General features: G+C 41.3%; 1 protein-coding gene across 2 annotated transcripts; it reads left to right on the top strand.

The window, feature by feature from the left end:
* Positions 1-33,475: 33,475 nt before the first annotated feature.
* On the top strand, positions 33,476-109,007 carry pde6d (phosphodiesterase 6D, cGMP-specific, rod, delta). Of its 2 annotated transcripts, none has more exons than XM_043702245.2 (5): positions 33,476-33,654; positions 60,376-60,464; positions 77,765-77,890; positions 82,412-82,517; positions 96,358-109,007. In XM_043702245.2, the coding sequence occupies exons 1-5, from the start codon at positions 33,605-33,607 to the stop codon at positions 96,437-96,439; spliced, it is 453 nt and encodes a 150-aa protein (XP_043558180.1). In that variant the 5' UTR covers positions 33,476-33,604; the 3' UTR covers positions 96,440-109,007. The 2 variants fall into 2 exon arrangements, with proteins under 2 accessions (XP_043558180.1, XP_043558181.1); XM_043702246.2 differs by lacking the exon at positions 96,358-109,007 and adding an exon at positions 92,654-92,855.
* The last annotated feature ends 35,172 nt before the right edge of the window (positions 109,008-144,179 follow it).

Raw genomic sequence — 144,179 nt, 5'->3', positions numbered from 1 at the left:
CCATGGCTGGCATCTAACTGCATAGGTTATCCAAGTTTATGAAATCAACATGGAGTCATTAAGAAAAAGCCTGAGTAGTCAGCAAAGGCAATGAAACTGGATAGACCCTGGAAAAAATGAGAAAGTACTCATCGCTTATCTAATTTGCATCACCATGAGAATGTCCTCAAGTTGGAGATGAATGCATGATTTATAATGATCAAGTTTTAGATAATCTGAGACACAAAACAAATGGGCTATATAATGGTTTGTATTTCCAGGAGATTTTTGGGAAAAAAAGGCAGAGAGACAGGTTATTGATGATCGTACCAAAATAGGCTGTGGTATTCCCTCCTTCTCTTTGCTTCTCAAGAAATAACGGAAAGAATTGTCAGGAAATTGAGAACATAAAAGATAACGACAATATACTCTGCTGCTGATAGTTCCCGGAATCAATTTACAAATGGTGGTCTCAGGTTAAAGCCTTGGATAGAGAGAGGGAATGTGTGGATGTGTTTGGGTGTGTGTCTGTTAGAATAGGACCTGACTTTCAATACCTTTACACTCCTTTTATTTTGCAGATAAACTGGAAGCTTAATGTTGAAAATTTCCTTAACATTCCAATTACAGTCTTATCAATACTTAATATAGATTGACCATTCTCCATCCGAGTTTTGAACATTGTTACATCTGCACCCAAAGATTTCTCTTTTACCATTTAGTATGATGAATGTTTTCAGAGCCATTGTGAGGACCTGATGAGAAGAGAAACTGACTCCCTTTCTTGCAACCTCCAGAGCTGACCACAGCAAAAAATTAAATTATTTCTTTGCCTAAAAGTATATATATATTTTTTACAATTAAACATCAGTTAACTAATGTTTACTGTAGCAGATCACAAGAGGCAAACACAAGATTTTCTTGTGTATTTTTTTAAAAGCACATTTATTACCTGAAATGAAAGTGCTGGCAAGAGGGCTGATGGTAACAGAGGGTGACAAAGAAAGGAATTCCTTAGTCCAATCTTATTCAATGTACATAGTGTATATAACCCTTGTTTATTCTTAACTTATGTTCCTGTTTATAATGACCTGATGCCAATAGAATTAAAAAATGCCTGCTTCATTATCTTTAGGTCTTTCATGGAATGAAGTTCAAGCACATGAAAGTTAATAGGCCCGAAGGAAATATCAGCTTTTGGTTCCATTAATTTCTCCAGCAGCTTTTTAAAACCAATGTTAATTTTTACCTATTCACGCATTCCAATATGCTTTCCTAACATTTCTGGCAAGTTATTTGTCTTCTTCCATGAACACTGTACCAAAATCATTGCTGAATTGTTGTATCATTTCCTTGTTCTCCATTAAAAATTCTCCCATTTCAGACTGTTAGGGACCTTCATTTCTTTCACTATCCTTTAATCTTTTTTACATATTTAGTGATGCTTTTCTAGTCTGCTTTTATGTTACTTGCAGATATACTCCCGTATTCCATTATTCCCCTCTTAGTCAATCTCTTGGTCATCATTTGCTGAAGTCTGAACTGTTCTCAATCCTCAAGCTTACTACTCTTTCTAGCAACTTTATTTGACTCCTCTTTGGATCTAATATTATCCTTTAATTTCAGTACAGTGAGAACTGGACAGAGATCTGTGATAGTGGCTTATTTAGGCTTTCTAGTTTCTTTCTGAAGTCATAGAATAACCAAATTCGAAACCTGAGCTTTTAACACATCAGTACAATAACTAAATTTACTTTTAATTTTTTTTAAAAAAGAAAACTGTGACTCAATGCATGCTAATATTTTGTTTGGGGTTAATACTGTCAGGTCTAACAAGTCATTACATTTTTTCTCATGGAGGATATCCCCCTCCAACTCACTTTTATGTAGAGAAATTGAATTATTAATGATATATTGAGAAGCGGCTATGCCTATTAGATACATGCCACCTTGCTGCTGAGCAAGCAGATCAGTCCCACTATGCACTTGGTCCCCATAACACAGCAAATGTATTTTCTTCAAAGCCCCATCCAATTTCCTTTGACATCATTGATTGTTTCTGCATCCAAAACTCTCATGGACAGCACGTTTCAGCATATTATGCTTGCATAAAAATGATTACCCTTATATTCCCCTACATCTCTTATCCAAAATCATGAACCTGTGTCCTCTAGTCTTTGTACAATCAGCTAATGGATAGAGCTTTTCCATGTTGTTCCAGTCTTATCTATAATATTGTAATCTTGTGCTCCTTCTCAATCTCCCTCCAAACTCCTGCAGGGTTTGGTGCTGTTTGTGGTGCACATTAGTGACTTGAATGTAAATGTGAGGTAGAGTCATAGAATCATAGAGATGTACAGCATGGAAACAGACCCTTCGGTCCAACCCATCCATGCCAATCTGATATCCCAACCCAATCTAGTCCCACCTGCCAGCACCCAGCCCATATCCCTCCAAACCCTTCTTATTCATATACCCATCCAAATGCCTCTTAAATGTTGCAATTGTACCAGCCTCCATCACTTCCTCTGGCAGAATTCCATACACGTACCACCCTCTGCATGAAACAGTTGCCCCTTAGGTTTCTTTTATATCTTTCCCCTCTCACCCTAAACCGATGCCCTCTAGTTCTGGACTTCCTGACCCCAGGGAAACGATTTGCCTATTTATCCTATTCATGCCCCTCATAATTTTGTAAACCTCTAAGGTCAGCCCTCAGCCTCCGATGCTCCAGGGAAAACAGCCTCAGCCTGTTCAGCCTCTCTGTAGCTCAGATCCTCCAACCCTGGCAACATCATTGTAAATCTTTTCTGAACCCTTTCAAGTTTAACAACATCTTTCCGATAGGAAGGAGACCAGAATTGCACACGATATTCCAACAGTAGCCTAACCAATGTCCTGTACAGCCGCAACATGACCTCCCAACTCCTGTACTCAATACTATGACCAATAAGGGAAAGCATCCCAAACACCTTCTTCACTATCCTATCTACCTGCGACTCCACTTTCAAGGAGCTATGAACCTGCACTCTAAGGTCTCTTTGTTCAGCAACACTCCCTAGCACCTTACCATTAAGTGTATAAGTCCTGCTAAGATTTGATTTCCCAAAATGCAGCAGCTCGTTGCTCAAAAATTGATAGACTGGTAAATAGTGAGGAGGTTAGCTGAAGACTACAGGAGGAAATCAATGGACCAGTCATCAAAGTCAAATAAAATTCAGTTTGGAAAAGGTGTGAGTTATTACACTTGGGGAAGACTGACCAGGTAATGGTTCTGCTAGTAGGATGATGGAAAGTATTGAAGATCAGAGGACCTTGGTGTGCAGATCTCTGAAGGAGTGGCACACGCAGATAAGGTGGTTAAGAAGGCATAGTAAAGGCACTTGCCTCTTTTATCCAAGAGAGAGATTACAAGAGTAAAGGAGTCATGCTGAAAACGTATGAAGTACTGGTTAGGCCGTAACTGGTGGACTTTATGCAATTCTGGTCACCAGGAAGTTGGAAGGATGCGATTGATCAAGAGAGGATGCAGAGGAGATTTACCATGATGCTGTATGGGCTGGAGGTGGGAGAAAAGAGGTAAAATTAAATAGGCTAGGTTGCTTTTCTTGGAGCAGTGAACTTGAGAATCGATTAGGATGAATAAAGTTGTGAAGGGCATGCATAATGTGACTAGGAAGGCCCTTTACCCTTTGGTAGAGGGGTCAGAAATGAGGGAGACATAGATTAAAGGTAAGAGGTAGAAGGCTAAGTAGAGAGTTGAGCAGAATCTTTTCTTACTCAGTGGGTAGTGGGAATCAACCCCACTGTTTGAAAGGGTGGATGAGTCAGAAACCTCACAACATTTAAACAGTTTTTAACTATTCACTTGCATGATGGGATTAATGTAGTCAGAATGGAATGAGTGTTGTCAAATGTTTGTCAACCAGCATGGATATGATGGACTGAATGACCACTTTTTATAGTGTAATTGTTATAACTCTATGAATTTACCTCAATTTATGAAGTCCAAGAATCTATATGCACAGCTAACCAATCCCTCAATATGTCCACTGGCATCTTCAAAAATCAATGTACATACACCTCAAGTCCAGCACCTCTTTAGAATTATACCATCAGCACTGTATTGCTTCTACTTTACCTTTCTGCCAAAATGCATCATCTCATAATTTTTTTCTTTTAAATTTCATTGTCCACTGGTCTGCATATTCTGATATCTTAGTTGTGTTCTTTTGCAGACAATTTGTTTCATCCTCACTGCCAATTCTCCAAGTTTAGTATTGTGGGCAACTTTTGAAATTTCATTCTGTATTCTGTGATCTGAGTCACTTTATATATGGGGGGAAGAAAGTAATGCTCCTAGCTCTGAACTTTGGGGAATATTACTGCCCACTACAGTTCAGTCTAAAAATTACCATCAAACTTGCTGTTTTTTTACTTTTATTCAATGGCTCTCCTATTCTATAAGCCTCAATTTTGTTGACCAGCCTTTTATGAGACATCTTTCTTAAAATCAGCATAGATGAGCTATATTGTATTCCACCTTTTCTGGTGGAAGTTCCTTGAATTTCCTTTTATGTTGACTGCCATTCTATTCTCATTTTATCTTGACTAGTATCCTCCCTCCTAACCTATTGTACTTGACCTGACTTGTAATTAGAGAACTTGACTGCATTGTACTCCCTTTTTTGTTTCAGTACAATCTCAATCTTACTTGCTATGCAAGGAACCTTTTTTTTAGCTTCCCTTACCTTTTGGCCTTGTTGGAATGGGCCTAGTGTTATAGAACATAGAACACAGAACTAAACAACGCAGAACAGGCCCTTCGGCCGTCAATGTTGCACCGACCTGTGAACTATTCTCAGCTCGTCCCCCTACACTATCCCATCATCATCCATGTGCTAATCCAAGGATTGTTTCAATCTCCCTAATGTGGCTGAGTTAATTACATTGGCCTTACCACTCTCTGAGTAAAGAACCTGCCTCTGACATCTGTCTTAAATTCTATCACCGCTCAATTTGTAGTTATGCGCCCTTGTACAAGCTGACGTCATCATCCTAGGAAAAAGACTTTCACTGTCTACCCTATCTAATCCTCTGATCATCTTGTATATCTCTATCAAATCCCCTCTTAGCCGCCTTCTTTCCAATGAGAACAGACCCAAGTCTCTCAGCCTTTCCTCATAAGACCTTCCCCCCCACACCAGGCAACATCCTGGTAAATCTCCTCTGCACCTTTTCCAATGCTTCCACATCCTTCCCGAATATCTCTTAAGTATCTCTTCCTTAAATATCACCATTTATTCCATTGCAACCTACTTGTCAGACTCTGATTCCATAGATCCTTTCTCATTACATTGAAATTTGTCCTCTTCCAAAATGAAAATTCTAAATTACGCTGTACCTTGCTCTTTCCCACAACTGAACCTTACAATGTAATGATCACTTTCCCCAATGTTCCCCTCACTTGGTTCACTTCATTTTCAGCAGCAGCCCAGCAATACCTACATTTTCACTGGGCTAAGGAAGTTCTCCTAAAAAACAGTTCATAAATTCCTCTCACTCCTTCCTTTAGTCCTTATGATTCTGACTTTCCTGTCGACTTGTACCAATCTCACTCTATTTGGATTTGCAGCTACAAAGCCTTCAGCGGATTCTTCCAGGACCACACCACACCTAATTTTTCTCATTTGCACTGTTCAGTTGAACTACTCTGCACAATATCATGAGGAGGAAAGCAATTTGACCCATCTTCATTCATCCATCTAGAATGAGCCTAGACACAGTAGCATCTGGTTGTTTCTAAAATGATGCCAGATAGTTTCCACTTCCAGTGTGACAAAACACCTTTAATTCTGGAATTGCCTCCCTAAATATCTCCCTCTCTACCTTTCTTTTTTTCTTTAAGATGTTCTTTAAAACATACTTCTTTGACCGTACTTTGGGCCATCTGTCCTAATATCATCATATGTCGCTCACCTTCAATTTTTATTCCTTAATGCTCCATAGAAGCAACTTATCGTATTAACGTATTATATAAGTAGATGTTTCTGTGATTCTTATGTCAGTCCTGAAGTTACCTCATTTGAACCTGTGTCCCCTAGTTTAACTCCAATGATTTAGTTTAGGGTAATATTCCAGATTGGTTTTATCCATACCATTTACGATCCAATATACAGTACTATATACAGCAATTGAATGGTGTAGGCACTGCAGGTTCCACACCTGGATCATTTTGATCAACTTCCATCATGAATTTAATATGCTGTCTAGGAATCATTTGAAAAAAAATGTGAGCAACATTAGTGCAGCTGAATTTTGAGATCCATACCTTTTGCTTCAGAATGATATACAGTAGTCTCAAATGGATGCACATTCTTTGTTTTCCACTTTGTTCCATTATATTGCGATACTTGAGAGAATTCTTTAAAAATAAAAATGCTGCTCCAAAGGTAGCAGTCACTGGAATTTTGGATAAGTTCACTTTATTCTCAGACTTAAGTTTAGATAACACAAGCCAACATTTTCTATTGCATTCACAGCGCATAACATTGTGTCCACTCTAGCTTTACAAACTTACTGGCACCACCTAGTGGGCACACAAAGTTCTGGAAGACACTTTTGGATTTATTTTTGAACTGGATCGTATATAGAATAAGGCAGTAATTAAGTTTGAAACCCTTCCAAACCCACAAGTGAAGTTGCCATTGCATTTTGTTTTATATATTTGCAGAGTGATATCTTTTCAGTCTTCAACGTTTTCGTTTGTTACAATAATGTAATCATATTTCTTCAGATTGTTGTTGGCATTCATGAAAATTTGTTCTTAAGATGTTGATAATGGGAACAAGGTGACATTTATTGGTCTGTTTTAGTTGACCTCAGAAAGTGGTCATGCATCATGTTTTGTATTGCTGCAGTTCTTGTAGAAACAATTCTCCTGTTTGTTATAGAAAAATAATTCCACCATTCTAATTCTGTTGCAATGATGGAGCAATGATATATATTAGAGTTACAGTGGTAATATTAAGTGTGCCTTTGAAGGTTGAGGAGGTTCTGATGTTCAAGACACCCATTATCAAGCACTTAAGTAAACAGCAGTTTGCACTTAAGTAAACAGTCAGCGAGCACGGGTCCAGAAAAGGGAAAGTGAGTGGCCAGAATTATTTAGAATAGGGTCAAGAGAGCAGCAGTCAGTTTTCATGGACTATGTAAACTTAAACCGGGAAAAAAATAAGGACAGGCGAAAAACTAGGAAAATATGTAGGTTCAGGACTACCATAAAGGGAACATGTAGGAGGTTTTTTTTGTGGGCAAGGAGTGGTGAGACGAGGCAGTAAATGGATGGTGTTCATTTTTAGTCCTGATGTGGAGGTGCCGGTATTGGACTGAAGTGGACAAAGTTAAAAATCACACAACACCAGGTTATAGTCCAACAGATTTATTTGGAAGCACTGGCTTTCAGAGCACTGCTCCTTCGTCAGGTAGCTACTTACTTCCAAATAAATCTGTTGGACTATACCCTGGTGTTGTGTGATTTTTAACTTGATTTTTAGTGATAGTGCTTGATGTAAACCAGCCAGATCTGAAGATAGATAGCTAATTATGTGCCAAATATGCTTGTCCATATCCCTGATGCCTGAGAAAGCCAAAGCAGGAAACTTAGCAGGAGGAATGATGCAGTAGATGACAATAATGTCTGATTAGGAGCACACATGACAAGTAGCATTGTATTTATGTTACTGGACAAACCAATCTGGAGGCTGGAATAATAATTTAAAGCAAATCTAAATTCAGTTCTTGAATGATTTTAGAATTTAACAACAGTAAGTAAATGGTGAACATGTAGGTGCTGGATTGTTACAGAAGTCCATCAGGTTCACAGTTGTCCTTTATGGAAGAAAATCTGCCATCCTTTCCGAAATATGGCTACAAACCCACAGCAAGGGGGTTGACTTTTAATGTCTTCTGAAATGACTGAGAAAAGTTTAGTTGTACTAAACTTCCCATCTGTAATAGTTCAAAACACAGCTCACCATCGCCCTCTTAAAAGCAACTCAGGATGGGCAATAAATGATGATCTTGCCAAAGACACCTACATCCTATGAACGAGTATTTTCATAAACCAAAGAAATGTTAGACCCCTGACCCAAGAGCAGTGGAAGGATATGGCCAATCTGTTCGGGAGATGAGAGAATAATAATTGAACAGATTAACACGATGGAAGTACTGTGGTGTATAGGAACAGAAGATGGACAGAAAGTTACAAAGACTGTTTTTAAGTTTCTTAGGGGTGGATTATTCAGGAGCAACAGAAGTGAGGCTGGAAAGAGGTGAGATAATGGAGGCCTTTTCTTCAGAGTTTTCTTTGTTCATTAGAAGATTCATATTAAATCATATCTCAGTTTCTGCCTCCACAAATGATGCAATCTGACCTGCTGGATTTCTGCAGCACTTTGGTTTTGTTTGATTTTCAGCACTGCAGTAATTTTATTTTATTACCAGTTAAAGCGTCACAAGGTGATTCAAATCAACCAACAACTTCAGTCACGATTCAGATTTCCAGCATCTGCCGTTCTTTGTTTCATTGTAACTTCAGTCATGTAACTGGAGTTTCAGGTTTAGCCACTTAGCTGATGAGGTGGGCTTTGATGTCCTGGCCAAAACGTATTGTGATTTGGAGCAGGGAGTTGGGAGTCATCAATTCTAAACCAAGTAATAATGGGTTTCGATGGTCTCCTTTATTTAGAACTGGCTGTGATAGCAATATCATTTACTCGCCTTTTGTGTTGGCCAATTCATACAATGCAAGGAGTGTCACATACCAGGAGATGATATGTTTGCTTTTGTCTTGGTAATGGCTGGAAATTTCTAAAAGCAGGCAGCTTGCTTGTTCTGTGTTCAATAGCAGCCATTTAAAAATTACAGCAAAAGTCCATTTTAAGAAATTGAAGCAGGCAAATATAGTTTTGTTTAACAGAAAGCTCTCTTCCTGACTCTTGGGCATTACCAACTGTCATCTAACCAACAAATTTTTTAAAAAGAGTTCCAATAGTTTTTTAACATGTTCTTGGAGGAAAAAGACAAATTTTTCAAAGAAGTGTACATTCATTTTCTCACTCTCTCAAAAGACAAACACCCAGGTAGCAGGGGTCAATGTCAGTTCTTGGCTACATTCTTAAAGTTAACCCATGAGGTAGAGCATCATCCAATGTAAGTAATTTCTCTTTTGGGGGTTTTCTTGCTTGTTAAAAGGCTGTGAAGAGCCAACCCTAGCAAAAGCTATCTAGCATTGGCTGCCTTGCACTTTGTGGGAATTATCAAAAGTGAAGAATGTGTTGTGTCATAGTGAAGGCCAACGGTATGACTGTATATTGATATGGACCTTCCAAATTGAGAGAGCTGAGATTTCTCTCACATTGAGAGTCAAGGGGACTTCCCAATACCCTCTGAAAAAAATGAAGGCCATTCTTGCTGGTGTAGGTCAAATGGCCCACCTTACCTGTACCCTCCTCGAGATTGGAAATTGAGAATCAAGTCTGTCCTAGTCACGGTGTTTATGTCCCAGTCTTTAAGGTGGATCTGCACTGTTTTGCCCAGCCCTGGGAACCGTGCATTGAAGAACCTCCAATTACTTGCAACTCGGCAATTTTGGCATCCAGTATGGGCTGGATTTTCTGCTTTAATCCTGTCAGAACTCAATTGGTAGGCCTCTGTTCCTGATGAAGGGCTTTTGCCCGAAACGTCGATTTTGCCTGTCCTCGGATGCTGCCTGAATTGCTGTGCTCTTCCAGCACCACTGATCCAGATTCTGGTTTCCAGCATCTGCAGTCATTGTTTTTACCTCTTGATGTACCAGCCAAGTTTCTCCTATGTCAATGTTAGTCCGATATCTTTGAATTTCCCAAGTAGGATAGCTATATTCTTCCATTACTCTTGGGTCAGGAGTGCTATTTGGCAGATAAGATACTAGTCTCCCAGCCTGAAAGCCTGGGGTTCAACTGGTGTGACTTTCTGTCCCAACTTCTCATCTGATCCCTCCTGGCTACCCTCAGATGTGTCTTCCCTCTGGTCGACACTCACTAGTTGATTGGGTCTGAATTTAACACTGGTTTTAACTACACTTGAACTCCCCATATAACAGTCACAAGTGTGGTAGAGCTGTGGGGTTACTGACTTTTCCTCACTTGTTAATTTGGAGAAGGGTTGGTTCCAACCTGTCCTAAGTCATTTGGGAGTCTATTGCTGTCAGGTGCTGCCAGTTTCTCTTGCATTGCCCTGCAGCTTATCAACTAGGTGAGTCAGTTAAAATGTTTGCTGTTAAAGTGAATTACCTTACAAGGGTTAAATAGTAAAAAAGGAAAGAGCGGATTTCAAGCAATGAACCTTGTACTAGATTAACCTTGTGCATCCTAGAGGATAGTGTCAGCAGGAACCTATAAATAACAACTAATGCTATCAAAACATTCTAGACAGCTTGAGAGACAGAAGCTGCCAGACACTGATAGGGAATGGGGAAAAATAACAACATAGAGGATAAGATCTGTTGTTCTCTGACTGGATGAAAGGGAAGAGACATAAATAACTTTAGCCGATGACCTACTTGTTTCAGATCTCCAGCATCTACAGGCCTTTGTTTATTTTAGTGTTTAATTCACTGCCACATCTCTTCCAGGTATACCCACTTTGAAGAGGTTGTGCTCCTCTCTCTAACAGGATTTCTATTTTATTCTTTCTTCATGTTCAACGACCGCTACTCCCCCCACCCCACTTTGAACAGCATAAATGCCATGTTATTGTAGCTGCTGGCAGTTCTGAAGAAGGGTTACTGGACTCAAAATGTCAACTGATTTAACTTAACAGATACTGCCATGCTTGCTGAGTTTCTCTAGCAATTTCTGTTTGTTTGCTTCGGACTAGTTATCAGTAAGCTTCACATCATCAGGAATGAGAGATCACATTGAAAGTGAGACATATAATTTGGGGAATTTGGAGACAACGTGGGAATTCGGTGCAGAGGAGAAGAGGAGCTTTTTGCTTACAGTTTTTTGGGCTCATAGTTTGTACAGTTCTATTTAACACGATAAGTTAAAGCCCAGGACCAGGGGCCCAGCACAAAACAGTGACATCTCAGGTGAACTGTAAGCTCATTGATTGGCATTTTAATTTAACTATACATTTATAGGTTACTATCTGATTGAAGGTAAATCAGGCGAATATTTACCAGCTGTAAACAAAATGAGTATTTAATTTTTAATAGTCAAATTAAGAACTAGGTAAATGAAAAAGAGATGCAGGACCAGACAATGTGTTGTATCTGCATGATGTGGGAACTGGTGGATCCCAGTGTGGTTCATAGTGACCATATGTGTAGCAAGTGCTTAAGGAACTCTGGCTCAGAGTTGATGGGCTGGGGTCTGAACTTCAAACACCCCAACACATCAGGGAGGGTGGACTCAAGTGCATGGAAAACTATGGAAAAATTTAAAGGGATGAGGACTCAGCAGAAGTTATTAAAGTTTGTAAAACAAGTATAAGGACAGGGAGTGTGCAAAGGGCCAGGAATCTAACCTCAAGTATGCAGTATATGAAACAAGCTTGTAGAGCTGATTGAAATTGGCAGGTACAGTGTCATAGAGATGTGGCTGCAAAGTGATCAGGGCTGGGAACTAAATGTCCAAGGATATACGTCCTATCGAAAGGACAGGCAACTGGCAGAGTGAGCAAGGTTGTCTGGTTAGCAAGAAATTAAATTAAATCAGCAGCAAGAAGTGATATTGAGTTGGAATGCGTAGAATCTGTGGGGGTTGAGTTCAGGAACTGCAAAGTAAAAACTACCCTGACAGGAGTTGTGTACAGGCCTCCTAGCAGTAGTCAGGCTGTGGAGAAGGAAACAAATCAGGAGAAAGAAATAGCATGTCAGGAAGACACAATTACAATAATCATGAGGTCTTCAATATGCAGGAAGGCTGGAAAAATCAGGAGGGCAGTGCATCTGAAGAAAAGGAATTTGTGGAAGGTCTATGAGATATTTGTTTGGAGTAGTTTGTGGAAGGGCCCTCTAAGAAACAGGCAATTCTGGATTTGGTGATGTATAATAAGGCAGACGTGATTAGGGAGTTTAAGGTGAAGGAACCCCAAGGGGTCAGTGACGATAATATGATAGAATTCACCCTGAAGTTTGAGAGGGAGAAGCTGGAATCCAATGTAAAGGTAACTGCAAAGGTATGAGGGAGATGCTGGCCAGAGTTGATTGGAAGAGGAGCCTAGCAGGGAAGATGATGGTGTAGCAATGGCAGGAGGTTGTGGGGTTAATTCAGGAGGCACAGCTTAAGTTCATCCCAGGAAGAAGAAACATACTAAAGGGAAAACGAGTCAACCATGGCTAACCATGGGAAGTCAGGGACAGCAAAAAAGCAAAAGGAAAGAGCAAATACTGTGGTGAAGATTGGTGGGAAGCCAAAGGATTGGGAAGCCTTTAAAACCAGCTGACGATAATTAAAACAGCAATAAGGGGGAAGAAGATAAAACATGAGAGTAAGCTAGCTCATAATATAAAAGAAGATTGCAAGGGTGTTTTTTTAGATTTATAAAAAGTAAGAGCGAGGCAAGAATGGATATTGAACTGCTGAAAAATGAGGCTGGGAGAAATTGTAATGGGAAACAAAGAAATAGCGGAGGAAATGAATAGGGTACTTTGCATCAGTTTTCACAGTGGAAGACACCAGCGACATACCTGAACTTCAAAAGGGTTGGGGGGCAGATGTGAGTGTAGTGGCCATTACTATGGAGAAAGTGCTGGGGAAGTTAAAGTGCTGGGCTGAATGGACTACAACTCAGACTTCTGCAGGAGACAGCTGAGGAGATTGTGGAAGCATTGGTAGTGATCTTTCAGGAATCACTGGAGTCAGGGAGGGCCGCAGAGGATTGGAAAATGGCTAATGTAGCACCCCTGTTTAAGAAGGAACAGAGGCAGAAGACAGGAAACTATAGGCCAGTTAGCCTGACCTCTGTAATGGTAAGGTTTTAGCATTCATTTTTAAGGCTGAGAATGCAGAGTACTTGGAACTGAATGGTAAAAGAGGATTGAGGCCAGAAGGAGGCCAAACCTGACAAATCTGTTAGAATTCTTTGAGGCTGTAACAAACAAGAGAAAGGATAGCTAGTGGACATGACATGTTTGGATTTCCAAAAGGACATTGACAAGATGCCGCACAGGAATGAGATAATGCTAAATGAGCTAAGAGCCCATGATGCTAGGGGCATGGTATTGGAAGAGATAGAGGATTAACTGACTGGCAGAAAGCAGAGAGGGGGACAAAGAGGTCTTTTTCAGGATTTCAGGCAGTGACTTGTGGAGTTTTGCAGGCGTCTATTTTGGGATCACAGTTATTCATGTATACATTAACGACCTGGATGAAGGAAGATAAATGTGAGGTGCTGCATTTTGGAAAGGCAAATCAGTACAGGGCTTATACACTTCATGGTAAGGTCCTGGGGAGTGTTGCTGAACAAAGAGACCTTGGAGTGATGTTCATAGTTCCTAAAAAGTTGAGTCGCAGGTAGATAGGATAGTGAAGAAGGTGTTTGGTATGCTTTTCTTTATTGGTCAGAGCATTGAGTATAGGAGTTGGAAAGTCATGCTGTGGCTGTACAGAACATTGGTTAGGCCACATTTGGAATGTTGTGTGTAATTCTGGACTCCCTGCTTTAGGAAGGATGGTGTGAAATTTGAAAGGGTTCAGAAAATCTTTACAAGGATGTTGCCAGGGTCGGAGGGTTTGAGCTATAGGGAGAGGCTGAATAGGGTGGGGCTGTTTTCCCTGCAGTGTCAGAGACTGAAGGGTGACGTTATAGAGGTTTATAAAATCATGAGGAGCATGGCATAGGGTAAATAGACAAAGTCTTTTCCCCGGGGGGGGGGTAGTCCAGAACTTCAGAGCAAAGGTTTAGGGTGAGAGGGAAAAGATTTAAAAGGGACCTGAGGGGCAACATTTTTACGCAGAGGGTGATGCATGTATGGAATGAGCTGCCAGAGGAAGTGGTGGAGGCTGGTACAATCACAACATTTACAAGGCATCTGGGTGGGTACATGAATAGGAAGGTTCTAGAAAAAATGGGTCAAGTGCTGGCAAGTGGGATTAGATTAATTTAGGATATCTGGCTAGCATGGATGAGTTGGACTGAAGGGTCCGTTTCCATGCTGTATATTTCTATGAATCTATGATTGTAATTGAGGGTACTGTTGCAAAGTTTGCCAAAAACTCAAAGATAAGTGGAGGGACTAATAGTATGGAGGAAGCAGAGATGCCACAAAAGGACTTGGACAGGCTGGGAGAGTGGGCAAAGAAGTGGCAGGTGGAATACAATGTGGGAAAGTATAAGGTTATGCACTTTGTTAGGAAGAATACAGGGGTGGATTTTTTCTAAACAGAGAAAGGCTTCAGAAATCTGAAGCGTGAAGGGACCCTGGGAATCTGAGTTCAGGATTCTTTTAAGGTTAGCATGGAGGTTCAGTTGGCAGTTAGGAAGGCAAATCCAAGTTAGCATTAATTTCAAAAATATCACAGCAGAAGTACACTGCTGAATCTGTATAAGTTTCTGGTCAGACTGCATTTGAATATTGGGAGCAATTTTGGACCCTGCATCAAAGGAAGGATGTGATTGTACTGGAGCGGGTTCAGAGAAGATTTACAAGAATGATCCCAGAGATGAAATTCTTGTGACATAAGGAACAGTTAAAAACTCTCTGTCTGTACTCGATAGCGTTCAGCAGGAACAGGCAGGGTTCCGATTGAAATTTACAAAATACTGACAGCCTGGATGTGTGGATGTGGAGAAGATATTTCTTCTATGTGGAGTATGAAAGACTAGGACTAGAGGGCACAGCCTCAGAGTGGAGTGATGACCCTTTAGAACTGAGATGAGGAGGCATTTCTTCAGTCTGAGGGTAGTTAATCTGTGGAACTCACCTGCTGCAGAGGGCTGTGGCAGTCAAGCCATTGAGCATATTTGAGACAGAGATAGGTTCATGATTGGTAAGCAGATTAAGGGTCATGGGAAGAAGGCAGGAGAACCAAGTTGAGAAACATTTCAGCCATAATTGAATAATGGAGCAGTCTGGATGGACTGAATGGCCTAATTCTGCTCCTATGCCTTATGGTCTTATAATGGACATCTGTCTTTTGTGTTGCTATGAAGCAAAAGTGGGATTTGGATAATGAGGTGCCCAAGTAGCAAAACAAAATTGTTAAGAATATTATCATTTCCTGTATTGCTTTAAGTTATTTTGTATGTCCTCGAATACACTCTCATGGCATACACCTGAATAAATGATCAAATTTCTGTACTTGAATCCTGTGGTAGACCATTGGAAGTAACTACAACTCTCACAATTTGCATATTGTCCTGTTAGCCAACCAGACCTTCTGCTCACCTACCAAGTGTGTGCATTGTATTTAAATTTTCCTGCCACTCTTATTGTCCCATATCTCTGGGGACAAGCTCACACATGTGTTGTGCTAGCTTTGGCTACTGCGCTCTACCGCTCTTCAACTGAGTGAGGTAGTTTCCTTCTTAGCTCTGAGGGTGATGCAGGATTCTGGGCTCTACATGGCCCTGTGCAAATTCACGAAGTTCTTCATTGTTTTCATCCACAACCAATCTCTCTGCACCACCGCACACTGCACTTGAAGCAACTGCTCTGGTGAAGAGACTGTCACACATCTCCTTTTGGAATGTGCTTTTGTCAAGGAGGTATGGAGAGAGATGTAGTGATTTTTTATCAAAGTTCATCCCGCGCAGCTCCATGACCCAGTACGCTGTTCTCTGTGGCATGTTCCCCAGCCAAACATTGAATGTGCATGGAAGACCATCAGCTCTACGAAAGACAGTCTTTGGCCTGCTTGAATCTTGTTGGTGTTCCAGTGTGAAGATTTGGAGATGCCGATGTTGGACTGGGTGTACAAAGTTAAAAATCATACAACTTCAGGTTATAGTCCAACAGGTTTAATTGGAAGCATTAACTTTCGGAGCGCTGCTCCTTCATCAGGTGGTTGTGATGATGGAGCAGTGCTCCGAAAGCTAGTGCTTCCAATTAAACCTGTTGGACTATAACCTGGTATTGTGTGATTTTTAACTTTACCAGTGTGAAGAGTTGGCCTTGACCAACTGTAGCAGACTAGCCCATTCCAAGGTTCAGGACTACATGATAACGGACACACTAAAGCTTGGAGTAGCTGCCGCCAAGGGACAGTAGGGAAAGGCCACTGACTGAGGTCTTTCTGCCAGAGTACAATGAGGGTCCGTTTTCTTTGCCACAAAATGTATGTAAATATTGTCCTGCATGACTAGGAAATGCCTTTGGTTTCTGCAGGGAATGTCAAATTCTATTGTTTTTTTTTAATATGCAAAGATTGTACAGAACATCTTTGGTACCTGTGTATGCATATAAAGATTTTTTTTAATGAATAAAGTACATTTTTGCAGTTAATGAAAAAATCCTCAGGCTCGTTGGGAATGTCTTGGATTTCAAAGAGGTAGAACTTTCCTGTTATCACTCTTGTAAAATTGAGAAGAAAGCTTCAACTAGCTAGTCTTCCTTGCTCATCCAGCCAGGGTACATGGTTCCTTCCTTTTAAATTTGGATACTGTCGGTTCACACCTACAGTAGGTTATGTGGAAACCTCTCTCATTTCCCATTAAACATGAAAAGGTTTCAGATAACCAGACCTCTTGCTCATTCAGCACAGGCATCACTTTGATTTAAATTTGCAGGCAGGGAGTGAGAGATTTCTATGCTTCTGTTTACTCCTGGGAAGGATTTTGCTAGCTAGACTTTGACTATATTTCCTTTGACCTTGGCTTCTCCCATCCTAGGCTTTTTGCTCCCCCTGGTGCCTTAATTCTGTACTGCACAATATTGGCCGCCTGGGAATTAGCAGCCAGCACCTGAATTGCTTTTTGAGTGGTTGCAAGTATGGACGTCCTCATAAGATAATGATTTCTCCAATTTAGTTACTGAAAGCTATACTAGTCACAACTCTAAGAAGGTGTTTGCTAAATCAATTATTGAGTCTGTCCCTTCATTCATCCCTTTTTAATCTATTTCCCTAATCGCTTTTAGTTTTACTGGCACAGTCTAAGCCTTTCTAAATCTAGGGGCCTTCCCCGAGCCAGGTTCCCTGATGGATTCTTTGACCTCAGCAGGGCCTTTGAACTTCCTCCAGCTTTCCGCCACCCTGCAGAATTCTGGTCGGAAGTATTTAGTTTGTCCATTTTCTCTGGGCTGTCCTCTGGATACGTTCTGACCTTTTCTGGATCTACGAGCTCTTTCATTACTTCAGCAGGGTCAGGTTCTATTCATCTACAGGTACCTGAACAGCATTTTTCTCTTTAGGTTCTGTCTTATCTCTTGATCCATTCTGAACTCTTGGGGCACAAAGCTTGGGACCTTATCAAGCCATTTCCCTACAACATATCATTAACTCTGTCCAGCTCATTTCTTTTTTTTCCCAGCATCCCTTTTTTTGTCCTGTACTTTTAGTTTCATCTTCAGCCCCTTTTCCTGAAAAACACTTTCTTTCTCTTTTGTTCTGAAATTCCCTGTCTTTCTCTCCCACTCTCCTGAAACATTCTCTGTAGTGTCCATCCTTCCAGCTCTATCAGCCATTGACCAATTGGTTTAATTATTGAGGATACAGTATCCCTATTCAGTTTAGATTTTGACGCTCCTGCCTAATGTAGATATTGGCTGAGGTTCAAATAGCTGAGAATCAATTGTAGTAACTCAGATATTTTATCCCACTTAGGTACTTTCACCTGTATTTTCTTAGTTCTGGATTAGTGATGCTGGAAGAGCACAGCATTTCAGGCAGCATCCGAGGAGCATCCCAAAGGGCTTTTGCCCGAAACATCGATTTTACTGCTTCTTGGATGCTGCCTGAACTGCTGTGCTCTTCCAGCACCACTAATCCAGAATCTGGTTTCCAGCATCTGCAGTCATTGTTTTTACCTCGTGTATTTTCTTAGTGACAACTTCTAACTGTCCAGGGCTTCGGGCTGGGTTCCGCCAGTTAATTATTACAAAAAGGGTACAGAAAAGTAATACAATTTATCATGTTGGTCTGATGTTAATTACAAGAATATGTTATTGTTGCAATTATTTGTCTTTAATTTAAGCCACTGAATTTTCCCTCTAGCTTCCAGTTGATTAGTATTTACCAATTTAGGCTTGTTTCTTAAATTTGGATTGCACACAGTTTTTATGTGCATTTTGGTAAATTTTGGCTCATTTTCATTATTCAATCTCAGACAGGAGGTCCCAGTTTTTGTCACAGAAAAGAGGAAGAGATGAAGTGAATTATTTTTACTTTGCTTCTTGTCCATCATAGGGGCTGCTTTTTAAATTTCTTGTTCTTGTTTTCAATTTCTTTTAAGAAAGAGGCATTGTGGTGCTTCCCCAAAACCTGCTGGTGAAGTCTAATTTAAAAATGATTTACAGCAAATTGTTTAGGGTTAGAACAAAGAATGGTATATTACTGCATTTAAAGTATTAGAGGAATTGTTCATTTGCAGTGTTTAATCTCAGACTTGAGGTCTCAATTTTTGTCACAAACAAGAGGGAGAACTGAAGTGAATTATTATTACTGTGCTTCTATCTTGTCCATCCTAGGGGCTGTTTTTAAAATTTAATTTTCTTGTCTCCTTTTAAAGACAGGTAACATTGTCTTTCCTCAAAATCAATCATGAGCTGATAGGGTTTGGTCCAGGAGCCCAGCAGAGCTAATTGATATCCTCATAGTTGTTGGCATGCCAGCTGATCTATTATATCTGTAAAAGAATGAGGAATAATAGAAATAAAGAACAAAAGGAGTGAAACACAAAGGCTGGCAACAGTGAAGCCCAAGGAGCCAAAGAACAGTGAAAGGTAAGTCTATGACATCAGGGCAGATGAAGGAGTCACTCTAAGGGGATGAGGAGCACATAAGCTGAACCAGTCTGGAAAATGGTAGCTCAGCAATTCTGAAAGATAAATGATGTGTGAAATCAGAGCATTCTAAACCAAAATATGACACCAAGCGACATAAGGAGATATTAGAAACAGAAATTGCTGGAGAAGCTCAGCTGGGCTGCAGAACAAAAGCTGTTAACATTTCAGGTCCAGAGACTTTTCTTCAGATGTAGCAATTTCTGTTTTTGTTATTGATTTCCAGGATCTACAGTTTTTAGTTTTTTTAAGGAGACAGATTACAGAGGAGGAAATGCTGGATGTCTTGAAACGGTTAAAGGTGGATAAATCCCCAGGACCTGATCAGGTGTACCCGAGAACTCTGTGGGAAGCTAGAGAAGTGATTGCTGGACCTCTTGCTGAGATATTTGTATTATCAATAGTCGCAGGTGAGGTGCCAGAAGACTGGAGGTTGGCAAACGTGGTGCCACTGTTTAAGAAGGGCGGTAAGGACAAGCCAGGGAACAATAGACCAGTGAGCCTGACCTCGGTGCTGGGCAAGTTGTTGGAGGGAATCCTGAGGGACCGGATGTACATGTATTTGGAAAGGAAAGGACTGATTAGGGATAGTCAATATGGCTTTGTGCATGGGAAATCATATCCCACAAACTTTATTGAGTTTTTTGAAGAAGTAACAAAGAAGATTGATGAGGGCAGAGCAGTAGATGTGATCTATATAGACTTCAGTAAGGCATTCGACAAGGTTCCCCATGGGAGACTGCTTAGCAAGGTTAGATCTCATGGAATACAGGGAGAACTAGCCATTTGGATACTGGCTCAAAGGTAGAAGACAGAGGGTGGTGGTGGAGGGTTGTTTTTCAGACTGGAGGCCTGTGACCAGTGGAATGCCATAAGGATCGGTGCTGGGCCCTCTACTTTTTGTCATTACATAAATGATTTGGATGCGAGCATAAGAGGTACAGTTAGTAAGTTTGCAGATGACACCAAAATTGGAGGTGTAGTGGACAGTGAAGAGGGTTATCTCAGATTACAACAGGATCTGGACCAGATGGGCCAATGGGCTTGAGAAGTGGCAGATGGAGTTTAATTCAGATAAATGCGAGGTGCTGTATTTTGGGAAAGCAAATCTTAGCAGGACTTTTACACTTAATGGTAAGGTCCTATGGAGTGTTGCTGAACAAAGAGACCTTAGAGTAGAGGTTCATAGCTCCTTGAAAGTGGAGTCACAGGTCGATAGGATAGTGAAGAAGGCGTTTGGTATGCTTTCCTTTATTGGTCAGAGTATTGAGTACAGGAGTTGGGAGGTCATGTTGCAGCTGTACAGGACATTGGTTAGGCCACTGTTGGAATATTGCATGCAATTCTGGTCGTCTTCCTACCGGAAGGATGTTGTGAAACTTGAAAGGGTTCAGAAAAGATTTACAAAGATGTTGCCAGGGTTGGAGGATCTGAGCTACAGGGAGAGGCTGAACAGGCTGAGGCTGTTTTCCCTGGAGCGTCAGAGGCTGAGGGGTGACCTTATAGAGGTTTACAAAATTATGAGAATAAATAGACAAAGTCTTTTCCCTGGGCTCGGGGAGTCCAGAACTAGAGGGCATAGGTTTAGGGTGAGAGGGGAAAGATATAAAAGAGACCTAAGGGGCAACTTTTTCACGCAGAAGGTATGGAATGAGCTGCCAGAGGATGTGGTGGAGGCTGGTACAATTGCAACATTTAAGAGGCATTTGGATGGGTATATGAATAGGAAGGGTTTGGAGGGATATGGGCCAGGTGCTGGCAGGTGGGACTAGATTAGGTTGGGATATCTGGTCGGCATGGACGGGTTGGACTGAAGGGTCTGTTTCCATGCTGTACATCTCTATGATTCTATGACTATATAAGGTCAGATGAAAAAAATCTTGGTTAAATTGTTATATTTCAATCAGCATTTAAATGTGGACAGTGAGATGGAGAAACAGAGAGGGAGACAAGGGCTTGGACAGCTGAAGTCATGCCCACCAATGATGGAATGATTAAAATTCTGATTGCTTACGAGGCTAGAATTGTATAAATGCAAATATCTTGGAAGGTTGTGGAACTGCAAGAGATTACAGAGATGGGGAGGGACAAGACCATGGAGGGATTTGAAAGCAAGGATGAGAATTTTTAAATCAACATATTGGTTAAACTAATGTTGAGTCAATAAGGAAAGGGACAGTAAATTAATGGAACTTGGTATGGAGGTAGTAAAATGGTACGAAAAGATTCATGACATTGGGCCCAAGTTGGATGGGTTTACTTAACGATGAAAGGCTGAGTAATTTGTAACTATGTCCTCTGGTATTTAGAAGAAAGAGGCAATCTCATGGACAAATGCAAGATTTTGAAGGAGTTTGACAAGATGGACGTGAACAGATCATTTCCACTGGTGAGGGAATCTGTAATCAGGATAAAGGGATGATCATTTAGCACTGGGATGAGGAGAAATTTCTTAACTCAAAGGGTTGTGAATCTATGAAATTCTCTACCCCAAGAGTATTGTGGGTGCTCCATTGTTAAGTACATACAAGATTGAGATAGACAACTACTTTCAGTCATTCAAGTGTTTTCTATCAATATGATCATGACTAATTTGTGCCTCAAGTTGTTCCATATGCTTTGATGAAACAATTGCACAACAAAATCAATCTTGAAATGTTATTTCATCCACAATTTCTCAGGCTCTGTGGGGCATGAGTTCCATATTTCTACAAGCCTTTGTGTAAAAAAAGCTTCCTGATTTCACTCCCAATTTGTCTATTATCTACAATAACCATAGCAACAGAGTAAGACTGAGATATCAGCAGTGTAATGGTAGATGGCAGGAAATAATGGGGGATGGGAACTCTAGGCTCATTCAAGTTGCTTTAAAATTTTATATGACTTGTGTAGCAGAGCAGAACATGGCATTCTGCGGTGCCTCAGTACACTAGTTGTGTATACCATTTCCATTTCAAGTCAAACATTCTCTGGTGCATACAGCCTGGGGATTTTTTCCAGCTCTTCCATGTACTATTGTAAGATGGTTTTACTCTGTGGTCTTTTGCCATTGTCTTTGTGGGCCGACCCTGAGCTTGAGTATGTTCCTCATGTCTTGGACCCTGGAACAATCAGTAGTGGTCAGTTCTTTGCACTGGAAGAACAAGAGTTTTGTGTAGACCAAAGAGTGTCCTTTCACTGTTTTGATGGTCCATTAGTTGATGTTTGTCTCAGTGTGCATCGCTTCGAGCAGCCAAGAGAGCACATAGTCCAACATTAGAATGGAACACTCCCTGTAAGTGTCTCTCCTCAATAATGCCAAAAGTGTCGCTCCTTCTAGCTACTTTGACTTATTCATTAAACATGTCAAAATTTGCTATTGTGAGTGGAAGAAAATGTAGTTCTCCTCCAACTGCCTTTCATTTCAACTGGCACATGGACAAGAATATTTGCAGCCATTGTGCTTTATTCAGTGCTTTCAGCTGTGTCCTGTTTCTTTGTTCTTTTTTTAAGGACTCGCAACTTTCAACATCTCCAAACCTTCCTGTAATTCTCTTTTAGTAGTTCTGCTTCTATTCAGCTCTCCAACTCTTAATCACAGCTCCACTCTGGCACCATGTTATGAGCTCACGGGATGAGATTTGGTTTGTACTGTGTTTTATTAACCTGACTGTAAGGTGGATGTCTGTATGCTAATGTTTCATTGTGGAGGTTTAGTTGGGGGGGGGGGGGGGGGGGGGAGATAGTGGGGTTGGTGATCCTTCTTGCCACCAACCAAGGCTACACCTTAATTCTTGTTTTGGCAGTGAAGAATTATGTCAAATGACTTGACTGCCTACTCAAGACTTCATCTGACAGGATCTGCAATGTTGAAGACATTTCAAGAACAATAGACAGTAGTTGCAGGAATAGGCCATTCTGCCCTTCGATCCAGCACCACCATTCATTATGATCATGGCTGATCATCCTCAATCAGTATCCTGTTCCTGCCTTATCCCCATAAACCCTTGATTCCACTATCCTTAAGAGCTCTATCCAACTCTTTCTTGAAAGTATCCAGAGACTCGGCCTCCACAGCCTTCTGGGGCAGAGCATTCCATACACCCACCACTCTGGGTGAAGAGGTTTCTCCTCAACTCTGTTCTAAGTGGCCTACCCCTTATTTTTAAACTGTGTCCTCTGGTTCAGGACTCACTCATCAGCGCAACATGCTTCCTGCCTCCAGAGTGTCCAATCTTTTAATAACCTTATACGTCTCAATCAGATCCCCTCTCAGCCTTCTAAACTCAAGCGTATACAAGCCCAGTCGCTCCAATCTTTCAGCGTAAGATAGACCCGCCATTCCGGGAATTGGCCTTGTGCTGGCAGGTATGGTCTAATTTCACTCTCCAGAGGAAGTAGATGATGACTCAAATGATTGCCATGGCACATGTATGGGGTAGACTGTGCTCCACATTCAGTAACAGCAAATGTACTGTGTACCTGATGACCATATTGTTACCTCCGACAAGGCTAGTTCTTATTTGAACTAGCTTTAACCTCCAGGAAATAACATCACCACAGGAAATGACATCCCCAACCCCAAAAAACCCAAACATATAAATAGAAAGCAGGAATTTTCAGCATTGCTTCGCGTGAGGTCCACTGAAGATGTTACCTAGTAAGGTAACGAAATGTCTGGAAATGAACCTTTCAGCTCAGCAAGCAAACCTACATCCAAAACCTAAACCTGAGCTACAAATCTTCTCAAAACTCACTAAGCTTTAACCTCTTTCCAATATTTGGAACCATCTGAACCCAAGCCCCAGCACCTTCAAATAGTCTGACTAAACTATATAAAGGAAACAAGGGATTTGTCAGCTCAGTTGCCAAAGACTTGCTTTACCATGATTTACCTTCATTCCTGAAGCCAGTTTGAGCTGATCGCAAATGGTTATTAGTCTGCAAATTGACAGTGGTTCTGAGCAGAAGACAGCTGCTTCTTTATGCTCTAATTTTCTAAATATATAGGGAATCTTTGACTTGAGCATGTCTGCTTTCGAGGATCAACATCTTTCTGACGCACAGATCTTTCTTGGTGGACTTGACAATAATTCAATACAAAACACAGCTAAGATAGATAAAGGATTGGTTTACTTGTTTCCAGATTTAGTCAGAAAGCTTTCTGATTCCCATTAATTAATTTCAACTGAATGACTGCAGAATACTTGGATGTAGTTGCAGATTCCTTATTAAAATCCCATTTTGGAGACCATATCCGTTTTGTGATTTTTCTGTCGAAGGCCTTCTCCTGCTCCAGGCTGATGAAGCAGCTTCTTTCCTGGCTTGTAGCTGATCATAACCCTGAGTAACTCCAGGCTATGCAGTATGCTCTAAAAAATAATCACAAACAGCAGCACTTAATTTAAAATTTCAAAGAGTTACATTCTGGTATAATTTGTCAAATAATTTTTGGGCAATTAATATTTGAGAGGGTACAAATTAAGATGTGTTTTTTATCAACACTGAATAATTTCCATTTATTATTTTACTTTTCATGACTGCAGTGCATTTAATAACAGTTCATAACCAGTAATACCAGAATAACCATTAATATTGGGAAATGCATCAAGTTATTGGTACTGTGCAACGTCCTGCAAATAGTAGCACAGTCCCTTTTTGATTGAAGAGTCTATAATTAACACATTTAACTCTGATACCAATAATACATTCACCAATAGTCTCATACATCACCTTCTCTCTGTTACTGGTCATTCCTTGAACAAAACGTTGAAATATAATTCACTTAAAAGTAAACCTTCCAAGACAAATTTATAAATCACACTGTGCCATATTGCAGACCAAAGACAACCAATGATCTTTTTCTATTCTCTTCATGCCTGCCCTAGGAAGGAAAAGATTCCACTGGTGTAGATAGAGAAGATTTACAAAGACAAAGGCAGTATTGGAAAGATATGGTTGTGAGGAATTATTGCTTAGGCTGAAGTTGTTTTCTTGGAAAGAGAGGAGGCTGAGGGATGATTTAACTGAGATGCATAAAATTATGAGGGGCCCAAACTAAAATGGATGAGAGACCTGTTTCCCTTAGCAAAACATTCAATAACTTGGGGATAAATCTAAATTTATTGTTATGAGTATTAGAGGAGAGTTGTGGAGAAACATTTTCACGTAGGAGGTATTGGGTGTCAGTCTGGACACACTGACAGAAACCCACATTGTTTTGAAAAGTAGTTGGATATAGAGTTGAACTGTTGTAACCTTCTGGGAATGTGTGGATGAAGGGCCTCAAAATATGTTTAGGGTGGATGCTTTTTTTTATCAGGCACAAACATGATTGATGGGCTCAATAGCTTCCTTCTGTGTTGCAATTTATTATGGTCTAGATATTCCAGTCTGCAGCAATACTGGGAGTACTGCGAAATTTTCAATGTCCCAACAGAACTGTGCATTTTCAGCAGGGGTTTCACAGCACAGCTGAAGTAGAACTGGCCCAATGCAACATTTCCAAGGTAAGTACAGCAGGCACAAAAGAGATAAAGCAAGGACAGCAAATGTCCTCATTTTACAAGAGTACGACCATATTTAGAAAAGTTTTGGATTGTCCTAAGCTTAAGAGTCTGGGCTGGGCTTTCAGCCAAAAATAAACAATGACATTTGAGCAAGAGCCCAGACATCCATCATTCTGTTGAAAAATCTGAAACCCTGCTTGATTGACAGTTCTGGCTGTCTGAACCCTGCTATTAATTTCATAATGTTTATTTGCAAGAAGGTTAATAAATTTAAAGTCATTTCAGTTTCAGCTGTTGAAACATTAAAGGGTGTGAATGATAGGCACTTTAATTGCTTTGTAGTAGGTAGGACTGTTTTAACTTTTGGAAAATCATAAATGGATCAATGTGCAATGTTTTTTACACATGCAATTTTCATGATGGGTTTGCTGTGTGAATTAGTACAGAAGTGCAATAGTTTGGCTTGCAGTTCAAGAGAAGAATGGGATTGTTGTTAGTCTGGCATACTTCAGTATAGGAAGCATGTTGGAAATAGGGTTTATTCGGGACAGGAGGTACAGGTGGAGTAGCGCAGCATGTAGAGTATGAAAAGGACATTTTGAATTAACCTTCAAAGCATTTCTTAATGTAGACAAGGGTTCACAATAGCTGTGATCCTGTGAACCATGACACTTTAAAATGATGTAGTAGAAAGTAGGACTGCAGATGCTGGAGATCAGAGTCAAGAATATGTTGCTAGAAAAGTACAGCAGGTCAGGTAGCATCCAAGGAGCAGGAGAATCAACGTTTCAGGCATAGGCTTTTCATCCTGATGAAAGGCTTATTCCCAAAACGTCAATTCTCCTGCTCCTCAGATGCTGCCCTGGCCTGTTGTGCTTTTCCAGCACCACACTCTCAATTCTTTAAAATGATGGCCTAACTCTATTAAGATTGCAAAAGAGTAGGCTATGCCTATTTCCACACTGGGGCTGATCAGGTTGGGCTTGCAGGGTACAGGCTTCCAACTTGCATCAACCAGCAGCTTTAAAGTACACGCCCAATTATCACAAACATTGGATAAAAGGCTGGGAATCACAGAATTGGATTCCACCAACGACTTTTAATGAGTTTCTGAGTCATCAGAAATCCAGGCTTTGGAGTTACAAACCAAGTATAAGAGTGGGCTGTTTTGGACTGAAATGAGGAGGAATTTATTTTCTAAGAGATAATGGATCTTTAGAATTCTCTTTCCTATTGCACTTTATGGATGCTTAATCACAAAACAGATATCAATGTATCTTTGTTCAACAAGGAAATCAAGAGATATGTGAAAGTGGAGTTTATGGAAAAATCAGCAACAACATTTATTGAAGGAGGGAGCAGGCTTGAGTGACCCATAATCTGATTCTGGAGCAAAGTGAAGCCATATTTTTTCATCCACATTGAAGCTGCACTTTAACTCTATTTGTGATAAAGATGCAAAGTAAAGCTGCAATTTGCTGAGACTGGCAGGGTGTAAATGTATTTCAAGAGCTAGCAAATTGGAGATATCTCGTCTTGGTCTTTGAGATTTAAGTAATTCATTGTTCTGTTGGACTCCTAACTAATGAAAAATGTGATGTACATGGATTTTCAGAAAATGTTCATAAAATCCTATACCGGAGATTGATAAACAAAACTAGGGGACATGAGAACAAAAACTGAAGTTGCTGGGACTGGGACTCAGCAGGTGTGGCAGCATCTGTGGAGAGAAAGCAGAGTTAACATTTTGTGTCCAGTGACCCTTCCTCAGAATGAGTAGAGGTGGAATTTATGCTGAAGAGAGGAGTGCAGATGGGGTGGGGGTGGGTGGTTGAGGGGGAGGTTAGTGGTGGTGGGGGGTGGGGTGCGGGGCAAGGTTGTAAAGGACATGGAAGAAAGCATTCAGGCCCTAAAATTATTGAACTCAGCATTGAATCCCGAAGGCTGCGGAGTCCCAGTGGAAACTGCAATGCTGCTATCATGTAATACACATGCTTCTGAGGACTTTGGATGTGGGTAATATACCGGCATGGATTGAGGCTTATTTAATGGAAAGTAAATAGAGAATAAGAATATATGGGTCATTCTCGGGCTGTGAATGGTGAAGCACTGTCACGATTAGTGCTTGGGCCCCAGATACACATGAGTTATACTGATGATTTTGATGTGGCAACCAAATGTAATATTTCGAAGTTTGTGGATAACACAAAATTAGTTGGGAATATGAATTGTGAGGATTATTCAAAAAGATTTCAAGAGAATTTAGATAGGCTGATTGAATGGAAAGAATGTGGCAGGTAATATATAGCGTGGGCAAATGTACATTTTTTATATTTGATTTGATTTATTATTGTCACATGTACCAAGACGGAGTGAAAAGTATTGTTTGCATGCTAACCAGACAAATCATACTTTACGTAAGTACATCACAGTAATAGAATGGAGAATATAGTGTACAGCTACAGAGAAGGTGCACAGAAAGATCAACTCTGATAAGAGGTCCATTCATTTTCAAATGTCTCTATCTTCCACACAATGGAAGAGAACATATAACCAGGCTGGGAGGGGCCTTTGATTAGGTTAGCTGCTTTTCTGAGGCAGCAGGAAGTATAGACAGAGTCACTGGAAGGGAGACTGGTTTTAATGATGGAAAGGGCTGTGTTCACAATGCTCTGTAATTTCTTACGGTCTTAGACAGAGCAGTTGCCATACCAAGCTATGATGCATCCAGATAGGATTCTTTCCATGGTGCATCCATAAAAACTGGTAAGAGTCATTGTGGACATGTTGAATTTCCTTAGTCTTCTGAGGAAGTAGAGGCATTGGTGTGCTTTCTTGACTGTAGCATTGATGTGGATGGACCAGGATAGATTGTTGCTGATATTTATTCCTAGGAAATTGTAGTTCCCTACCATCTCCACCTCAGCACCATTGATACAGACAGGGGATTGTCCTCCACTCTGCTTCCTGAAGTCGATGACCATCTTCGTCATTTTGCTGACATTGAGGGAGAAATTGTTGTCTTTACACCATGCCACTAAGCTATCTCTTTCCTGTACTTTGGCTTGTCATTGTTTGAGATTCGACCCACTACGGTGGTGTAATCAATAAGTTTCTAAGTGGGGTTAGAGCTAAACTAACGAGTATAGAAGTATAGTAAGGAACTAAATAGTCAGCCTTGTGGGACACTGGTTTTGAGGATTATTGTGGAAGTGGTGTTGTGAGCTATCCTTACTGATTGCGGTCTGCGGGTCAGGAAGTCAAGGATCCAGTAGTATGCAGGGGAGCAGAGACCTAGGTCTTGGAGTTTGAAGATGTGTTTGGTTTAAATTATGGCGCTGAAGACAGAGCTAAAGTCAAGAAGGAATAGAGGTGCAGAGTATTTCTTAAATTGTGAGAGTTTGGGAAGTGTTGTTGAGAACTGGCTGTACTTGCTCATAACTCACAGAAAGCTAGCATGTAGGTGCAACAAGCAATTAGGAAACAAGAGCATATGAGTACAAGAATGAAGAGGTTTTATTTCAATTGTATAGACTTTGGCAAGACCACATTTGTAATATTGTGAACAAAGGTTGACCAGACTAATTCCTGGGATGATAGGATTCTCCAATGAAAAGAGATTGAGGAGTTTGGGGCTATGCTTTATTTTTGAGTCTTTAAAAATTGTGGATTACAAGGAGAAAGAACTGTTTTTAAAAATAGGAATTAACTGCAAAATTTCACAACAAGGAACTCAATATCTTTTCTGAACCATTTTTTTCTGTGGCTAAGGGCTCCCTGCAATGTGCAGACGATCAGGAGTTGGGCTATTGTTTATGGTGAATCTGATTGGTTATCAGCTAACTGAACTGCAGACATCGACACACAGAAAGATGTGATATTGTTCTCCCTAACAGAGTTTAAACTTGAAGATGAGTTACTTTTTATGCAGCAGTTGCTATGAGCTGTAATGTTTGAATTGATAAATCAGAGACATTTCCCAAGTGAGTCAGTTACTCTGCACTTCCTAGAAACCAGTTATCATCAGTTATCACTTGCTAACAAGTGTGATTGTCAATCAAGGAAATTCTGTGTCAATGGTCATGGGTCTTTGTGTGACTGATGAGCCTGATCCTGGAGCTGCATCTCCAACCACACATGTGCCAGGTGGAATTGGTTTTTGGCCTTGAGATCACTGGTATTCCTTTCTCTGGTTCCTTTTCCATACATTCTCTTGCCAATACGTGTTCTCAAAAATTTGTGTCCCCTCATATAGCAGATTCTTCCAAGTCGAATTCTTCTGAACTAGAGTCTCCCAAGCATTGATGTCCACACTCCTTGAAGCACTTTCTTTATCCTCCTCTCATTCGAATGCCTTCTGTGAGCTGGACAAAGAAGATTTACTCTGGTAGTTGAAACTCAAGCAGCCTAAGCTTTTGGATCGCTCAGTGGAGTTGATTTTGGATGATCTTGGCCTCGATGCTGGTGCTATTGGCTCCTTCAGAATGATGATGATAGTATGCCTGCCTGCCTGCCTTCCCAACTGACATGCAGAATCCCTCTCAAATAGCATTGATGGTACTTCCCCAGGGCCTTGAAACAGCATCTATATATAGGCCAAGTTTAGGAGGCACATGGAAGAGTCGGAAGATGACTACCTTATACACAAGGACCTTGGTAGCATTATTGATGGCACAATCTTTGGAGACTTTCATTCTCAGATATCCATTGGTCATGTTTGTGAATTGCATCAATGTCAGCCTTAGGTGAGAGGTGGCTCACAAGGTTGGGGAAATATTCTATGTTTGGGAAGATTTCTCCATTAAGCTTAATAGAGGGATTGACTGGAACTTGCCCTGGAATGGGTTTATAGAGGACTTGAATCTTCTTGGATTTGAGACTGAGAACAATTCTTCAGTATGATTCCACAAAGGCATTCAATGAGACTTGGAGATGCATGTCTGAGAGAGCAGAAATGAAATTCCATGAGCTATATTAGTGTGGTTTTCTTTTGGATTTTAACCAGTTGAGGCTGAAAAGTTTTCTGTCCATTCTGTAGACATTATCCATAGCACTGGGAAATTTGTTCTTGAAAAGATGAAGAATGGTGGCGATGTAGGTGGAGAAAAGGATGTAGGTGATGACAATTCCCTGCTTGACTCCTGTTTTGACTTTAAAATATTCTGTCACATTACAACTGTGAGGTCTGTCACTGACATCTTGTTGTGAAAAAGTCAGAGGATGTTGATGAATTTCACTGAACAGCTCACCTTTGACAGGGTCTTCATAGCAATCAAGAAATAAGAGGTACAGAACAGTGAAAAAAAAGATTAAAAAAAATAAATAAAATAAATGAAATAAAATTATCTGAAGTTGTTGAATTCAATGTTGAGACTGACAGGCTGTAATTGGAAGGTATGCAATCAGGTCCCGGACCTTCCCGTGGCTTGCCACTTCAACACACAATCCTGCTCCCATGCCCACATGTTTGTCCTTGGCCTGCTGCAATGTTCCAGTGAAGCTCAACGCAAACTGGAGGAACAGCATCTTATCTTCCAACTAGGCACGTTACAGCAACATTGAATTCAACAACTTTAGATAATTTTATTTCATTTATTTTATTTTTAATTTTTTTTTTCACTGTTCTGTACCTCTTATTTCTTAATTGTCTCTCTTTCTCTCGCTCCCCACTCTCTCATCACCTTTTCCTTCCTCTTGCCCCTTTGCTACCCTTCTCCCCTGTTTTCCATTTTGCCTCTGCTTCATCCCTCCCCCAGCCCCAGCCCCCACATCCCCCACACCCCACATCCCCCACCCCCACATATTTTGTCACACAGCACTGGCTTCAGCCTTGGTCATTCACAGCTCCTAATCTCCCTATAATCATCTCTTTATTGCTACCTTTGCTTCTGGAGCCATAACTCACCTTCTCTCAACCTGGTAAAATACCTCCCTATTTCTCCCTTTTTTTTAAGCTTTGACAAAGGGTCAGTTAGACTCGAAACGTCAGCTCTTTTCTCTCCTTACAGATGCTGCCAGACCTGCTGAGATTTTCCAGAATTTTCTCTTTTGGTTTCAGATTCCAGCATCCGCAGTACTTTGCTTTTATCTTCATAGCACTTCCTGACTGAATGAGTCAAAAAACATGGCCAGGTCAATGAAGAGCTGAAAATGTGTTGCTGGAAAAGTGCAGCAGGTCAGGCAGTATCCAAGGGCCAGGAGAATCAACGTTTCAGGCATGAGCCCTTCTTCAGGAATTGGGAAGTCCTCCATTCCTGAAGAAGGGCTCATGCCCGAAATGTCGATTCTCCTGCTCCTTGGATGCTGCCTGACCTGCTGCGCTTTTCCAGCAACACATTTTCAGCTCTGATCTCCAGCATCTGCAGTGCTCACTTTCTCCTCAGGTCAATGAAGGCCAAGCAAAATGGTTGGTGTTCTTCCTGGTATTTCTGTTGGAGTCATTGAATAGTCAAAATCATGTCCATATTTCCATGGTTTGGTCGGAAGTCACTGGCTTTTGGAATGATTTCTTCAGAGACTGGGAGAAAGTGCTTTAGTATATATTCAGGTGATAATCTCCCCAGCAATGTAGAGTAGAGAGATTCCTCAGTTGTTTCCACGTTCACTTTGTCTCCTTTCTCGAAGACAGTGGTATTGGCAGCATCCCTGATATTGTCAGAGATTTCTTCTTTTTCCTAGATTTTCAGGAACAGTTCTTGGAGATGACATGTAAGCTTTGCTTCTCCAAGTTTGAAAATCTCCGCTGGAACCCTGTCCACTCCAGTAGATTTACCATTCATCATGTGGTTACTAGTGGTTTCAATTTATGCCACAGTAGACGGTAGTCCAAAATTATCCTCGCTGGGAAGTTGGGGGTCTCCTTAATTTGTCCTCAACTCTGATTTTATCATGGTTTGGGAGTGTTTTGAAGTGTTCTCTCCATTGTTGACTGTATTTTCTCTGAATTTCAAAAAGGTTCCATTCTTATTTCACACTGGTTTGAGGCCAAGGATGTTGGGTCCATATATTATCTTAATAGCAAACCATTAGAAACTTCCAGAGAAAGACAGCAGATCACCAAGGTTCTAGTTAAGTGAAGAATCTTCCAATCTGAATATTGGAACCAGAAAGCAAAGACTACTGAACTGGTCTTCCAGCTTTGCTTTACCTCTGCCAATAATCTGTTTTCCATAGTTATTTGTCTCTGTATGTATAAAGAGTCATTTATAAGAGGGTTAGATTTTGTTTGTATATGCCAATATTAACCTCTCTATTTATAATAAATAACAGTTCTTGTTTAGGACAGAAACTTGGTCTGTGTTTTCTTTCAGCCTTGGTCTGAAAGTCAGGTAAATTATACTTTTCAAAAAATAACCTTTGGTATGACTCCAGGAAAGCAGGGCTCCATTTACAGTGCTACCCAAGTAGGCCGTAAAAAGTACAAATTATATCAACAGATATAGGGATAGCACTGCAAATGTTATTGACGTAGGAGCCTAATCCTCTTCCTATCAACAATAAATTAATTGCTTGTTCATATTTTCCACTGTTGGACATCCTGGTGACACCATCTCCAATCTCTGACCTAACCAGTAAGACCACTGTCAAGTTTAATACAAGGCAGTGAGATAATTCAATGAGTCACTTCTCCAGTAAAATACCCTCAGTGGAGGACGAAGGTAAAAATGGCACAACACCAGGTTATAGTCCAACAAGTTTGTTTGGAACCTGTTGGGCTATAACCTGGTGTTGTGTCATTTTTAACGTTGTACACCCCAGTCCAACCCCAGCACCTCCTAATCATAAATGGAGGACAGTAGCTAAAATCAGTTGCAGTTGCGATTGACAGCAAAATAGACCAATCATCCCCATCTTTGCGGCGGTCCCCGCCTCTCTGGGGTGAGCCCCTCTGATGAATGGCTAATCCGCAGCTATCCCGTATCTGATTGGTCAATCCACATGTCAATCAGAGGGTGGCGCCGGCTGGCGAACCTGATTGGCTACCGGAGGTGGAGGTGGGTTTGGCCGCGGTGGAGCCGAGCGTTGCTGTGGCGATAATCAGCTTGTTGCTCGATTTTACATTTATTGACTTTACAGATATTCCTGTTTTCACATTAATCGCTTTAATCCCTTTGTTCCGATTTATCAGAGAAGGATCGGGAGGACTGCAATGTCTTCGAAGGAAGACAGGGCTAAGGAGATTCTGAAGGGCTTTAAGCTGTATCCTTTACCCGTGTGAAGGTTGGTGTTTTACCCGATTTGTGAGCTGCCTCTCCCCGGGGTAAGTGCGGCTGTGGGCTCGGGGCCTAGGCCTGCAGGCAGCTCTGAACTGCCAGCACCAACCGTCCGAGGATAGTTTGCAGTGTCCCAGGACGCTGAAGGTGACTCCTCAGGACAGGGCCGAGGTGTCTGCACCCGGGTTAATTCCCCAGTCTCACTCTGTGCTGCAAAGGACAGCGATTTAACGCAGTGGCAGCGCTGGCGCCTTATTCTTAACTGTCAGGGCAAATTATCATCTTTTGAGGCAAAAGAAAATCCAAATCATGATATGGGCACGTTTGGGACAAACAATTGAATTTCAGTTCCGTTCAAGATTATTGTTTTCGTACTTAACCCATTGACAATTTGATGAAACGCACAGTTTTTTATTTGGTAAAGTGATGTTTAAATGTTGTCAAGATCGCCCTTGTGTTGGAAGTGACATTTATGATGAGAAATGATGCAGATTGCAAGCCGCTTGACATTGCATACTAAATCAATATATGTCACTCCTAACTAATGACAGTTGAACAGGTTTCCTGATGCAGGCCTTTTGCCCGAAACGTCGATTTTCCTGCTCCTCGGATGCTGCCTGACCTGCTGTGCTTTTCCAGCACCAATCTAGACTCGAATCAGCAGCATTTGCAATACCCACTTTCACCTAGTTGAACAGGTTTTACTGTGTTAAGGAACAAAACAATGGTAGAGGTAGTTCGATTATGATAAGTTTATGAGATATGGCTGCTGAATGGCAGTAGCTAGGTAGCTCTTTCACGAGACAGTACAAACATGATGGGCCAAATGGCATCCTTTTATACTTTAAATTTAATTGATTTCATTATAATAAGGATTCCTTTTATTCATTGATGTAGATGTTAGTGCTGCTGGCAAGGTCGGTATTTGTTGACCATCCCTAATTACCGTTGAGCTGCTATATGATTTAACGATATTGTGGAATTTGAGACATTAATTTTGTTCTCATCAGGTGAGAATTGTTGTGTCCTAATGTTGTTTAATCCCTTGAAAGCTAAATGAGTTCAGTTGCTTGAAACTTATGTATGAAGACATATTGGATGGCCTTGATTTTGTGATTAGCAGTGAGCAAACAGTGTTAGCCTTTCATTACGTTTGGCCACAGATTCTCTAAGGGCTTTTGTACAATTTCTTGCAGTATTTTGAAAGCCATTTTGGTGCAGTGCCCTCAGCTGAAATTTGGGACATGTCTGAACTGGACAAAGAGTGGTGTGTCTAATTAACGAATGGGACTTGTGGATTCTCACTGGAGCATGTATTCTGAATCAGGAAGTGTAGGTTAGAATAGTTAATTAAGTGGTAATTAATGTATAAGGAAAAAGTATGAAATTAAGAGAGATGAGACAAAAAAAAGTTTTTTTGTTTAAATTCACAACAACAAAATCTAAAGGAATGAGAGCTCCACACAGATGGAAGTTAATTTTCAAAGCTAGTAGGTTGTTTGGCAATAATTAAGATGTATTTAAGACATTTAACAAAAAGACATACTCAAATGGTCAAACTCTTAACTGTATACAATCAGTTCATTGGTTATATAACCTAAATTCTGTGTGTTGCACCATTGAGTCTTTAATGCAATTCATTATTGTAATGAAACCTATAGAGGAACAGGGCAGCTCAGACAACTGATTTTGATTTTTCTGATTTTTACACTTAATTGTGTGTATGTGAAGTTGCAGTCCAATTTATGCTTCAGTAATGCTGTTGGAATATTTTTACCTCAAGTTCTAGGCTAACGGATGTTTTTCAGAGGATAGTCTTTTGATAAATTGATTCATTACAGAGCCATCTTTCTTCAGAGTCTTGAATGTGATGCATATCTTTACACGTACTAACAAAAATTGCAAGGGTATGAGGATTAAATAAATTACAATGTAAGCTATCCGGCCCTTTTTTAATTTGCTCCAACATTCAATAAGATCTTAGCTGATCTGATTGTGGCCTCATCTCCACTTGACTCTCTGCACTCAATAATCCTTCAGTCCCTGATCAATCCAAAATTTGTCTAACCATATCATGAGTAAGTGTAAAAGACTCAGTTTACAGTACCTTCAAGGGTCAGAGAATTCCACAATCTCAATAATCCCTGGATGCATAAATTCTTCTCATCTCTATCTTAAAAGGAAGACTTTTAAACTATCTTCCATTTTATGAATGATTTTTGGTGGAAACCACCTGAGCAAGATCTCGCATGGTTCGAAACGATCACCTTGCATTCTTCTAAACAATGGATTTATGCCTAAAAACGTACTGATGATTCAGTTAGAATTAGCAAGTTATTTGGCTATGCTAGGTACTGAAAGATGCCCCTCCTCAATACAAGAAGCATGATCCCGTATGATAACCAGTATTTAAAATTCTATTCCATTAAGAATTTAGAAGGAGAGAGAATTAGAGAGCATCTTGAGTAATAGAGGATGGGTTAGAGAAATCAGTGAAAAAGGAAACGCTGGAAAACATGAAATGTGAACATAAAAATACAGACCTGTACTACTCCCTTCCTAACAGCACTGTGGCTGTCCTGACAACTAAGGAATTGCAACAGTTGAAGAAGTCAGCTCACCACCCCATCTCTAGGAGAATTGGGGATGAGCAATAAATGCTGGCCTAGCCAGCAACACCCACATTCCGTGAAGAAATTTAAAAAAATATGTTTGACTGAAATATGTAGTTGAGCAAACTATCTGGACACTGCTCCCTTTCTCTTATTCATCAGTGTGTTCAGCTAACACTCCAGCATTTCCGATGAAGAGTCACATCAGACTCGAAATGTTAACTCTGTTTCTCTTTCCACAGATGTTGCTCAGACCAGCTGAATTTTTCCAGCATTTCAGTTTTTTAATACTTTGCATTCTAGCTCATTGACTTTGAACCAGAACAAATGGTAGAAGTAAATTCAGTAGTAATTTTGAAAATGTAATTGTATAAATACTAGAAGGGAAAAATGTACAAGATTACAACAACTTGCCTTTAAGAGTTCTTCACAGGAGGCTTATCAAACAAAATACAATATAAAAAAAAAGATATTTGGATAGATGATGAAAATTTCTATCATAGGTATGTTTTAAAGAATATTTTAAAAGAGGTGGACAAGTTTAGGGAGGGAATTTCAGAGCTTATAGCCATGCAACTAATGGCATGGCCATCATTGGTATAGTTAAAATAAAGGATGTTGAAGAAGTCAGAAATAGAGGTGCAGATATTTTGGAACATTGTGAGGCTGTGGAAGATTAGAAATGGTGATCGCGTATGACACAGTTCATGAACAGTCCAGTTTAGCCTCAGATAGTTGCAGGGAAGAAGCATGAAGTTTATGACTCAGGAGTTGACTTTGTGGTACAAGCTGAACAGATGTCTTCATCTTTCCAACCAATGTTTCGTAGCAGGTTAAGAGATCGAAGAAAACATAGTCTCAGACAAATTTTGATTGACTTTTTAAAATACATTTCCATCCAGTCTAGATGGCTTTGGAAGCATTAATGTCTTAGATCAATTTAATCAAAAATGTAGGCGCTGTAACTTTAGATTGACCTTAAAGCTGCATCTATCTCAAGAGGCATTCTCAAGATGGTTGGAATGTAAAAGCAGCGATGTGCTACTGAGACTTTATAAAGCTCTGGTTAGGCCCCATTTAGAATAATGTGTCCAGTTTTGGGCCCCACACCTCAGGAAGGACCTCACGGATGCTCCCTGGAACGGTAGGCCTAACATCCTCAGATGCTGCCTGACCGGTTATGGTTAATTTGATTTATAATACAGTGGAAAAGAAAGTCTCTATTCACTGAGTATTGATGTGTTTGAGGCTGCAGTAGGGGCAGCAAGCTGTGCCTGGAAAGGGAACTCCTGGCATCATCAAGGCAGGAACAGAGCCAGGGACTCTTGATTGCAGTCATGGTAGGCTTGCGGCAGGGACTCCTGATTCCTGGTTCTGGGTGAGGTGGAGTGGAGCTGGGGACTCCTGATTGCAGGGTGAGTGTGGTTCAGTATGGGACTCGGCAGCAAGGTGTCCCCAGCAGGAAAGACATGGCGCCTAAAAAGTGGCGACTGCTATGATGATGGGTCCAGTGTAGATGGCAGTGTGGAGATGGAGGAGGAGTGGCAGTGCAGGTGTTGTGTTGCTGGTGAGCCGGCTCAGGATTCATGGAGGAGATGGCAGAACAAAGATGGACTCTGTCAATTTAACTTTTATTTTATTATTCATCTATTCAAAATGGCACCAGATTGTGGTGATAGTTGAAGCTTTTACTGTATTATTTACTGTGATATTCTCTGTAAAATGCAAGTGACAATAAATCATTCAAATTCATCTCCAAACCCATTTAAAATGAGACCTTTGCTTGCCTGAAGGGAAATGAGAGAACAATCCTACGAAGGAAACACAGAATGCTAATGAAATTTAGCAGATCTGACATTATCTGTGGAGAGAGAAACAGAGTTAATGTTCTTCTTCAGCATTACATCAGACTTGAAGCATTAACTATGTTTCTCTTTGCACAGATGCTATCAGACCTGCTGAGTTTCTCCAGCATTTGGTGTTTGTTTCAGAGTTTCAGCATCTGCAATATTTCTTTTTATTGAAGAATTAGGTGATTTGGTTTCCTGGAGCAGGATGTTGCTGTTGACATATCTATAAATGTGCCATGAGGTTTCAGTGTGGTTTAGATTGCAATAGCATATGTTGCAATCTGAATAAAAGCTCCATTACTTCCTGAAAAGATTTAACAGTCAGTTCCATCAAGTTTAAAACTCAGCAGATATTTTCTGATCTAAAGTGCATTACCAGAATATTTCGACACCAGTAATTATCTTTAGGCATTGGCTGACATTGGTAAAATGATGAACATTTCTGAAATTTGTACTTATATGCATTGTGGAACGAAACACACTGTAGATTGGAACAAAAGCAAAAGTACTGTAAAATCCTATCTTCAGTTTCTATGAAAAATTATCAGCAGATTATTGTGATCTCTGCAGAGAGAAACAGGGTTTATGACCCGGAAATTCTGGTCAGGTTGGAAGCTCTATTTCTGTTTGTGATCATATAAAAACAATGTAGGTATAGTGAAATGATTTCTACTTTGGAAATTCCTGAAAAAAGCTTGCAGTCAAAAAAAACACACGGAGGCCTATCCAGGAATTCTCACAACAATCAGGGAAGAGGGTCATCATCCAAACCATGCTCCCTTTTCCAGCAATCAGTGTGCTATGCTCTGTGCTTTAAATGTTCACCAGCACAGCCAGACAATTTGACATATACTTTGAAAGAATAAGTGTGAGAGTAGGGAGCAGGGGTAAGTGGATGAGTGTCTAGGCCATTTGTTCCAACTTAGTGGGTTGGAGGGGATATGCATTGGTTGGGTTCCTGGAGGAGGGTAGTGGTTGTCAGGGTGGGGGGTTTTGGAGGGGCTGGAACAAGCTTCATGCCCAGTAGATTGGATTGAATTGGGGAATGTTATGTATGTAGTTGGAGGGATTACTTGCTGACCTTCATGGTCATTTTAACAGTTATTCAGGAGGTAGATTTTAAATAATCCGATTTTTGCTTGGCTAACTATTAAGCTTAAGTGAGTTGGGACCCTCTGTATTTTCTGACATTAGAGGTTATTATGAGGTGCTGTAGACACTGGAATCACACAGCAGAATTTTCAGTTTCCCCGGTAATTCCCTTTGCGTTAGCTACGTCTAGTCTTTCACATAGTCCTGAACTGCAACTCTAGACTGTGCAGCTGTGGTGACTTTCTGACCATTGGAATATCTAAGTCAAATTGATGACCATAACTGGGAACAGGTAGATGTAATAGGTTTCGAGTAAGGTGTGATTAGGAAAATAACAAAAGGAAGTTTTATGGTGAGGTGAAAATTGGGAGAATTTGAATGATAGAAATGTTCATAGAATCCTTGTGGTGTGGAAACAGGCCATTTGGCCCAACAAGTCCACACCGATCCTCCGAAAAGTACCCACCCAGACCCATTCCTCTACTACTCTGCATTTATCCCTGACTAATGCACCTAGCCTGCACATCCCTGAACACAATGGGCAATTTAGCACAGCTAATTCACCTAACCTGCACATCTTGGATTGTGGGGGGGAAATCAGAGCACCTGGAGGAAATTCACACAGACACAGGGAGAATGTGCACACTCCACATGGACAGTCGCCCAAGGCTAGAATCCAACTCATGTCCCTGGCGCTGTGAGGTAGAAGTGCTAGCCACCGTGCCGCCCACTGTTGTCTTCCAGATCCTAAGAGCAGGTATGCTACTGCCTGAAAAAGAAGTGGAACAAGCAAAGAAAAGTGGAGCAGAGATTATATTTTGAAGTTGTTGAACTTTTGCTTAGTCTGGAAGGTTGTAAAGTGCCTAACTGAAAGATGTGTGGCTTTTCCTCCAGCTTTCATTAAGCTTCATTTGAACAGTGCTGTAGGCCTGCTAACCTGCACCACCGACAAAGCAAACTTAAAGCCTGTGGTAGTTTTCAAAAATAGGACCATGCTGAAAATGAAACTCCCTACAGGATTTTGTGTACAACTCCATGACGGTGTATGAATGGATGAGGATGGAGACAAGCTACGCATTGAAAAGGTGTGGAATAATTATTCCAGTAGACACTAAACAATATTCTAGAGTAGAGTGGTGCTGGAAAAGCACAGCAGTTCAGACAGCATCCAAGGAGCAGGAAAATCAACTTTTCAGGCAAAAGCCCTTCATCAGGATCCTGATGAAGGGCTTTTGCCCGAAACGACAATTTTCCTGCTCCTCTGATATTGCCTGAACTGCTGTGCTTTTCCAGCACCACTCTAATCTAGAATCTGGTTTCCAGCATCTGCAGTCCTTGTTTTTACCACTGTAAACAATATCTCTTATTCATGGGACATACAACTGCAAAATACTGTTAATTTTTAATATTATTTAAATGAGGAAAGACTGTTAAAAAGCTGCAGCACAGAGGGGTCTGGGGATCCCAGTGCATGGATCACAACAAGCTAGCGTCCAGGTTAAATGGGAATGGGGAAGGCAAATGGAATGTTTGCCTTTATTTCAAAGGGAATGGAGTATAAAAATATGGAGGTTTTGCTGAAATTATGTAAGGCAGTAGTCAGAACACACTGGGAATACTGTGAACAATTTTCGTGCCGCCCCGAGGAAAGATATGTTAATGTTTGAACCAGTGTAGAGAAGGTTCACAGGGTTTATCCCAGGTATGAAGGGATTTCTCTTATAACAAGAGGTTAAGCAGATTATTCTTGTACTCATTAGAGTTTAGCAGAATGAGAGGAAACCTTGTTGAGACATAAGATTCTTATGAGGTTGACCTGGTAGCTGCAGAGAGGTTATTTCCTCTTGTGGGAAAATCTAGAACCATAGACCATAATCATAAGTATATTCAAGGGTGAGATAGATTTCTAACTATTCTAATCTAATCACAGGTTATGGGGTTAAGGCAGGAAGGTGAAGTTGAGGATTATCAGATCAGCCATGATCTAATTGAATGGCAGAGCAGACTTACTGGGCTGAATGGTCCACTTCTGCTCCTATGTCTTATGGTCTTATGGATCCCATATGATCGATGATATGAAGAGGCGCTTACTAAAAACTAACACATACATGGTAGTCAAACCAGGAGGTCTTACATCAAGATTTCAACCTTTGGATATCTGCATCAACAAGCCTTTCAAGGATCATATTTGCACCAAATGAAATAGGTGGATGGTTGATGAAAAACCAAAAGAAGTCCTAAAGATATACAGCATGGAAACAGACCCGTCCGTGCCGACCAGATATCCCAACCCATTCTAGTCCCACCTGCCAGCACCCGGCCCATATCCCTCCAAACCCTTTTTATTCATATACCCATCCAAATGCCTCTTAAATGTTGCAATTGTACCAGCCTCCACCACATCCTTTGGCAGCTCATTCCATACACATACCACCGTCTGCGTGAATCAGGTCTCCTTTGTATCTTTTCCCTCTCACCCGAAACCAATGCCCTCTAGTTCTGGACTCCCTGACCGCAGGGAAAAGACTTTGTCTATTTATCCTATTCATGCCCCTCAATTTTCTAAACTTCTATAACGTCACCTCTCAGCCTCCGACACTGCAGGGAAAACAGCCACAGGCTGTTCAGCCTCTCCCTGTAGCTCAGATCCTCCAACCCTGGCAACATCCTTGTAAATCTTTTCTGAACCCTTTCAAGTTTCACAACACCTTTCCGATAGGAAGAAGACCAGAATTGCATGCAGTATTCCAACAGTGGCCTAACCAATGTCCTGTACAGCCGCAACATGACCCCCCAACTCCTGTACTCAGTACTCTGACCAATAAAGGAAAATGTCGTTCTGCTTAATGTTTTGTATGGTTTAATCATCAAATCATAGGATGCTATTAGTGCCCAGACAGGCAGTAGATCAAAAAAATGTGGAGCATACAATTTAGTGGCTGGAAGGATGATTCTGAAACTAAAATGCCAGAGTAGGATGCTTACAATAATGCCTTAGCTGGGACTTGGAAAGAATTTTAGGAGCTCTTTGCATTCAATATGGAAGCAATGAATTTGATAGGCTTTAAAAACAATTGTTGTGTTTAGATGTGTCATTGTAGCATTGAGTTATTCAATAAATAATGCTACACAAAGTTAAAACGAATCACCAGTTTTTTTTCACACTTCAAATGTTGACCACCCATTCTGGTCATTTATACCCAATAAATCAATCCTGTTTTTGTTTCTGTTTTTGCAAAGATCTTTTTAGGGCTTCAAAAGTCAACTCATAACATTTATGGTGGCTGTCCACCAGATCTGTTCAGGTCTGCATTCTTTGGACAAAGGGAGAAGATATGAGGGCTATATCAGAGACATGAGCATAGTTGTTTTATTTGTGACTAGAACCAGAGCATTGATGATGGAGATGAGAATATAAGTAAGCATGTCAGATGTTGCAGAAATGGTATGGTGAATGGGGTGGGTAGGTTGGTGGGAAGGAGGAAAGTTTTTGGCTTTTGGTTGTGAGAAAATTGGTGAAATTTAGTTTTTTCAGGGGAGAGAAAGGGATTCAAATTATATTTGGGTTAAGATTCTCAGTTCTATCAGCATTTAGAAAATCTATGCAACCGTACAGTAGTGTTGACAGGATTTATCACATCATAGAATTATGTCATAGAATCCCTACAGTGTGGAAACAGGCCATTCAGCTCAACAAGTCCTCACTGACTCTCAAAAGAGCATTCCACCCAGACTCAGCACCTACTCTATCCCAATGACCCTGCATTTCCTATAACTAATCCACCTAACCTACACATCCTTGGACACTATGAATAATTTAGCGTGGCCAATTTGTACATCTCTATGACTCTATAACTTGCATGTCTTTGGAATTAAGGGAGGAAGCCAGAGCACCCGGAAGAAACCTACACTGACACAGGGAGAATGTGCTAACTTCACAGAGACAGCCACCCAAGGCTGGTGCTGTGAGGCAGAACTGCTAACTATTGAGCCACCACGCTGCCCCTTTTTGAGTGTGGTGAGGGAAATGTGACCATCAATATGTAGCACCACTAAGATAGGGATTGGAGCTGAATGTATGAAAAGGAGCTTTCAGGATCTCTGCGTTTGGGGACTACTTAATGTGGACTAAGTATTTTAAAGTGTTTAGGGTGAGGCAATCCAGTGACTTGAGTAATGCCCTAGAACACAGATTTGAATCTTGCTACAGACGGTGGTGGAATTTGAATCAAAAATATATCAGGAATTAAATATCTAGTGATGACCATGAAGTCATTGTTGATTGTCCATCTGGTTCGCTAATGTCCTTTTGAGACAGATATCAGCTTTTGTTCCTTGTTTTGCCAGACCTGCAGTAATGTAATTGACTCTGAAATGTCCTCAGAAATGGCCTAGCAAGTCAGCCAGTTGTATCTAACCGCTGCAGCATCTCAAAGGAATGAAACTGAATGGACCACCTGACGTCACTCTCTAAGCCCGTCAACCTGCAACGTCCTCCTTACTAATCTTTGGGACCTAGTCCAAAGTTGGGAGAGCTGACTCAATAACCTAGTCAAGCAACAGCTAGACACCGTAATACTCGTGAATCATATTTTACAGAAAATGTTGCAGACATCACTTCTTCATTCCTGTCTCACTAGCAAGACAAACCCAGTAGAAATGGTGGCTCAGTGTTATACAATTGGAAGCGAGTTGCTCTGGGAGTCCGTTATATTGATAATGGAATCAGTGTATCCTAGAAGTGTCATGGCATTAGGTCAAACATGGGAATTACTAATTAACATACATCATAACTTAAGGATGATGAATCAGTACTCCTCCATGTTGAAGGAATCGCAGAGTGGCAAGAATGCAGAATGTACTCTGGGTAGGGGACTTTGATGTCTATCATCAAGAATGGCTCAGCAATACCATTACTGACCAAACTAGTCCATTGCTAAAGACCATTGCTGCTAGAATGGGTCTGGGCCAGGTGGTGGGAGTACCAATAAGAGAGAAAAGCATACTTGACCACCTCAGTAATTTTGGATTAGTGGTGCTGGAAGAGCACAGCAGTTCAGGCAGCATCCAAGGAGCAGCGAAATCGACGTTTCGGGCAAAAGCCCCTGAAATGTCGATTTCGCTGCTTCTTGGATGCTGCCTGAACTGCTGTGCTCTTCCAGCACCACTAATTCAGAATCTGGTTTCCAGCATCTGCAGTCATTGTTTTTACCTCATCAATAATTTGCCTTTTGCAGACACATCTGTTCATGACAGTATCAATAAGAATGACCACTGCATAGTACTTGTGAAGATAAAATAATCTTCAAATTAAAAACACCCTCCATTGTGTTAGGTGGTACTACCACTTACTAAATTGAATCGATTTCAAACAGATCTGACAGCTCAAGATCGGGCAGCCATGAGGTGCTTAATGCCATCAGTAGCAGAAGATTTGTATTTTAACACAGTCTGCAACCTTATGTCCCATGTGCCCCCAACTCTACTATTATCATCAAACCAGAGGATCATCCTTGGTTAAATGAAGAGTGTTAGGAGGGCATGTTAGGTGCAGCCTAGGCATACCTAAAAATGAGTTGATAACTGGTGAAGCTATAACACAGGACTAATTGTGTGCCAGATAAAACAAGCAGTAAGGGGCCAACAGAACTAGGTGGTTCCACAACTAATGAATCAAATCCCAGTTGTGAATCAGGGTGGCCAATTTAAGGAACTTATTGGAGCAGGAGACTGTACAGATTTCATCCTGGAACTTCTTCCCTAATAGCATTGTGGGTGTACCTGCACCAAATATACTGCAGCTAATCTAGCTTTTGACCCAGTGTTACATTGTTACCTTTTTGAGAACACTTGGTGCTATCACATATTCCTTCTATCTTCTAACTCTTAAAGATACAGTACACCCACATCTTCATAACACTAGCCTAGGGCAATAAATGCTTGCCCAACTGGTCAAACCCACATCCTATGAATGAACGATTTGGAGATGCTGTTGTTGGACTGAGGTGTACAAAGTTAAAAATCACACAACACCAGGTTGTAGTCCAACAGGTTTAATTGGAAGCACACTAGCTTTCGGAGCGTCACTCCTTCGTCAGGTGGTAGTGATGAAGGAGCGACGCTCTGAAAGCTAGTGTGTTTCCTATGAATGAATGAATTTTAAATATATAATACCTGAGCATTATGCTCAAAAGAGGTTTGAGAAGTTCAGAATAGGTCATTGGTGTGCCTGCAGCATCTCAGAAGCAAAATCACATTAACAATTGGGTCACCTGCAAATATTTGTGTAGTAGAATAGTATAAGGGTAGAAAAATGTGGGTGAATACAGCCTTAATTTCAACATTTTAATGGAATGTGTGTTATATTGACAAACATGACCAGAAAGTGTCTCATGAAGAGTATGCACAATCCTGTATACATGTTACTTGAACTCCAGATGCCTGATAGTTTAGATTTTACAGGAATGTTAAATGGATGATTTCCGGGAAGTTGGTGATCTTGTGTATTAATAGGAGGCAGAAGTTAATTGGAAGTTCCCTGATTGGATGAGGGAGTCCTGTCTGACAGATGTAAACAGGAGTTCTGCTCGCTCTAGGATCTGGCTCTGAGCTAGCTTGGTCAATGTCATGTATTACGCAACTATAAGAAAAGGGCGGCTTGGTGATGGGATACCAGCCTTCTTGGAGCTAATTCAGTGACGACAAGAGAAAACACATCCCTGAAGAGATTCACTCACAACAGTAGTCTTTGAGTTGATGTAAGCATTTCTGGCATCATCCTGCAATTTGGTAAGCTTGACTTGTTCGATCCTGCTGTCGAAGATTGGGCCCAGTACGTGGAAAGAATGCATTATTTTTCTGGGCAATTGACATTGGGGCAGACAAAAACAATGAGGAATTCTCCTGACAGCTTGTGGACCCACAGCTTTTTTGCATATTAGGGATCAAACTTTTCTGGAGGAGCCAGATACTAAGATCTTTCAATAATTGCCAGATTTCGCTAAGCAATTATACAACCCAAGCCTTCTGTAATTCTGAAATACTATCGATTTTTCTCAGAGTTCGAGAATCAAGGGAATCAGTGTTGGGAATTTTGACGAGGTTAAGAAGACTGGCAGAGGCATGTGATTTTGGCTTAACCCTAAGGGAGATGCTGAGAGACCGTTGTTATGTGGGATTTATGATGTAACCATGCAAAAGCACTTACTAGCTGAAGTTACTAGTTGAAGTCTAATTAGACTTCAAACAGGTGCTACAACTGCCTTTGTCATTAGAAAATGAGGCAAGTAGAGCTTATGAATTACAGAAGTGGGTACCCTAGTCAGTCTGACTGAGCTTGGGAGAAGCCAATTGGATAGCCTCACTCAGGACAAATTGCAAACAGAGGGACTCTGGATCTGCCCACAATAAAACCCTCAAACCAAAAACAAGCCTCGGCATAATGGTTAAAATTTTCTTGAAGATCCAGTCTGGCAGGCTTTTGTAGTTGCTGCTAGAATGTGGGCTCGAGACAGCAAAAGAGGCCCATTAGGCCTGAACTGAATAAGGGAACTCATAGGCCAGAATTGAAGTGAGTGCACACCTTGGAACGTCCATCCATAGCTGGTTTGGAATAGTTAAATTGCTTAGCAACATGCAAATCAGAACCAATCAAAATATATGTTTGGTTAAATGGTCACTCAGTTTGAATGGAGATTGGTGTGGTTGTAACAGTGATTGCAGAATCAGTCTTTGCCAAAATTCACTCTAGACTCCAGCCCTTAAGACTTTGGCCAACCTGAGAACCTATACTGGGGAACCCCTGCAGATTAAGGATAAAGCTTTGGTTCCAGTCTCTTAAGACAAACAGCTGGTTCAGTTACTATTGATTATAGTAATAGGCTGGGGCCCAAGCTTGATGGGGTGAAATTAGTTGAAAAATATTCAACTTCAACATTTTTTGATTAGAAAATGGCTGCCTGAGTGAAGTCCTAATTAAATATCTAGATGTTTTTTCAGGAAGGTCGAGGGACTATCAAAGGGACCAAGACCACCTTACATGTTGATCAGTAAGCAATTCCCTGATTCTGTAAAGCCTGCCTGTTGCCATTTGCCTTACATGCAAAAGAAGAGGCAGAAATCAGAAGGCTGGAAAGCGAAGGAATCATCAGATCAGTCCACTTTGTGGAATGGGCAGCACCAGTTGTAGCAATTGGGAAGCCCGATGGGTTGGTTTGTCTTTTGTGGGGATTTCAATCAAATGCTTGTAAGCCACATTTTGCAGTTGGATAAATACCCAGACTCTCGCGGAAACAGCTTATATATGCAAAACTGGCAGGGGGGAGCTGTCCTTTATGAAGCTGGACATGAGCCATATGTACCTGCAGTTGCATTGAAATGAGGATTCCCAGAAGTATGCTGCAACTAATACCCATAGGGTTTGTACCAGTATATGTGACTGCCTTTTGGGGGAATCATCAGCCTGTGCTATTTTCCAGCGGGATGATAGAAATCATTTTACAGGGTCGACCCTAGGTCGCTATTTATCTGGATGATCTGCTAATAACTGGAAAGACAACTCCAATAAAGAGCACTTGGAGAGCTTGGACATAGTGCTTATAGATTTCTCCAAGGCAGGTGTACACCTTCGGGAAAAATGTGACCTACTTGGGCTACAGAGTCGAGAAGACTTGAGTTACACCCATTGGATGATAAAGTGAGAATAATCAAAGGTGCCCCAGCTCCAACATCTGTACCGGAGCTTAGGTCTTTCCCTGGGTTGGTGAATTATTATGGAAAATTCACATGTAAATTGATCCCATCCTGGCATCCCCACACCTGCTATGTAGCTTTTAGGGAAGGGAAGAAGTATCTATTGTTGTCTAAGGTGTTGGTACTTTGCGATCCCAAGTGAGATCCCAAGTGTGACCCAGTGGAGAGGCACACCCGAGAGCTTATGTTCCCCAGACTTTGGCTGATGCCAGATGAAAATACACTCAGATTATATCTGGTCAGTATGGACGGGTTGGACCAAGGGGTGTTTCCGTGCTGTACCTCTCTAAGACTGTATAAAGAAGTAAAGTTTAGCAGTCATCTTTCTTTTTAACCATCATGGACATAAATTTGTGATAGTAACAGACCACAAATCCTTGCGAGGTCTACTCAAAGAGGAAGGCCTGTGCTGCTCACAGCTTCAGGTCAAATTCAGCAGTAGAATCTTATTCTAAGTGTGTACGATTACAAGATGAAATACCATCTGGGAGGCTAAGTAGCAAAATCAGATGCTGGTGGTGCTGCCATTAGAAGAGTCTGTTCTGATTTTAAGCTTTCTAGACACCCTTCTGGTCACTGCTGACAATATTGAACTGTGGACACAATAAGATCCCATCCTGGCAAAACTAAAACGGCTGTGTGATGAGGGAAACAAAAAGACAATCACAAGCAGAATTGAAACCTTTCTAGACCCAGCAACATGAGATCACCGTAGAAGACGGCATATTACTATGGGGAGCAAGAATGATTGCACCAAGCAAAGCTCGCAGCCAGACACTGGCCGAACCCTTCCAGGACCTCCAGTGTTTTCCAAAATGAAAGTGTTATGTCCAGTGGCCAGGATTATATCCAGGCATAGCTGTGTTGGTGGGGCAGCACCCAGAGTGTCAACATAAATTATGGCCAGCAACTCCCCTACATTCATGGGAATGGCTGGGTAAAATCTGCTTTCGGTTACACATCAACTATGCCTGGCCTTTCATGGGCTCAGTGTCCGTAATCATTTTGGACGCCCAATCAATGAGGTTGGACATGCATAGGGTTCACTTGTCATACACTGGGTCAATGACTGAAAAGCTGCGAGCATCCTTTGCAATACGTGGACTCCCGGAAATGTTAGTTACAGACAACAGGCCACCACTTAACGGCAGGGAACTTGAGTATTTCCTAAACTTGAATGGCATTCGAAATATAAAGACAGCTCCCTACCATCCATCGTTCAATGGTCTGGCAAAAAAAGCTATCCAAACTTTGAAGGTAGGCTTAAAGAAACAGCCTACAGCTTGACTTGATACAAAACTGTCTCAGTTCCAGTTTGATTATAGGACTAGCCTTCACACAATTACAGTGATAGCTCCAGCAGAGTTGCTATTGAGGAGAAGACTCCACACCAGGTTAAATGTAATCTTCCTGGAGCAGGCAGGAGGGTAAAATGGCATCAGACATGCCAGTGCTGGATGCAAGACTCCTCTAAGTGAGAGAGGCAGTTTACTTTAGCGGACGAAGTTTGGAATCATGGGAATGGTCCTGCATGGGAAAGAGGCATGATCGACGCAAGGAAACGTCCTGTGGCATACAAAGTTCGGGCAGGAGAGGTGATCTTGAACAAGCACATGAACCACCTAAAAGCTACAACTTCTCAAATGGGGCAGGAGCAAAATATACTCAGTCCCTCAGAACACCCAGCAAGGCTTTCAGAGGCCGCGGGTTCTTCCCTGCCACCTTGTGTCAAAGAAACCTCGAGGATGAGATGGACATGGTGGATGTCACAGCTTCAGTGCTTCTTCTGAAATGCTTTCGATGCAAGGAAAAAGAACAGGCCAGTGTCCCTTAGAGGGGAGGGATGTCCTGATTGGAATGAGGTCAGCCAGGTGGATCTCATTGAATATGAGTTCCCTGATTCGGGCCTGTTAATCTGGCTGACAGATATACACAGGAGTGTTAGAGGTTCTGCTCACTCTAGGATCCAGCTTTGAGCGAGCTGCGTCAGTATAATGTTTTATGCACCTATAAATAAAGGGTGACTTGGTGCCAGGATACTGCCCTTGTGGACTTATTTCAAATCCTTTTAAGAAGTTTGTAGTTTCAACTGCATCACTTTCATTTCTTCTAAATTTTGGGAATATAACCAGAATTGTAGGAGGGCAATTCTCTTATCACAGGCAATAGTCTAGTGAACGCAAAAGCAAAATACTGGAAAAGCATTAAAAAAAAGAAAAGGCTGTAAATAATCAGCACTCCTGTAGTAACAGGAGAAGGAAACCAGCCAGGATTTTATAGGGCTCTAGGGGGCATGTTCTGAGGTCAGTAGAGCGTACATAGAACAGTTCAGCACAGTACAGGCCCTTCACCCCACGATATTGTGCCTAGTGTTTATCTTAATCTCAGATCAACATAATCTACACACCCCTCAATTTATTGTCGTCCATGTGCTTGTCCAACAGTCGCTTAAGTGTCCCTAATGTCTCCGACTCTACTACTGCTGCTGGCAGTGCATTCCATGCACTCACCACTCTTTGCATAAAGAACCTACCTCTGACATCTCCCCTATACCTTCCTCCAATAACCTTAAAATTATGACACCTCATGACAGCCATTTCTGCCCTGGGGAAAAGTCTCTGGCTACCTACTCTATCTATGCCTCTCAATATCTTGTACACCTCTATCAAGTCACTTCTCTTCCTCCTCCTCTCTGGTGTGAAAAGCCCAGCTTACCCAACCTCTCTTCATAAGACAAGCCCTCCAATCCAGACAGCATCCTGGTAAATCTACTCTGCATCCTGTCTAAAGCATCTACAACCTTCCTATAATGAGGTGACCAGAACTGGATACAATATTCTAAGTATGGTCTAACCAGGGTTTTGTAGAGTTACAGCAAAACCTTGTGGTTCTTAAACTCAAACCCCCGTTAATGAAAACCAAAACACCATACACCTCCTTAACAACCCTCTCAACTTGGGTGATAATTTTGAGGGATCTATTTACATGGACCCCAAGATCCAATTTTCCTCCACACTGCCAAGAATCCTGTCTTTAACCCTGTATTTGGCATTCAAATTTGACCTTCCAAAATGAATCACTTCACATTTATCCCAGGTTGAACTCCATCTGCCACTTCTCAGCCTAGCTCTGCATCCTCTCAATGTCTTGTTGTAGCCTGTAACAGCCCTCGACATTATCTACAACACCACCGACCCTAGTGTCATCGGCAAACGTACTCACCCATCCTTCCATTTCTTCATCCAAGTCATTTATAAAAACTACAAAAAGCAGAGGCCCAAGCCGAAACTTGCATTGGATAGTATGAGACCCACAGGTGGCCAAATAAGGACTGTGGGAGTCCCTCACACCCCTGCTACTGGTATACAAGTATATTCATCAGATTGGGAGACCACTAACAATGCTTTAATGGTTTTCCTGTGGGCTCGGTAAAGGGTGCTTTCAAGCAAACACCCTGTGGCACATGGATGTCCCTGTCCTGCTGAAACATGTACACTTATCAGGTTGTGCTTGATTGGCCCTGGAAATTCCAATCTGGCATATCTGGGGCTCTTCCATTATGTTTGACCTGATTAAAGGGCATTCACCTCCCACCTATTCCCTGCCTGCAAAATGCTAATTTTGTAGAAAGGCATCAGATCCTGAGCAGTGGCCAATCACTCCCAGTGGTGTTGCTGGAACAAAAACTGCAAGCCTTCCTGCTGAACATGAATCTACCTGAGACTTCCATGATTACCCAAGGCTGAGGTTGCCTCAGTTTTTGTCATCCTATACAATCCCAGCCAGAATTGATATTTTCGTTCATTGGCCTTTCACCCTGTATTGAATCTTTGTTGCATTCTCTGCAGGGCCACTACATACTTTGTTATCTAAAGACAGAGTACTTCTGATATGCGATCATGAATGCCTCGTGTCATTGTACCAAGATTTCTGTATCATTACCTGAGTAACAAAAGCTAACATATCGTTTATTTTTCCTAATTGCTTGTGGTATCTGCATGTTAAGTTCCGAGGATTCATGTACATGGACACTCAGGTTCATCTGAATGCACGCATTTATCGATTTCTCACCATTAAAAAAAGTTTTGCTTTTTTTTAACATATTTACTACTAAGAAAATATTTTCATATGGCATCACATTGTATTCTATTTTGTATATTCATGCTCATTCAGTAAACCTGACTGACTGACTGTGCATCCTTATTACAGTCTTCTTGCATCCTTCTCACTCCTTACTTTCCTACCTAACTTTACAAAGACAGTTCAGGGATCTAGAGAAACAGTGGCGAGGTAGAGCTAGGGAGGGGTGACCTTATAGAGTCTTATAAAATCATGAGGATAATGGATAGGATAAGTAGACAAAGTCTTTTCCCTGGGGTGGGAGAGTCCATAACTAGAGGGCATAGGTTCAGAGTGAGAGGGGAAAGATATAAAAGAGACCAAAGGGGCACCTTTTTCACACAGAGGGTGGTACATGTATGGAATGAGCTGACAGAGGAAGTGGTGGAGGCTAGTACAATTGCAACATTTAAAAGGCATCTGGATGGGTATACGAACAGGAAGGGTTTGGACAGATATGGGCCAGGTACTGGCAGAAAGGACTAGATTGAGATATCTGGTCGGCATGGACGAGTTGGACCGAAGGGTCTGTTTCCATGCTGTACATCTCCATGACTCTGACTGTATTCTTACCAGAAATGTGGAAATTGTTCCTGAGAGGGAAGGAGAGAAGTATACAATAGAAGTGTACCAAAGATATATCCTTATGTAATTCCAGGGCAAAGATGTGAGAGTGGAAAGAAAAGTTTTATTTTTGGAGATCAATCAACATGGTTGAGTAGATGTGGAACCAACTGAGGTAGTACCACTCAGCTAGATAGTGGAAGTAAGGCACAGGAGAAGGATAGTGTGATCAACTGGGGTTGCATAGACGCTTAAAGCAGTGACTTGTTCCCACTGTGACTCCAAATTGAGGCGTGAAAAAGCCACTCGTCATTTTGACTTGAAAATATATTGTTGTTCTTTCAGTGTCACTGGGTCAAAAACCTGGTATTCCCTCCCTAACAGTATCGTATACTTGCACATCGTTCTGCTAGAGCATATGTTTTGTTATCGCAAATTCGCAAAAATGCAATTGACGAATTGGGGACACTGTTTTTAAAGTGTGCTCTTTTAAAACGTGTTGTGTGGAACGTGATTACATCGCCAACACTTTAAGTGCTGTTTCTAAAGTGCAATCTTTCTATTACACAGGGTTGTAGAAGAATGTAACCATTGCATTATGGAATTACTGTACATCAAACTAACTGCAGTTCAAGAAGGCAACTCATTACCAGCTTCTCAAGGTCAATTAGGGATGGCCAATAAATGAAGCCCCAAAAGCATGCCCACATCCCATGATCAAATAATTTTTTACAAGTTGCAATCCCTCTGTGAGAACTGTAAGAGTGGAATCAAGCCAACTAGAGGAGGAATAAAGATGTTCTAACTTGGTGAGAGCTCCATGACTCCCAGTGCTATCTCCAAGCTCAGTCATGTGACAGATGCAAACCCTGATTTTTAAATTTAAACATGTAATTGTAGGAAGATTGGTATTACTTTTGGGAAGTGTTCAAAGACTTTGAAAAGGAAAGCGAGATTAGCAGTGAAGTTGTAGGTTTTCAAGAACAACGGGGTTAAGTGTGGGTATTTTGAGCAGAGTGATTATAGCAGTTTTGAAAAAGAAGGCAACAGTACCTGAGGAAAGTAATCAATTTGTGGTGTAAATCAGTATGGGGCTTGGGAGAGTAGTTACTTAGCTAGCTGTTAGTATATACAGGGCCAAAAGTGGTTTGCTCATACATGATGAGCTCTGAAAAGACATCAGTGAAGCTGGGAGGAGAAATTTGAAAGATTCAGCTAAAGCATAGAGCTAACATTGAGGGCAATAAATTTATATGATGTGCAAAATGTATTTAAATTTGCAAGTATATAATTTTAATTGTCTTTTGAAAACTGAAAAACATACCACATTGATTCTCGATTTTAAAAATACTTTAAGGTATTCAAATATTTAAATAATTTTGAAAGAAGTAGTCAGTGTCTTCAGCATTACCCGATCAGAATCAATGAGCTATAAAGTCATCAGAAATTTTGCGTTCTGGTTTATATTTAAAACATGACATGCATTTACAGAAGACAGGCAACCAGTTTTCTTCATTTGAGCTTACACAATAATGGAAACTTTAGGTAGTGTTTGCTGATATTACATGTCTACATGGTGCATTGAACAGCTGCTACAGACAGTGAGTACCAGGCGATGTCAGAAACTAATGTTTTGTGAAATCAGAGAAGTGTTTGGACTACATCCCTTTTGTTGTGTTCAGCTGCCATTTAAGACTGAAGATTATTAGTAGATCAACTTGAGTAGATGTGAATGTATACTCAGTTGTCGTTATCCATTGATTTGCTACCCATGGATTTATGTACTTGCGAGGTCTGCTCCCTACCTTCATCTTTTTTTTATTGTCCTCAGTAAACCGATCGCGCACAGCTTTGTGGTATAACATCTTTTTGTTACCTATATGAAGTCCATGCAACCAATCCCTCATGGATAATGGGGACTGAGTGTATTAAAGAATATCTGTAACATGAAAACTTTGAATTGTTCAACATTCTTATTCATTTCTTTTTTAATCTACATTTTTTAATGTAGGATTAAACTGTTATAGGATCGAGTGGGATGTAATTTTAAGTAGCCTCAGAATCCTCTTCTTTTACATTGTCATCTGTGGCATTGCTCTTCCCTTTCTCTTCAAGCTTTTCCATCCTTAAATAGTTCATACTTTTTAAATTCCGGGACGGTTCATATAGTTAAACTGATCTGTTGGGTCACACAAGGAGTCATAACTGTAACCTTCAGGTGAAGCAGGATTACAAAGGCTAAGTGAACTAAATCAGGATTGAGGGAAGAAGGCAGTTATTATTTTTGGATTTGGATTTTTCATTATAACCAATCTGGGAGATATACATTGTCCTTTCAGTTCTGGTGAAAGATGCACCTTTGAAACATTATTATCTGCCTATACCTAAGAGTTGCTGAATACCCTGCTGTGTATCTCTATTTTTTGGCCTTGTGTCAGATTTTTACCATTTATGACTTCTCTTTTCTATTTTATTGTGAATTATGATTCCTACTTGGAAATTTTCTACTTGAGTTATTGTTTCTCTTCAATCCTGAAACTAAATATAGTAGTTAGTCAATTAAAATTGAGCATCTTCTGTTTTCTCTTTGCAGCAAGTCCTGTTTTTAAATTTCAATTTCTGTTCAATTTCTTCACTACCTCACTGAAATTCTGGAGAGTGCTAATTATGAAAAGTAATTAATCAAAGCAATGCCTATGAAGCAAAGGAAACGAAATGTGAGAACTTGAAGCCATTTTCCTTGAATATGATTCTCCCTTCCATTGTCTGATGCTGCTACCAATGTTGAAAAGGGATGGCTACTTTTGTTGGATTATTTATTTCTTAAGGAGTCTCTGAGGTAGAACATGATGGGTTTTAAATTAAATCTGTAGTCTAGAACACATGTAGTTTAAGATGTTGCCTTGTCAGAATCATTGAACCATATGCATGTAATGGCTGCCAGGCAAATGTAATGAGGTTGATTAATTATTGGATTCTCTGCTTGTTATTTTTAAAGAGGCATTTTGGTGTGACATTTTGGTGGATAATGCTTTAATTAACAACCTTTTCATTATTACAACCACTTGTTGAAAGTTGTTGTTGTTTTTCAGAATTACTAATAAAAAATAAAATTTTCACATGTCGCTGAAGAGCCCTTATGCAGCATGTTCCAAATCCACAACCACTGTAATCCAAAGAGCAAAGGCAGCCCATATATGGCAACTCCACCTGCAAGTTCACCTCCAAGCCACTTACTGTCCTTGCTTGGAAATACATCATTGTTCCTTCGGTGTCGCTGGGTCATTATTCTGGAACTCCCTTCGTGGTGACATTGGATTGCAATGGTTCAAGAAGGCAGCACACCAGCATCTCAGGGACAACTAGGGATGGGCAATAAAGCATGAGTAACTTGCATCTTTAAGAATCTGAGGTTTACCAAGGAGGTCATCACAAATATCTGTAGCTATATAGGATTAAGTGTCAGAGCTGGCAGCATAGCCAGATTGCATTGTCTTTGTAGTCAAGGTTGCAGTAGCACTTAGTATTTCCAGTGGCATAAAAATTGAGACTGCAACGGATGAGAGGAGTCAGAGGCCAAATCTAATGTTTGTTTTTGGCAAAGTGCAGCTTTGTTGATGTTCATGGAGGAGTTCTTGCTGTATCTTACCAAATGTAGCTCATAAACTATGAATCCCACCTTTCTGGTGCCGCCTTGCCTGATTCTAGCTCATCTTCTCATTTCCCATTCTGAAAAAACATGTCACATGAAACTCTAGCATGCCTGGCACCCGCACCTTATTTAAAAGAGTGCTTTACATGTAGATAAGCACGAGCATTCCGAAGCTACCCTGCTCAGTGACGGACATTCATTCAAAAGTTGTTGGAGAAGGGAAAAATGGCACTAAAGTTCTCCAACTGATACTGAAGGTCCTAGTGGATGAGGTGGTGCAGAGGTGGAGAATCCTTTTCCCAGATGACCAGCTGAGGAGGCCACACCATCAGATCCCCGGAGCTGAGCCAAGGTTGCCACTCAGTTCCGTGCAATGTCCATGGCCTGGAGGAATGGCTAGCAATGCCGTAAGAAGGTCAGTGGCCTTCACCACTCCACCAGGGGAAGTTCCACATTCTTCACTCTGCCAGCTCACACTTACTCTATGTTTGCCACTGCACCTAACTCCCACCTAGCCTCCACCACTTCCTCTGTCATGTTCTTACTATTGTATACAACATTGTGTGTCACTCACTCTCAACTTTCTTGTATGGCATCTGCGTTGCCTCATCACTCACCTAAGACACCTAATCAATTTTCAAACCCTTGTACCAGCACTTGTGTCACCAATTTTCATCTCACTCAATCTCTCCCTTTCTCTGATTCCAGGAAGAAACCGCCCACAATTGGGCATAAAGGGTCTAGAGGGGTGTCCATCATAAATCTCCTCACTCACCATGGAGAGAATCCTGCCTCTTGTAGGAAAAGATTGGGACCACATGTCCGGCAGCTGAGTACCATTCTTCATTTAATTGCAACTCTTGCAATAACACTGCTGTCAGCGACAGTCATTGCACACTGCTTCTGACTATTGACTATGATTCTTCTCTCCTTTGTGTCTTGCAGGATTTTCATGGTCCTGGTAGAGTAAGGGGCTGCTCTGCCAGAAGTCATCTCCTCAATCTGTGCAGAAGAGGTTTGAAGTCTTGGAGGAAAAATTGGCAAGGCAGCCTCCTATACCTTTCCCCCCCTCCAGCTCAAATACTGACACACCTCATTGGGAACGCCATGTTTAAAAAATCTGGGAGCACAAGTTGTTATGTACCATACTGCGACAGCTCCTCAGTAGGCTGAGGAAGACGCACCCAAGGCTACTAAGAACTCCATCCAATGGCATAGGAAGGAACAGGAGCAGCAGACAGATGTGTAGGTGGCAATGGCAAGAAGTCATAGAATTGTAGCTATGCTATGGAAATACAGCTGCTTCAAGCTTGCAATCTCTGGCTGCATCCATGGACAGATTAGTAGCTGCCATGGAGAGTCAGTTCCAACCCCCATAGTGTCTGCTGTAGAGCGCACACACCAGCATTGCATTGGTCCTCAGGCAACAGTGGGGTGGTAGCCTGGCACACATTCCAGGTGCTCCTACCACAAAAGGAGAGTGGATTTTGCCAGGAGGTACCCAGCCAGCTGTGGAACTACATATAGGCTCCAGAAGTCTTCTGAAGAGCGCTCCAGATTTGATCATGTCATGCCCAGTACCTCCACCCTGCATGACTCTTTCTCAACTCTTTTGCTTTTGGCAAGTCTGGGTCGTCCAGGCATTGTAATCTTCCACATTGCTTGGTGAAACTTCCAAAGCCATTGGACTTCACTACTGGGGTGTAGACAGGAAAACAGAGCAGATCATGATCTTACTAAAGGCTCAAAGGACAAAATGACCTAGCCTTACTTCTAAGTCATCTTTTCCTATGTGACAAAGAATACCCTGATGTCATTGCTCATGACTTCCCCAAGAATCCATCAGGCACCAGCTGAACACTTATACAATGAGACGAAAACAGAAAGTGCTGGAGAAACTCAGCTGTTCTGGCAGTATCTGTTGCATGAAATACAGTTAACGTTTCAAGTCCAGTGACCCTTCGTCACCTAATCAGAGGCATTCTGCCACCAAGAATTTAATGAACAAACAATTTAGGTCTTAGATTTAGATACCCTGACCGCACCAAAGAGAATGCTAGGTGCCATCTAATTGAAGAGCACTTTTGAGGCATGTCCTCTACCATTAGACTGGTAGACAATGTCATATGCTTTCTTTTTCGAGACTGAAGACCCACTGGAAAGTTCACTACTCTCATTCATTTCAAAGGCTTTTCTTTAAAAGAGCACAGTCAAAATGACCACCAGTTCCACCATTTTCCTGTTATCATTTTCTGTCTTTTACCTGCAGTCAAAGTAATCTGAAAAAATGACAGCCAGCAAATATGAAACTTCTTTGCACTGATGCTTAACCTTAACGGCTACTTTTTTGATTTCTAATCAGTCTGTTCAGAGATGTTATTACACACTTCTGGAGCAGGTGGGACTTTAATGTGGGATTCCTGGTCTAGGAGTAGGGACAATACCACTATGCCACAAGAACCTTAATAGTTCTACTGTAAGTTCTCTTCCTACTCTGGTGCAGCTGCGAAGTGCAACCTCAGTGATAGGTGAGTTGAATGGCTGCTGAAATTCTGAATATAATCGCTTAATAGTCTCCCTAAACCTAAAATGTTTTGGGTCATGATGGTTCTGCCTTAGACTGTATCATCTCCTCATAGATTGAACAGTCTAGGAAGAGTAACAGATAGAGCAGGGCAGTGATCACTTGGTGGGGAGGAAAAAAAATAATGCTGGCATTCAGAGATAAATCAGAGGGTTCCTTCTCTGAATTTTACTACACTTTGTTCAGCCAACCCAGGGATCAGAAAAACTGATGGTGGTTGCATAAGTTTCCATTTCTGTACTTTGCTGTTCTATAGAAATCACAATGACTGTAAAGTGCAAAGTAAAGGTCTGACCTTGATCGACATTTTGTATTAACCTGAAATTGACCAGTCTTCAGGCTAGAGAGAATGGTTTCTGGCTGTGTCAAATCACAAACCAAGCCAAAAGTGCACTCTTAAAACCTTAGTCAGAGCCCATAATTGTTGAAGCAGGTTATCCATTGAACCAAGTGTTTGATTTGTCTCTTACGTTATCCTGCTTCTGAAAGTTGGTTCTGTGGTCTCCTCGATTATTTGATTGATGTATAGAATTGGTTTGCAATCATGTCCTCTCTAGCCCAGAAAGATTCTATGTGTGGTGTCTCTTCCACCTGGATGTTATTGCTCATATGTGCTTTGTGCACCACGGTGCCCATCTAGCTCCAGTTTGTACAATTCAGCAAATGACACAATTCTCTCCCTCCCCTCACAACCTTAGAACCTTTGGTCTTTACGTCAGAATAGTGTCCTCAAGGTTTCCCTTTCTAACAACACATGAATAAAACCTTTTGATTCTGTTTAGAAATAGCACTATTTATTTGTTTTGTTCATTTAATTTTATATTTTTAAGTGAAAAATATTATTGATGAAAATATAACTTTCCAAGGAAATGTTACAATTGGTGAACCTCAAACAATGAGAATTAATTTTCAAATAATTGAAATAATCTGTTCCTCACTTGGAGTATAGCTCTACCTCCCTTAGCCCCCTTCTAAAACTAGAACTTGCAATTCGTCATCGCATTATCATATACAGAATGTCACTGTGCAATTAGGCTGTTGTGCTTTTTTTATATAACCGGATTTGCTTTTCTTGATAGTGAAGTGATTATGCTTAATAAATGCAATTTTATTATCATTTGAACAATTATAACTGTATTGTAGTTCTTAATGTGTGACATTTTACCACTGGGAAGTTTGAACATCTTTATTAAAATCTGAACTCTTGTACAAAAATAATTAAAGTAAAACTCATATTTTACTATTTATATTGGTTGTTTCTAAAACCTGTTAATACAACCTGTGAAGTAGTTTTTCTTATGCGTCGTTATGGGAGAAGACCCTAGATTTTAAAACTATTATGTTAAAAATAACAAATTGTATTGGAAAATTTGACCCTGTGTAAGCAGTTTGTTTCAAGAACAGTACTAATGAGATTTTTTCAAGAAAAATTAGATACTTGATATACTCAGCTGCTGTTTACTTAACAATTCTAATTCATCAGTAACTGGATGAATCTCCGTGATGCAGAAACAGGAAAAGTTTTATGGCAAGGCACAGAAGATCTCTCGTTACCTGGAGTGGAGCATGAAGGTACTTTTAATCATATGTTTCCTATGATTAGTGTTGATATTGCAAGTGGAAGATCTAGACTGCGATTTAAATCAGAAACATGGTCAGTTGCAGTGGAAGCCTGAGGACTGGGAACAATCTAGAATTCAACAACAGACAATAAAAAAGATTGATCAGAAAGGGGAAAATAAAGCATGAGAGGAAACTTGCAAGGAACATAAAAAAAGACTAAAAGCTTCTAAAAATGTGAAGAAGAAAAGATTAGTGAAGACAAATGTAGGTCCTTTACAGTCAGAAATGGGTTAAATCATAATGGGGAACAAAGAATTGGCTGAAGAATTGAATACAGTTTGTTCTGCCTTCACAAAAAGAGAACACAGATAATTTCCTGGAAAATTTAGGGAACCAGAGGTCTTGTGTGACAGAGGAATTGAAGAAAATCAGTATTTGTGAAAAAAAATGGTGCTAGACAAGTTAATGGGGTTAAAGGCTGACAAACCCCCAAAGCCTGACAACCTGTACCCCAGAGTACTAAAGGAAGTGCCCTGGAAATACTTGATGTATTGGTTGCCACCTTACAAAATTCTACAAGCTCTGGAGCAGAGTCAACCATAACAAATTTAACCTCACTATTTTAAAAAGGAAGAGACTGAAAAAAAAGAGAATTACACACCAGTTAACCTAATGTCAGAAGTGGGGAAATACTAGTCAATTATAAAACATTTGGTAAGCATTAACTGGATTAAACAAAGTTACCACAAGTTGATGACAAGGAAATCATGCTTAATAAATCTACTGAGGAGTTTTGTGGATGTAGCTGGAAAAATAGATAAGGAGAACCAGTGGATGTGGTATGTTTGGATTTCAAGAAGACTTGATAAGTTTCTACATAAAAAGCTAATCAATACACTTTCAACACACTGGAATTGGGAACAATCTACTGACATGGATTGAGAATAGGTTCTCATAGACAGGAAGCAGCGTGGGATGAAATGTGTCTACTTCTGGGTGGCAGACAGCGACAAGTGGTTTACTGCAGGGGTTAGTGCTTAGGTTGCAGCTATTCATGATATAAATAAATAATTTGGATGAGGGAACCAAATGCAGTATTTCCAATTTGGCTGAACATTTAAAACTAGGTGGGATTTTGAGTTGAGGTTTTGAGTAATACAGACAAGTTGAGTGTATAGGCAAAAATGGCACATGCAGTGTAACATGGCTAAATGTAAAGTTATATACTGGTTTGAAAAACAGTTTTGTTTAAATGGTAATTTGTTGAGGAATGTGATATACAAAGAGATCTAGGTGTACCTGTATACAGTCAATGCAAGTAAGTAAGAAGGTGCAGCAAGCAGTTAGGAAGGCAAATGGTTTGTTAGCCTTCATTGCATGAGGATTTGAATCAAGTAGTAATGTTTTACTGGAGTTATACATGGCCTTGGTAAGACCCCACCTGGAGTGCAGTTTTGGTCTACCTACCTAAGAGAAAATAGACTTGCCAGAGAGGGAATGCAGCAGATGTTCTCTAGTCTGATGACCGGGGCTGGCAGGTCTGTTATATGAGGAGAAATTGGTTCAATTGAGCCAGTATTCACTAGAATAGAAGATTGATAGAGGATCTCATTGAAATGTATTAAGTTTTAATAGCTAGACAGAATAGGTGCAGGGAGGATGTCATTCCTGGTTTGGGAGTCTAGAAGCTGGGGTTACAGTCTCAGGATATAGATTCGGCCATTTAGGACTGAGATGAGGAAACGTTGCTTCACTCAGAGAGTGGTCAAACTCTGGAACTCACTACCACAAAAGGCCGTGTAGGCCAGACCATTGAACTTATTCAAGAAGATGATTGATATTTTTAGATATTAAAATGGAACATCAAGGAGTTTCAAGGGAAAGCAGGAAAATGGTGTTGAGGTAAGAATCAGCCACAATCATATTGAATGAGGCTGTAGGATCAAAGGGCTGAATGGCTTACTCCTCCTGGTTTCTGATCCTAACCTTTTCCTGACCTTCCCTTTTGTTCCACTGGGTTGTCCCCATTTCTTTGTATAGCATAAAGCCTGTCACATTTCCAGTTTTCCTCAATTCAAAGATGAGTCATATTGGGCTTGAAATGTGAAAATGAAATGTTTCTATCCCAACAGGTTGGCAGAACTCTTGAGTTTATCCAGAACTTTATGTTCTTATTCCTATTCATCTCTTTCATTTAAATAGCCTGCTGTACTGTTGTCTTGTGGACAGTTTACTAAAACATCCCTGCAGACACTTCATATACACAGGCAAAAATAACCTCTTACCTGTTAAAATGGGGTGAAGGCTGATGCTCCTCAGCAATGCACCTGGAGTTCCTTTATTAGCCTGTCTCTCAGTAAAATTCCCTGTTCCTGACTACTAACTAGACATGTACCACTTCCTAACCTAAGGAGTATAACTACCTCCTGAATTTCCACTTAAACATATAGCCATTCTTCTCAATATTTTATCTTTTAGCTTGATTTTTGCATGACTTATGCATCCTTGTACAGACTGATACTATATATTTATAAGCTACTATATCGGTGGGCAGTGCTGAGTGTTTCCAGAGTTATTGCTTTCCTTTTCGTTTTGTGTAGACTGTAACAGACAGCTTTTTAAAATAAATATTTTTATTGAAAAGCTTTTTTAAATCTTTTACAAAACATTTATATATTTAAAAAAAGCCATCAAAACAGAAAAAAAAACAGTACAAAGAACAAGGCCACGACATAGTACCATTGTTACTAAACCACCCACTACTCTACCAAAACAAACCTATCTACTTGATTAAAACTAAACTAACAGGCAGCTTTTAAGGGAGTACTAATACCTATGGAGCAGCCACATATGTTTGTGACATTATGGACATACTTTCAGTACCTAACCCTAAAACCTGATTGTGCAGGTTTTGGATGAATTTTCACTAATGAGAAACAAGTATCTGGGAATATGCTGTATAACACAGCATAAAGAGCTTCGCATCTTTTGACAGAACTAGAAAGATTTCAAATATAAACCATATTATTTAAGAATCTGAGAATGCACAGAAAAGGAACAGGGTAGGAAGCATTTTAAAAGCAAGGAGATGAAGACCGTCATGAGATAAACAAGGCAGGAAACATAGACATATTAAGAAATTGTTTCTTGGTCCGGTCATTTGTTCAGTAGTTTTCTATTGGAATGATATGTGTTAGAATATTTTTTTAAAAATTAGATAATGAAATGGGACACTTCTACTTAGTCAAAAAGTTGAAATAGACTGATTTAGTAATTAACTAACTGTGATTCTCTGTTTTAAGAAATGTATATATTGTGTATGTGACAATGAGCAGGAAGAAATTTATGAGAGGTGTTTAAGCAGGATTATGTGATTGGATGAGCAAGTAATGCATGCACATATACTTGTTTGATTTGATTACAGAGAAACACGAGTAGGCCATTTACCTGTTGAGCCTGTTCTGCTAATGAGATCATGGCTGCTATGTGACCTAACTCCATAACCCTGCCTTTGGCCCATATCCCTTAATACATTTGCTGAACAAATTTATTCATCTCAGCTTTAAAATTAACAACTGATCCAGTACCTACTGTCATTTGAGGAAGAGGAAGAGAGTTCCAAACACCTACCATTCTTTGTGTGTAATGTGCTTCCTAACATTTGTCCTAAACAATCTATTTTCAAACTATTCCCCCTAGTTCTAGAATCTCCAACCAGTGGAAATGGTTTGTCTTTATCTATCCTGCCTTTTCCCTGTTAATATTTTGAAGACTTCAGTAGATCACCCCTTACCATAAGGAAGGACTTGGAGCACAATCTTATGGGCACCAGTGTAGACCTGGTGGTGTGATGTAAACGCAATGAGGAAAGGTGGTGACCTAAATCCCATTAGTACTCTTGTGGTGCAGTGATAGTATCACTGCCTCCTGGACCAGGAGACCTAGGTTCAAATCCCATCAGCTCCAGACGTGTGTTGCTCAACTAGAAAATGTATATCAAAACCCAACACCCCTTTACCTTTGCCTTAATTAAGTTCTGGGTGGGAAGACCCAAGCTTAGCCTTCCTGCCCTGCTCCACTTGAGAACTATAAGTAATCAAGCAACCACTTAAAGTGCTTATCATGCCTGGGCTGCTATTTCAGCTCCAAGTGGGACCATGAGGCTCAGATTCAAGTCCTACCTATTTTGGAGTGGTGCAGACCCACAACAGTTGTCAGTTGTGGGTCGGGGAGATATGTTCGATCAGCAATGATTTGTACATGACAGACATTATGGCTGTTGAGAACTGCCATTTTACCCTTGCCTCTGACTACCCTAATCCCTCTCCACAGTTTGAGCTGAAGGACACCCAACCCATGGGTGCTGAAATGGCTCAGTGGTTAGCACTGTTGCCTCAGCATCAGGGACCTAGATTTGGTTCCACACTTGGGTGGCTGTCTGAATGGAGTTCGCATGTTCTCCCGATATCTGCAGGGATTTCCACCGGGTGTTCTGGTTTCTTCCCACAGTCCCAAAGATGTGCAGGGCTAAATTGCCCTGTAGTATCTAGGGATGTGCAGGCTAAGTAGATTAGCCATGGTAAATGCAAGATTATGGGGATAGGATGGTGGGTTGGGTCTGGGTGGGATGCTCTTCAGAGGTTTGGTGCAGACACGATGGGCTGAACGGCATTGTATAAACGCACCCCACTGTCCTTAACCAGAACCTTCCTGTTAGCAGTCCTTCATCCTGGAAGTTGAAGGGATGTTTTCCTTGCAGCAGCAAAACTGAGAACTGGAGCTGCCAGCCCCGATTCACAGGCAGCTCCAGGTGGCTGGAATTTCCTAGTCTAGGCCTAATTCCATGATAACCTAATCACTTGATGATGGTTGATAGTGGAATAAATGTTGACCAGGAAACAGGAGATAATTCCTCTGTTGTTCTTCAAAATAGTGTCATTTGATCTATTACACCCACCTTAAGAGGCATGCACAGCCTCAGTTTAATGATCTCAAAAGTCACCACCTTCAACATTGAAGCACTCCGTCACTACTGCATTGAATTATCAGCTTTGATTTTTGAGCTCAAGCCCTTGAGTGGGGCTTGAACCCACAACCTTCTAGAGTGTTTCCATGATTGACATCAATTTACACTGAGGTACAGATTACATTGTTCAATGAGTGGAGATTACATAGAATTTATAGCGTATGCAAGCTATTCAGCCTAATTGGACTGTACCAGTATTTATGCTTTATAAGAGCCTCCTCCAACTCTATTCGTAATCTAATTTTATAGGAGTATCCTTCTAATCTGTTATCTCTTCTGTACTTAGCCATCTTTCCCTTCAATGCCCCAATGCTATTTACCACAACTTCTCTATGATATAACAAGTTCCACATTCTAAACACTCTCCCTGAATAAGGAGATTTCTCTCAAATTTTAGATTGAATTTAATTAAAATTATTTATTTTTCTTCTTCTCAACTCTGTTCCCCTAAGACATATAAGGCAGACAACACATGCTTAAATCTGTTTCTGTAGTTAGACTTGCAAATTGTTTCAGGAAAAACTGTCCTTCGAGGGTATAGCTTGAGGGGAGCCACTTCATGTCAAGCACAGCTGTCCAGGAGACACTCCCACTGTTGCTTTTTGAAATAGGCACATTGGAAAGATCTACAGACTGATAAACAACCTGTTAGACTATGATATGAGCAGTGGACCGTCCGTGGAGCTCAGTTCCTTGAGTGGGACTTAAATCCAAATTGCCCTGGCTCAGAGACACGGATGCACTCATTGTGCAGAATCTCCTCCTTGTACTTAAGCTCTTTGTTTTGAACTCCCATGTGAAAAGAACCTTTTATCTATTCTGTCAACCTCCTTCATAATTTTAAAGAACTCTATTAGGTTAGCCATCAACCTTCGCTTTTCAGATGAAAGGGCTTCAGCTAATTCGTAGTTATAACCTTTCAGTTCTGGTATTGTCCCTGTATGTTCTGCAGTTTGGAGACCTGAACCAATCACAGTATTTAAATGGGGTGCACTGAGTTTCTGCAGAAGTTTAATGTTTTCAATTCTGCTCTTCTAGAAATGAACCCTAATTTTTTGACCTCTTTTTGAGGTCAAACTAGCTCACATTTCTACTTCAAGAAATTTGCAAAACTATTCTCTTAGATTTCTTTGTATTTCAAATGACAGAATTTTTTTAAAAAGAATTTTGCCCAGTTATGTTTTGAATTAATTCTTGAAAAAAAGTGTTTTTCTTACTCATTGCAGATGATTCAATTTTTTCTCATTAATAGGATATGAGTGTCACTAGTTAGGCAAGATTTTTGATTTGATTTGATTTGATTTGTTATTGTCACATGTACCTAGATACAGTACAGTGAAAAATTTTGTTTTGCGTGCAGTACAGCAGATCATGCCAAACAAACTGCATAAGAGTAATAGAACAGAACAAATAATTCAATGCACAGCTGCAGAGAAGGTGCACAAAAAGCAAGATCAACATTAAATTTAAAATTTGAGAAGTCCATTCAGAAGTCTAATTCCTAATTGCTCTCTGGATGTCGTGTGAATTGACCTCTTCACTCACTGCAGTACTTGGGTTACAAGGACATCCACAATGCTATTAGGAAGAGAGTTTCAGGATTTTGACTCAGTGAGAGTGAAAGAATGAGGATGGTGAGTGGTTTGGAGGGGGACTTTTAACTGATGGTGTTCCCATGCATCTGCTGGTTGGTCTTTCAGGCAGTAGAGGTTAGAGATTTAAAAAGTGTAGTCAAGAGACTTGGTAAGTTCCTACAGTCCACCATGTATATGGTGAATATTGCTATTGTGCATTGGTGAACGGTGTGAATGTTGAACTTGGTGGATATGGTGTGAATGAAGTGGACTGTTTTGTACTGGATGATGTCAAGCTTTTTGAATGTTGTTGGAGCTGCACTCATTCAGGTAAGTGGACAGTGTTCCATCATTATCCTGACTTGTGCCTCGTGGATTGTGGATACATATTAGGGTATCAGGAAGTGCTTTACTCAATGTAAAATTCCTAGCCTCTGACTTGCTCTTGTAGCCGCAGTATTTATATAACTGGTCCAAATCAGTTTCTACTCAATGACTAGCTCCAGGAGGTTGATAGAGTGGGGGAATTCAACAAAGGTAATGCTATTGAACTTCAAGCGGTGATATTTATATTCACGTTTGTTAGAGATGGTTCATTGCCTCACACTTGTGGTACAAGTGTTACCACTTCCCAGTCCATGTCCACATCCAAGTCTTGCTGCATATGGACATGCACTGCTTCAGTATCTGAGGAGTTGTGAATGGTGCTGGACAGTGTGCACACAACGTCACTTCTAGCTTTATGATGCAGTGCAGATCATTGATGAAGCAGCTATGAATAGTTAAATAAATTGACATCACGGTGCATAATTAAGTGAGATGAATGAAAACGAACGGTGCAATAAATATTTAGAAAGCATCAAAAATGGACAGCTTTCTCTTCTAAACTTGGCAATAATTTTAGGGTAAATTGGCTTAGTAACAAATTGAAGACTTTTTCCTTTGTTGTAGACAAAGTCCTAAAAATAGTACATACAAATCTGGTCACTTTAATAAATGTATAAATTGCATTAATACCCAGTCTTAGCCAATGCTATTTTCCAGAAGAATTTGCCTTAAAGTTGAAAAAGTAGTATTTCTCCAAACAAAAGATCCCAACCTTTATTTTTATCTTCAAACAGACATGCTTTACTGCCTTTATACATGGTCAACAGTATCTAAAAGGAAGGGGGAGGGGTGTTTTGGGTTTGAGTAGCATTGTTTTGTGGGTTAGTAATAGTTTATTTATGACCTGTTTTGATTAACAGCTTCCAAATTCATCTTCCCTTCCGTTCTTTTGTTTTTCCTTAACCGCTGCAATTATATAAATAGCTAGTACAGTTGTATAATTAAATGTTTCTGTTTTTAATTTTAACATAGTATGTCCAAAATCAATCGGTTTCTCTGCTTAAGAAAATCTTTTGAAATATTAGATGTGAGAATAGTATCAAATGCAATTTCAGGTATATTTTGCAGTCAATGTATCATATTAGAATTTTCAGTTACCATCTCAAGGTTATTGTTTTAACATAGTGCAATAGTTTGTAATAGATATTTGGCAGAGGTTTGGGCACAAAGGAGAATGCCAGGACTTGCAAAATACTTGGCGATGCAGCTGACACTAACATAGAGAATAAAAAGTTATTAGGTGAAGTCAGAGTAGGGAAGAAAGAAAGGAAGACCAACAAAGAGTGGAACTGTACATACGTAAATATAAGAAATATCACAAATAAAGTTGGGGAATTACAGACCATGAATATGGAATTATAATGTGGCGATGATGGAGACCTGGCTCAAGAAAGTGCATGACTGGATGTTGAATATTCCTGGATATAAATTATTCAGGAAAGATAGAAGAAGGAGGAGGAGTATTAATGTTGGTTAGGTAGGGCATTGCAGTGCTGGAGAAGGAACATGTCCCAGACGGTTAAACAAAAAGTAAATTTGGCAAGTTCTACAGAATAAAATTTGTGTGCAATTACCATTGTTAGGTGTAGCTTATAGACCAATGACTATGGAAAGGATGCTGAGGAGCAAATCTACAGGGAAATTAATGAGAAATGCCAACATAATGATGTAGTTACAATGGGGGACTTCAATTACACAAGTATAGACTAAGATAATGGTCGTGAAAGGGGCAGCACAGAGTAAATACAGATTGTATTTGGGAGAGTTTCTTACAACCAGGAAGTATGTATTGTTGGACCTGTTCCTTGGCAATCAGATGGGCAAAATAGATCAAGTGGCAGTGTGGGAACATTTAAGAGACAGTGATCATTGTATTGTAAGGTTCAGTGTAAGAAAAATCAATAGGTGGAGAGCTGACTTTAAGGGGCAAGAACAGAGCTGACCAGGGTTGATCGGAATAGTAAGTGATTAATAATAGTAAGTAGAAAATAATAAGTTATTAATGGGCAATCTTCAAAGAGCAGATGGTTTGGGTACAGTTGAGGTATATTTTCTTTAATGGAAAATGTAGGACAAACAAATTTAGAGTTCCCTGGGTGACAAAGGAAGTGGAAGTTAACAATCAAGTATCAGTGGGAATATTGAAGGTTTAGCAGAAGCTGAAAAAGCAAATAAAAGAAGGAAAAAGGAACTATGAGAAAAGATTAACGGCTAAAATAAAGAGAAATCCCAAAGTCTTCTATAGGCATGTAAACACTAAGAGAATGGTTAAAGGAGGAGTAGGGCCATTCAGAAACCAGAAAGGGGATTTAAATGTGGAGGCTGGGGTATACCTGAGGTGTTAAATTAATACTTTGCAGCTACTTTGACAAAGAGGAGGATGCTACCCAAAGGAAGAAACTGTTATGAAAAGGGTGCAAGATTAATGAGGGTATAGTATAGATTGGATAGATTGTTCATAATTAAATTTGACAAGGCAGCAGGATAAGACAAGATAGTCAAGGATTTTGAAGGAAGTGAGGACAGAAATTGCAGGGCACTGGCCATAATCTGACAGTCTACCCTGGATCCAGAGGAAATGCAAAAGACTGGAGGGTTGAAAACATTACAGTCTTGATCAAGAAAAGTTATAAGGATAATCTCAGCAGTTACAGACCAGTTAGTTTAATTACATTGGGAGGAAAATTTCCAGAAACAATTACTTGGGATATACAAAGTTAAAAATCACACAACACCAAGCGCTTTGAAAGCTAGTGCTTCCAAATAAACCTGTTGGACTATAACATGGTGTTGTGTGATTTTTAATTTAGTACATCCTAGTCAAACACCGGCACCTCCAAATCATTACTTGGGATAGAATTTGTAATAACATGGGGACAGATGAGTTAATTAGGATGAGCCAGCGCAGATTCCTAAAGGAAATATCATGTTTGATTAATTTGCTGGAGTATTTTAAAGAGGTAATAGAAAATAGAACGGGCTAATGAGGATAATGTTGTTATAGTATATATGGATTTCCAGAAGGTATTGATACAGTGCCACACAACAGACCTGTGAGGAAAGTTACTTCTCATGGCTACAGGGTCAGTAGTAATGTGGATACAAAATTGACTGAGTGATAGGAAACACAGTACAGAGAATATGTTTTGGGCTGGAGGAAAGTGTATGGAGGTCCTGAGGGATTGGTAGTCGGACCTTTGCTTTTCCTGATATCTATTTAATGATTTGGATCTTGGTGTGTGGGGCAATTTTAAAGTTGCCAGATGACATTAAATTTGGAAGAATTTTAAACTGTAAGGAGGTTACTGAAAATCCAAAAGGACATTGAGAAGTTGTTGGATTGGACATACAGCTGGTGCATGAGGCTCAACGCAGAGAAGAGTGATGTGATGCACATTGCTCGAAAGAGCATTGAAAGAGCGTTGAAAGACAATATAAGATAGGGGATTCAATTCTAAAGGAGGTTGAGGAGCAGAGAGACCTGGGTGCATATGTGCATAAGCCATGCACAGGACAGCTGGAAAGAACGGTTAGTAAATCATGCAGTGTTCTCGACTTCATTAATATGGGCATAGAGTACAAGAGCAGAGAGGTGATGATGAACTTATGTTAGACACTTGTTAGATATCAGCTGGAATATTATGTACAATTGTGGATGCCAAGTTGTCGAAAAGATATGAACACATTGGAGAGAGTGCAGAAGCAATTTACAAGAAAGATTACAAGAATAAGAAAATTCAGTTACGAGGATAGATTGAAGAAGCTGAAACTATTATCCATGGAGAAAAGAAAGCTGAGAAGAGATTTGATAGAAGTTTTCAAAATCATGAGCGGACTAGATACATTTGATGGGGAGAAGCTGTTTCCATTCGTAAAAGTAAAAAGAATTAGAGAACATAGATTTAAAGTGATGTGTAAGTGAAAGAGAACGAAAGTGAGAAAAACATTTTCACATAGCAAATAGTTAGGGTATGGAATGCACCGTCTTGAAATGTTGTGAAGGCAGATTCAATTGAGGCATTCAAGAAGGGATTGGATGATTATTTGGATAGAAGTTGTGTGCAGTGATATAGGGAAAAGGTAGGAGAATGGCACTAGGTCATAGAACCAGTGCAAGAGCAATAGGCTGAATGACCTCCTTCTGCACCTATAACAATTCTGTGATTTTAAATTTTTTATTCATGTTAAACTTTTGTGATAGAACAATTGTCCCGTTCGCCGAGCTGGAAGTTTTTGTTGCAAATGTTTCGTCCCCTGTCTAGGTGACATCCTCAGTGCTTGGGAGCCTCCTGTGAAGCGCTTCTGTGGTGTTTCTGTCAAAGACAGCATACTTAAACTACTGGACTTGTGCCTCACAACACACTTCACATTCAACAACCATATATACGAACAAATCAATGGAACACCCATGGGCTCACCGATCTCGGGACTCATAGCAGAAGCAGTAATGCAAAGGTTAGAACAAACAGTCTTACCACAAATTCAACCCAAACTCTGGGTCAGATACGTTGATGACAACTTTGTAATCATTAAAAACACGGAAATAGAGAATACACACCGGATCATCAACTCCACACTCACAGGAATCCGATTCACGAGAGAGGAAGAAAAGGACAACCAACTCCCATTCCTAGACGTGAGGGTACAGAGAACACCAAACGGAGAATTCACCACTAAGGTACACAGGAAAGCCACACACACAGACCAAGTCCTGAACTATGAAAGCAACCACCCCAATACACACAACGAAGTTGCATCAAGACACTATTCACAAGGGCCACAACACATTGCAGCACACCAGAACTGCAAAAAGAGGAAGAGGAACACCTATACAAGGTATTCCCAAAAAACGGATATCCTTGCAATTTCATCAACAGATGCCTAAGGGAAAGACAACAGAACGAGGACATGCCGCAACCCAAAGGACTAGCCACACTACCATACATCGAGAACATCTCTGAAATGACAGCCAGACTACTGCGACCACTAGGACTTATAACAGCACACAAACCAACAGCCACTCTCAGACAACAACTCACCAAAACGAAGGACCCGATACCCAGCATGAGCAAAACTAATGTAGTGTACAAAATCCCATGCAAGGACTGCACAAAACACTATATAGGACAAACAGGAAGACAGCTAACGATCCACATCCACGAACATCAACTAGCCACGAAATGACACGACCAGCTATCCCTAGTAGCCACACACGCAGACGACAAGCAACATGAATTCGACTGGGACAACACTACCATTATAGGGCAAGCCAAACAAAGAACAGCCAGGGAATTCCTAGAAGCATGGCACTCATCCACAAACTCCATCAACAAACACATAGACCTGGACCCAATATACCGGCCAATACAGCGGATAGCTGAAACTGACAACCGGAAGCGGCAGGGACAGGCCACTATAAATGCCGGAGGAAACACCACAGAAGCGCTTCACAGGAAGCTCCCAAGCACTGAGGATGTCACCTAGACAGGGGACGAAACGTTTGCAACAAAAACTTCCAGCTCGGCGAACAGAACCACAGCAACGAGCACCCGAGCTACAAATCTTCTCACAAACTTTGAAGAACAATTGTCCTTTTATTAAATTATTATTGTTAATTTATTTGTAATGCTTTGGTGAATGAGCAATGCACCCAAATGAACTTCTGTGTGGATAACTATTTGGAATCAAAATTAATGATCTAGATATTATGTAAAGAAGATACACAACAGATAGCACAGAGTTGCAAAGTTTGTTGATAGGAATGACTGGTGACATGAAACCAAGAAACCATTAGCATATGAGGACAGCACAGTGTCTCATTGATTAGCACTGTTGCCTCACAGAGCCAGGGACCTGGATTCAATTCTACTGACCTGTGTGGAGATTTCACATTCTGTCCGTGTTTGCTTGGGTTTCTGCTGGGTGCTACGGTTTCCTCCCACAGTCCAAAGATGTACAGATTAGGTCGGTTGGCCATGCTACATTGCCTATTATGTTCAGGGATGTTCAGGCTAGGTGGGTTAGCCATGGGAGATGTGAGGTTACACGGATAGGATGGGAGTGGATATCTTGGTGGGATGCTCTTCCGTGTGGACTCCATGGAGTAAATGGCCTGCTTCCGCATTACAGGGATTCTGTCATTCTATAAACTGAATATTGAGATAATCCTGAAGCAAAGAGTTGAGAGGAAGAGAATTAAAGCAAATTTGATGCAGCTGCAAGTTGAGAGTGAGTCAGTGCTATGTGGAAATTAGATAATAACATGAATCTATACATTTCCTCAACAGGAACTCAACATAAATGTCTGGAAAGCTGAACTTTCTGGGATAGGTAACACGCACTGGCTTATACTTTATATATTTATTTGTAGCTAATTAATCAAGAATGAAGTATAAAGGCAGAGGGAAGTGTGAATAGGCTGTTAATAAACAGCTAAGTCGACAGCAGTGGCTGCCCACAACTTAATCGAAATTTGTTTTTTGATGAAGCAAGCAGTGTGAGCAGGAGTTCCACAATTATGTATCAATCAAGAAGAATTAAGGCAGCAGTAAAGGGGCAGTCAATGATGTTAGCAACAGAAGAACATTCATATCGGAGAGGATTCAGCAATGATAATATCGTTAAATGTTCAAGGGCGATAGCTGGAATCTCTCTTGTTTGAGAGTCATTGCATAACACCTGTTGTGTGAATGTTATTTGCTTTTTAATAGTTTAAGCCTGGATGTTGTCAAGATATTGCTGCATATGGGCATAACGTACTTAAGTATCTGTGGAATTGAGAATGGTGGTAAACAGTATGTAATTACCAATGAACGTTCGTATTTCTGACATTATGATGGAAGGTAGATCATTGATAAAGCAGCTGAAGATGGTGATTCTGTACAGCTTTGCTTTTAAGGCATCACTCTCACCCCACCTCAAGGCTGCAGTGAATCCAGTAGCTGAGTGGCCCTGGTGAAACCTAAGCCAACTGACGATGAATATGTTATTGCTGAACAAGTGCCACTGATAGCACAGTTGATGTCCCTATCCATCTCTTTGCTGATGATTGAGAGTTGAGCGATCTGGCAGTAATTTACCAGATTGGATTTGTCCTGCTTTTTGTGTACTGGACATACCTGGGCAAATTTCTTCCACACTGGCAGATATATGTTGTAGCTGTACTGGAACGCTTGGAGAGGGGCATGGTTAGTTCTGGAGCACAAGTATTCAGTACAGTTACTGGGATGTTGTCAGGACCTACAGCCTTTACAGTAATCAGTGCCTTCATTCGTTTCTTGATGGGATGTGGAGTGAATTGAATTGGCTGAATAATGGCACCTATGATGTTGGATTTCAGGAGGAGGTTGAGCTGGATCATCCACTTTGTTCTTCAGTCTGAATTCTGAATGACAAAGCATTGTACCAAGGGAATGTGTTTACTTTAGAATCTAATAATAATGACTGGCCTGTCCCTTTATTCAGAGTTGCTACAGAAATAGTTTGCAATCCAGTTCAGAAATGTTTGGGGTGGCTCAGTGGTTAGCACTGCTGCCTCACAGCAGTAGGGACCTGGGTTCAATTCCAGCTTTGGGCGACTGCCTGTATGGAGTTTGCACGTTCCCCCTGTGTCTGTGTGGGTTTCCTCCCACAGTTCAAAGATGTACTGGTTAGGTGGATTGACCATGCTAAATTGCCCATAGTCTGCAGGCTAGGTGGATTACCAATGCGAAATGCAGGGTTACAAGGATCTGGGGGGGGGGGGTCTGAGTGGGATACTCTTTGGGTGGCATGGTGGCACAGTGGTTAGCACTGCTGCCTCACAGCGCCAGAGACCTGGGTTCAATTCCTGCCTCAGGCGACTGTGTGGAGTTTGCTCATTCTCCCCGTGTCTGCGTGGGTTTCCTCCGGGTGCTCCGCTTTCCTCCCACAGTCCAAAAATGTGCAAGTTAGGTGAATTGGCCTTGCTAAATTGCCCGTAGTGTTAGGTGCAGGGGTAAATGTAGGGGAACGGGTCTGGATGGGGTGCGCTTCGGCGGGTCGGTGTGGATTTGTTGGGCCGAAGGGCCTGTTTCCTTACTGTAAGTAATCTAATCTAATCAGTGTTTATAGGCCTTTGGCCCCTTCTGGATTGCAATTCCTTCACCTCACAATTCTGATTAATCAGTATTTCTGATTGTGTTTCTTGGTGTGACACTCTTGTTCTTATAAAAATGTTAACTAGTTGTGAACAATGCTGGGGGTGATCTTTTGGTGATACCAAAAAATACAGTCCACACAGGAAGGAACACTGTAAAGTTCACAAATTCTCATACTGCTTTCAGTTTAGCAGTCAGGGTAGTGCACCAAGTCCCAGTTGGAAGTGGGAGATTTAAAACAAAGCAACCTTATTGTTTGAAGATTATTAGTCCAGATCTGTGGTTTCTAATCCTGCAACATAATTAATGGATTACTGTTAATGGATGCACCTTATTAATGCATCCACATATACAGCTAGTCTGCTTATATATTTGAGTTAATGGCCCAAATCTTACAGTAGCCAGATTGTTAGAGATTGGACGCAAGTTGCCAGATGTGAGCATAAGAGATACAGTTAGTAAGTTTGCAGATGACACCAAAGTTGGAGGTGTAGTGGACAGCAAAGAGGGTTACTTCAGATAACAATAGGATCTTGATGAGATGGGCCAATGGGCTGAGAAGTGGCAGATGGAGAGTTTAATTTAGATAAATGTGAGGTGCTGCATTTTGGGAAAGCAAATCTTAGCAGGACTTATACACTTAATGATAAGGTCCTTGGGAGTGTTGCTGAACAAAGAGACCTTGGAGTGCAGGTTCATAGGTCCTTGAAAGTGGAGTCACAAGTAGATAGGACAGTGAAGAAGGTGTTTGGTATGCTTTCCCTTATTGGTCAGAGTATTGAGTACAGGAGTTGGGAGGTCATGTTGCAGCTGTACAGGACATTGGTTAGGCCACTGTTGGAATATTGTGTGTAATTCTGGTCTCCAACATCGGAAAGATGATGTGAAACTTGAAAGGGTTCAGAAAAGATTTACAAGGATGTTGCCAAGGTTGGTGGATTTGAGCTATAGGGAGAGGTTGAATAGGCTGGGGCTGTTTTACCTGGAGCTTCGAAGACTGAGGGGTGACCTTGTCGAGGTTTATAAAATGATGAGGGGCATGGATAGGGTAAATAGACAAAGTCTTTTCCCAGAGGTGGAAGAGTCCAGAACTAGAGGCCATAGGTATAGGATGAGAGGGGAAAGATATAAAAGAGAACTAAGGCGCAACTTTTTCACGTAGAGGGTGGTACATGTATTGAATGAGCTGCCAGAGGAAGTGGTGGAGGCTAGTACAATTCAACATTTAAAAGGCATCTGGGCGCATGTATGAATAGGAAGGGTTTGGAGAGATATAAGCCAGACGCTGGCAGATGGGACTAGATTGGGTTGGGACATCTAGTCAGCATGGACGGGTTGGACCAAAGGGTCTGTTTCCAAGCTGTACCTCTCTATGACTCTGTGTGTGTAAGGATCCTGTAGAAATCCTGATGAACACGCAAGTGCTGTAATTCCCTGGAACAGTAAGCTTCCAGTGGACTCCTCTATATTTCCTGAGATCCTTCTTGAGAGTCTCCACTATTGAACTTTGTGTCAAATATTCTGACTACATCCTAGGACTTCCCTACATACTTATCCTGGAAATGTTATTCTGGTAAACAATAGTATAATTTAGAGATAAGCAGGCATAAATTGACTGAGATTCTTCCCCCCCCCCCCCTCCACACACACACACACACACACACACATACATTACTCCTCTTCAACCCCTGACATAACCCAACCTCAATCTTGCTCTGGATGTTTCCTTGCCCAACCTAATTTACCCAACGTATCACCCGCTCCATCCACCTTACATACTCATCAATCCAATAAACATTTTCCTAAATATTGCAGCTAATGTCATAAAAAGAGGCCTTGTCTTTGCTTTATCCATCTTTTCTTACATCCTACAATCATCTCTATGGATGGCTATGTTGACCCTTCAATACTTGAGCTGGCTTTGGAACTTTCAGCTGAAAAATCACACAAGAGATGGGTCACAGAAATCATTGCAGTCAGTGTTAATGCACTTAACATTGATGCTGACCAGAAGATCTGGGCCAGTTGTTTTAGGGTTTTCATTGTGCATTACTTTCTGTACTTTACTTTCTTACTGTCTCCATCAAAAATGATGATTTTGGACTCCTCTTGATCCTCATGATAATATTTATAGAACTTGACATGCTGTTGAATAGTTTAGAATGGAAAATTATGAAATATCTCTTTGTTTTGATTTCTCTGCAGCTCGCGTTCCTAAGAAGATCCTAAAATGCAAAGCTGTTTCCCGAGAACTAAACTTTTCCTCATCTGAACAGATGGAAAAATTCAGGCTAGAGCAAAAGGTTTTCTTCAAAGGACAGTGCTTAGAAGGTGATTATCTTATTTAAATGTATCATGGTACCATTATATTAAAGGTTCTCATGATGAGTCACCAGGCTCAAAATGTTTAATCTGCTTTCTCCCCACAGATGCTACTAGATCTGCTGAGTTTCTCCAGCAATTTCTGTTTTGATTTACTGTCTAGGTTGATGTAACCTAAAGTGTAATATTCGACTAAGTCTTGATTTGTATAACCAATTGCAAATCCAATGAAGACCGAGTTAGAGGAATGGGTTTGAGACGTTGGCTTTTTGACTTCCTGAAGACACTTGACTCTGTTGTCCTCAAATATCAAAGTTACTTCAGCAAGGACTTCGGTGTGTATGGTTATACCTTAAGCCTGCAATAACAAGTCCACAGCATTCCTTTCCCTTAACCACAGGGCTTAGTATGTCTGCTTTGTTTGATGACTTGCTGAACCTCTGGTTAGTGAGTATATTGAAGTGAGTGGGGTTTATGTTGAACCTTTGCTATTCAGTCATTGAAGGAGCTAATCCTGGTGTAACAGCAGAAAAGGATATAGATTTAATTTTGAAGCTTTCCTTCTCGATGAGCTGCTGAGCAGGCTGAAAAGTCTCATGTACCCTTGATATTGCAGTCTATTGCATTTACGATTTGCTACATAGTCAATTGATGTATACTTAGTTAGTCAACCAATAACTGTTTGAAATCTGAGTTCTCCTTGGTAAAGTACCAGTTAAGACAAACAAACCTTACCAATCTGGAGGTGCATCCAAAAATTCAGCTTCACCCGCTCACCATAGTTAGAGAGTCATAGAGTCATAGAGATATATAGTACGGAAACAGACCCTTTGGTCCAACTCATCCATGCTGACCAGATATCCCAACCCAATCTCATCCCACCTGATCGCACCTGGCCCATTTCCTTCCAAACCCTTCCTATTCATATATCTATCCAGATGACTTTTAAATGTTGCAATCGTACTAGCGTCCACCACTTAATCTGGCAGTTCATTCCAGACATGCACCACCCTCTGCATGAAAACGTTGCCTCTTAGTTCTCTTTTATATCTTTCCCCTCTCACCCTAAACCTGTGCCGTCCAGTTCTGGACGCTTCCACCCCAGGGAAAAGACTTTGTCTATTTATCCTATCCATGCCCCTCATGATTTTATAAACCTCTATAAGGTCACCCCTCAGCCTATGGGGAAAACAGCCCTAGCCTAGTCAATCTCTCCCTATAGCTCAAATCCTCTAACTCTGGCAATAGCCTTGTAAATCTTTTCTGAGCCCTTTCAAGTTTCACATCTTTCCGATAGAAAGGAGATCAGAATTGCACGCAATATTCTAACAGTGGCCTTACCAATGTCCTGTACAGCTGCAACATGATCTTCCAACTCCTGTACTCAATACTGTGGACCAATAAAGGAAAGCATATCAAACACCTTCTTCACTATCCTATCTACCTGCAACTCCACTTTCAAGGAGCTATGAACCTGCACTTCAAAGTCTCTTTGTTCAGCAACACTCCCGAGGACCTTACCATTAAGTGTATAAGTTCTGCTAAGATTGATTTGTTTTCTCAAAATGCAGCACCTCACATTTATCTAAATTAAACACTACCTGCCACTTCTCAGCCCATTGGCCCGTCTGATCAAGATCCCGTTGTAATCTGAGGTAACCTTCTTCGCCGTCCACTACACCTCCAATTTTGGTGTCATCTGCAAACTTACTAACTATACACCCCTTATGCTCACATCCAAATCATTTATATAAATGATGAAAAGTAGTGGACCCAGCACCGACCCTTGTGGCACTCCACTGGTCACAGGCCTCCAGTCTGAAAAACAGCCCTCCACCACCACCCTCTGTCTTCTATCTTTGAGCCAGTTCTGTATCCAAATGACTAGTTCTCCCTGTATTCCATGAGATGTAATCTTGCTAACCAGTCTCCCATGGGGAACCTTGTCGAGCGCCTTACTGAAGTCCATATAGATCACATCTACCACTCTGCCCTCATCAATCCTCTTCATTACTTCTTCAAAAAACTCAATCTAACCAGAATGGGCAAGTGAAGCTGGGCAGTAGGAGTTTGATTAGGAGAGACTATTTCAGAGGTTCATTTCATAGCACTTTCGTGGATGGAGAACATATCAACTCTGTTTGCTACCATGGTCTTTCTTGACCCTTTGATCTATACTCATGCATTAAAACATTTAAAAATGGAGAAAAATCATTTGGCTCATTAAGATTGCTCCAATCAAAAAGGTTGTAGCTACACATATCATTGACCCATCGTCATGTTGTCATGTTCCGGGAAAAGTTAAACGCTGATGACTTTCTGAGAGAAGAAGTACTTCTGAACTTGTACCCTAACCCTTTCCCTAAACATCTTAGATGCACTAATTTTTTAAAAAGCTTTTTTAAAGACATCAATTATTTTCTCTGGAAACCTGGACTTCTCTAAATCCTTGAGCTTATACTGGTAATTACCGCCCAAAAATATCTTCATGTCCTCTATACCTTCTCCAGAACCTTTGCTTTTTCTAGCTATAAAATCTGCAAACCCAGATGCTTTGTCACATTTAACAGACTTCCCTGTTTTATATATAAATACTTCAAATTTTCCAAATGTAAGTACTGAACTTATTCAGGAAATCTGTCACACATTGGTGCAGATCACTAACTCAAGAATGTTCCTTTTGGTTCTTTTAACAAATTTTGTATTCTCTCCATTCATGTGTGTAAGAACATCTCTTCGTCCTGGATCTTCTGATGATTTTTTCCACTTTCCAACATTCTAATTGCAATAACATTCCAATTCTTTGAGCAACCAATTTCACATACATGAACAAACATTTTATCACTAATGTCTCTGGCCACATTACTTTTCTAAGAATGTCCTCTTCATAAATAAAGCTGGGCAGATAAATACTTCTGGAGAATGGAATTGTAGATTCACTAGTTTCAGTCTATCCTGTTCATTATCCTATTCCAGAAAGGATTATTTTCCAACCTTTCACAATTGTATTTCAGGTTTGTTGTTGAGACAAATATTAAGCAACCAGAAGTAGTTCTGATATAGTATTGTCATACCCTCCCAAGTAATAGTTTATGAATATGTAGGAACATCTTCAAGCATTAGTCATCTTCCATATATATTTCATCACATTCAACAAATGAAAGATCATGAATCTGAAATATTAACCGTCTTTATCTGTATACAGATGCTGCCTCACCTACGTCTTTCCAGTTTTTTTTATATTTCAGACCTCCAGCATTTGCTGTACTTTGATTTTGTACTTCTCGGAGTATGCCGCTTCGTAAAAAATTTTATGAGAGTTATATCCTCCGTAAACTGTAAAATCCTTACTAGGTGACATATCTAAAATTTTGAAAAGCATTTAATAAAAGCAATATATTTAATAAGTAATTTAATTTTGTAAATAAATTAAATGAGTGCAAAAGCAGCTACTTAAATTTAGTATGATTGAGAATTAGAGATAAAGTCTGGGAATAGCTAAGAAATTGACTTCAAGATAGACCAGAGGTTTAGGGGCATGATAGTTTGGAAATTTACTATTTACCTAAATAAATAGTTGTTGGTTATCTACTGTTTTTAAATTATAGTTTGCATGTAGGTGTAATGTTGGGCAACGCACACTCTTTATGATTAGTGCTGCAATAATTTTAGATTAAGTTGAAAGAGATCCAGGAATATTCGAGTTCAGTTTAACTTTGATTTATCATACTCTGTCATTGTAAGGCTGCTATTAATAGAACAAACAATGTCAATTCATGCAACTAAAACAGTACTATACAAGTTAGAATATGTCATTGCTCAAACTGCATTTTGAAAGCTTTAGTAATTGCACCCAAGAGAAATACGTTCTTTGAAATGGTACAGGTAAAAGAAAACACAGAGGAGCAAATGATGCAGGCCACCCAGCATGCCAAAAGAGAAAAGTGATAGAAATATTAGATTTGTTTTAAGAAAAATCTAGGGGTCAGTCTTATTGCCACTATTTCCCTGTTGACTCATTTCTGTGGTGAGTGACTGGTATTGTACTGTTTCAGTGCTTCATTGTTTGAAACAGTATGCAATCTTCCATTTGATAAGTCAAAGACGGGAAAATCCATCAAGAATTTCATAACAGGCATCATGAATTATGCCTGAGATCCTATATGACTCATGAAAAATTGAAGAAGACGTTATATTAAAGTTAAATAATTGCAAATATTTAATCATAAATGGTACTTGTTGTATGTACCTTGCCTTGATCATAGTTTTCCATTAAGGAAAATATGTGCCATGTCTATACAATGTTGTAATTCTACCAGCTGTTAGGCTGCTATGGATCTTCAAGCTGCACACACAAATCAGTAGGTTTGTTGTAGTGTCTGCTTCATAGTTTGTTATGCATTTTATTGTTTTATAAAAACCAATTTACGTAATTGCCAATTGCCTAGGATTGATTAATCATGAGACTATTTTCGGTAACATGATTTGTTTAAGCTTTATGAAAACTGACTTTTCAATTTTTTTTTCCAGAATGGTTTTTTGAATTTGGCTTTGTCATTCCTAATTCTACAAACACTTGGCAATCATTAATAGAAGCAGCACCAGAATCACAGATGATGCCAGCTAATGTGTTAACGTAAGTGACCTGTGATGTGATATCTTTCATTAGTGTATCATTGCATTTGTGTTTGAAAAAGGATTGGTGATTTTGAAATTTAAAGTAGATTACCAATGCTAAAACATACACAGTATTACTTGCAGCTTGCTATCATGTCATTTCTTTTCCCTTATTAGTTGTTTTTTCTTACATTACTGATTTCTTTACCAAATTCTTAATATACCTCTGTCCTTTTCACTTGCCACATCTAAGCATCCCCTTAGTTCACAAAGAAAAATTATATTAGATTGCTGCCTTTCTGAAAGCACTTTGTATAAACCTACTTTATGATTTAGATTTTCTCAGGGTTCTGTTTTTTATTTTTATTTTCTTTTTTCTTTTTCTTTTCTAAGTACATTGTTTGGTTTTAGTTAGTTGATATAAAGCTAAGTTTACAATGGCAGGGGACCTCAGACCTGTGGCATGTGCCTCTTACTTGATGTGGGAGCTCAGGAAAGTGGCTGACGTTCCTGACTCTTACACTTGCAAGAATTGTGTCCAGCTGCAGCTTTTGTTTGACCGCATATGGCTCTGGAGCTGCAGATGGACTCACTGTGGAGCGTCCGTGATGCTGAAGAGGTCATGGATAGCACGCTTAGTGAACTGGTCACACTGCAGGTTAGAATTGCTGAAGGAGGCAGTGAATGGGTGACCAAAAGGCAGAAAAAGAGTAGGAAGGCAGTGCAGGTGTCCCCTGCGGTCATCTCCCTCCAAAAAAGGTATACCGTTTTGGATACTGTTGGGGAAGATGGCTCGTCGGGGAGGGCAACAGTTGCCAAGATCATGGCACCGTGGTGGGCACTGCTGTTCAGAAGGGCAGGAAAGGGATTCGTAGGGCCATAGGCATAGGGGATTCTATTGTAAGGGGAATAGATAGGCAGTTCTGTGGCCGAAAATGGGACTCTCGGATGGTATGTTGCCTCCCAGGTGCTTGGATCAGGGATGTCACTGATCGGCTGCAGAGCATTCTAAAAGGGGAGGGTGAACAGCCAGTTGTCTTGGTGCATATAGGCACCAATGATATAAGTTAAAAAATGAAATGAGGTCCTGAAAGCAGAATTCAGGGAGCTAGGAGAGAAGTTAAAAAGGAGGACCTCAAAGGTAGTGATCTCAGGATTATTACCAGTGCCATGTGCTGGCCAGCGTAGAAATGAAAAAATGGGCAGGATGAACACTTAGCTTGAGGGATGGTTTAGGAGGGAGGGGTTCAGATTTGTTGGACATTGGGACTGGTTCTGGGGAAGGTGGGACAATTACAAAATGGACAGTCTACATCTGAACCAGACTGAGCTAATGTTCTTGGGGGAGTTTTTGCTACTGCTATTGGGGAGGTTTTAAACTAACCAGAAGAGAAGACAACTAGACAGCGAGGTGGAAACTGGAGACTGTAAGAATCATGAAGATAGCATTAATACGGGGAAGAGTAAGCAGAGAGCAGATGAATGCAAAAGAACTGGTGGCCTGAAGTGCATCTACTTTAATGCAAAGCGTATAGTGGGTAAGGCAGATGAACTTAGGGCTTGGATTGGTGCCTGGGAGTAGGACATTATTACAATCACAGAGACTTGGTTGAAGGAAGGGCATGATTGGCAATTAATTGTTCCAGGATATAGACACTTCAGACAGGACATGGAGGGAAGTAAAAGGGGGTGGGGGGGTGGGTAGAGTTGCATTTCTGGTCAGGATGCTATCACAGCTGTGTTAAAGGAGGACACTATGGAGAGCTTGAGTAGTGAGGCATTATGGGTGGAGCTGAGAAATAAGGGTGCAGTTACATTGTTGGGGCTGTATTACAGGCCTCCCAACAGTGAGCATGAGGTAGAAGAATAAATAGTTTGTGAGAAGATTTGTAGCTCGGGTGCTCGTTGTTGTGGTTCTGTTCGCCGAGCTGGGAATTTGTGTTGCAGATGTTTCGTCCCCTGTCTAGGTGACATCCTCAGTGCTTGGGAGCCTCCTGTGAAGCGCTTCTGTGATGATTCCTCCAGCATTTATAGTGGTTTGAATCTGTCGCTTCCGGTTGTCAGTTCCAGCTGTCAGTTGCAGTGGTCGATATATTGGGTCCAGGTCGATGTGCTTATTGATTGAATCTGTGGATGAGTGCCATGCCTCTAGGAATTCCCTGGCTGTTCTCTGTTTGGCTTGTCCTATAATAGTAGTGTTGTCCCAGTCGAACTCCCGTTGCTTGTCATCTGCGTGTGTGGCTACTAAGGATAGCTGGTCGTGTCGTTTCATGGCTAGTTGGTGTTCGTGGATGCGGATCGTTAGCTGTAATCCTGTTTGTCCTATGTAGTGTTTTGTGCAGTCCTTGCATGGGATTTTGTACAACCAATGTAGTATTCAAAATCCCATGCAAGGAGTGCACAAAACACTACATAGGACAAACAGGAAGACAGCTAACGATACGCATCCATGAACACTAACTAGCAATGAAACGACACGACCAGCTATCCTTAGTAGCCACACACGCAGATGACAAGCAACATGAGTTCGACTGGGACAACACTACTATTATAGGACAAGCCAAACAGAGAACAGCCAGGGAATTCCTAGAGGCATGGCACTCATCCACAGATTCAATCAATAAGCACATCGACCTGGACCCAATACATCGGCCACTGCAACGGACAGCTGGAACTGACAACCGGAAGCGGCAGAGACAAACTACTATAAATGCCGGAGGAAACATCACAGATGCGCTTCACAGGAGGCTCCCTAGCACTGAGGATGTCACCTAGACAGGGGATGAAACGTCTGCAACACAAATTCCCAGCTCGGCGAACAGAACCACAACAGAAGAATAAATAGGTAAGCAGATTATGGAAAGATGTAGAGGCAATAGGGTAGTAGTGATGGGAGATTTTAATTTTCCAAACATCTCCCACTTAACGTCAGAGGTCTGGATAAGGTAGAATTTGTAAGAAGCGTCCAGGAGAGTTTTCTAGAGCAGTATGTCAATAGTCTGACAAGGAAAGGGGCCATATTGGACTTGGTGTTGAGGAATGAGCCAGGCCAGGTGGTAGAAGTTGCAGTGGGGGATTTCTTTGTGAACAGTGACTACAATTCTATAAGTTTTAGACTACTCAAGACAAAGATGAGAGTGGTCCTGAGGGAAGAGTACTAAACTGGGCCAAGGCTAATTATATCAAAATTAGACAGGAGCTGGGAAATGTGGATTGGGCACAGCTATTTGAAGGGAAGTCCACATTTGAGATGTGGGAGGCTTTCAAATATAGGTTAAAGAGGGTGCAGGATAGGCATGTCCCATTGAAGGCAAATGATAGGAAAGGCAAGATTCATGAACCGTGGATGACAGGAGAAATCATACAACTAGCCAAGAGGAAAAGGGAAGTGTACATAAGGTCCAGGCATCTAAGAACAGAATGGGCCCTGGAGGAATATTGGAAGAGTAGGACCAGTCTTAAATGAGGAATCAAGCGGGCTAAAAGGGGTCATGAAATAGCTTTAGTGAGCAGAATTAAGGAGAATCCCAAAGCCTTTCATTCTTATAGAAGAAATAAGCAGGTAACGAGAGAAAGGATTGGTCCACTAAAGGATAATGAAGGAAGGTTTTGTGTTGAACCGGAGAGAATGGGTGAGATTCTGTATGATTACTTTGCATCAGTGTTCACTGAGGAGAGGAACAAGATGCATGTTGAGATTAGGGATAGAAGTTTGAGTAGTCTGGATCACGTTGACATCAGTAGGGAAGATGTTTTGGGTTGGCTAGAGGTTATTAAGGTGGACAAATCCCCAGGACTGGATGGGATCTATCCCAGGTTGCTGAGGGAGGCGAGAGAGGAAATAGCTGGGGCCCTGACAGATATCTTTGTGGCATCCTTAAACACAGGTGAAGTGCCAGAGGACTGGAGGGTTGCTCATATTGTCCCCTGTACAAGGAGGGTAGTAGGAATATTCCAGGTAACCACAGACCAGTGAATCTGACGCAGTGGTGGGAAAGTTGCTAGAGAACGTACTGAGGGATAGGATCTATTTATATTTAGAAAGGAATGTGCTTACCAGTGATAGGCAACATGGTTTTGTGTGGGGGAGATCGTGCCTTGCCAACTTAATAGTTCTTTGAGGAAGTGACAAAGTTGATAGATGAAGGAAGGGCTGTAGATGTCATATACAAGAACTTTAGTAAGGTGTTTGACAAGGTTCCCCATGGTAAACTAATAGAGAAAGTGAAGTCACATGGTGTGCAGGGTGTTCTAGCTAGGTGGATAAAGAACTGGTTGAGCAACAGGAGACAGAGCGTAATAGTTGAAGGGAGTTTCTCGAAATGGAGAAAGGTGACCAGTGGTGTTCCACAGGAATCAGTGCTGGGGCCACTGTTGTTTGTGATATACATAAATGATCTGGAAGAGGTATGATCAGGTATGAACTTTGTGTCATCTGCAAACTTGCTGATCATACCAAGATTGGTGGAGTAGCAGAAAGCATAGGGGACTGTCAAAGAATACAGGAGAATATAGATAGTCTGGAGAGTTGGGCGGAGAAGTGGCAGATGGGGTTCAATCCAGACAAATGTGAGGAGGTGCATTTTGGGAAGTCTAATTCTAGAGCGAATTATACAGTCAACGGAAGAGCTTTGGGAAAAGTTGATGAGCAGAGAGATCTGGGAGTGCAGGTCCACTGTACCCTGAAGGTTGCTGCACAGGTGGATAGAGTGGTCAAGAAGGCATATGGTATGCTTGCCTTCATCGGACGGAATATTGAATATAAGAGCTGGCAGGTCGTGTTAAAATTATACACAACGTTGGTTCGGCTGCAATTAGAATACTGTGTACAGTTCTGGTTGCCACATTCTGGGCGGCATGGTGGCTCAGTGGTTAGCACTGCTGCCTCACAGCACCAGGGTCCCAGCTTCGATTCCAACCTTGGGCGACTGTCTGTGTGGAGTTTGCACATTCTCCCCATGTCTGCGTGGGTTTCCTCCAGGTACTCCGGTTTCCACCCACAGTCCAAAGATGTGCAGGTCAGGTGAATTGGCCATGCTAAATTGCCCATAGTGTTAGGTGCATTGGTCAGAGGGAAATGGGACTGGGTGGGTTATTCTTCGGCGGGTTGGAGTGGACTTGTTGGGCCGAAGGGCCTGTTTCCACACTGTAGGGAATCTAATCTAATCATGAGTAAAAGGATGTGGACGCTTCGGAGAGGGTGCAAAGAAGGTTTACGAGGATGTTGCCTGGTACGGAAGGTGCTAGTTATGAAGAGAGGTTGAGTAGGTTAGGTTTGTTTTCATTAGAAAAATGGAGATTGAGTGGGGACCTAATTGAGGTCTACAAAATCATGAAGAGTATAGATAGGGTAGATAGAGATAAGCTTTTTCCCAGGGTGAAGGATGCAATAATGAGAGGTCATGCTTTCAAGGTGAGAGGTGAAAAGTTTAAGGGGGATACATGCGGCAAGTAGTTTACACAGAGGGTGGGAGGTGCCTGGAACGCGTTGCCAGCAGAGGTAGTAGAGGCAGGCAGGATAGGTCCATTTAACGCGCATCTGGACAGATGCATGAGTAGATGGGGAACAGAGGGATACAGATGCTTAGGAATTGGGTGACAGGTTTAGACAGTTCATTTGGATCGGCTCAGGCTTGGAGGGCCGAAGGGCCTGTTACTGGGCTGTAAATTTTCTTTGTTCTTTTTTTTATTCTGAGGTAACTATAATCAGTCTTTTTTACTGAGTTCATTAGCTGCTGTTCATGAAAGAGGCCGATTGTCTTTTTTTGCTTGTGTGTTGGTTTTTTAGTTATACTGTCTCCCTGCATTTCTTTCCACTTCAGGCATTTACCCATTTCTGTTTCTCAGCACATTAAAATTAGCTCATTTTTCATTTGAGTATCGATTTATCATGTCTTTTTCCATATATTTATATAGCACCTTTAGCATAATAAAATGGCCAAGGCACTTCAGTTAGATAGTTGAAGTAGGTTTTAGAGAGTACCTTAAATAAGGAAAGAGAAGTAGAGATCATTTGGAGCAGAACTGAGGGTCTAGATAAAGGCAAGGTGAGCATTTAATGGGGTAATTAAAATCAGGGGTGCTCCAGTTGGCAAAAATTAATTCAGTGCAGATATTTGAGACTTGTGGGGCTAGTGGAGAATACGGAGATGAGGAGTGAAGCCATAAGGTATTTGAAACAAAGATGTACATTTTATAATTGAGCTGTTACTCACCCACAGCTAGTGTAGGTCAGTGAACAGAACTTTGTGTGAGTAAACTTGGGCTGTAAAGGTTTGGATGACATCAAATTTACAGAAGCTAGAATGTAGGAGACCAGCCAAGGCTGCATTGGAATGATCAAGTTGAATTTGTGTCCTTTGTTGTCTGTGTGGTTAGAAATGAGAAAGTACTGGTCATGCCTGGCAGTGACTAGCTGGTGTTTGTGCATGCATATGGTCAGTTTTCTTCCTGTTTGTCCTATGTAGCATTTTTCAAAGTCTTTGCAGGGAATCTTGTTAATAACATTTGTCTTGTTGGATGTTGATGTTGGATCTTTAACCTTTGTGAGGAGCTGGTACAAGGTGTTTACTGGTTTGTTGGCCACTAAGATTCCCAGGGTCTGAGTAGTTGGGTATGCCTTTGATATATGCTGTGGTCGCTATCGTGTCTGGTCGTATAATGTTTTCTTTGGGCTTGTCCTTTAAATACTGGAGGATAGTGCTCTTGGGGTACCTGTTTTGTTTAATTCCTTTAAATAGTTGTTCCAATTCTGCCTTCTGGAATTCCGAGTTGCTGCAATGTGTTCTTGCCCGTTTAAATAATGTCCTAACGCAGCTCCGTTTGTAGATGCTGGAGTGGTTGCTGTTTTAATTCAGTATCTGATCAGTATAGGTCTTCCTCCTGTACACACTAGTCTGGAGTTCTCTGGTAGGTGTGTGTTCCACTAATTCGTCCAGGAAGGGGAGTCTGCTGTTGTTTTCCTCTTCTTCAATGAACTTTATTCCTGTGAAGATGTTACTGATGTGGTGGTGCGTTTCTTCCAGTTATGTACATTTATGACATACAAAAGGTGTCATCTACATACCGGGTTGGATGGTGGGGAGGGCTGTCCATTCTAAGTGTTGCATTACAGTCCTGATATTGGGAACCCCATTGGTATGTCGTTGATTTGACTGTATACTTGTCCATTGAATGTAAAGTGATTTGTGAGGCATAGGTACAGTAGTTTTAATATGCTGCTGTTGTTGATGCTGCTCGTGTCATCAGGTGTAACCGCTTATCCAATGATGTAGCAATGGTATCTTTGGCTAGGCCAATGTCTATAGATGTGAAGAGTGCTGTTACATCAAATGAAATCATTATTAGCATTCCAGTAGCCTTAATTATTTGCTGTTATCTCACGCTAACATTTTCCCACATTATCTTTGCTCTAGCTGCCAGATATTTTTTCCAACTCATTCAACCTGTCAAGTGTGTCTACATCCTCCTTGTATCCTTTCATAACAATTTCTCTGCCTTATCTTTGTGTCACCTGCAGAGTTGACTACCATGCCTTTACTCCCTTCATCTATGCCATTATTATAAAGTGGAAAAAATTAAGGTGCGCGCACAGAGCTCTGCAGGACTCCACTCATTACATTCTACCAATCTTAAAAGAAAAAATCCATTTATGTATACGGTCTGTTTTCTGCCAGCCATTCAGCCAATTTTCTGTCCATGCTAATATTTTACCTCTACACCACTACCTCCTACTTTGTTCAATAACCTTTTATAAGGAACCTTGTCAAATGCCTTCTGGAAATTCCAAGTAACAGTATATTCATATTATTCTTTCAAAGAACTCTAATAAATTGGTGAAAGGACATTTTCCTTTCACAAATCCATGTCAACTCTTCTCAATTTATTTCCCCCCCAAGTTTTCCTAAAGTCGACGCTATAACCTCCTTTATAATAGATTCTAAAATCTTTGTGATCACAGACATCAAGCAAACTGACCTATAGGTTTGTGTTTTTTGCCTCATTTCTTAAATGGAGGAGTTGTAATATCTAATTCCCAGTCAGATGGAATCTTTCCAGAATCTAGTGAATGCTGGAAAATTAACACTAACCCATTATCCACCTCATTAGCCCCCCCCCCCCCCCCCCCCCGCCTTTTTAAGATAATAGGATGAAGTCCATTGGGATGTGGGGATTTGACAGCCCAAAGCTGCATCAGTTTGCACAGTTCTGCTTCCAAAGTGATTGTAATTCATCAGGTTTTCTCCCTGGAATTTAGAAGAATGAGAAGAGTTCTTATTGAATTATTTATGATACTAAAGGGGATTGACAGAGCAGATGTAGAAAGGATGTTTCTTCATGTGGAGCAATCTAGAACAAGAAGTCTTAGTTTTAAGGAGGAGGGATAGCAGATTTAAAACAGAATTGAGGAGAAATTTCTCCTCAAAGGATCTTGAATCTGGAAAATTCAGTGCCCCAGAGTGCCATGGATGTTGGGACATTGAATAAATTTAAGTGGGAGATAGATTTTTAAAACTGAAAGAACTGCAGATGCTGTAAATCAAAAACAAAAACATAAATTGCTGGAAAAACTCAGCAGGTCTGGCAGCATCTGTGGAAAGAAATCAGAATTAACATTTCGGGTCGACTGACTCTTCCTCAGAACAGATAGATTTTTAATTAGTAAAGGGTTGATGGGTTATGGAAATGGGCAGAAAAGTGGTGTTGAGGCAGAGTTGAGATCAACTGTGGTCATATCAAATGGCGGAACAGACTGGAGGAGCTAAACCACCAAGTCCTGCTCCTAGTTTTTACTTTTGTATCCCCATTTCCACCTCCTGATTTATAGTTATTACTGAGATGCTTTCATATTATCTGTAGGGAAGACAGAAGTAAAAATATTTGTTCATTTCATTCGTCATTTCCTTATGTTTCCCTACTGTTAACTCCTAATTCTCACTCCTAAGGAGACAACACTCAGTTTAAATCATGGAATTCTACAGTGCAGATAGAGCCCACTTGATCCGCTAAGTCTGCAACAACCCTCCGAAGACTATCCCACCCAGACCCTATTCCAGCAACCCTGCATTAAGCATAGCTAATCCACCTAGCCTACACAGCCCTAGATATTATGGAGTAATTTAGCATGGTCCATCCACCTAACCTGCATATCTTTGGATTATGGGAGGAGGAAACCGGAGTATCTAGCGTAAACGCACAGTGAGATCATGCAAACCCCACACAGAAAGTCACCAATGGTTGGAATTGAACCTGGGTCCCTGGCACTGAGGCAATAGTGCTAACCACTGTGCCACCATGCTACCCATTGCCCTCTACTTTTTAAACATTTGCCATCTATTTCTACATTTGTAACCTGCTTAACCTCCTCCTCTAAAAGATTGATCAGGAGGAATAAACTAGTCATTAGGACTCAACAGGGTCACTGGACACAAAACATTAACTCTGCTGCCTGACCTGCTGAGTGTCTCTAAAATTTCTGATTTTATTTTCCTAATTTCCAGCATCAGTATTTTTTTAATATAAATTAGTCACTCTTTACTGTGCTTTATAATTTGACCAATCAACTGACCTGTCGCTCATCTTTTCAAGTATACAATTTTTCTTCAGATTTGATTATTCATTAATGTTTTTAGATGTAGACTTTTTTTGTAAGAATATTCTTATTCTGAGTATTCTAAATTATACTCAAATGTCTGCTGATTTTCTTTTCTCTCTATTTACATATCCCCTAGCATATTATCCCAGTTCACTTCAACTAGCTCAGCTTTCATGCCTGTACAATTGCCCTTATTTAGGTTTAAAATACTAATCTTCGACTCATTCATCTACCATTCAAGCTTATTGTGGTCGCTGCTACTTAGGGGGTGTGTTTACTCTGTTATCGTTATGAAATATGAAAGGATTATTTAACTTATTTTTTTAATCAACCTGTTCAGAGATGTTATTATACACCCCTGGAAATGAGTATTTAATGGCAGGTTGAAATATGGTCTCTGGTTTGTTCCAGAGCCAAGGTTACAAATCTAATATTGTAATCAATTACAGTTATATGCTGCTCCTGTGTGTACATCGTATTTTTTCAATTACTAATGAGTAGTGAAAATATCAACATTTTTGCTTGATTCATCATTGTCTCATCTATATATCTAATTGCAGGATTTCATTTTGTGTTGCTTTGAAGCAAGATGTTGTGGAACGATACAGAAACAATGCATTTTGAGGTGATACTTGTTACTCTAAGACCAGAGTTGCAGTTTATTCTGTACTTTTTTTGTCCCAATCTACATAACGTTAGGGATTTTGTTCCACTTCTTAACATACTTGGCTTCACTTTATGTACTTGATAATCTGTATTTTAAATAAAATATCAATGATATGGCAAATTTCCCTCCCATGAATGCAAATGGCAAGATTTATACCTGAACAAGTAAATGGAAGTAGATTTCTTTTAAAATCGGAAGACAACTTTTTTGTTGGCAACTCTTTACAGATTTTTTATTTCTCTTCTACAAATTGCTAACATTGTTTTAACATGCTACTTCAGCAAGTATATTATATCATCATCCTTCATAACTGTCTTGTTATAAAGTATTTTCATTTCTACGTCCACCTCAAGGAATCACAGGTCCTACTTCCGCTTTCCCCATACCTCCCAAACAACTGGATGGATTAAATATGAGCAAAATGCTGGATATTCCCAGCAGGACTGGTAATATCTGAATAGAAAATCAGCAACATCACCCTCGTCTTTGGATTAGCCATTTAACTGCCTTCCAAACTTAACATTGAATAGAATTTAATGCCCACCTGTGTGGTACATTTGGTGGCAGGAGCTATTCAGTTGGTTGGGAGGGTAGTGGATGGGAACTCCACTGCCTTTCAGTCTCCACATCAATTAAGTCCATGGCAGGAAAGGCTAACTTCAGATCATAACCCTGATCACATGTTTTTTCTTTTTTTCGTTGTTGAATGACAGCTGTTGTCTACTTGCAGAGCCTGCTGCAGGAGAATTGGCACTGTATGTAGCCTTGCTAGAACAGAATAAATTTCTTCCCTTGTCTCTTCTTGAAAAGAATTGGCTGAGAAATGACTTGATTGACCTTTTTAAGATTACTACATTTTTCTGAAAGACTAACATAAAAAAGTGTTTCCATTTGTGGGGAATTAAATATTATCTTTTTTTTTATTTTTAATTGTGGCTGCAATTCTGCTTTCCTTCCTATTGGAAAGATGTTGTGAAACTTGAAAGGGTTCAGAAAAGATTTACAAGGATGTTGCCAGAGTTGGAGGATTTGAGCTATAGGGAGAGTTTGAATAGGCTGGGGCTGTTTTCCCTGGAGCATCGGAGGCTGAGGGGTGACCTTATAGAGGTTTATAAAATCATGAGGGGCATGGATAGGATAAGTAGACAAAGTCTTTTCCCTGGAGTGGGGGAGCCCAGAACTAGAGGGTTTAGGGTGACAGGGGAAAGATATAAAAGAGACCTAAAGGGCAACTTTTTCACACAGAGTGGTAAATGTCTGGAATGAGCTGCCAGAGGAAGTGGTGGAGGCTAGTACAATTGCAACATTTAAAAGGCATCTGGATGGGTACATGAATAGGAAGGGTTTGGAGAGATATGGGCCAGGTGCTGGCAGATGGATCTAGATTGGGTTGGGATATCTGGTCGGCATGCACGAATTGGACCTAGGTAGCTACATAGCTTGTGGGTGTGAATGATAAGGCCAGAAGCCTTCAAACCTCCAAAGAAGAGAGGCAGTGTCTGTTTCTCTGCAGTAAAAATACCTGAAGCCTGAAGAAAGCTAGTTCCTAATAACTGAACAAAAATATCAGGATTCTGCTCTAAAGAACATTGTAATTTATATCTTCATTTGCAAGCTTACACCTTGATATGTAAAATGTTGTTTCATTTGAGTAAAGGAAAGCTACAGTATGTATTGTCTTGGTAAGACTTTGGTGGACTCTAACCTTCCAGTTTATTTAAATGCTTTGGTGGAGTCCATGGCTGCTCTAGTACATCCTTTAATCATGCATGTTGAATCATTTCAATGAGGCTTTTGTGGCTAGCATCCTCAGACAAACAAATCATTAAGTTGGTACTGTGGGTTGCATACTTTTTTTTGAGAATATGTTGCAACTGCATAATAGCTGTATATGTAATCGTCATCTGTTGACAAATAGTTCATTCCTAATAACACCAGCTTCACATTGGGGATTTAGTTTTTCAATCTTAAATTTAAATTACAATGATGCAATTATTCCAGCTGAGAATACCTTCCAAGCAACCCAGGCAAAGTTGAAGGTTTGTATGACCACTATTATATTGAAAGGATTTCTACTCTTGACCCACCTCCAGTTTGACCTTCAGACTATCAGCCATTGTATTAGATCTAATGTCTGTTTTGATTATCTGGTATTTATGACTATTGTCTCTGATTACAGTTTCATTTCTGTCATTTCTGTTTCACCATTCCTCCCATGAAAAAAAGCAGCTTTATGAAAATGTGAAGACTTTATTGTGCTATCAGTGTGGCCTGCCCAAGAGTATTGCAATTCCTATCATAAAGACCATAGCTTTGGATAACTTACCCAATCTTTGAAGAATCAAAGAATCATCCCGCCTGAAAATTAGATCAAGGTTTCGGACCGAGTAGTCTGAATAATATTGTAATATATTAAAATAGGAGCAGAGTCAGATAGTGTTGCTTCTGGATTCAGCTGATGAGCAGTGGTTGTCTCACTGCTACTCATATATTGGTGAATTAGTGGTGAAATGCTCTCTGGGATAGGTCATTTTCTGGTTACATAGCTCTAAAATGACTAAGTGGAACACTGACAGTTAAAGGCACATACCAGGTTTATACCTGTCACTTTTATTTCTGGTTGATTAATCCTATTCTGAACAGCCCTTATGATTATTGCAATACTCATTACATTTTGTGAAGAGGAAAGCAGAGGACAAAGATAAACTAGGTTAGCAGTGGAATTACATTAAGCATCTGTTGCTATTGCACAATTTGACTGAAGATATAATCTTATCAGAAATTTGATTAATATTGGCAACACAAAATATAACCTTATGTCTTACTCAGTTCTTTTAAAATTGAACCTATTGAACATATCTGGAATTTGTGGAAATCTGAAATTCTGTGTTTTTAGTTTCTCAACATAGAAATTGATCAATGATCAAATCCAATGTTCTCACTTTAAACAAATTTTGCTTTTTGATATGATGCTTTTAACCTGGATGAATGTTACATTAAGGCATGTATTTTTGTTAGGATGACCAGGTAATTTCAGTAGCATATGAAGGGTTCCCTACCTGACCATCAATAAGGTGACCTTGCAAATTTCTTCATTCAAGATACCAGAAAATAATTCTTCTGTGTTTTAGTCTCCTGCACAGTAATAAATTACACTGTTAGAGGCATTTCCATGTTTTTTTGAAATCAGGAGTGGTATGGATTAGTTGTCACCAAGTAATACGCAAAAATCTGCAGGCAAGCTCAAAGCCATTGTGCCAAATCTATAACTAAGGTTTGATAGAGGATTGAATCAACATTCACTCTGTATTACTATGTGTTAATGGTATACCTCATATTTTGAATAAAAAAATTAAAACTGTTTATGAAAGATAGAATTGAGACATTAACAATGTATTAAATTCAAGCATTTTAATAAATACTACCAAGTAGACTTTTAAGAGTGGAAAGGGAACAGTATATATTGTGTGAATAAAAATCCCCTGTAGATCAGCTATTGATTTAGTTCTTTTAACCCCAATATTTAAAAGGGTTTTGACAAAAATAACTTCTAAATATTATCATTCTAATTAAGTTCACTTTTTTCTTTACCAACAGTGGTAATGTAGTCATAGAAACAAAATTCTATGATGATGACCTTCTTGTAAGTACTTCCAAAGTCAGACTTTTCTACGTCTGAAGTGAATTCTCTACTGTTTAGTACGAAATGTCTTGCTGATGGCAGATAGATGAGACACTTTTCAGCGTCATGTGACCAATGGACCAGCTGTACCTGGATGGCACCTGGCAAATTAGGCTCTTCAGAATTGGGTTAGAAGATTGAATATGCAAGACTCTACAAAAGAACGAACTTTTGTGACAGAAATATGGGCAGTAACACTTAATACTGTACTTTCTTGAGACCAATATTGTACATTATTTTAAATGCTATTTGTTTTGCTTCAAATCTGTACACACTGCTTACCTTCCTTAATTTGTACCATGCATAGTTTCACTTCAAGTTACTTTAGAATTTTGTCTATGTTAATTGTTTAGTTTTTTTATTGACTGCTGTAATTTGTGACACATTCTTCAGTTGTAACAAAGTGTAAAATACTCCTAGTATGTTACATAAGGTTATAATCCATAAGTAAATGATAGGACTGAGCAAGATTGCAGTCTTAAAGAAATAAAAGCTGTTGCTTCTGTATTTTAAAGTCAAATTTAGTTAATACTGTACATAATTGTGCAGTATCATTTTATAGCATGTTTTGGCTACAATCTTTTAAGGTCCAGTATTAAATGAGTTAGCCTTAAGTAAGCATTCTAAGTAAAGAATCTCATTTTAAAAAAAACGATAGGATTGTAAACAGCATAAATGTTTCTATGCAATTGGAGATTCAATGCAAAATATGTTCAGTATGTTAGTGAAAGATGGAAGAAGTCACTCATCTGACAGCACATTGGTTGACAACAGCCACTGCACCCCGTAAGTAACTGACCCACTTATATCCTTTATTTTCTACGTGGTTTAGCATGCAATAGTACACTTTAAGTGGGGACACAAAACATAGTAAAATTTTGAAATTTATTTGCATAAATGTGACTCTCACCAGAAAATTATTAGCTGCAGTGTAACTGTCCTTTTCAAAATCTTTTGCCTGAATTTGTCTTCCTTCATTTGTTGTCCTGTCAATCCTTAGAAGTCAATCTAGCTGCATTTTCCCCTACTTTCAGGAATACCTAACCTCTGTCCAGCATCATAACTGATATTAGCACTTATGATGCAAGCCCTTTGGCGACAGAAATTAGAAATTTTAATGCAGTATATTCTAAGTTGATGGTACAATGGTGAAAATGTGTTGCTGGAAAAGCGCAGCAGGTCAGGCAGCATCCAGGGAACAGGAGAATCGACGTTTCGGGCATAAGCCCTTCTTCAGGATGGTACAATGGTCCAGGCATTCCTCTGACACACTTTCTTCTCCTCTCTTATCCTTCCCATCATACCGCCACGTACTTCAGAACGTGGTTAGGCATATTTAATTGTTGCGTTCTCTTTAAAAATATGTTTTGTTTATGATTTTGATCACTGAATCATAGAATGAGCACTACTTGACTGGCATTAGGTTGGCTGTGAACAAACTTTTGTTCACAGGTTGTCCGACCTGTGAATAGTAAATTAAAGTTTTCCAAGGACTTTGCAATCTTCTTGCAACAGCTATCTGGCTAGAAAAAATACTTTCTCACAGTCTTGTGCCATTTTTAGCAAATACAATATAATTATTATTCCTTATGTTGAGTGGTTGAGACTATTGCAACTGATGGTTGACATATTGCTGCACTTCATTTTGATGTCCTGATGCCAAACAGATTTGCGAATGGTCCTATGAATGTCTTGCAATTTACATCCCTTTCATGTTTTGTGTGAAAGTAATATTGAAGTGAAAAAGCAGGTCATCAATGGAGATCAGTGGTCTGAACTGAATATTTTGCCTATATTTTGTAGTCATAAGTGAACAAGTGGTGCTCATCATTCATTCACCCAGAGAGTGGTGGCTGTGTGGAATGCTCTGCCCCAGAGGGCAGTGGAGGCCCAGTGTCTGGATTCATTTTAGAAAGAGTTGGATAGAGCTCTCAAGGATAGTGGAATCAAGGGTCATGGAGATAAGGCAGGAACAGGATACTGATTAAGGATGATCAGCCATGATCATATTGAATGGTGGTGCAGGCTTGAAGGGCAGAATGGCCTACTCCTGCACCTATTGTTATTATATTTGCAAACAAGCTTCCTGTGCATGTTTGCGCTGTAAATTGTGTGGATCATAAATCCAAAATGACGTGTTGTGCTATACAGCGGAGTTTGGATTTTATTTCACAAAATCCATATGTCTAACTAACTTAAGTTACTGATAGATGGTTAATTTGAGGATTAATTATAACTGCTTATTTTGATTCTCTGGTTATTTAATTATGTCAGAAATTACCAGTCATTGAGTACAATTTTGATCAACTATTTTGAAAAATTCCCTTGAAGGCATGGATATTGGTAAGAAATGTGGGAAGATATGGGGAAATTGAAATCAGAATCTTAACAAAGAGGAAAAAAAATTGATTTTTTTTTCCCCTGGAGGTTTATTTACCAATTTCAGACTCTCTGTAATGAGCAACAGCTACCTATTTCCTTATATTTGCATGTTGTAATATCCAAACTCCCCTCACTTCTATACAGCTTCCAGTTCTCTTTCTGTGAGAAACTAGAAGGTGCCAATTCGCAAATGAATGTCAGGGTGGTTTGCTGCTTGTTTCTCTGGGTCTTCATCTATATCTTTCTCCATCACAATGTCCCAGTATGCTCCATGGACACTATACTCCTCCACCCTTTCCCCAAGTAAATCAGCATTGCCAGACCAGCAGCCTCACTACATCATCATGTCTGCTCTTGGACCATTTCAGCCCTTCAGGATTTCATTTTAGAACTCAGGGACATCTACAACTTACAAACTGGTATCAAGTCACTTTGCACATAGAGACACAAGTGTTTCTCATGCATCTAAACATGATTTATCATGGGTCTTAACTTTGTTTGTTAGCATTCACTCTCCTTGCAGGTTTAGTAGCCTCTGTGACTTTCATTGCTTCTTAGTGCTTAGGTAGAAGTGGCATTATGTCACAGTTCACAGGATTGAACAGCCAAGGGAATGGGCATATTGTCCGGTGGCACTGTGTTCCATCAAAGGTTATGTCAGTTGCTCATGTGGCAAATACATTACATTTGCTTCAATTGAATGACCATGTCAGAAAGTCAAAAGGAACCAGATCTCATTATGGTCAAGGAGGACTATAGTCAATCGGGGTCTGGATACAGTTGATCAAGGGACTCATGCGATTTCAGTCTGGTATGGGGCGATGTGATAAAAGACGATGCTGAGAGATGATGAAGGTGGATAAAAGAGTAGTCAGTGGTGATGCAGGAGAAGAGAAGTTCAGGTGAGTGAGTAAGAAATGCAGAGGACAACAAGGATTAGGAGTTTAGGAGGATTAGGTGAGTGAGAGCCAATGAATGAACTGGATATTTGCAATAATGAGAACAATAGTCCTAGAGCTTGGTGATAGATATGTGCTGTGGCAGAGTTAGAGTGCACGATGGACCAATAAACATGAGGTAACAGAGAGACGATGGTGGCACTTACCCTTGAGGGGCACAAAGGTCATTCACCATCCTTTGACGCCATGTAAACTCACATGAGACATTGCACTTATCTGGGCCACTTTTTCAGTCTATGCTGTCTGGGAATAGTGGTGTAGTCTCCTTTACATATCTGGGCTGGTAGCAAAGGTGAAATGTAATAATCACACAGTAGTGGGGTTTGCAAAGAAACAAAGTGGAGTTGGAGCATGAAAACGTGCAACAAGACGGCATTGGTGTACTGGGGATTGGGGAGGGCCGAGGTGTGAATGTGTTCCAATGAACGAATCGTCTGGTCTATACGGCGAAATCCATCATTTAAGATGAATAATCACAGTATTGTCAAAGTGTGTATGTCCAACTACAGAGTTGTACAGATTCAGCTGACACATGTCTGGATTCAGTTGGTGAATCATATGAAGAGGGTTTTCAAACATTGGGATAACTGAGTATCTGTTGGAATTGGCATCAATGTCCCAGTGGCCAAAGGAAGCATTCTGCGAGATAACTGCAGCTTCAGTGGTGAAGGGAGCAGATGCACTGATTGGACTTCATCACATTTTTTGTTTTATCTGCACCATCTTTAATGCAGGTAACTGACTCTACATATGTGCATGTTTGGGACCTGTGCCAAAAATTGCACCCCAACTTAATGCAATACTCAGAAATTCCATCTCTGTATAAACAGTCTAGCAATAATACCACTGGGCCATCTCCCCTTGATAATGCAATACTAATTTAACAGCTAAAAGTCCCACAGTTAGAGAGATGGTAACAATGTCATCACCACCATATAAACAGTCTATATTAATAATAACAATAATTATATTTTATTCAAGAAATATCCTTCAAACCTCAAGGCTGAATTATGGTGTGATCTGCATCAAGAAATTTATATATGCACTAAGTCATCAGGTTATAAACATCCAAACGTAATAAAAGTAATCAAATACAGCAGGTAACAAAGTGTATAATAATTAAGGCAATTAATGTATAGTTTTCATTAAAAACTGAACCAATATGCAGAATTCAATTCATAAAACATCAGTAAATTGCCAGAATGCTATACAATAAAATGAAATTTGATTTAGCCATTGTAAATCTATTGTAAATGTTTGTTTTTATTGTTTTGAAGGAAGAACTTAACATATACATAGACATATGTTACAGTCTCAGTGTATTGTTTTAGTGCTCCTAATCGAAGAGGGTATGTTTAATCTGAACCTTCATTTCATAAATTCCATAAGGTACCTGTAATTCTTCAACAAGTCAGCAGGGGGCTCTAGAATTGAACTACAAACGTGATACAGAAACTAGACTAGACATTGCCATTAAGTCCTATGCAATGTCAAGTTACTATTGAGGAGGAATTAATCTTGGTTTCAGTAGGTAAAATTTAGTAGTAAATTTAAAATTGAATAACAAAAAATTGCATTTAAAAGGTTTTAGCTTTTTTTGTGTGAATTATAAATAACTATTATATTTTACAGCTTAAAACATATACCATGGAGATCCAAGATAGCGACGATCTGAGAGGTCTGCTGTGTTGGGGTCTGTGCCATACCCCGGGCAAGGTTGACCTTTACCCACCCTTTGCTAACCACCTCAGGAGAAAATTTGATAATAGAGTCGTTGAATATCTAGAGCTTCCAGAACTGTAATTTGAAAGCTCTAAGACCAGAATAAATTGAATAAAGGAAAAGGGGTGAAAGGAGTACAGCAGGTAGGGCACTCCCCTACTATGTCGGAGCCATTGCTCAAACTCCTGTGGCGGCTTCTTTGGATTCAACAGAGCAGCAGTGTTTACTCTCAGAGTTTGCTAAACTCTGAGAAAAAAGTCGAGACAGCGCTGGTGCTGATCTCTGCCATGCTGCCATGGCAGTGTTGTGTTTGCCTTACGGAGGGATGGTCTATAATTTTGATTTGGCAGAAAAGGCAAAGGACTTTGTGAACTCTTTGAAATAAAGAACTGAGGTCGGAGGGTGTTGGGGAAGGGACAGCATTATGTACAATTGTGTAGTTTTTCTTTACTTTCTCTGCCCTTTTTTTCTCTCCATTTTTGTGGTTATCTGTCTTACAGATTCTCTACTGCCTTGGTGTAAAACCTGATTTATTTAACATCTGTTGGTTATTATCTGAGGGTTTTAGTTTTTGCTATTCTTTTCTGGATTGGGGATGGTTATATCTGTGGTTAAGATGTATGGAGAAGAAGTGTGAAGAAGCATGAGCAGGAGATCCAAATACTGAACCGACGAGTGGAAGTAGTCAAGCAGAGGACCACAGCATCGGAGACTGCAGCGGTGAAAGCAGGAGGACGGATCCGAACGTTGGAAGGCTGGTTTTGGGTCCTTCAAGAACAAGTGGACAACCTTGAAACTAAAAAGAAAACCTAAGGCTCCTGGATCTCCCAGAGCACGGGGAAGGCAAGGATCTCGTTGGATTCCTGGAGAAGTGGCTTCCAAAGTTCCTGGGCCTGAAGATAGAGTTGGGCGTGGTGAGTGTGGAGCGGGCCCACCAGATTGCGACATGCAGGTCCAGGTCGGATCCGTGTGCCCGCCCGGTCCTAGTACGACTCCAGCACTATAAAGAAAAACCATTAATGACCGAAACAGCTAGAAAACTGAGATGGGATCCACAGGCTTTAACATACAAAGGCTCAAGAATAATGTTCTTTCAAGACTTCTCTGGAGCCATAATTAAGAGGAGAAAGGCATTTGATGAAGTTAAGAGGAAATTAACTTCCTTGAGGTACCCGGCGGTAGTGCATTTCGCTTACAGAGGGATCGTCTATAATTTCAAATCGGCAGAAATGGTAAAGGACTTTGTGAACTGTTTGAAATAAAGAACTCAGGTCGGGGATCGTGGGGTAAGGGGCACCGTTATGGACAATGGTGTCATTTTTTTTTACTTTCTCTGCCCCTTTTTTTCTCTCCCTTTTTGTGGTTATCTGTCTTACGGATTCTGTACTGCCTTGGTGTAAAACCTGATTTATTTAACATTTTGGTTGGTTGGTTATTATCTGAGGGGTTTTTTTGTTCTTTTCTGGATTGGGGTGGCTTTATTTGTGGTTAAGATGTATGGATGTGGTTAAGATGTATGGAGAAGAGGTGTGGAGGGGGGAGGGTAGGTGTCGATTGTTAACTCTCAGGAATGTAAATAACATGTTTTCTTTGTCTGTGAATTGCCTGGAACTGGGTCACAGCCTCAGCTGGAACGAGCCAGAATGGTTGCAAGGATTGAGAGCATTGTCCCCTATGGGCAAGGTGGGAGATCTCATGTGAATTTGGGTATTTGTTTAAGTTAAATGTCGTGGTTAGTTTTTTAGTTATATATATTTTCAAAGGAGTTAGTGCTTTTTTCATTCGCTGCACCTCAGATAAGCTTCCTCTTTGTGGGAAACCACGGGCTGCCCTGGACGGCCATGTGATCTGTTTAGCTGGTGCACCTGGAATGTAAAAGGGAACCACTCCCCCATTTAAAAGAAAGAAGGTGCTTTCAAGCCTTAAGAAGGAAAGGGCTGACATTGCCCTGCTGCAGGAGACACACTTAACTGATCAGGAATATCTGAAACTGCAGCAGGGGTTTTATGATAGGGTGTTCTTCTCCTCCTTTAGCTCTAAAAGAAGAGGAGTGGCGAGACTGGTAAGAAGGAGCCTCCCATTCCAGGTAACTGAGCAAATTAAGGATGATCATGGATGGTCCAACATTTTTAAAGCTCTAATACAAGAAGAGAATGGCATCCTGAATGTTTATTGTCCCCCAGCACACCTTCTTAAATTTCTCATTGATACAGTTACTAAATTAATTAATCTTGGGGTGCACCATATGATCATAGGAAGTTTTAACCGCCTAATGGATCCTGGCGTAGACAAGATGCCAAGGGGCCCAGCAGGCACACCCATGCAGTCTGGACAGTTGGTGGACTTGTATGAAGAGTTGGGATTGATGGATGTGTGGGGGTATCTCAACCCTAATGGAAAAGACTTTACTTTCTATTCCAACCCACACAAGTGCTACACGCGAATTGACATGTTCTTTAAGCCGTCGGTCTATTTGGACAGAATATTGGCTTGCAAAATCGGGAATATATTGGACCATGCGCCAGTGTATTTAGATGGGTGATGGAATAGATGTACAGTACTGGCACATGGACCCATTCCTGTTAAGCGATAGCAAATTTGCTGAGTACATTACAAGAGAGTTCAGGGTCTTCCGGGATATCAACTTGCATACAGCCAGTAATCCATTGGTACTTTGGGAGACAACTAAGGCATACTTATGAGGCTTGGTCATTTCATATTCAACAACTAGAAGGAGGCAGAGAGGTGAGCAGCAACAGATGCTGGAGGCCTGGCTGAAATTAGCTGAAGAAACATATTATAATAGGCCTTCAGTGGTCAAGCTGCAGTGGGTCACGGCTCTCCGGGCTGCTTTTGACTCAGATGGGTTTTTTTTGCCACCTGTGTGTGCACTCTTTTGCTAAACAAAGGTTACTTGAATTTGGAGATAAGCCAGGTAGATATTTGACTTAACTGGTTATTATGCTTCACAATCCATTTCATCTATCAGAAAGAGGGCCGACACAGTTACCCATGAGTTGAAGAGGATCAATGCTAGATTTCGGGAATACTTTGTAGAGTTATACCGATCAAAGGGCGGCTAAGACAGTGCAGTGAGAATTCAGTCCTTTTTTGAGAACCTGGACCTCCCCAGTATAAATGTCGAACAGGCCACCCTGTTAAATGCACCTGTGATGATACAAGAGGTGCAGGCAGCAATAAAGCATCTCCAGGGTGGCAAAGCACCAAGGCCAGATGGATTCCTGAGTGAGTTTTATAAGAAATTCATAAATGTGTTGGCGGAGCCACTTTTGGGGATGTACAGTCATTCATATACTCAGAATTGTCTCCCACCCTCTCTTAGGAAGGCTAATAACTGTCATTTTAAAGAAGGGGAAAGACCCTGAAGAATGTGCTTCATACAGATCAATTTCATTGTTGAATGTGGATTTTAAAATTCTGTCGAAGATTAGATTAGATTACAGTGTGGAAACAGGCCCTTCGACCCAACAAGTCCACACCGACCTGCTGAAATGAAACCCATCCATACATTTACCCCTTACGGGCAATTTAGTATGGCCAATTCACCTGACCCTGCACATCTTTGGACTGTGGGAGGAAACCGGAGCACCCGGAGGAAACCCACGCAGACACGGGGAGAACGTGCAAACTCCACACAGTCAGTCGCCTGAGGCGGGAATTGAACCCGGGTCTCTGGCGCTGTGAGGCAGCAGTGCTAACCACTGTGCTGCCGTGCCACCTTTTCCAATCTCAGGTCCAGATGCTGGACCTGAGATTGGAAAAGGTATTGTCCAATATTATAAAAGAAGATCAGACAGATTTTATCAAGGACTGTAGCTCTACCAACAATGTCAGGAGGGTACTGAACATAGTGAAAGTATGCCAGCAAAGATTGATCCCAGGTTTGGTGGTCCTAGAGTGCTTTGGACTGAGGGGAGTCTTTGCTAGGTGAGTGGTGGTAGTGTGCTTTTTTTTAGATTACTTACGGTGTAGAAACAGGCCCTTTGACCCAACAAGTCCACACCGACCCTCCGAAGAGTGACCCTCCGAAGAGTAACCCACCCCAGACCCATTTCCCTCTGACTAATGCACCTCACACTATGGGCAATTTAGCATGACCACAATTCACCTGACCTGCACATTTTTGGACTGTGGGAGGAAACTGGAGCACCCGGAGGAAACCCACGCAGACACGGGGAGAATGTGCCTGAGGCGGGAATTGAACCCAGGTCTCTGGCGCTGTGAGGCAGCAGTGCTAACCACTGTGCCATCCATAAATAATGATCCTAAGGCGGCAGTCATCACAAATGGTACTAAGTCGGATAACTTTAGTACTGGAAGAGGTAGTAGACAAAGATGTCTTCTTTCACTGCTGTTATTTACCTTGGTAACTGAGTCATTAGCCAAGGCTATCAGGAGGGACCCTGAAATAGAGGCGTCAACGGTGGGAATGGGGGAGCATAAGATCACCCTGTATGCTGATGATGTCCTTTTGATTTTGGCCAACCTGGAGAAATCTGTATCCCGATTGATACAAAAAATTAATTTATTTGGCAGTTTTTTGGGATAGAGGATCAACTTCACAAAATCAGAAGCCATGCCGATAAGGGGATTAGTGGAGGTGCCTAATTTGAAGGATGGAATGCAGTTCTCATTTAGATGGTCGTCAAAACGTTTTTTGTATTTGGGAATTTTTATGACTCCTGCCTTCCACCAGCTGTATAAAGCTAACTATGTACAACTACTGGAGAGGATAAAACAGGATTTGCAGCAGTGGGATGGATTACTATTATCATGATTAGGACGAATAGCCCTAAGAACATTCTTCCTCGCTTGTTGTACCCCATGAGAATGCTCCCATTGTTGATACCCAGATGAGTGTTATAGAGGTCAGTGGTTGGCTTGGGTCCGTCATTTGGTGTCGTAGGCACCCCCTAATTAAATTTACTAAATTACAGCTTCCGCAGGGTGAGGGGGGATGGTGGACCTTCTAGACTTGAAGAGATATCAAATAAGTGCCCTGTTAGCATATGTGGGTGAACTGGGTATGGGGAGATTCAGGGTCGATTTGGTTTGACGTTGAAGCCTTGAAGTCGAGATGTCCCCTAGTTAATCTATTATTTATGGATAAAATGAAATCCGTGATCGAGCAATGTAAGAGCCCAATCATTTTGAATAAGGTGAAAGCTTGGAGGATAATGAAGCAAGACAAGGACAATTGGCTTAAGACCTCACCGTTTACCACGTTGGCGGTAGCCCCAAGATTTAAACCTGGGGCAATGGACTCCAGCTTTAAAGCATAGGAGAATAAGAGAATCTCTTGGGAGACTTATTCGAGGAGGAGGTGTTGATGTCATTTAGTCAACTAAGTCAGAAATATGGATTGTCTAACAGGGACCTCTTACAGTACTTTTAGATAAGGGATTATATACAGAGGAGGACCATGCTCCTGGCTCTGCCTTACAAGTCGAACAGGGGGAAAAGAGAGCTTCAGTGAACGGGCGCTCTTTCAATTAGTACTTTGCATCATTTACAGAAAGAGCATGCCTTAGGAGATATGGAGACACTCTGTAGGACAGAACTAGGAGAGGATATTTCATTGGAAGATGTATGGGAAAATGTAAAGAAAATCTCAATATGTAACAAAGCGCAGGCCATACAATTGAAGATTTTACACAGAGAGGCTAGCTAAGTTCAAGAGAGGAGCGTCTCCAGGATGTCCCAATGTGTAAAATTACCAAGGACACTCTTACACACTGCTATTGGTCATGTTACAAGCTCCAGAGATACTGGAGTGCCATATTAAGGGAGCCGAAGGAAATCCTGGGAATTGAAGTCAAGATGGATCCGGTATTTCTTCTCCTGGGGTTGCCAAACTTGCCCTCTCTGGGGGAAACACAGGAAGGGCTTATGTAACATTCTTATGTATTGTGTGAGGAAGAACATTCTAATGATTTGGACATTGGATAAACCCCCAGGTCTTATGGGATGGCGCAGGCTGGTGATGGAGCATCTCTCCCAAGACTACCTCACAAATATAGTGCACCACAAAATGGAGCAGTTTTATAAGACGTGACAGCCCTTTCTAAATTAGATAGACCCAGACGTGTCAGCAATATTAACCAGGGTTGTTGTATAGCCATGAGAGTTGGATTGGGCAGCCAGTGGGGGCCTGGGAAGGGAAAGCTGGGAAAGTACGGGTACAATGGCTAGTGCTCCCAGGGATGGGAGCTTCAATGGAGGTACAGTGAGTGAAAGAGAAATAACTAATGTGATGTAATTTAATTTATCTTGAATTCAACTTAATTTAACTTTTATTTAGTTTGATTGTAGTTTAGTTTAAGTTAAGTAGATATGTTTGTTCCAGTAGGATAGTAGGTAGCTTATTATTAATAGTATTGTGATATGACACTGTTGTACCACCTCTATCCTTTTGGATTCTGGTTTTCATTTATATATATATACATATAGTTGCTTTCATAAAAGATTTGAAAAAGTTTTTTATAAAAATAATTTTAAAAAACACGCACCAAATGTATGCAACTAGTTGGCATTTGTATGAAATGCTGTTGTGCTCTCCGGATAACAGAATATTCTCGTTCAGATCTACAGAGTGATGAAAATCATTCTTTTGGTATTTGTCATGAACAACTACAACATATTTGCCTGTAGAATACCAGTGTTAAGACTCACCATGAAGAGTGGCTTCCAAACTCAATTGTTCACGAAGCACTGAACAGTGTAGTTGACAAATGTAATGCTTCCATCATATGTAAAAATTACATAAGCTCAAGTATGAAAAACTATAACATCTTTTGTTTATATGTTGGCACATAAAAAATGTTGAATTTGTGAGTGATTTTTGTCTGTGAATATAAGTTTTTATCCTCACTTTGGGATAAACAATTAGAAGTCCCAGCTTCTTTAGTCTATCCTTTCAACTGAAGTTTCTTATGCCTGGAACCATTTCATTTTTGTAAATGGCTTTTGCACCTCTGCAATGGATCATTTTGGGATAGTGTTGGGGGATGAGCTGAGAATAGTTCACAGGTCGACGCAACATCGAGGGCTGAAGGGCCTGTTCTGCGCTGTATTGTTCTATGTTCTAACAGTAGGGAGATTTAATAGTGTTGAATTTACTGGTGATTTGGAAAAGTGTTTTCAGTTAGCATTTAAATCATTTTGCATGGTACATATTAGCTGTGCTATTTTAGTACATTAAAAATCCATTCAAATGTCATTAATGAAATGTACTTTAAATAAAACAACAAAAAGACAAAAAATAGGGAGGACAGCCTTAAACAATTAGTAACAAAGTATTATGCTGCTTCAAAATGTAGCATTGCATTTTGTAAGGATGTAAACTGTCAAGGACTGAAAGAAGAGCCCATAGTTTCATGATGATCCTGGATAATTCATGTTGCCGATCTCAGTTTTGACACAACAAACTCCAAAACACTGTACAAAAATAAACAAATGCACAATAAAAATGTTAAATTGTGCTTAATTGTTCATTTATTTGGCTGTATGTTCAAGAGAGCATTTGGTAAACAATTATAGGACTCTTGTGGTACAGTATTAGTGTCCCTTCCACTGGTACAAGACCACCTGCTCCAGATGTCTGTCATAACCCATTTGAATAGTTGATTCAAGATATGTAATATACTGGGAGGGAAATTTGCTAGAGCTGCTCGGGAGGATTTAAACTAGTCAGGTGGGGGGGATGGACCCAGGGAGATAATGAGGAAAGGGATCAATCTGAGACTGGTACAGTTGAGAACAGGAAGATGGGATTGGGATATCCTAGCAATTACAGAAACATGGCTCAGGGATGGGCACTCCGGATACCTCGACCGTTCCAGAACCTTCTCACGACCTCCGGAACTGCTCTGGCGCCATTGCCCATGCGGCCACTGCAGCCACCACCGCTGCGGCAAACGGTGACGTCACTTCCGCCCCCACCGCCACACGGACAACAGCCACCACCGACCATGCAGCCTCCGCGATCACTGCCCAGACAACCGCCTCCATGATCGCCAGGAAGACCATCGCCGACAGATACACGGCCACCGCGGGATCCACGGACACCGGGACCAGCGCCGTTTCTGCCCGGCGCACCACGTCCGCCCCCGGAGTGGTCGTCGCCACAGCCACTTCCGCCCCCAGTGACATCACTCACCTGCTCAAGGAGATCTCCGCCCCCACATCGATCTCTGCCCCATGTCGATCTCTGCCCCCATGACCAACTCGGTCCCCACGACTAACTCCGCCCTCACTCCCAGCTCCAGCCCCACACCAGGTCCTAGCTCCCAGCCCTGCCGTATTTTCACTATCTCTCCAGACCTCCCCCTCTCTGAGGATGAACGATCAGTCCTCAGCAGAGGCCTCACCTTCATCCCCCTACGCTCCCGGATTAACAAGTTCAACACGCGGCTAGATATCAAGCATTTCTTCCGTCGCCTTTGCATCCGCGCCTACTCCTTCAACAAGGATTCTTGCCCACCCTCTGACGACCCCTTCTCCCGCCTCCAACACACCCCATCCACCTGGACACCTCGTGCTGGCCTCTTACCTGCCCTCGATTTCTTCATATCCAACTGCCACGACATTGACCGGCTCAACCTCTCCACCCCTCTCACCCACTTCAACCTCTCACCCTCACAACATGCAGCCCTCCACTCCCTCCGCTCCAACCCCAACCTCTCCATCAAACCAGCAGACAAGGGAGGTGCAGTGGTAGTTTGGCGCACCGATCTTTACACCGCTGAAGCTAGACGCCAACTCGCGGACACCTCCTCCTACTGCTCCCTTGACCATGACCCCACCTCACACCACCAAACCATCATCTCCCAGACCATCCATAACCTCAGCACCTCAGGAGATCTCCCATCCATTGCCTGCAAACTCATAGTCCCACAACCCCGCACCGCCCGTTTCTACCTCCTACCCAAAATCCACAATGCCTCAGCCGACCCATTGTCTCAGCCTGCTCCTGCCCCACCGAACTCATCTCTGCATACCTCGACACTGTTCTGTCCCCCTTAGTCCAAGAACTCCCAACCTACGTTTGGGACACCACCCACGCCCTCCACCTCCTCCATGATTTTCACTTCCCCGGCCCCCAACGCCTTATCTTCACGATGGACATCCAGTCCCTATACATTTCCATCCCCCATCACGAAGGCCTCCAAGCCCTCCGCTTCTTCCTCTCCCGCCAATCCAACCAGTACCCTTCCACTGACACCCTCCTTCAACTGACTGGACTGGTCCTCACTCTTAACAATTTCTCCTTCCAATCCTCCCACTTCCTCCAAACCAAAGGAGTAGCCATGGGCACTAGCATGGGCCCCAGCTATGCCTGCCTCTTCGTTGGATATGTGGAACAGTCCATCTTCCACAGCTATACTGGCACCACCCCCGAGCTTTTCCTCCGCTACATTGATGATTGTATTGGCGCAACCTCATGCTCCCACGAGGAGGTTGAACAGTTCATCCACTTTACTAACACCTTCTACCCCGACCTCAAATTTACCTGGATCGTCTCAGACTCCTCCCTCCCCTTCCTAGACCTCTCCATTTCTATCTCGGGCGACCGACTCAACACAGACATTTACTACAAACTGACCGACTCCCACCCTGCCCCTGTAAAAACGCCATCCCATATTCCCAATTCCTCCGCCTCTGCCGCATCTGCTCCCAGGATGACCAAATCCACTACCGAACAACTCAAATGGCCTCCTTCTTCAAAGACAGCAATTTCCCCTCCGACGTGGTCAACGACACTCTCCACCGCATCTCCTCCACTTCCCGCACCTCCGCCCTTTAACCGCACCCCTCCAATCGCCACCAGGACAGAACCCCACTGGTCCTCACCTTCCACTCCACCAACCTCCGGATACATTGTATCATCCTCCGTCATTTCCGCCACCTCCAGACAGACCCCACCGCCAGGGATATATTTCCCTCTCCACCCCTATCAGCATTCAGGAGAGACCACTCCCTCTGCGACTCCCTCATCAGGTCCACACCCCCCACCAACCCAACCTCCACTCCCGGCACCTTCCCCTTCAACCGCAAGAAGTGCAAATCTTGCACCCACACCTCCACCCTCACCTCGCTGTAAGGCCCTAATAGATCCTTCTATATCCACAAATTCACCTGCACCTCCACACACATCATTTACTGTATCCGCTGAGGCTGATGTGGTCTCCTCTACATTGGGGAGACAGGCCACCTACTTGCGGAATGTTTCAGGGAACACCTCTGGACACCCGCACCAACCAACCCAACCACCCCGTGGCTGAACACTTTAGCTCCCCCTCCAACTCCACCAATGACATGCAGGACCCTGGCCACACGACGCTTGGAGGAAGAGCGCCTCATCTTCCGCCTAGGAACCCTCCAACCACACGGGATGAATGTAGATTTCTCCAGCTTCCTCATTTCCCCTCCCCCCACCTTATCTCAGTCCCAACTCTCGGATTCAGCACTGCCCTCTTGACCTGCAATCTTCTTCCTGACCTCTCCGCCCCCACCCCCTCTCTGGCCTATCACCCTCACCCTCACCTTCTTCCACCTATCGTATTCCCAGTGCCCCTCCCCAAATTCCCTCCTCCCCACATTTTATCTAAGTCTGCTTGGCACACCAGCCTCATTCCTGATGAAGGGCTTATGCCCGAAACTTCGATTCTCCTGCTCCTCGGATGCTACCTGGCCTGCTGTGTTTTTCCAGCACCACATTTTCCAACTCAGGGATGGGCAGGACTGGCAGCTTAATGTTCCAGGATACAAATGCTACAGGAAGGATAGAAAGGGAGGCAAGAGAGGAGGAGGAGTTGCATTTTTGATAAGGGATAGCATTACAGCTGTGCTGAGGGAGGATATTCCCGGAAGTTATTTGGATGGAACTGAGAAATAAGAAAGGGATGATCACCTTACTGGGATTGTATTGTAGACCCCCTAATAGTCAGAGTGAAATTGAGAAACAAACTTGTAAGGAGATCTCAGCTATCTGTAAGAATAATAGGGTGATTATGGTCGGGGATTTTAACTTTCCAAACACAGCCTGGGACTGCCATAGTTTTAAAGGTTTAGATGGAGGGGAATCTGTTAAGTGCGCACAAGATAATTTTCTGATTCAGTATGTGGATGTACCTACTAGAGAAGGTGCAAACCTTGACCTACTCTTGGGAAATAAGGCAGGACAGGTGACTGAAGTGTCAGTGGGGAAGCACTTTGGGGCGAGTGACCATAATTTTATTAGATTTAAGATAGTGGTGGAAAAGGATAGACCAGATCTAAAAGTTGAATTTCTACATTGGAGAAAGGCCAATTTTGACGGTATTAGGCAAGAACTTTTGAAAGCTGATTGGAGGCAGATGTTCGCAGGTAAAGGGACGCCTGGAAAATGGGAAGCCTTCAGAAATGAGATAACGAGAATCCAGAAAAAGTTTATTCCTGGCAGGGTGAAAGGAAAGGCTGGTAGGTATAGGGAATGCTGGATGACTAAAGAAATTGAGGGTTTGGTTAAGAAAAAGAAGGAAGCATATGTAAGGTATAGACAGGATAGATAAAGTGAATCCTTAGAAGAGTATAAAGGAAGTAGGAGTTTACTTAAGAGGGAAATCAGGAGGGCAGAAAGGGGACATGAGATAGCTTTGGCAAATAGAACTAAGGAGAATCTAAAGGGTTTTTACAAATACATTAAGGACAAAAGGGTAACTAGGGAGAGAATAGGGCCCCTCAAAGATCAGCAAGGCAGCCTTTGTGTGGAGCCCCAGAAAATGGGGGAGATACTAAAAAATGAGTATTTTGTATCAGTACTTACTATGGAAAAGGGTATGGAAGATATAGACTGCCGGGAAATAGATGGTGACATCTTGCAAAATGTCCAGATTACAGAGGAGGAAGTGCTGGATGTCTTGAAACAGGTAAAGATGGATAAATCCCCAGGACCTGATCAGGTGTACCCGAGAATTCTGTGGGAAGCTTGAGAAGTGATTGCTGGACCTCTTGCTGAGATATTTGTATCATCGATAGTCACAGATGAGGTGCCGGAAGACTGGAGGTTGGCAAACGTGGTGCCACTGTTTAAGAAGGGTGGTAAGGACAAGCCAGGGAACAATAGACCAGTGAGCCTGACCTCGGTGCTGGGCAAGTTGTTGCAGGGAATCCTGAGGGACAGGATGTACATGTATTTGGAAAGGCAAGGACTGATTAGGGATAGTCAACATGGCTTTGTGCATGTGAAATCATGTCCCACAAACTTGATTGGGTTTTTGAAGAAGTAACAAAGAAGATTGATGAGGGCAGAGCAGTAGATGTGATCTATATGGACTTCAGTAAGGCGTTCGACAAGGTTCCCCATGGGAGACTGTTTAGTAAGGTTAGATTTCATGGAATACAGGGAGAACTAGCCATTTGGATACAGAACTGGCTCAAAGGTAGAAGACAGAGGGTGGTGGTGGAAGGTTGTTTTTCAGACTGGAGGCCTATGACCAGTGGAGTGCCACAAGGGTCGGTGCTGGGTCCTCTACTTTTTGTCATTTACATAAATGATTTGGATGTGAGCACAAATGGTACAGTTAGTAAGTTTGCAGATGACACCAAAATTGGAGGTATAGTGGACAGCGAAGAAGGTTACCTCAGATTACAACAGGATCTGGACCAGATGGGCCAATGGGCTGAGAAGGGGTAGATGGTGTTTAATTTAGATAAATGTGAGATGCTGCATTTTGGGAAAGCAAATCTTAGCAGGATGTCTACACTTAATGGTAAGGTCTTAGGGAGTGTTGCTGAACAAAGAGACCTTGGAGTGCAGGTGCATAGCTCCTTGAAAGTGGAGTCGCAGGTAGATAGGTTAGTGAAGAAGGCGTTTGGTATGCTTTCCTTTATTGGTCAGAATATTGAGTACAGGAGTTGGGAGGTCATGTTGCAGCTGTACAGGACATTGGTTAAGCCACTGTTGGAATATTGTGTACAATTCTGTTCTTCCTATTGGAAAAATGTTGTGAAACTTGAAAGGGTTCAGAAAAGATTTACAGGATGTTGCCAGTGTTGGAGGATTTGAGCTATAGGGAGAGGCTGAACAGGCTGGGACTGTTTTCCCTGGAGCGTCGGAGGCTGAGGGGTGATCTTATAGAGGTTAACAAAATTATGAGGGGTATGGATAGGGTAAATAGGTGAAGTCTTTTCCCTGGGGTCAGGGAGTCCAGAACTGGAGGTCATAGGTTTAGGGTGAGAGGGGAAAGATATGAAAGAGACCTAAGGGGCAACGTTTTCACGCAGAGGGTGGTACATGTATGGAATGAGCTGCCAGATGAAATGGTGGAGGGTGTTACATTTAAGAGACATTTGGATGGGTATATGAGTAGGAAGGGTTTGAAGGGATATGGGCCGGGTGCTGGCAGGTAGGACTAGATTGGGTTGGGATATCTGGTCGGCATGAATGGGTTGTTTCCATGCTGTACATCTCTATGACTCCTAATCTATAGTGAATAATTGTATCTGCTACAGATGATGAGGTGAGAATCTGTTCACCAATTTGTAACCCCTTCAGTTGGTTCTAACAAATACTTTTAAGACTTTTTAACATGCAATTTTGTACAAGTTCAATTCAGATGTTGTGCCAATCAAGGTGAAGGAGCCAATTACAAGGTTTTCTTGAGTGAAAGAAAAAGGAATATTATTACTTACTAACCATCAGAATAAAATGCAACATCAATATAAATGTACAATTTATGCCCAGTACATAAATTTTGACTGGTACAAAATAAAGATCAAGAATGTGCAGTTTAAAAATATTTTTAGAGTTCTTATTAAGTTAGATTTTAGTCTGAAATCATGGTTGTTTAATGAATGTATTTTTGATCAGCGATAGTGTTTTTATTTATTTCAGCAATTTTATTCTCAGGTATTACAAATCAGAAAATGGAAATTGAAAATGGAGCGTTGATAATTTACCATTATCATTGGCATATTTTGTGTAATCCACTTTCAACAACTGGGATTTGGTAGCATACTGCTGTAGTTAATTTTCCATTCTTTTTCTATATGAAGTCTTTGTGGGTTTGATGACTATTGTAGCCATTCCTCCAATTCAAATAAACAGTAGATGTCAATTAATTAACCAACATGAATCAAAGGCATCCCAGGGGTTAGTGTCAGCAGGAATCTGTGAGCAGCCTTGGACAAATGGAAGTTAATGTTATCAAAAATATTTTAGAGAGACTTTGCAGTCAGGAGAGGTTTAGAGACAGGGAGGTGGCAGACACTGATAGGGAATGGGAAAAACAACAACATTTAGGATAAGATTAATTGTTCTCAGACAGGGTGAAGGAGACATTAACAACATTATGCTATGACTTGGAATAGACATCTGTTTCTTATGTTTGTATGCAGCAAGTTTGGAATTTCGATAATAATAAAAAAAACCATAGTCCCAGAGGAACAGAGGGCTACTCTATCATAAGAGATATTTAATGTGAGGGCCACTATGCCTCAGGTGGGCAATGAAGCATATCCTTCATGGTGAGTTTAGCTGATGCAGGAATTGTTGGCATCACACTGCATTGCAAACCAGCTATCCAACCAACTGACCTAACTGACCCCAATTCTGATAATGAGCTACTACTTGACCAACAATGTATTGTTCAGCATCTTAGCCCAGTCGAGCTGGAATGAAACTATCCTTGAGTTACTTGAATAAAACAAGCATAAACTTGCAGTCAGTCTCTGGTAGTTGATTATTAAAAATTATGTTATAATCCAATTTATAGCACACCATAAATTGAGTCCCATTGTTCCCTATATTGAAATAAATGTTGCAGTGTTTTAAGGTTTGCACAATACCTCAATTTACCTGACTTTCAGATCAAGGTTGATAGAAATCACAGTGTAGGTTTCTGTACTAAACAAGAGTTATAATTTAATGTAAGTAATTAGACTATAGCTATAAATGAACAGATATAAACCTTAAGTGTATAACACTACTAACTAAAACTTTAATCATCTTATTATCTGCACCTTTCACATGCATTCATAAACACACGCACAGACACAAAATAGGGGAAAACATTATTGCAAAGACAGAGAAAAGCGGTAAAGTCAGTTCAGTTGTGTTGATTCCTTATTCTGATATTGGGATAATCAAGCTTCAGCTAGCCAAGCACTTGGTTATTTAGTTGACTTTTTCTGGAAGCTTTCACTGGTTTATAAGAAGTACAGAGTGATTGATTAACTTGGAAGATGTCTGAGTTACCAATTTCAAAGTCACAAATTGCAGAATATACTGCAGGGAAAGCAACTAGTCTTCATATTTAAAATTTTCTTCACTGCAGAAAACAGGCAGCTTCTGTGGGGACAACTTCACCACCACCCTCCTGTAGTTTTCTCTCTTACTGTTTGTGTCTCTGTAACTTGTTTGTAGAGCTAATCTGCTCAGTTAGCTGAGAGCCCATCAACTTCATTTGTAAATGTTGCCTTGGCTCCTAATTGTCTGCACATTGCCGGAACCTACAACCACAAAAGAAAGAGTTCAGAATAAAATTATATTCCTTGCTGTGAAGTTATGCAGGCTTCCTGGGAAATCCCTTTTTTAATGTTCTTTCTCCTTTCAATCCACAGTTGATAATGGCACAAAAATAAAAAGACACAGTTCTGGCAGTTAACAAAATAAATTATGGGCATTAAATCAGTATTGTACTTATAGTCAGATACCATTCCATTTTATTATTAATTAACACACGTATTGCAAAAATAGTTTTACAGTCCTATGGTACTTTAACTAAATAAACCTGATATAATAAAACATTGTCTCATCAAGGTAGATCCATATAACAACTGGTGGTAGTTGCATGTTATTCTAAATTATTGTTTATTGTCTGTATAACTACTTTGTAAACATTTGCCTTGTTTATGACAAAGTGAAAGATGGCATGTGCTGGATAGTATGCAATTCTTTTTTAATTTTATGTTGTATAAAGTATAGTTGTCTTTGTTAATTTAATGTGGGAATCAAGAAGACAGAGAGTGGGAGAAGTGTTATAGTGTAGCCAGTTCAAGCTTGGGCTATTTTCACACCCAGTTGTCATTACAATTAGATATATAAGCATCCCATTTGCTTATGAAAGTTAGGCAAGTCATTGCACATGTTATTTCTGATGGGACATCTAATTAGGAGTGCACTCCTTAAGATGATGTTTAAATAGTCTGATACAAGGTTTATTTTTGAGCAATGTGGACAGAAGTGCTGTCACCACTGTAACTCACAGGTCTGTACAAAAAAATGTCATGGCAACTTTTTTTCTCCAGCACTTGCAAGAGCATTCCCCAGGCAACTACCTAATAGGACTGAACAGCACTGACTGATGGAGTCAATACCAACTTCACTGTCCCCACCCTTCAATGTTCAAGGACCCAACTTCAGTATAGAAAAAGTGTCAACAAGGACAGCACTAGAGAGTATAGTGCACTTTCTACAATACCTCCCAAGACTCTATTTGTGATGCCAAGCCCAATGTTCCAAAAGATCAATATAAGGTGGCCTTAGCTTGGCACCAAAAGACTCAACACTAACACTTGACAGACTTTACAATGCAGCAGAACATTTTTATGCAAAAGGAGGAATAACCCAGTCCAACCACTGGAGGTAGCTATAACAGATCTCCTTCACACATGCTTTCTAAAGAGCCAATGCTCTCTTTGACTCACAGAATAACAGTTGTTGCACATTTTACAGCATCAAAGTATGATAGATTACAGTGTTCATACAATCCATCAATTACACGAGAGGTTACATCCAAGTTTGTATAACACAATTGATACAATATCATTTTTTGGTCTCAATCTGCCCACTCTCTGTTCATGGCTTCTTGCCTCAGATACTAAATTAAAATTGATAAGTCCCCAGGACCAGACCGGGTCTATCCCAGGCTGCTCCAGGAAATGATATAGGAGGTTGCTAAGCCGCTGGTGAAGATCTTTGCTTCCTCAGTCTCCACGGGAGATGTACTAGAGAATTGGAAGGAGGCAAATGTTGTTCCTCTGCTCAAGAAGGGTAATAGGGAAATCCCTGGCAATTACAGACCAGTCAGTCTTACGTCTGTGGTCAGCAAGGTTTTGGAAAGAATTCTGAGGGATAGGATTTATGACTATTTGGAAAAGCATAGTGTGATTAAAGGCAGTCAGCATGGCTTTGTGAGGGGCAGGTAATGCCTCACAAATCTTATTGAGTTCTTTGAGGAGGTGACAAGACAGGTCGATGAAGGTCGAGCAGTGGATGTGGTGTATATGGACTTCAGCAAGGCATTCGATAAAGTTCCCCATGGTAGGCTCATTCATAAAGTCAGGAGGCATGGGATACAGGGAGATTTGGCTATCTGGATTCAGAATTGATTGGCTGACAGAAGCAGAGAGCGATTGTAGATGGAAAGTATTCTGCGGAGGTCAGTGTTGAGTGGTGTCCTGCAGAGCTCTGTTCTTCGGCCTCTGCACTTTGTAGTTTTTACAAATGGCTTGGATGAGGAGGATGAGGGGTGGGTTAGTAAATTTGCAGATGACACAAAGGTTGGAGGTGCCATTGATAGTATCGAGGGCTACTGCAGGCTGCAGCGTGACATAGACAGGATGCAGATCTGGGCTGCAAAATGGCAGATGGAGTTCAACCTGGATACATGTGAAGTGATGCATTTTGGAATGTTGAACTTGAATGATGAATATAGGATTAAAGACAAGATTAGATTAGATTGCTTACAGTGTGAAAACAAGTCCATACTGACCCGCAACCCACCCAGACCCATTCCCCTACATTTACCCCTTCACCTAACACTACAGGCAATTTAGCATGGCCAATTCACCTAACCTGCACATTTTTGGATTGTGGGAGGAAACCAGAGCACCCTGATGAAACCCATGCAAACCCGGGGAGAATGTGCAAACTCCACACAGAGAGTCGCCTGAGGTGGGAATCGAACCCAGGTCTCTGGCGCTGTGAGGCAGAAGTGCTAACAATTGTGCCACCGTGCCGACCTTGGCAGTGTGGATGAACAGAGGAATCTTTGTGTTCAAGTGCATAGATCCCTTAAAGTTGCCACCCAAGTGGATAGGGTTGTTAAGAAAGCATATGGTGTTTTGGCTTTCATTAACGGGGGATCGAGTTTAAGAGCCTCAAGGTTTTGCTACAGCTCTACAAGACCCTGGTGAGACCACACTTGGAACATTGTGGCTAGTTCTGGTCACCCTATTATAGGAAAGATACAGAGGCTTTGGAAGAAGGTGCAAAGAAGGTTTACCAGGATGGCTTGTCTTATGAAGAGAGGTTGACTAAATTCGGATTTTGCTCTCTGGAGAGAAGGAGGAAGAGAGGTGACCTGATTGAGGTATACAAGGTAATGAGAGGCATGGATAGAGTCAATAGCCAGATACTTTTCCCCAGGACAGGACTGATTGGCATGAGTGGTCATAGTTTTAAGATATTAGGAGGAAGGTATAGAGGAGACATCAGAGGTTAGTTCTTTACAGAGAGTTGTGAATGCATGGAATGTGTTGCCAGTGGTGGTGGTGGAAGCAGAGTCATTAGGGACATTTAAGCAACTGCTGGACATGCACATGGACAGTAGTGAATTGAGGGGTGCATAGGTTAGGTTATTTAATTTTACATTAGGATTAATCCTTGGCACTACATCATGAGCAAAGGGCCTTTCTGTGCTGTACTTTTTTATCTTCTGTGTTCTATGTTCTATACCATGGGACCATTCTGGTGGTAGTATTACACTGGAAAAACTCAAGAGCAAATGCTTTACCTGATGGGGAACATTGGTGTAGAGGACTTGTTGGAAGTTCGATAAAAGAGACCACTCCCTCATCCCTTCATTAACCAGGACATTTGATTGCTGAGGTTGAACATAAGGTTGCTCAGCTGTTGTGGATGTGGTCTCTTCTCCCTCTGTTGAGTGGGATGTAGAGGGAGTTCCTCAGTGTAAATTATATTGATATACACATGAACCTATTTAGCATCATATCAGCACCTTGGAGAGGGTTCACAGGTTCTAAAACCATTCAATCACATCACCTCATGATCCATCTCCTTCACCTAAGGTTCCTTTTCTTGAAACAGATAAGCATGACATACTGAGTCAAGGATGATTCTGCCATCACATATAGGGTTAAAGTTACCCTGACTTGAGCATGTGACTAGTCCTCCCTTTGTCATTTTTATCTGGCTTCTACAGGTCTTTCTCAAAGTGATATAATGGCTGAATTGGTGTTCTTGTTTGGACCTGGCTGACCATCGCTATAAGGTGGATCTTTGTAACTTTTCCCAGGGTTCCTTCGATAACAGTCTGAGTGAATTAATCAGTGTTAACCACCTGACATATTTGCGCTCAACCCCAAAGATCCCTTTTCTCACCATTTCCACTTCCTTTTCTGTCACACACATGGTTACCCAATATTGTATATCAGAGTCATTATATTGCTTCCATTGGACAACTCAGTCACCATTCCACCAAGAGACCTTTTATCCTAAACTCACTGCACATATAGCAGATACTACCTGACAACACTGCTGCTCTTTCCCAAACTGGAGATTATCGAGCTGAGAGAGGGAACTAGCCAAGCGTACTCCTTTTCCAAATTTCCTTTAGTATTTCACTCACCCCTAAGGATTTGCCTCCTGGATGTCCTCTGGCCACCCAACAAATTTCACCCTTGTTCTTAGTATACATAATTAAACACTACGTTGTAGCTTGTTCACTACAACTGGTTTCATTCAATTAACAATTGGATGCCACAAAGTGTTTGGTACTGGTTAGTCATATGTTCTGCTGCAAACGAGTATTTTAGTCTACACAAATTCACAATGCAGAATGATCAGCTCTATGACTGTATGTTCATCGTCACCATGGCCTTTTACTATGGTGTAAGCACAGGATGTTAGCCCTCCTCTCCTCCTTTTTACTTCTTTAATTTACTCCAGTGCTTCCAATGCCCACTGCCTCAGATCTCTAAGCACTAGTAAGTATCTCCACTCATTATTATCTGTTAGAGTCCTCGCCACCTTGGGGTTAAGTCTCCACTTTCACCTGATCTCTGAGGGTCATTTACATTCCTGTACAGAAGGTCTTGGATCTGTTGTTTATACTGGACTGCTTGCCACATGTCATGGATCTGAGTATACATTCCCACACATAACATTGTATCATACCCTATGTTTTCCTCCCTGTAATCACATCTGGTGGCAATGCGATTGCTCGCCCTGTCATTAACTTAATTGGGTTTATCCAGTCCCTTGGCTTTTTCATGTTCTTAAACCCAGTGGTATACATTTGCCCTTTCCCCCTCGTGACTTTGCTGAAACTGCTTTCAGGGTCCAATTCATCCTTTCTACCATTCCTGATAATAAGGGATGCGGAATCATTCATCACCTTTCCAGTAAAATTAGTGCCCTGATCTTAATCTATTTATAGTGGCCCATCAGGCTAATATTATTTCAGCAAACGTCTTAGGTACAATTTTGACTGTTCAATCTTTAACTACAAATGCTTCCACCAGTGGATGAACTAATTGATAATTGCCAAGTGATAGATCTTCCCTTGATTTATTGCCAGGGATACACAGTGAAATCTCGCTCAGATTTTCCCATGGTCTTCATCCTCACCTTCATGACTGTCCCTTGGTTAACATCCACACACATGTCATTGGCAATGTTTCACCCTGTCTTGTCCCAGGCCTCCCACCACCAATATACCTGCTTACCAACTGAAGGGTGCTCATATTTCTGGGATGTCCTATTTCATAATATATTTCTGATAGTTGCCCCTAAGGCATTTCATCAGAGCCTATCTGTTCTTCCTTTCACTAGATCCCATCTTTTCCCTTCACTGCTCCTTCCTGTTCCCACTCCTCATGTTCTTCTTGGTCTGCAGAGTCCTTTTTTTTTCAACTGACATTTCCTCCACCCAACACTAAATATCATTGTTCCTTCTTCTTCTGAATCCTCCTCTGATATGTTTCTGGCTCAATAATCTGCCTATATATTACTTGCTTGTTGTGCTTTTCTATCTTCCTATTGGCCTTAATTTTATTTGTAGCTCACATGATGGGTCCCTTAGAAGTCTCAACCAATTGCCTAAGTATTTCCTTGTGTATGTCTAGAGATCCATTGGAGGTAGCATTTCCTCTCTTGGTCCATGATAGCATGTATTCATGTACTACTCCAAAGGCAGAGCAACTAGCTGTTTCACTAAATTCAGGGTCAGTGTGCGAGGCTGATTAATTCCACTATCCGGGCTGAATAGTCCTCAGACAGTTGTTCCACCTTACATACTACTTCTTCTCCAATCATTATTGCACACCTGTTCTAGGGTCTCCATCATAATACTTCCATGATCTATCAATATACAAATCAATATTAATTTTTCAAGGGGCTATTCTACCGTACCCTCTGTTAATCATCTTCCTCTATATGCCCAATACACATAATGGTGATTCCTTCTCTTAACGCTATTCCTTGTATTGGATAATGTCCCATGCCACACACCTCCCATACAGATCCAGCCCAGGGTAATAGCATGCCTTCTATAAAGCTGCCTCCAGCTGTCAGACACTGACCACAGCTGTCCCTGATTCATTCCCTGTAGGATAGTATGCTATGTGTGTAACACTTCGTTGCCATCCATTGGAAGTTGCTCACAAGCCTTCAGTATCCATGAGCACAATCAAACGCTGCTATGCGGCATGCCATGCCTCCCATAGTGGGTAATTGTGTGGTTGAGGAATATTCCATTGGCCGCATCTAGCCAATATTACCCTACTGTGAATGTATAGAGGTTGGTTTAGCTCAGATGGTTGGATGGTTGGTTTGCGAAGCACTATGATCCCAGCAGTGTGGGATCATTCCCAGCACGGGCTGAGGTAATGATGAGGGACTCCCTTTCTCAACCTCCCCCCTCACCTGAATTATGGTGGCTCTCAGGTTAAATCACCACCAGTTCTCTCTCCCTACTGGGAGAGCAGCCCTAAGATCTGGTAAGAGAATGGTGACTTGATACCTTGTGAATATACAGGTGACAGGTCTTCCCAGGATGTAAGAGCCCTATTGTAGTTGCTTTGGTATAGGCCTTTTCCTGATCCTCACTCCAGTGTATCGCTTCATCTCTGGGGTAAACACCCGCTCTGCCTATGATTTTACAAGGGACTGCAGGGAGTTACTTCTGTGTATCCATCAATAAAGTTGCTATAATACTTAAATGTCTCTTCACATTGGTGGGTCTAGGCATTTTCCAAAAAACTAATTTCTGGATCTCAGGCATCTCCATTAGTCACTGAGAGATCTCAAACCCGAAGTGGAAGATCTGAAGTTCCCTGACATGGTCCATTTTTAAGATGGTCTTAAATCTAGTCAGGACTGAACCTTTCAAAAGGTTATTAAGACCCAAGCATGTACCTTCATCACTGCAGAGGCCAGAAGCAAGTTTTCAACAAACTGTATCAGACGTTCCCCTCCTCCTGTCAGTATTCACTCCAGTATTCTTACAATAGCCCAATAAAAATATTGTGGAATCCTTGAGGCACAAGGGTCCACCTATACCAATGCTGCCCTACCGCAAAGGTCAAACAATCCAGAGACTCTGGGTCCAAAGGTATGGCCCAGAATCCATTAGTGATCTCCAGGATGGCAAATATCCAATGTTCTGGAATTAGGGTATTAAATAATCCTGGTGGGGTTAGCAACAATTGGGTGCTTCTTTAGTATTGCCTCATTCAAGGCTGTATAATCTACCAGTGTTGCTGAGTGGCTATTGAGAAGGAACATGGGCCTCCTCCATGGTGTATATACTGAGAGTGAGAACAGTAGTTTGCAAATGCATGAGGTGGTGTTTAATGGAAAACATGTAGCTGGAGTGTGAAATGAGAAAATAGTTATCAAAGAATTTATTTGTTTTGCAGTTACTTTTACGGGAACAGTAAGCTTTTAATACCTACTGTGAAGATAGTAAATGGAGGCAGAGTGTGTTTGGAATGAAAGGAGTGGTACTGAAACTTTTCTTGTGATTTTTGGCAGTGAATTTGTTTCTCTGAGCATAAAAGGCATAAGAAATAGGAGCAAGAATAGACTATACAGCTCCTCAAGTCTGATCTCCAATTCAATAAGATTATGACTGATTTTTTTACATAATTTCTACTTTGTCACCCAATCATCAGATCCCTTGATTACCTCAATGACTCTGATCTAAGTATCTAATATACATCCACAGTCATGCAGGATACATAGTTCTAAAGATTCACAACTCTCTGAGTGAAGAGATTTCTGCTGATTTCAGTCCTAAATACTTGACCCATATCATGTCATGATGACCTCCAGTATCAACTCTTCAGCCAGGGAAAGCATTTATTCTATCAAACCCTTTAAGAATTGTAAACATTTCAGTAAAATCATTTCTCATTCATGGCAGGACAATGCACACTAAAAACTAAAATTCAAACAGGAGCTTGCGCTAACATATTACCATTATATATCTCAAAACATGTATACCTATTCAAGTGGTGGTCCATGGCACAGTATATGAGAGACCATGACACAGTGTATAACTGATCACCAATTCTATACAATAATGGAATCATACTACACTGTCAACAGGTAAGTTCATCTTGGCTTCTCAAATCTTCTGCCTGTTAGATGCCAGTAAGCAATACCAGTTAGCATAGATCTTGGTACAATTCATGAGATTTAAACCATCCTCGCTGTGGAAAAACTGTCAAATGCTGAGCAGATTATCTAACCCACACAGAGAAAAAGATATTAATCTTGATCTAAATGTTGATGGTCCAGATGATGAAGTTGAAGATGTGTGCAAGGTTGATCTGCATCACATTGATCAGAGTCAATGTGAATAGTTGCAACTGGCAACTTTCAAATATGAGCAACTTCAACAAAAGCGCCTGATAGGATTAAAGGGCTTTTGCCCGAAACGTCGATTTTCCTGCTCTATGGATGCTGCCTGACCTGCTGTGCTTTTCCAGCACCACTCTAATCCAGACCCGGGTTTCCAGCATCTGCAGTCCTCATTTTTACCTACGCTGATAGGATTAAAGTACCTGAAAAAGTTTTTTCATTTTGGTCATGCAGTGTTGACCTTGGTATATCACATTTTCAAAGACAAACAAGTTCTAATACCAAAAGTATTATACCAAAGTACCATATCCACGTCACACCAAGGACATACAGCTATAAAGAAAATCTGTGTAATGGTCAGGGATGAATCAGGATTTTCAACACCTCATAGATGCATGTCTCTACATCGACACAATGTTCCATCCATTTCTTCGACTAAAGGAGTGACAGAACAATTCACAGTGTACAGGGCAGACTACATCTTTGTGATGGATTACTTCTCTAAATTTCTCATTGTTAAACGACTTATAAACACAACAAGCATGACTGCAACTGACACAATGTGTGCTATTTTCAATTTATTTGGTGTGCTCAATCAGATAATCCCTGACAACTGACCACAGATCACTGTTCAAGACATGTATGTAAGTTTGGAATTGACCCATATCAATCATCACCCCATTATCCATGCTCACACCATCCAGCAGAACATATTATGTACTATCAAATCAATAGTCATCAAATTTTGAGCAACAAATCATTTTTTCCCCATTACTTTGCTGCATTTTCATGCAAAACCATAGAGAAGAATTACCATTCCCAGCATAAGTTATCCTTGAAAGGTGGTGAAATATCTCCACAGAAGCTACTATCCCATCACCAAGTCACCCTTTATTTACACATGGAGTCTTTGACACTGATCCAGCTTCCTCAGAGCCAGCTCTCAGAGTGAAAACAACCTCTGACACTGCTGTTTTCATCTGACAGCCAGGGCTCCCTGATCAGACCAGATTAATAGCCCTAATCAAGGAATCATATCCTATGAGGTCTACCTGGCTGACCTCATTACAATCACTACCTCCCTCTCCCACTGATTCCGAGGACAGAGATTGGTCCTTTATTCTTAGCGGATGACAGCTTTTTCACTTCCCTGAAAGCTATGGCTTGGCTATGTGACTATTTCCAATGCTGACCCATTTTTTAAGAGTTGATGCAAAAATGCCAGGTTATGTATGAACTTTCCATAATAGTTTGCCAGTTCAAGGAAAGACCTATTTTCTGGTAAAAAGGTGGGAGCTGAGCTACCTTTGATTGCACTCACTTTATCTTCCAATGGATGTAACCTGCCTTGTCAACTCTGTAGACCAGGTAGCTCATTTGGGGTGCTTGGAACACACATTTTTTTCCCCTTTTAAGGCATAAGGTCACTTGGGAGAAATATGTAGGGACTATGTCCAAATTCTCTAAGAGCTCCTTATTGACCTTCCCAGTTATTAGCAATCATATAGATAAATGGTGACCTTGTGTAGAGATCTAGTAATTTTTTTCCATCATCTGCTGAAATATTACACAGGTTGATGATACCCCAAATGGCAGACTCATATATGGTACAAACTCTTATGGATATTAATTGTCGCATCCTTCTGGGAATCTTCATCTAGCCGCAACTGCAAGTATGCATGGCTCATGTTCAATTTCATGAGAGGAGAAAGTGAGGTCTGCAGATGCTGGAGATCAAAGTTGAAACTTTATTGCTGGAACAGCACAGCAGGTCAGGCAGCATCCAGGGAACAGGAGATTCGACGTTTCGGGCACAGGCCCTTCTTCAGGAATGAGCAGAGAGTGTTCAGCAGGAGAAGATAAAAGGTAGGGAGGAGGGACTTGGAGGAGGGGCGTTGGAAATGTGATAGGTGGAAAGAGGTCAAGGTGAGGGTGATAGGTCGGAGTAGGATGGAGGCGGAGAGGTCAAGAAGAAGACTGCAGGTCAGGAAGGCGGTGCCGGGCTGGAGGGATTCGGCTGAGACAAGGTGGGGGGAGGGGGGATGAAGAAACTGGTGAAGTCCAAGTTCATCCCCTGTGGTTGGAGGGTTCCCAGTCGGAAGATAAGACGCTCCTCCTCCGACCGTCGGGTTGTTGTGGTTTGGCGGTGGATGAGTCCAATGACCTGCATATCCTCGGTGGAGTGGGAGGGGGAGTTGAAATGCTGTGCTACAGGGTGGTTGGGTTGGTTCGTCCGGGTGGCCCAGAGGTGCTCTCTGAATCGCTCCGCAAGTAGGCGGCCTGTCTACCCAATATAGAGGAGGCCACACCGGCTGCAGCGGATGCAGTAGATGATGTGGGTGGAGGTGCAGGTGAATCTGTGGCGGATATGGAAGTTTCCTTTGGGGCCTTGGAGAGAAGTGAGGGGGGAGGTGTGGGCGCAAGTGTTGCACCTCCTGCGGTTGCAAGGGAAGGTGCCGGGAGTGGAGGTTGGGTCGGTGGGGGGTGTGGATCTGACAAGGGAGTCGCGGAGGGAGTGGTCTCTACGGAAAGCTGATAGGGGAGGGGAGGGAAATATATCCTTGGTGCTGGGGTCTGTTTGGAGGTGGCGGAAGTGACGGCGGATGATGCGCTGTACATGGAGATTGGTGGGGTGGTAGGTGAGGACCAGTGGGGTTCTGTCCTGGTGGCGGTTGGAGGGGCGGGGCTCAAGGGCGGAGGAGCGGGAAGTGGAGGAGATGCGGTGGAGGGCACCGTCGACCACGTCGGGGGGGAAATTGCGGTCCTTGAAGAAGGAGGCCATCTGTGTTGTACGTATTTTGAACTGGTCCTCCTGGGAGTAGCAATTTCATGAGAGACAACTCTCTTGTCAGCTTTGCATAAAAATCTCCTATGTGAGGGATTGGGTATTTATCCAGCTGCTAAAAGCGGTTTACCGCTCTTTTAAAATCTCCACAAAAGGGAGCAGACCTGCCGGGTTTCACAAACAGTATAACCGGTGCTGCCCATTCTGCAAACTGGACTGGTTTGATGATCCCTTCGCTTTTCAGCCTTCTGGTTTCTGCATTTACTTTTGCCTGGCAAAATGGCATTGGGCAGGCCTTGCAGAATCATGGAATTGCTCCTTGCTCAACATGTTAAGTGGCCTTACCTCCATTCAGTCCTGCAAAACTTCCAGATATTTAATTAGAGCAGCAATTACCTAATCAAAAAAATATTGAGACAATCTAGGTCGTTCTCAAGCAATTACACCCCATCAAGCATGGGCCTGAGCCTTTTACTACAATCAGTGGTTACTGAACCAGCTGTTTCTCATATGAGACCAGAACTGGAGGTATACTCTTAATCTGTAAAGGTCCCCCGGTATAAGTTCTCAGTTTAGCTGAGGTTTTGCGCAAACCTAAGGGTTGGAGTCCAGAGTGAAGTTTGTTAAAGACTGGTTTTGCAATCACTGAAACGGCCATGTAGTATCAACTTCCGTTCGAACTGGACGACCATTTAACCACACTTTTATTTTGATTAGTTCTGAATTGGATGTTGCTGAGCAATTTGTCTGTTCCAAACTAGATGTAGGTAGACTTTCCAGGATGTGCATTCTCCTGGATATCAGCCTATGAGTTCTCTTACACAATTTTGACTCTTTTGATGTCTGCAATCTGCACACCAGCAGCAACTACAATAGCTTGCCGTCCAGAACCTGAAGAAAAGTTTTATGATTTGGCCGAGGCTAGGCTTTGTTTCGGCGTTTTGCTGTGGGCTGACCTAGAGTCCCTCTGACCAGGATATGTCCTGAGTCAGGCGATGTAATTGCTTTCATTTATGTTTCCCAAGTTCAGTCGGACTGGCGAGGGTGTCCACATCCATCAGAATACCTATTAACCATATCCTCCACTTGCTGGATTTTCCAATGTTAAAGCCAACTGTAGTGCCTGTTTGAAGTCCAGTTGGGCTTCAGCGAGTAGCCACTTTGCACAGTGACATCATTAGTCCCACTCTTGTTGCCACTGAAATAATTCGACAGAGGCCGGTATCCCATTACCAAGTTCCCCCTTTATTTTCACATGGAGGGTCCTTGACACTGATCCAGCTTCCTCAGGGCCAGCTCTCAGAGTGAACAGAACCTCTGACACTCCTGTACTTATCTGTCAGCCAGGGCTCCCAATTGGATCAGATTAACAGCCCCAATCAGGGAATTCATATACTATGAGGTCCACCTGGCTGACCTTATTACATTCACTAACAGTAACATTCAAACAGCCTCTGTAACAATGGGTGATACACTGAAGACTTTGGTTATCCATAACTTCCTGGGATATTTTGGACATGAATTGAGCCCTGGCCCTACTGGATCTTCAAGGGCAAAGCATACTGAATGAAGAATTTGGTCAATTCCCTCACCACTGTTTTTGGAGGATACGGATCTCAGGAACAGGCTTTGGAAAACAGTAGCCACATCTCAGCTTGCAGACACCTCCTCCTATTGCCCCCTCGAACACAATATCACCTCCCATCACGAAACCATCATCTCCCAGACCATCCACAACCTCATCACCTCTGGGAAACTCACATCCACAGCCTCCAACCTCATTTTCTGTGAACCTCGCACTGCCTGATTCTACCTCCTACCGAAGATTCACAAACCTGACTGCCCTGTCAACCCAGTGTCTCAGCCTGCGCCTGTCCCACTGAACCCATTTCTTCCTACCTCGACACTGTCCTGTCCCCCTTGGTCCTGGAACTCCCCACTTATGTTCGTGACTCCACCCATGCCCTTCACCTCGTCCAAGATTTTCGTTTCCCCGAACTTCCAACGCCTCATCTTCACCATGGACATCCAGTCCCTGTACACATCAATCTGCTACAAAGAAGGTCCCCAAGCCCTCCGCTTCTTCCTCTCATGCCATCTTAACTAGTTGCCTTCTACTGACACCCTCATCCACCTGGCTAAACTGATCCTCACCCTCAACAACTTCTCCTTCCATCCTCCCACTTCTTCCAAACCAAAGGGGTAGCCATGGGCACCTGTATGAGACCCAGCTATGCCAGCTATGCCTGTCAGATATGTGGAACAGTCTATTTTCCACGGTTACACCAGCAACACCCCCCCACTACATTGAGATCAAACAGTTCAGTAACTTTATCAACACTTTCTATCCTGACCTCAAATTCCTCTGGACCATCTCGGAAACCCCCCTCCCCTTTCTGGACATCTCCATCACTGTTTCTGGCGATGAACTAACCATAGACATCTACTACAAACCCACTAACTCATACAGCTACCTGGACTACACCTCCTCCCACCCTACCTCCTATAAAAATGCCATCTCTTATTCCCAATTCCTTCGCCTCCGCCGCATCTGTTCCCAGGATGACCAATTCCACCTCAGAAGGTCCCAGATGGCCTCTCTCTTCCATGATCGCAACTTCCCCTCCCACGTGGTTGACAAAGCCCTCCTGCACATCTCCCCTACTTCACCCACCACTGCCTTTGAATCCCATCCCTCCCAACACAGCAAGGACAGAATCCCCCAGTCCTCACCTTCCACCCCACCACATACATTGCATCATCCTCCTCCACTTCCACCACTTCCAAACAGATCCCACCACCAGAGATATATTTCCCTCCCCACCCCTACCAGCCTTCTGAAAAGACTATTCCCTTTGCAACTCTTTTGTCAGGTCAGGTCCACTACCCCCACCAGCTCACACCCCACTCCTGGCACCTTTCCCTGCAACTGCAGGAAGTGCAAAACCTGCACCCATAATACTCCCCTCACCTCTGTCCAAGGCCCCAAGTGATCCTTCCACATCTGTCAGAAATTTACTTGTACTTCTACCAACGTCATCTAATGCATCCATTGCACCCAATATGGTCTCCTCTACATCGGGGAGACAGGACGCCTTCTTGCGGATTGTTTCAGAGAACATCTCTGGGACCCGCAACCACCATCCCTACCACTCAGCGGCTGAACACTTCAGCTCCCCCTCCCACACAATCAAGGGCATGCAGGTACTGGGCCTCCGCCACCGCCAAACCGTTACCACTCGATGCCTGGAGGAGGAACACCTTATATTCCGTCTTGGGGCCCTGCAACCACAGGGGATCAATGTAGATTTCAACAGCTTCCTGATTCCTCCCCCCCACCCCTACATCTTCCAAGTCCCAAGCCTCCAACTCAGCACCACCCTACCGTCCATCACACCCCCCTCTGAACTATCACCTTCTCCCTCACCTTCATCTACCTATCGTTTTCCGAGCTACCTTCCACCCAACTCCACCCCCCCCCCCATTTATCTCTCAGTCCTGACTCACAAGCCTCATTCCCGATTGGTTTATTGCAGGTTCTAATTTTTTCCACAAACTGGCAGGTATGGCGGGTTGTACAAACTGTCTTATGGAGCTGCTACCAGTGTGAGCAGTCTGAGTTAATTATTCAACAATGTTTTAGCTTATCAAGCTGCTACCAAGTTCTATTCATCACTTCTTTGTTGTAGTGTTGACTCCTGAAAAAGGTTTCAGATAGCCAGTCAGGAGGGCTTCTGTAGTTTGGAGCAAAATCCACAGGGGATGGCTTGTTATTGAGCAGGGGCTGTAGGTTACTTGTCCTTGTAGTCCACAAGCGATCACAGTCTGACCTATTGGAAATTTCTTTGAAAACTTTGGATGTTAAATCCTATTAGTCCCACACAGAATTTTTGTCAACCAACCAGTGAATTCATATCTATAGTAATTTTGTCTCAGTTGTAGTTAACTTTAAAAACACACACACACACACACAATCATTTTATTGTAACAGATACCACCACAGAATTTCCAGCTTCTGGCCTGTTCTTGTCATCGTCGTATTTATATGGCTCAAATAGTTCTGTTTCTAATCAATGCTAACCCCTAGGATGATGAAAGTGACAATAATGTCAAATTGTATTCCATCCACCATTTCATTTTCCATCAGAGAACGAAGCATTCCAAGCAATGACAATGTTGACTAAAATATAGCATTACTGCCTCCCAACATTCAGTAGAATTTATTGTTGTTGAATCTCCCACCATCAATATCCTGGGGAGGTCATCATTGAACAGAAGGCCAACTTCAGCAGTTACATGAACACTGTGGCTGTATGAGCAGGCCAGAGGCTGAGTAATCTGCAGCAAGTGACTCATCTCTTGAAATCGCCAAATTCTGTTTTCCACCGACAAGGCATAAGAAGAAGTCTATTGGAATCTCACCATTTCCTCAATGAGAGCAGCTTCAGGAACACTTAAAAAATTTAACACTACTCAGGACAAAGCAACCTGTTGGATCAGCTACCCATTTGTTATCTTAAACATTCATTTCTAGCATAAAGTTACATTCAACTGCACAGAAACCTAATACAGTAAAATTGTGATACAACAAATCACACTGGACCCACTCACAAATTCTGGTTAAGCGGAGCTTTCAGATATCTGAGAAGCCTGTAAGTAACATGATTTTGCCTACAAACATGCATTATGTCATTGGTTGGATGCCTGGTTTGCAATGCAGCATGACAACCAAAAGCATTAGGCCAATTTCCGCACTAGCTGAGGTTACCATGAAGGATTATCTTTCTCAACCTCTCCTCTCACATAAGACATGGTGACCCTCAGGTTAAACCACCACCGGTCATGTATCTCTCTCTAAAATGAGCAGCCATATGGCAACTTTATCTTGCACTAATTTCAAAAAAAGTGAAAGCACAGTAAAAATGTGAAAAAAAGCCTTTATTTTTCAAGTTTAATACAACGACCTGAAACTTAAGATTAGAGTGGTGCTGGAAAAGCATAACAGGTCAGGCAGCATCCGAGGAGCTCAGGAAAATCAACGTCATCAGGAATTTGCCTGAAACATTGATTTTCCTGCTCCTCGGATGCTGCCTGGCCTGCTGTGCTTTTCCAACACCATTCTAATCTTAACTGATCTCCAGCATCTTCAGTACTCACTTTCTCCTAATGGCCTGATACTGTTCAGTAAAAAGCTTTGAAACATGTTGGGAGTTAGCTATGGGACAACTCAATAACCTTTTTCTGCTGAGCATGCTGTCATCAGATGAGTGTGATACAGTCTGCTATGTCATTGATGAAATCAAACATCTTTTCCGTGTTTTTGTGCTGCCAGGTAAAATCCCAGATCATTTCAATAACCTTTGCTAATTCAGCTAGAGAAACAAGCAGGAGGGCATTCATCAGATTCTTCAGATCAGCAGCCTGCTATAGGTTGAAGAACATACTACATCTGTGATTGCCTTGGCTGTCAGTTCTGTTGTGGAGCTGTACCTTGTAATGCACATCAGCGTAGGTTTCCATGGTGGTCTCCAGTAGAATTTCCATGCCAGCCTCCCACAAAAAAGCCTCCCACAAAAAAGCCTTGTCACCCCAGTCCTCCTTGCTGTCAGCATTTTATGCAGTTGGAGCCCGTTTGAACTTAGTGTGGCAGATGCAATTGGCGCTTGGTGCATCTTTATTGCCTTGATTATCATGAACATCCCTTTTAGAACAGATTGAGGTGATCATGAAGGTCCTGCCTTCTCAACCTCATCTCTCGTCTTCAGGTGTGATGACCCTCAGGTTAATCTCACCAGCAGTCATCTCTCTCTAATGAGAAAGCAGCCCTATAATTCTCTGGGTTATGGCTACAGTACATTATATTACACAAGTCTAGAACTTCAATATTTGACAAACATCCTTCCATTGGATTTCCTGTTCTGTTCGCGGAAAAGCTGACAACATCAACATAACTGGAGAATTGGGTTATCCAATTTTGACTCATTGTGTTTTCACTGCACAGAGGATGTTGGAAACTGGAAATCAAAACAGAAAATGCTCTATATCCTCGGCCAGGCAGCAGTGGAGAAAAACAGAATTCGCACTTTAAATCAATTAACTTTTGTCAGAACCATCTATTATCCTGAAGCTTTCAAAAGTGGGACCCCAACTTCTTAGAAAGTCAAGGACAGCAAATGCATGGGAACACCACCCCTTACAAGTTTCCCTCTGAACCTAATGTTTCATCCTAATTTGGAAATATATCTTGCTTCCTTCAGTGGAACAGAGTTCTGAAACTCCCTAACAGAAAGGCAGCACCAATAGCTACAGTTCAAGGAGATGACTCACCGCAACTTCTCAAGAAAGATTATGGGAATAGTTTCTGGCCTAGAGAGTGTCACCTATGTGCCATGATCAAATTACAAAAAAAATTGATGAATCGGCTTATTTTGTTGTGTGCAAGTTTCTGCGTTCGCTGCTGGAAAAAGGTGACCGTACTTCAAGAGTAACTCGTTGGGCTTTTTAAATTATTTTAATAAATTATTTCTTCATTGAGAGGCTTTGTAGAAAGCCAGGGAACCGGCATATTCAAAATTCGTTAAGTCATGAAGGCTGGAATTTAATGCATCTAAGACACCAGGTGGCAGCAAATACAGACAAATTTTAAACTGAAAGCTCGATTCACGAAACAAAGAACCACAGGTTTTTTTAAAAAAACGCTTTCGTCGTGTTTTCAACGAGGTTAAATCACCCACATTTCACAAATTAAATCCAGAATCAAAGAAAGGGAAGACAAGAGATGTGTCCAATAGGTCATGCTGTCCAGAATCTAATGAATTCTGTGTACAGATATATTCCCAATGAAGCCCCAATACTGAAGCGCTTTCATTGTCAACTATTTTATCTGTAAGTATAAACAGACACAAGGACGGTCACCACTGTGCTAAAGGAAATGTTTGGCCGGTTTATTTTTGTGCATGGGTGTGGAGTCAGACATCGTGTGTGCCAGTTATGAGTGTGTTTTGGCGAACCCTTTCCTTCTCCTCTTCCTTGAGCGAAGCCCATATTTCTGCACTAAAATATGACTGTTGTGCACCCATAAGAGGGAAAAGATTGACGCAGTTTTTAACTTCTCCTTCCATGAAGAAGCTGATGTTTTTCAGACACACACACAAAGAGGGGCATCTGGTTTGACAAAATAAATATTAATTATGCAGTCTCCTCCCCTGCGCAAAACACGCACACACAATGCACAAAGAGTGGGATCAGTGCACAGCCAGCACATCTCCATGGAAACATTGACCTCATGTTGTGACATGAAATCCAGGCTCATTGCTATGGAAACTATCCGTGACATCAAACCTGCTGCCCGTTCCCATGGCAGCCCACCTACTGATTTCGCAGCTTTTTTTTTAGAAAAAGGACTCCTTTCTGCGCCAGTCAACATCTTCCAGCCGAGCAGGCTGCTGCTGGTGAAGGGCGAATGGTTGGAGTGAAATCTGCTGAACAAGGGGCCCCCGCCAGCTCCTGTTGCACTCACACTGCTGACCTCTTTTAGATACATCAGGGATACTTTTCTTTCTTATTATAGACACATATAGAAACCCCTGGCAGCTTCGGAGACATCCCCGAACCAAAAAACAAAGAGCAACTGGGGCTCTCCTTTCTCAAATCCTCACACTTTAACAAAGCGAAGGGGCGTGATACTGACTGTAAGGTGTAAGTTTGATAGTGAGTATTAGCCCTTCCCTGAGCAGCGCTCAACTGCCTCTCGTGAACAAATTAATTATGAGGAGAAAATGAGGACTGCAGATGCCGGAAAAGCACAGCAGGTCAGGGCTTATGCCCGAGACGTCGATTCTCCTGCTCCTCGGATGCTGCCTGACCTGCTGTGCTTTTCCAGCAACACACTCTCAACAAATTAATTATTGCCAGACACCGAGATGGATTGCTTGACTGTGGAATTGGTGGAAAACCTCGACTTGGGAGAAGTGCAGCTTTCTTTCCCAATACTTGCGGGGGTGTGCTCTCTGTGCGGTTAGGGTCCGCGAGAGATTCCTCTCCCCGAGATTTGCGTGGCTGGAGTTCACTGGGTTTTCTAGATGTTAAAAGTTTCCACTTAGCGTGTGTTTGCTTTTTTTTCGTTGTTGTTGAGAGGGCTGTACAGTAGATCAGACTGGGTGAGGTGGACGGTGTAGGGTAAATAATGAGTTATTGCCCGTGCTGTTTCTCGCGGTTCGAGACTAAATGCGTCTGTAATCGGCAGTGACAACAGAATGGATGGGGTGGAAAACACTGCAACTGATTTTAACCAAGCAGGAGGCACGTTTTAACTAATTTTATCCGAGTTATAAATCGCTTTAAAACAGCTCTTTCCAGGCAAGATAACCGCGTTCTTATTTTCATATTTAAGACCGCGTTCTTATTTTCATATTTAAAAACTCTTTTGATAAAATCTCACTTTACTCAGGGTGCTCTGTTGCCTTCAGTATCTCACCCTGTTATTGCCAAAATACCGACTATCAGCCAAATCTATCTAATTTCATTACAATGATTAAAGGTAAAGCTGTAGGTTTCGACGTGCAATATAGCCTAAAATGGCTTCCGCTGGTGCTTTCCATAATGCGGATTATCTTCATGGGTGGTTTCTCTGTTTGCAGCAGCTGCGCTGCAGGCGATTAGCGGGGGACGGGGTGGGTCGGCTTTTTGTTCACGTCTAAAACAAGGAGAACCTCTTGAACAATGTCACCAGCTGCAGATGTTGTGATTGTTGTAGTTAGCAATAAATAGTGGAAGTTAACCTCGAGAGAGAGGAAAAAAAGCACTGCTTTCTCACATTAAAGCTTCTTTTATCCGCACTCTTGTTATCTCTAACCATGAAAAGTTCCAAGTGTAAGGTCTGATGATTTTTTAAGCGACTAATAATTAACCCGATAATCCTTCTCTTTCTCTCCTGCTCCCCTTCCTCGTGGTATAACCCAAGCTGCTTTGAAGAGCTGGTTATGCAAATATTCTGGAGAAGCCTTTCTCCGTGCTAAAAGCAGCCAGACGCCAACGGTTATTGGCTATTTATTTCCTGCCTGTGTGAGTTGGCAGTTTGATAGAACATTCTAGAAGGTCTCGGCATAAGATTGCATTTTTGTCATACACTGATGCAACCTTTTGTTTATAAAGACAAATCTGCAGTCAAAAGTAAAAGGGACCGAATTCTTTCTGGTAGACAATACCAGAGATCAGAATTATGATTAAAAAACCAGTTTATCCAGGTCTCGAAACAAAACCCCAGAATTAATAGCGATTGTTTTTAGATAATTGCTATAAATAGTGAAAGTCTAGGTAAATTGCAGAGTAAAGCATATACTTGTTAACTGTTTCTCCTGGCTTATGTTTACCAAGCAATTTACTATTGTTAGATTTGCAGCAAATTATTAAATGAAATACTTTCATGTTTCCAAAGCTAGACATTTCTTAGCATGTTATAGTTGAAACATAATGCCAGAGTTTCATACATTACGTTGTTTTTATAATGATAGGCTTAAAAGCGTTTATAAAGTTGCAAGGTTAAAACGATTTCCACTTATATAAACTGCAGCAGCATGTTCTAATAAACTTAGTGCATGCGATTGCTAAGGAGATTGTGATCAATAATGTAAAACATTCCGGTTGTTACACCCTGATGTCTCTTGTGTATCTGTACATATTGCAGCCAGACAGTAAACACCATTATAGAAAGCCACAGCAGTAATTTAACCTTCCTTAACGTCAAGCAAAGCAAGACAATCACTAATGCTGCAAGGGAAGAAGGCGACCACTTGAATACCCGAAGTCAAACGAGTATTAACCCTGAATATGACGTATGCCCGTTACAGACTCCTATTGTTCTCCTTCCAAATGTTAAAGTTGCGCTGAAATAATATGGCTGAATGCACAAGCAGGAATTGTAACGCCGTAATTTTTTTCCAAGTGCCTTTTCATTTTGTCTTCAATGCCAAGTTAGCACCACTCGACCTCACGTTACCATTTGTGAAATAACCTGATAGCTGGGAGTAAAATAGTATACATAAAAATTGTGAGATGTATTCTGCGCCCCCGCCCTCTTCTTTTGGGAATTGTCATCTGATGAACATAGTTGTATCTATACAGTATATTGTTCACCAGGTTAACCTTTTCAGAATTGCTTCTCTGCATCAGCAGCTTGAAAACTCCCCCCCCCCCTCTAATATAACTTGTTTTTTCCAATTTGTTGGTACATGGTGTGACCAAGATTTTGGTCTCATTATTTGCTTTTGTCTCAGATGAACCAGTGCTTTGGAAAATTTGATGCCTCAGTGTGTTTGAGTTGAGGACTCACAAGGGACTACTATTGCTTAGTAACTCTGCCATTTTCTGACAATTTCCAGCTGATATTTAGCAGCAACTACTTACAAAGGATGAAGACAAGAGAACATCATTGACCAGTGATTCTGAGTCATTAAATTTAGGATCTGTAGTCTAGATATTACCTTTTGTAACATTTATATAAGGATTGACATGTTGCTTTGTGTGTCATTTAAAGTGAGTAGGCTGTATAATCTTGCTAATTTCTGGTTTTAAATGACTGACTTCCCTGATAACAGAATTGGTTTTTAGAATGGTCTTAGTGAAACTGGAGAGCTAATAAAGAAAAATAAGGAAGTAGCACATGAATTGAAGATTTTTTAAAAGAAAATTAATGCTGTAAGTGTGACCAAAAATTATTGCCCATCCTTGCATGTCCTTGAGAAGATAGTGGTGAGCTGTCTTCTTGAACCACTGCAATCCATGTGTTGTAGGTTGACCTGCAATGATATTAGTGAGGGAATTCCAGGATTATGATGCAACAGCACTGAAGGAACAGCGACATATATATATATCCAAGTCAGGACTGTGAGAGACTTAGAGAGAATTTGAAGGTGGTGGCATTTCCATGTATCTGCTGTCCTTGTTTTTTGAAATGGAAGTGGATATAGGCTTGGAAAGTGCTGTCTAAGAAGCTTTAGTAAATTTCTGCAAGTCATCTTGTAGATGGTATACTACTGCTTTTTTAATTTCAAAAATATACTTTATTCATAAAAACAGATATCTTTATATACTTTATATACTAACTCAGTTCGGTTCTGTACAGTAGCATATGAAGAAACAAAACATGCACTGGAGTCTTACTCTATCCTGTAAACAATCCCAAGGCACTTGTTACTTGTACATGACTATATTTTCATACATTTAAGGCACCTCCTCATTGCAAACATTATGTATAGAAATACTCCCCAGAGTCTAAATTGTGTGTATGCCCTGATAGTAAAGAGTGAGCAGCTGGCCGTCCTGCAGCAGCTCCCACTGCTGCTGGCGATATCCAGGCTAGTCATTCAGGCCAGAGACTTTAAATTCATTATCGATGTGAATGGATGATCTGGAGAGGCTAGTCTTGAGTTACTAAATCTGTGAAATTCTGTTTTATCTAATTTAGCATGGTGATAGTGCCACTCAACACATTGGAAGATATTCTTAATGTGACGATGGGACTTTATCTCTGTAAGAACAATGCAGTGATCACTCTTTACCAATATGGTCATCGACAAATGCATCTGCAGCAGGCAGATTGGGAATGATGAGGTCGAGCATAGTTTTTCTTCTTATTAGTTCCCTCACCCCCTGCCACACACTAGGTCAAGAAGCAATATCCTTTAGAACTAGAACAGGGCGGTCAGTCGTGTTACTATTGAACCACGTTTGGTGTTGTATTTTAAAGTCCCTAAACAGAGTGCCCTTGCCACTTTCAATGCTTCTTCCACATAATTGGGGCATTGTGTGTAAGGTATGATTCTGCGAACGTGACTGTGTCAGGTTGTTGCTTGACTAGGCTGTGAAACGCTCTCTCAATTTTGACACTAGTCCTCAGATGTTAGGAGGATTTTACGTGGTTGACAGGTCTGTGCTGTTTGCTTGAGTCAAAAAGTGTGCTGGAAAAGCACAGCAGTTCGGGCAGCACCCAAGGAGTGGGAGAGTTGACATTTTGGGAATAAGTCCTTCATCAGGAAGTTGGGGGGAAGAGGAGAAGGGGAGAGGAGGAGGAGGATTAAGGGGGCTGAAAAATAAATAGGATGGTGGGGTGAGGGGAGGGTAGCTGGGAAGGTGATAAGTAGATGCAGGATGGTGGTGATAGGTTGGAGGGGAAGATGGAGGGGACAGTTCGAGAGGGCAGTGGGGAGCTGGAGGATTGGATCTGGGATGAGATGAGGAAGGGGAGATTAGGAAAGCAGTGAAGTTGATATTGCTGTTGTTTCTGGTGCCTTACTCAATGTCAGGTGGTCTATACTGTTTGATTCCTTTTTGGAGACTTTGTTGCAGTTGACACAACTGAGTGGCATGCTAAGCCATTTCAGACGGTCTGGAGTCAGATGTAGGTTAGACCAGGTCAGTATGGCAATTTCCTTCCCCAAAGAACAATAGTGAATCACATAGGTTTATTTTTACAATAATCGACAATGGTATCACGGTCAACAATAGATCTTTAATTCCAGATTTTTATTGAATCCAGATTCCACCAACTACCATTGTGGGATTTGAGCCTGATTCCTCGGAACATTATCTCAGTCTCTCAGATTACTAGTGCAGTGCCAATATTACTCCCCCTCCCCTCTTTTTAATCAGTCTTTGCTATAGAGAATATATGTAACCGCAGAAGCAACAATAAACCAGGAATGGAAAGGAAGGAGGAAATACAGAAAATTACAATCACCAGCGAAATGAAACTGAGTAAATTACAGGATGACAAATGCCTAAGTCCTGATGGATTTCATTCTCGGGCCTTAAAAGAATTGGCTAGTAAGATAGTTGATTTTAATTGGTTTTAATTTTCCTAAAATTCCTTTGTTTGGGAATGTTCCATTAGATTGTAAGGTAATAAAAATTAATCCTTATTCAAAGATGTAAGGAAACAGAAAGCAGGAAGTCCTAGGCCAGTTAGCTGACCATCTTTCCGATGGACATTGTTAGAAGCTATTAGTAAAGAAGCTTAGCTGGACACTTGAGATAAGTTCAAGGTAAGCAGGCAGCATCAATATGGTTTTGTGAAATGTAAAAACCGTACCTTTTTACTTTTCTGTATTTTTGATTGTAAACTGACATGGGAAAAGAACTGTTTTTTAAAAAAAACAAGGATTGATGAAGAATTGATGACTTTTTAAAATCTAGAAACCTAATTCTCATTGTGAGTACTATCAACATAGCTGCTTGGTCAAGCAGTAACAAAAGCCTAATTTGCTGACAATCTGAAGCCAAGGGTTGTGTACTAATGGAACTTGCGTGGCTGATTAGACTGAGAACTAGTGACCAGTTATCAATAACAGGGCCTCCTGCCTGCCACAAGTATGTGTTTGGCTCCCAGGTATCTGAACAGCTTGAGGATGTGACTGTTTGGGAGAAGAAATCAAATCTCCACAGTGGCAGGAGCTGGCTTTGTCTTTGTTCTCTGTGATAAAATGCATCTCAACCAGTTTATTTGCCCTTTCAGTTGCTGTAAGCTGTGACTTCTAATTGTTAAGTCACTGACCTTAACAAATATAATCCAGTCACTCTGTACCTCCTGCAAACAAGTGAAAAGATGTTGATGGAAGACTGAGAAGCTATGTTCAGATTGGTGAAAGGATCATCTCAGTAATCTCTGTCTACAGGGACCACTGACCTGCTTTCCTAGTCTTTCCCTCTGGCCTTAACACTTTTTACCCCTGTCTCTGTGTGTAGAGGTAAAATTTATAATGTGATTAGAGTCTTAACCAGTAGTGTTGATGATTGGCAATTGTTTACCTGTAGCTGCAGACTACTTCCCTGTAATTCTTTTTAAGTACAGAAATGTGGTCTAATTTTTCTGTCCACTTGGATCTGAAAGTCGGGTAATGGAATACAAAAGTTGGAACGTTATGCTTCAGTTATACAACACTTTGATAAGACCACATCTGGAGTACTGTACATCGTATTGGTCACCTTATTTAAGAAAGGATGGAAATGTGTTGGAGGCAGTTCAGAAAATATTTACGAGGTGAACATGTAATAGGAGATGCAAAGACAGTTCTTAAGCATGGTCACTGGCTTTGAAACATTATCTCTGCTTTCTTTTCACAGATGCTGCCAAACCTGCTGAGTTTCTCCAGCAGTCTTTGATTTTGTTTCAGAATTCCAGCATCCACAGTTCTTTGTTTTATTTTTATGTAATAGGAGTGCTGTCTGATGTGCGGATGTTGGTTAGGCTAGGCTTGTATGCATTGAAATTGATAAAAATAAGGGTTGATTTTATTGAAACATCTTGACAGGGTAGACGTGGAGAAGATGTTTTCTCTTATGGGAGATTCTAGAACTAGGGCTTGATGTTTAAAAGTCAGAGTAGCCCTTTTAAAACAGATTTGAGGTGATTTTTTTTTCTGAGGTTCTTGAGCGTATTGTGACTGTTCCTGAAAGGATGGTTGAAGCAGCTGAATATCTTGAAGGCAGATGTAGATAGATTCTTGGGTAAGGAGTGAAATGTTATTGAGGTGTGAGGAATTGCAGGTTTGATGTTATGATTAGATCAGCCATGATCTTATTAAATGACAGTGCAGGCACAAGAGGCTGAATAGCATGTTATCAGCATTGTTTCCAGGATATGGCTTTCATGCAAGAAGAATTTAATGATCTGATCAGGAGTGTTAAGCTTCCCATTCACAACTCTCATATCCTGTAGCTTATGGGAGGCACATTGTACAGCAAGAAAGGAATTTCCGTGTTAACCTCTCTTGATAGTTCTTATATTCCTTCCATCCTTCCTGATGATAACCATTAACTAACCATTTTAGCCTGTGAAAGAAAGATCCCAAGGATAGCATTTGGATGATGAAATTTAAAATTCAATCATCCATATTTATCATGATAGCATCCCCACCCACCACAAAGAACAAAAGTCAGCAATATTTCTAATTTATGTGAGCATTTTGTTACAAATTTAATATAAAACAACAGCCTGGGTGGTTTGGTTGTTAGAGATTAAAGGGGCCCAGACTGTTTTACTAGGAAAAAAGATGCAAGATATATACACTTGGAGGTAATAGCAGCAGCTCTGTGCTAACAATGTGCTAACAGTGAATCTTCAAAAGTCACAGAAGAGTGTTCAGAATGTTTGGTTGGGAACAGTTCTGCTTTTAATTGTCCATTAGCTTCCAAGATAGAGGGTTAGAATAGGATAGCTAATTTCTACCTGGATACAAGTGCAATGTGATCCATGCTACCATGGAGATGGACTTTGAGAGAGGTTGAGTCTAAGATAACCTTAAAAAGTCTCAGACAAGGTCAGTCTGCCAGGATCTGAGAGGCAGAGCCAACACATGCTGTGGTTCACCTTGCAGGAATGTAAACGGTAGCTTGTGCTCAAAATAACACGAGTGAATGAATGAGGGCATAAAGTCAAGGTTGGAAGATTCACCTTCCTCACACTAGAAGACCAACCCGTAAGATGGAATAAACCTCAAGGTGAAAACAGTTCTTAGATTAAAATTTCCCAGACTGATGAGGGAAAACAACAGAAGTTAAAACCTTTTGAGAGTTAATCTGCCTCTACAGGTTTACAACAAATCTGTCTCCAATACAGTCTTAGCAAGTGTATTCCAGACTCTAATAAATTCATCGTGTAAAATGGTGTTTCCTCATTTTACCTTCAGTTCCTTTGCTATTCAACAGAAATCATTTGACCTTTCCACCAATGGGAACGGTTCCTTCTGCAATCGAGACCCCTTGTGATTGTGAATGCCTCTATCAAATGTCCTCTCAAGTTCTTATTAAGAACAGCACCAAAATCTCCAATCGGTCCAAATAACTGAGCTCCCTCATCCCTGGAACCATTCTTGTAAATCTTTTCTGCAACTTTTCATGACTTCCATTTCTTCCTAATATGCATTGCCCAGAATTGGATACAATACTACATGTGAAAAAAACCAATGCTTTATGACATCCTTGCTTTAGTTCTCTATGCCT

This window comes from Chiloscyllium plagiosum, unplaced genomic scaffold (genome assembly GCF_037043375.1).
Source record: "Chiloscyllium plagiosum isolate Xiang-an unplaced genomic scaffold, Cpla_swu_hap1 HiC_scaffold_13, whole genome shotgun sequence".
Lineage (NCBI taxonomy): Eukaryota > Metazoa > Chordata > Chondrichthyes > Orectolobiformes > Hemiscylliidae > Chiloscyllium > Chiloscyllium plagiosum.
The sequence above is the reverse complement of the archived record's forward strand: the minus strand, read 5'-3'. Positions and strand labels throughout refer to the sequence as shown.

Bases quoted from the DNA above. Each gene is read 5' to 3' on its own strand.
- pde6d (XM_043702245.2), top strand. From the start codon at position 33,605: ATGTCTTCGAAGGAAGACAGGGCTAAGGAGATTCTGAAGGGCTTTAAG. The intron at 33,655-60,375 runs GTATCCTTTACC...CTAATTCATCAG, and splicing joins ATTCTGAAGGGCTTTAAGCT to TAACTGGATGAATCTCCGTG. The intron at 60,465-77,764 runs GTACTTTTAATC...ATTTCTCTGCAG, and splicing joins ACCTGGAGTGGAGCATGAAG to CTCGCGTTCCTAAGAAGATC.